Here is a 144,179-nt window from a genome sequence, read left to right as displayed (position 1 = left end):
GACAAATTACACATGAGGTTAAGTATGTACTTACAGCTAACATGCAAGTTATTTTTTAAAAAAAATGCAAATAGTATCACCTGGGATACAATTAATAGGTTCATGGCCGGCAGGGGAGAGGAATTTAACTTCTGTATCGTCTGTCTTGCCTCCAGAATGATGCTTCTGCTCTAGTATTTGCTTTAATATTCATTCATAAGGGAGTTTGCCATTGCTTTGCTTTCAGACTGAAAGAGTATGCTTTGGCCAAGATCACCCAGTGGATCTAATGGCTGAGTGGAGATTTGACCCCCACATTCCTAATTCAGCGCTCCAACAACCACATCATGCTGGCTCCTAAATAGATTTGTATGATGTCCAAAATTGGGCTGTCTTGTGTGATGGCTCAGATATTGGAAACATTCCAAGCAGGCATAACACCTTCATGTCTAGGTCCGTAAGCACATGAAAGACTCTTTCTCCATCCCAACTGTCACTGCCCTGACCAGAGAGGGAGAGAAGAAGATGCAGCTCCATTATGTCCATAAGCAGATACAAGATAAATATTAGATGGGATATTCAATGTGTGAGTTTATCTCTCTCTGCATAAATCTCTCTCTCTCTCTCTCTCTCACACACACACACACTCTCACACACAGTGGTGGGTAAAGTGTGGTCCTTGAGCCACACAAGACAACTGGGCCCCATTTTTGTGATTTCCCAATGAGTCTGCCAAAGCCTGTTGATCCAATTTTCTTTTTTAAAAAAGTACAATTTTGGTCCCTAAACCATGCAGAAAGTCCCAATGCACGTAGACATGTAAAAATATATTTAAACAACCTAAAACCCTCCACTTCCCCTAAATACTGTTTTGTTTTCTCTTTAGTTTTTCTACAATGGAAACAGGGTCACTTCCCATTGCCATTTTGAGATGGACTCCAGAGGGAAAACAGAGACAATGAGGTGAGTTCAGGTCTATGGTGATCTGTAGGGAACATTGCTCCCTGGCCTTCATGTAGTTGCAAAACAAAGAAAACAGAAATATTATGCCAAGACCTTTGGTTTCTACTATCTTCAAATGTTGTAAAATAAAGATGGAGTATTCCAAAGTGGGTCTAAGCATGAGCATGTGGTGTATATTCTCTCCAAATACATCTCTTTTAGCATATTATGGAACTTTAAGAGCAAAAGAAATGCATTACAACATTTTAAGATTGGTCAAATCCACTTGATAATGGGGATTCCTTTCTACATGTTAGTCTATAATTGGGTCCTGTCATGAAAATAAAATTCCTCATGCATCCGTACTGATCACGTTTTAATTCACTCCCTATCCCTACTCTACTAAAAAGCTTTTCCTTAGCCTTCACGGTGATTCTGCAGCCAAGTCATATGTAAATGCACTTGATGAGAAAGAAAGTATTGAGCCAATATATTTCTCTCTCTGTTGGTTTTCCCACTGAGCTCAGTGAACAAATAGTGTTATTAAATATTGATTTTTAAATCTCTGGCTGGTTCTGACCCTTAGTCCCATGGAAACCATTTGCTTTGCATGCACTGAATCATTATTGAGTAACCTAAAGAATGTGAGGTTGTAGATGGACTGGCTTTCCTTTTGCTGAGAACATTCTGCTTCAATATTTTCTATTCCTGTTGTTCCAATTAGCGATTTACCAAGGCATGCCTTTGTTGTCAAATATGTTAAAATGAATTACCTGGTACTAGAGCTCCTCAATAACCCCGTATTTAAACTTACGGGCAAACAACAAAAAGGCCAATAAAGTGTAGCATATGAGGACGAGAGGCTGAAAACACATAAACTGCATAGGTTTCTTGCAAAGTAAAATGGAGGCTATTGTAATTTCATGTGGAAGCAGGCCAATAATTTAGAGGAGAGCCTAAGCAGGTGAGAATGTTTCACAGAACAGTCAGAACAGGTAACTCGATATCTTAAAAAGGAAGTCACACAAAGTGCAATAGAGCACTGGGTGATGATGAATGAGGAAATACAGCAGTAGAAGTACAAGGTTGAACATAAAAATAGTTCAAGCAAACCAATTTTTTGCAATTGTGAAATGGATATATCAGTTCATGGTTGTGTAAATCAAGTTCCACAACTATAATTAATTATTTAACATGAGCCAACTGTTGTCAGTCCCAACTAGAATAGAACTATTGAATTAATTGAATTTATTTATTTGTACCCCATCTGCATGAGATCCTGTCTGATCTTAGAAGCTAAGCAGGGTCTGTCTTGTACTTGGATGCGAGACTGATGAATACCAGGAGTTATGGACTATGGGTTGTTGTGGGTTTTTCTGGGCTATATGGCCATGTTCTGGAGGCATTTTTTCTCCTGATGTTTCGCCTGCATCTATGGCAAGCATCCTCAGAGATAGTGAGGTCTGTTGGAAGTAGGAAAAATGGGTTTATATTTCTGTGGAATGACCAGGGTGAGACAAAGGACTTTTGTCTGCTGGGGCTAGCTGTGAATGTTTCAGCTGATCACCTTGATTAGCATTCAATGGCTTGGAAGTGCCTGGGGGGAATCTTTTGTTGAGAGTGATTTTATGTGCCTGTTTGTTTCCCCTCTGTTGTTTTGCTGTTGTAAATTTTGAGTTTTTTAATACTGATAGCCAGATTTTGTTCATTTTCATGGTTTCTTCCTTTCTGTTGAAATTGTCCACATGCTTGTGAATTTCAGTGGCTTCTCTGTGTAGTCTGACATGGTGGTTGTGAGAGTGGTCCAGCACTTTTGTGTTCTCAAATAATATGCTGTGTCCAGGTTGGTTCATCAGGTGCTCTGCTATGGCTGATTTCTCTGGTTGGAGTAGTTTGCAGTGACTTTCATGTTCCTTGATGCGTGTCTGGGCGCTGCGTTTGGTGGTCCCTATGTAGACTTGTCCACAGCTGCATGGTACATGGTTATGGACTATATTTCAGAAGAAAGAACTGGTAAAACATCTGTTCAGTATTCCTTGCCTAAGAAAACTCTATGAAATTCATGGGGTCACCATAAGTGGATAAGGCAACTTGATGGCACATGCACACTCAACTTGTGCGTGGAATTCATTTCTTCCGTTTCTTCCATTTCTTTTGGTACCTTCGGTACTTTGGGAGCTCGTAACAGTAAAGGCCCTCCTAGTACAAAAATCCGCTCGACACTAAAGCAAGTGGGAACCAGCCTCAGTTCCTCCTTAGCTTTTCGGCATCACAGTTTAATCTTTTTATTAATCCCTCACAAACAAAAGGAAAACCCTAATTTCCTGAAAACTACTACCAGTTACCTATCCTCTTCCAGGAGGCCATCACTCTTCCTTACCTGGAAGTGGGAAGCCTCCTTAAAATGCTTTGGAAAGACTGTGTGGCTGCTGGCATGGTGCAGCCCAGGAAAGAAAGTGCATACACGCCTGCCTGCAGCACCTCTCCTCTAGAGTAGACAGATTTAAAAACAAGACGCCTCCTTAAAGCACACGTATTTCCTGCAATTGAGAACCTCTCCTCTATAGTAAGAAACAGCTTTAAGAACTTGCCTCCTTGCCTTGGGAAGTGTGTGTGGTGTGCAGACCCAGGAGAGAAAGCGTGTGCGCTTGCCTGCAGCCAGTTGCCTCTCCTTTAGAGTTAAGGGTCAAGGTTTACCTAGATTGCACAAGCTTAATGCACACACACACATGTGTTAGCTCATCATTTTTTATTTGCCTGAATGGATCTGCTCTTGTTTGAAGAAACCAACAAGATTCCAACTATACGGTTGGAGGGTGGCTAGCTATATTTCATTGTCTTTAGTGTACCACTTCCTTTACTGGAATTACTGAAATAGCCACTGCTTGTTCCCAGTGTACAATGGGGGCAATTTGCGGGCACAATAGGATGTACAACAGTAGTTGCCTAATATTGGTGTTCAGCAGAAGATCAAAATAGCACAATATCATATCACTACACAAGCATGCTGTAGGATCTTGACCTTTGCTGTTTGCTCAGATTTATTTGACAGTAAGAAAGAACTGGCTTCCTTACACCTTAAGTTACTAGGCTTTTAAAGAAAGCTACATAGATTGCAGCTATTGAATAGTGCCAAAGTAAACATTGTTAGGCATGTTAAAATTTACTGATGCTAACAGAAGAGATCTTGATATGAAACCCTCTCCAATTTCATGTGTTTGGCAAGCCAAAGTTATCCTTGACATTGGTCTAAGCAACCTGAATAAATTTGGCTACCTCCCAAACTGTTAAAGAACCACAAGGAGCAATCCAAATGAGAGCGACCTGCTACTAAGCAAGCATATGTACAGCTACATTGATAGATAGGGTGGTTTTCACCTTCATAAAGCCATAGAGTGTGAGGTGAAAAAGTTAGTTTTCTCTGGACTGGTGATAAGTCAGAAATACAGGACATGCTGTCATCATTTCCCCCTACACATTGGCCTGTAATATTTTCTTAATACCAATCAGAGTAGACCCATTGAACCAATGGGATCAATTCAACATTTAACTTGCTGAACTTGCTGGCAGAAAGGTCAGCGGTTCGAATCCGGGGAGTGGGGTGAACTCCCGCTGTTACTAGCTTCTGCCAAGCTAGCTGTTCAAAAACATGCAAATGTGAGTAGATCAATAGGTACCACTTTTGCGGGAAGGCAACTGCTCTCTGTGCAGTCATTCTGGCCACATGACCTAGGAGGTATCTACTGACAATGCTGGCTCTTTGCTTAGAAATGGAGATGAGCACCACCACCCAGAGTCAGACATAACTAGACTTAATGTCAGGGGAAAACTTTGCTTTACTTATAATGAGTTTTCTCTAGTTGGGACTACTAAAATGGTTTTGAGTTCTCTGCATTCACTTATGTTAGAGGACAGGCCTGTTTGTCACTTCCTCAGAAGATAGGACTAGGTTTAATAGTTTTAAGTTAGAAGAGAGTCGATTTCTATTGAACATCATCAGGAACTACTTTTTAAAAATTCTTGGGTTCATCAATATGCAGTAGCATAACCCATGTGATTGGCATGCTCAATAACCTCAATTCTGCCACTTAATACAATTTTTGTAAAAATAAAATAAAACAACAACTTGCCTTTGGGGTAGTAATAATAATAATAATAATAATAATGGAAAAGAGTTGGGTTGGAGACTCCAAAATGTTTGTCTGGAATCCTGTTGGTTAATACCTATTTAAGCAATTGTTGACTGCAAGTTAACGTATTAGGTAACTAACTCATTCAATGACTTTAACAATAGGATTTAAATTCATGTCACTAGGGAAATGCTGAATGGATTTTAAAGCAGCAAGTACAGCCATAAAACCAACCACACCCAAGACATTTAATCACTCTGGAATAGAGATGCCCCAACATGGAGCATGGTGGAATCTCCTTTGGAGGTTTCTAAGCAGAAGCTGGAAGGCCATCTGTCAGAGATGCTTTGATTCTGTGTTCCTGGGGATTGGACTGCATGGACCTTTTGGTCTTTTCCAACTCTCTATGAGTTTATGTATCCCCAGATATTTTATATTTCAGTTCCCAGATGCCTCAGTCATTTTGGCCAATGGTCAGAGACTCTGGGAGCTGAAGCTCAAACACTGGAGGGCCACAGGTTTTGCAGGCCTGTTCTAGAAGAACCCGGGGTTCAGAAACAAACTTTGCGAAAAAACAGCTACGTGTTGTTGGCATCACTTGAAGTCTGTGATTACATTTAAGCAGAAAAAGGCTAGATTTTTTCCTCTGCTTGTTGTTTATGCGATTGAAATGTTCCGCCATGAATTGGTTAGACCATCTGTCAAGCTCTTTGTCTAGATGCCATTTTGCCTTGAGCGGTCCTCTACTCAGTTATGTCACCCTATTCCATACCTCCTGAATTAGATGTTTGAAGGCAGACATTCACTTTTTAGTTTTCTCAACCCCCCCTCTCCCCCCCTTTCATGGAGAACAGAAGAAACTAATCAGATCTACATCAACCTACATTTGTTGATCTCCTTACTTTCCACTGTGAAAACTCAATTCCCTGTTTCCATTTGCACTAGCAGTACCTTCAAGTATATAAATGATAGTTTGTGGATATTTAACATATAATTACTGGGTTGGAGCCAGACTTGTTCATACTGAAAACAGATCCAATGAAATCTCATGTCTCATCCATTTCAGTGGGTGTAATCTAATTATGAGTAAGTCTAGATCCAACCCACTATGTTTCAGAATTCACTAATTTTCCATGCCTTTGACATGGCAAAAAGACTGCTTTGAGTCACAGTTATTATTATTTATTTATTTATTACTTGCACTTATTTACCGCCACTCTCAGCCCAGGGGGCGACTCGTGGCGGTGAACAACAACATAGAAAAGACAATTTACAGTAATCAGAACAATACATAACATGCTACTACTACTTGACATATACTTATACTAAAAATCCGCTTCGTCATATCATGGGTCATAGTCAGTCTCATAGTCGTGGTCCATTCCGGTCATCATTGCCAAGATATAGCACTCAGTTAAAGGCCAACTCGAAGAGCCATGTTTTCAGGCTCTTACGAAAGGCCATAAGGGAGGGCGCCTGTCTAACTTCAGCAGGGAGGGCGTTCCACAGCCGGGGGGCCACCACCGAGAAGGCCCGCTCTCTCGTCCCCGCCAGGCGTGCCTGTGAGGCAGACGGGATCGAGAGAAGGGCCTCCCCAGATGATCTCAAGGTCCTCGTGGGCTCGTAGGCCAAGATGCGGTCTGCAAGGTATTTTGGGCCGGAACCGTTTAGGGCTTTGTAGGATAGTACCAGCACCTTAAATTGGGCCCGGTAGCAAATCGGCAGCCAGTGGAGCTGGGACAGCAGGGGCGTTGTGTGCTCCCTACGCCCTGCTCCTGTTAACAACATGGCTGCCGCGCGCTGGACTAGCTGGAGCTTCCGGGCCGTTTTCAAGGGCAGCCCCACGTAGAGAGCGTTGCAGTAGTCGAGGCGGGATGTGACCAAAGCGTGTACCACCGTGGCCAAGTCAGACTTCCCAAGATACGGGCGCAGCTGGCGCACGAGCCTGAGCTGTGCAAATGCTCCCCTGGTCACCGCTGAAACCTGGGGATCCAGGCTCAGCGACGAGTCCAGGGTCACACCCAAGCTGCGAACCTGAGCCTTCAAGGGGAGTGCGACCCCGTCCAGCACAGGCTGTAACCCTATACCCTGTTCGGCCTTGCGACTGACCAGGAGTACCTCTGTCTTGTCTGGATTTAATTTCAGTTTGTTCGCCCTCATCCAGACCATTACAGCGGCCAGGCACCGGTTCAGGACTTCGACGGCCTCCTTAGTAGCAGGTGGGAAGGAGTGACAGAGTTGGACATCATCTGCGTACAGATGACACCGCACCCCGAAACTCCGGATGATCTCACCCAGCGGCTTCATGTAGATGTTAAACAGCATGGGGGACAGGATGGAGCCCTGAGGAACCCCACAGGTCAAAGGCTGTGGTGTTGAACAGGAGTCCCCCAATAACACCTTCTGGGTACGGCCCTCCAGAAATGACCGGAGCCACTGCAAAGCAGTGCCCCCGAGACCCATCTCTGCAAGGCGCCCCAGAAGAATACCGTGGTCGACGGTATCGAAGGCCGCTGAGAGGTCCAGGAGCACCAACAGGGACACACTCCCCCTGTCTAGCTCCCGGCGCAGATCATCGACTAAGGCGACCAAGACCGTCTCGGTACCATGTCCCGGTCTAAAACCAGACTGTGCCGGATCCAGATAATCCGTGTCTCTCAAGAATACCTGGAGTTGTGAGGCCACCACGCTTTCCATGACTTTGCCCAAGTAGGGAAGATTGGAAACAGGCCGAAAGTTTTCGAATTTGGTGGGGTCCAGTGATGGCTTCTTCAACAGCGGCTTTATAATAGCCTGTTTTAGGCTCGCTGGAATCTTGCCTTCTCGAAGGGAGGCATTCACCACCACCGTTACCCACTCGGCCAATCCCCCTCTGGCCTCCTTCAGAAGCCAGGATGGGCAGGGGTCTAGGATGGACGTGGTGGGCCTCATTCCTCCAAGTATCTTGTCCACATCCTCGGGCTTCACAAACTGAAAAGAATCCAACAAAATAGGACAAGCAGGTGCTTGTGTCACATCCACAGAGACAGATATGGAGTTAGATATGTACATCCAAATTATACCTGTTACAACAACTTTTCAAGCAATAAATACAGTTTAGCATATAGCAGTGGTTCCCAACCTTTTTTTTAAAATCGGGGACCACTTGACTAGGGACCATTTTGACCAGGGACAACTTTCCAACATCAGTACCAAAAGGGTTACAAATCATTTGGTCAACTTAAGATTCGGTTTGGTTATTCAGGGTGCTGATTCAGAAAATTGCATTGGATAGACCACACCAGCTCTAGTTTCTGATACAGAACATATGCCATCCAGTAGTCACCATCTGCTTAGCCACAGCAAACTATACTCAAGAAGCCTCGGCACTATAAGAGGGTTTTGCAAGACCAGTTGCTCTCGTTGCAATGGTGTAGTAATAGTGAGGCTGCGGACCATATTTTAGTTCTTGAGGACCACTGGTTCATGGCCTACAGGTTATTTTATTATTATTTATTTTGCATATTTGTATCTCGACCTTCTCAACCCCCCCCCCCCCGGGGGGGGGGACTTAGGGTGGCTTCACAACAGGTAACCATTAAATATCATCACACAATGTCATCACACAATTTATAAATAATACTTACAAATTAAAACAATTAGCTAAAACATCAATTATTAACACATTCATTTAGAATCACATAAGTTCAAACTTACTACTCCTACTAGCCAATGGTGGAGGATGATAGGAAATGGAGTTCAACAGATTCTTTCTCTAAAGGAAAATGAGATAATAGATTTGTGGGTTCAAGGGATAATAGGAAGAGAAGGACAGATGAACAAAGACTTATCTACAGCTAGAATTTCAAGTTGAGTCAAAAGAGCATCCAGGGATTAATTGGAAGAGACCATTATAAGAATGAGCTACACCAGCTTCACTAATAAACAGTTATTACATTTGAGTGGTTTTACTTTGTATTTTGGGTTTATCTCCTCCTTTTATCACTTTTATTGCCTCATACTCCTTGAAACACCTGTGTCCTTATTTTATCTGATTTTTTTCAACCTGCAGTCATATTTTAATGGGCTTTTTATGTAACGACTCCCCTTGTACACTATTTTGGAAACTTTTACAAGCTTAAAAGCTTGAGATACATGTTTAAGTGAACAACTAGGCTCCTTGATATTAGTTAAATCTTGATCTTCCTACAGATTTTTTTTTTTTGTTAAAAGGGGCCCTTTCACTCTGTTTATGGCAGAAGGTCTCATTTGCTGCCAACTCACTCTGTTGTGTCTGCCTTCCTAATCTAAATGTTAGCCCCAGACTTCAACTTGGTCATTTTTCATGAAGCAGCTTATCTGTAACTTCTCTGTAGAAAGACTTTGACCTGGATCCTGTTGGTTATCCCAAATAGAGTATCGTACACTGAATTTTATTGTGGTATTTGCTTCTTTCTAGCTATGTCATTTTAAGGCTTTAATTTTTTTTATCTCTGTGGTGTATTAGTCTTTGTGTCTTTAAATAAGCAGACAGGGCCAATACCCATGATGGGTTCAGGATTATCCTGAGGTGTCCAAATGTCTCAAACTAATCCAGATTAAACCAGAGTAAGATAATCCTGTATTTCCAGGGTTACTCCAGATTCCTTATTTATTTATTTACTATATTTCTACCTCACCCTTCTCAACCCAGAGGGGGACTCAGAACAGCTTAACATGTTGACAACTTTTCAATGCCTTAAAAACATTTACATTAAAAGAAAGAAGTAAAACACTTAAAAACAGTTACATCGTTTTTTAAAAAAAACACCTGAAAAGATCAGGATCTCTCAATAAGATCTGGATCTTTGCAGCTGTTGGGTGTATGAGGATTGACTTCTGGGACCACTTTTGATGATCCTGAAGGTCAATCCCAACTGCCATCCTAGTTTTTTGGGCTTCAGAAGCCCAAAGTACCAGGATGACATTGCTACCATCCCCTGCCATTTCCCCCCTAAACTGACCGGACAGAACTCCCTCCCTCCACAGGCCTCTCAGACTAAGTTCCTGTCGTGTTAAAATGATGCATCAGGGGTTTAGTAAAGGAGAGGGGGGAAATCTAACCACCTCCTCCACTAAAAGTGTGTAATTTAGACCCACTGTGTGGCCTAAATCTCAAGAGAAACTGGGATTTAGCTCTGTCTGGAAGGGACCAAAGACACTGAATTTCAGAGACAACTTCTTGGATTCTTGAAGAAAAAGTCTTTGTGGGACTTTTGTATTCTTAGTCCAGTGCTTCTTAAGATATCTGATTGGAGGACATATCTTATTGTGCCCAAGATTTGCACTGTATGTTTTCCCATTTACTACAGTTGTTTCTTTCATTTGTGGAAACCAGTAGCACTTTTTCATAGACCACCATTTTGAGTACAGCTGTCCACATGGGTATATAGAACCCAAATGGGAGGTATATCTCTGTGTATTATTCAGTTTAGGATCAATTTTAATATGTATGTAGCTGATGACTTTTGTTATCTGATTTCAAATAATGAAAACATCTGGAAAATTCTAATTTTTTTTTTGCAGTAGTCATTTAGAATATTTCATAGAACCCAAGATTCTATTATTACAGATGTTTGCTACTGTTGTTGTGTACCTTCAAGTCATTTCCAACTTATGGAACAACCTATTGCGACCATTTGTCCATTTCACTGTGCAGCATTTGTTACAGTTTTAAATTGTATGCATATGCAAAGATGAACAAAGTTTACTCTTGACAAAGGTGTAAAATCTCTCTGATGCTTCAGATCCTATTAGTTGGTCCCAATAGAATAGACCCATTGAATCAATTGTTGGCTGGTGAGCTCATATGTAGGTAAATTATGTTGACTCAGCGTATCTACTCTAGTTACAACTAATATTTGGATTCAGGCCATTGTGATGTGGTGAAGAGAGAATCAAAATGCATTTTCTCCATTTAATGCATGAAGATGAACGAAATCAGAATTTATATCCCTACGCCTAGGATTGAAAACAATTTTCCAATGCCAACTCAGCCTTAACTTGCTGTTTGCATATATCAAAGCCTGTCACAACAAGCTGCCAAAGTAGCATGCAAATAGATCTGGGGGTGTATTGTCAATGCCAACAGTTGGTGTATTAGGCATAGCACTAAGGCTATGCAGCATCAGAACTTATTTTCTTTAGAGCAATGGTCAGGCTAACCTATTGGGATGAATTTCCAAAACCATCTGTACAGAGCTACGGATCAGCCAGCATATGCATGAAAGAAGCACAGCTGGCAGAAGAGAAACACAGATTAGCAATGCAGAGCATGTGGACTTTGCATTAAGATGGCAGAGGTGAAAGCCATCACCATGAGGGCAAAAATAAAGACTCCACAGTTAGTATCTTTTGAATGCATCTGTCAGCATACTAGCAGAAGAGACCAGGTCAGGGATTAAATGTTATGGTTGATGGTTATCTAATGCCAAAAGCAGCTTTGTTTATTGAAAAGGTACCATCATCATGTTTGGAGTTTTTCCAATCCCACCTCATGGATGCTGTTTTTGGCAGACTGGGAAACTCAGAAAGAACATTGTGATGTGACATTGCATCTATCTTTTTAGTACAGTAGAAAAGGGTGGAGAATCTGTGGCACTGATTCTAGTTGCATTTTAAAAATAATTCATGGGAAAGAGAGGAACTGAGAGGGATGTTGAAATGAAAACACCTGTGGTCCCTTGATATCCACTGGAGTTTGGTTCCAGGACCTGCCATGAATACCAAAATATGTGGACTGGATACATGTTATATACAGTGGGGCCCTTTCTATAAAATGGCAAAATCGGGGTGCTTCCAGACAGCAGCAAATTGCAGGTTTTAATCAGGGGCAAAATATTCCAGGACTTCAGAAGAAGTCCACATATAGACTTGTTGGTTCTGCCTCTATTGTTCATATTTGATCGTTCGTTGTGGGATTTAGAGGCTCCCAAGATGGCTGCCATGGGACGTCTGGGTTTTTTTTTAGATAAAGCTTTTCCTAAGCGATCCCTCATAGTCTGAGGATGATGGTCCTCCAAGTGTAGTGTCCTGGTGGTGGGTCCGTAGGTGACTGTGGAGCCCTATTCTTGATCTGCATCCTCTCCCGCAGTGAGGGCATCGGTTTCCAGGTGGAAGGCGGTCCCGGTCAGGGTTGGCTTGATGCACCTTCCTCTTGGCATGTTTTTCTCTTTCACCCTCCATTCGTGCCTCTTCAAATTCTACAGCACTGTGATCTCCAACTGGAGTGCTCAAGGGCCAAGGCTTCCCAGTTCTCAGAGTCTATGCCAGAGTTTTTAAAGTTGGCTTTGAGCCCATCTTTAAATCTCTTTTCCTGCCCTCCAACATTCCATTTTCCGTTCTTGAGTTCAGAATAGAGCAACTGCTTTGGGAGACGGTGGTCGGGCATCTGGACAACATGGTGGAGGACCATCACTTCAATGCTGGTGGTCTTTGCTTCTTCCAGCTGCTGACATTTGTCTGTTTGTCTTCCCAAGAGATTGGCTGGATTTATTTTAGAGGCAGCGCTGATGGAATTGTTCCAGGAGTTGCATGTGATGTCTGTAGACAGTCCATGTGAATCGTGGTTTAAGTTCTGCTCCTGGGTTATATAAGCTGCAGGGCTATCTGTCCCAGGATTTCTGCTTCCATTGTCCATACTTAATCCTTCATTGTGGGATTTAGAGGCTTCCAAGATGGCTGTCACAGGACATCTGGTTGTTTACAGGGAACCGCGTCTGGCCATCCTCCTGTTTGCTGTGGAAGCTCCTGGGATAAAGGTACTGTCTGGATGGGCCCTCCAACTTTTCTTTTTGAATTAGAAAATATCTTCAAGTTGCAGATGCTTGAATGCCTGGGTACAGGGTCCTTGGACACAGAGGACCAAATGTAGAGGACCCAGTGTAATGTTCTAATGCTGTTAGTGCCAACTACATTGTGCAACCACATTAAATATGCTGAGTAGCTGGAAAAGTCTATTGTCTTCAAAATCATTTTGTAAGAACCCTCGAAACATCTGAAGGCAGTATCTTATCTTTACATTCATCTTGTGAGATTTCCAAGGACTCCTGAATCTCCAATAGGCAGTTTTTTTTTAATTAAGTGGTTAATTGATTACTATCCCACCTTTCTAACAGTATAGGTCCCAATATATTTATTTGGTTTATATTTTGCTTTTCTCTTGAATGGGACTTGGAGTATTTGAAAACATGTCAAATGAAACCCATGTCACTGGAGAAGTCAATTTGTTCCACAGTTTATTCTGAATTTGAAAAAAGCCAAATGCTGTACCCTATCAACAAAGCAGGTTCGCAATTTGTGATACTTTTGGCCACAGCTTGGAGTGGATTCTCCATCCCATTGACATGGTATATCCCGGCCTTCCTTGCAACCAGGACTCTTCATAGGCAAAGCATTAAACCCAGAAGTAAATGAATTAAAGATGAACAAATGAAAAGGACAAAGATGATTCCAGAAGTATGGATTTCAAGACAACTCTGCCCCCCCCCCCCACCCCACATTAATAAATAAGGATAATTTATAAACTTGGCTGCCTGGATAAGCATGTAAGCACAATCTGATATTCTATGATTATACTATGAGAATTAGCTGTGCTTATGATAAAACAGAGGACTGTGGAAAGGGAATGTATGAGATTTCATCATGATCAACAGTGTGTAGCATCGTACCATCATGGGAAGATCAAATTCTGCTTATGCAGCAATCCCAGTAGGAACATTTAAGAAATAATCTCATATATTATATGGTGTGAGATGGTCTTTTTGTATGGGAGGGGGACAAAGGCTGGGGTGGGTGGATGGGGGAATGATCTTCAGCTATGTACTGTTTGAATAATCCCTTCTGTGTTTTATTTAAGGCCTTTCCAGGAAGGGATAAGCAAGCAAACTGTTTAAAACATTATTACTGCTGCATGGTTAATTACACCTGAGTATTAGAAGAACAAAAGCAAAGTGGAACACTGAGCAAAGCTGTTGAGTTTTTTTTTCTAGTGTGGCAAAAGTGACTCATGGACTACAAAAGGGGAAAAAAACACTCTTCTAACAAAGTAGTCACCTTATTAAATCAGAACTCATCATGCTGGCATGAATGGAGCCAATTCTTGGTCTTTCTTTCTTTTAGAAATATGCTTCTTCTTGCAATCTGTTACTTCACACTATAGTGTTCTGGAATCAGACTTCTGAGAGTAAACTGAGCTCCATCCATTACACATGATTTCCCAATTATTTCCAATTGTAACATTCTGGAACAGAGGTAGAGGGTATCTAAGTTTGTAGATGACAAAAGACTGGAAGGATTGGCCAACACATGTAAGATACGAACAGAATCCGAAAGAACGTGGATAAAATAGGTGATTGGGAAAAAAATTAAAATGAAATAAAATTCAATATAGACAAAATGAAAAAAATATATACATTAGGCCACAAAAATGCAATATGGTATAGGGTATGGGATTCATAACTTAGTGGTATTGCATGAAAAACTTGGGATCATAAGCTTAACATAGGCTATGAGTAGGATTTGTGCTGGATTTACCATTGTGCTTAGGTGTACTTAAACGCAGAATCCCGTTGGTCCGGGTGGCCCATCTTCCTGCCAACAAGAAAACTTTTATGATGGATTTGCCTATGTGGTGCAATTCTAAAATCTGTTTCAGTGCACTTCCTGGTATAATGATAGAGTTGATATGGGAGTGTGCCACAAACCAGGCAGTGTAGACCTACCAGGCCTACCTCCTTCAGGGCCCAAGTAAGAGACCTCATAACTTAACTAGCACCAAACCTTATTTGTCCTAAATCCGGCATTGAGTATGATGCTGCACAAGGAGGGCAAATGCTATTTTAGCTTGCACTAATACATAGTTTCAAAGTTTAAGGGTTGATGCTAAAGGATCCCGGGAGTTGCAGTTTCATGAGGAACTTGCTCTTTGGCTTAGAAGGCTCAATATCTTGTAAAACTATATCTCTCATGATTCTTTAGCATTAAACCATGACAGCTAAAGCAGTGTTAAATTCCATGAATTCTAAAGTATAGATGCACCATCTGATGCCATGTCAACTCAGAATCGCAATATTCTGTGGCAACTTTCCTTCCAGGTTTTATTTACTTTGCCAGCTGAGAGTTCTGGCAAAGAATTAGTTTGCTGTAGAGAATTTTGCCACTTAACTTGTACCTGAAAGAGCAATTCTAGTAAACACCAGAAGATAATTTCAGTACCACTTAGATATATCCCTCATGCCTCAGGTAGTAATGTATAAAAACCTACTTGAGAAATGTCATGAAACATATTGAAATTCTTGTAGACTTTCTTAATAATCCCAAGCACTACTTGGTTCCCCTCAGTATTGAAAGCATTTTTGTGTTTCTCATCAATATAATCAGCCCTTCACATTCACTGAGGTTAGGAGATGCAGGACCCCCACCAAAGTGAGAAAAAAGAATACAAAATGCTACTTTCCTTTAACCTGAAAGAAAATTTCTCTCAAAATCCCTAGGTCGTCCAGCACAATTTCATGGTCAACATCTATTTGTGTTTGTAAGGATTCCAAGAGAGATCTTCTCTCCGGGAATCTGTAAATCCCCCAATATACCTCTTGGGCCATTTTCTACCAGAAGTTTACTATAGAAATCACACTGGAGGACCTGTTGTTGTTTATTCATTCAGTTGCTTCCGACTCTTCATGACCTCATGGACCAGCCCTCATGGACCTAGACTGGAGGACCTAGAGATCCCTATAAGAAACTTACTAATCAAATCCAGGGATAATCAAATATGGGGAACTGACAGTAATCCCTGCAACTGCTTCATAAAGTAGGCCATTGTTATCATGATATTGCAGACTGGAAGCAGAAAAATATTGTCTTCCCTAAGGCTATCACTACCTACTGAACTGATGGCATAAACCTGAGCCAATATCCCAGCTCATAGCTCACTCTCTTCAACACTATGCTGCACCATCTGTTCCTCCTGAGAAAGAACCTCACAGTTTCCATCAGAACAATCACTTTGACTGAAAAATTGCTGGGAATTCTCTTCCCTGTAGTCCTTTGACTCTATTTAAAAACAGATGTTTCCAGTAGATTGTCAGAGCAAAAGGTAATTTCCTTAAAACACTAATGAACGAAGGTCAGAAGAGGCCTGCCAATCTCTTGATTTTCTTCTTGAAAGATGATTGAAGAGTAGTAAAAGTTACCTTTCCTTTTTGGGGAGCACAATTTCTAATAATTTACAGTCTTCTGAACCTAAAATGTATCAGAAAGCAAGCCACTGACCTTTTGAGAAACCTCCCATACATGACTAGCATCTTCCTTGCTATTGAACTCTCCAAGGGTACTAGAAGTGCTACTTGGTTGACTTCTCAGACATTCCCAGCAGACTCGTTAACTCTAAAGTCATCGTTAACTCTAAAGTCACTAAAGTCATCAAACTTGTTCTAAGTTTTTTAAAAGCCTACATAATTCTATTAATCAAGAATTCCATTTTTGACTATTTACCCAGTCTTAGAAATTTAGCTATGTGAAGTATATTGAAAACTCCTGGGAAATCTGGTGATGATAATGTCTTGATGCCAATTATTGTTTGCTTTCTTTTCAGGGGCAGAGCCATTTCAATTGTGCTCTCATAAAAGAGCAATACTTAATTTCAAATTGTCATTTTAATGCTTTCCTTATCCTTGATTATAGCATCATAATAAAATGTGTGGGTGTAATGAATAGCGTTCCCTGTGCTGCGAGAATGCCAGGTGAGGACCTGCAAGCATTAGGCACAAAACTGTAGGCTCTGATCTGATAAAACATGAAAGAGAGAGGGATGAAAATTACCTTTTTATTGTATTTCTGTTATTTCACTAGTACTATCATCCCAATACAGTTTTGATTTGGGCTGTGACAGTTCTTTCATCACATACATTAATAAGTAATTTGGTATACATTTTTGCTCATATGCACACTTGCCATGATTTTACACTGTGCAATTAATGCCATTTGATACCACTTTAACTGTCATGGCTCAATGCTGTACAATCCTGTCATTTGTAATTTGGTGAGGCACCAGAATCCTTTGGAAGAGAGGGCTAAAGAACTTGTAAAATTACAGATCCCATGTTTCTATAGGTTGGCATGGCAGTTAAAGTAGTGCCAAACTGCTGTAACTCTACAGTAGAGATGTTTACTTAATGGGACTCAAATCCTGTTGGTTACTCCACCAGTTACAATATTCAATCAGTTTTTGAACAGAATTAATACACTGAGCCTTCAAGTTGTTTTGAGTGTATGGTTACCCTAGGGTGAACCTACCACGGGTTTTTCTTGGCAAGCTTTGTTCAGAGAGCATTTGCAATTGTCTTCCTTCAAAGCTGAGATAATGTTACTTTCCCAAGGTAACCCAGTGGGTTTCTGTCCTTCTTCCTGCCTTTCTTCAGCTCTACTTCTGTGTCTGTTTTGGGGAAACCTTTTTCAAGACAGATAGTACTACCTTCTACGTTTTTTTTCTTCCTAGTGCAACTTTACTTTTTTGCTTGGTAGCTGGTCAGTCAGCATTCTAACAACTTGAACAATCATATGATTTATTGCATAAGGTGGGAAAAATGACATTGAAGATGGACCATTACTTTTGCTGATGGTCCATATTGGACAATGCCATGTGCATCCCACAGCTGATTTGCCTTTTCACTGTGATTATTCCGGCTCTCAGTTTTGATGGGCAAAATCCATCAGAAGCTTGCAATCCCAAAACATTCCCAGCACTTGCCTTCTGCAATGAATATGTTTGGCTCCTGTACTGGCATGCTAGCAGTAAAATGATGTCAGAGAGGAGGATTCTCTTCCTCTCCCACTTTCCTCCCACAGCCCTGCACTTATCCTATTCCCTTGTCCTATTGTTTACAGCCTGCCCACATTTACAATATCTAATTTTTTATTGGTTGATGAGAGCTGTTTTAATTTGAGTCTTAAGGGGTTCTTTTGCCTGTCTGTTTTACTAAATAGTATTTTATATTTTGTTTTATTTTATGTTATGTTTTTTGGCACCTTGTGTAAGCTGCCTTTCGGGGAGATGAAGGTGGGATACAAGAATGAAGTTGTTATTATTATTATTATTTGAAACATAACAAGATTAGTACACAGCAAACAAGATCACGATGCCATATGTCTAGGACTGTGTGGTGTACTGGCAAATAATGCATGCAGATCTGAGTAGGGTGGCCTTTTGCAGCTGACAGGTGGTAATTTTGTCAGCACTGATTGTGTTTAAGTGCAGACCAAGGTCTTTAGGCACTGCACCCAGTGTGCTGATCACCACTGGAACCACCTTTACTGGCTTGTTCCAGAGTCTTTGCAGTTTGATCTTTAAATCCTTGTATTGTGTCAGCTTTTCCAGTTGTTTCTCTACAATCCTGCTGTCACCTGGGATTGCAACATCAGTGATCCATATTTGGTTTTTTAACATGATTGTGAGTTCCGGAGAATTGTGCTCCAAAACTCTGTCACTCTGAATTCGGAAGTCCCAGAGCAGTTTGACGTGTTCATTTTCAGTAACTTTTTCAGGCTTGTGATCCCACCAGTTCTTTGTTGCAGGCAGATGGTATTGATGGCACAAGTTTTAATGAATCATCTGAGTAATGGTGTTATGTCTCTGCTTGTAGTCTGTCTGCATGATCCTCTTGCAGCAGCTGAGGATGTGATCTATTGTTTCATCTGCTTCCTTGAAGAGTCTACACTTGGGATCTGTCGTCAACTTTTCAGTTTTGGCTTTGATGAAATTTTTGTTCTAAAGTCTTGTTTTTATGCTGCCAGAATCAGGCCCCCCATCTCATTTTTCAAAGTTCCATTTGTGAGCCACATCCATGTTTTTTCTTTTTCTATTTTGTCTAGGACTGTGTGATGTATCGGTGAATAATGCGTGCAGATCCCAGTAAGGTGGCCTTTTGTAGCTGGCAGATGGTAATGTTGTCAGCGCCAATTGTGTTTAAGTGCAGGCCAAGGTCTTTAGGCACTGCACCCAGTGTGCCGATCACCACTGGGACCACCTTTACCAATATATATTGGTTTGGTTTTTGCTTTCATATGTATTGTGATTTGATTTTATTGTGAGCCACCCCAAGTCCTTGTGGAGAGGGAGTGGGATATAAATAAAGTTTATTATATATTTATTTACGAGACCTATGCATTTGTGTATTGTACTGAAATCCACATCTCTTCTTATGCAGGCTGAAATCCATATTGTGTAATTTAACTGGTTTATGACCTAGACTATGTGTCATTTTATTTAGGCACTTTTAAAAATTCATCACAAATGTAATAGAAAACATTCCCCCCGATAATGATTGCATCTAATAAGAAGGTGCATTAAAATTTACATGCCATTAGTGTAATATTTCAGTAATCACTGGTAATTATGAACCTAAGCTATTACATTTGAAATACAATTCCATATTCAGTACAGCAAATGTTCCCTTGTGAATGGCTTCTGATGTTAATTTTCTTTGTGTGGCTTATCCAGCCATACCATTCACTCCTCAAGTGTGGAACATGCTTTTTTTCTTTATTTTTTTAAATCAATCTTAATCTGTAACTCTGCTTGGTCTAAGATACTGAAATCCAACAGGCTACCATTTCCACCATATAGTTCTCCAGTTATAGTCTCGAGGGAATAAAAATATATCTCAACTCTCAAGTTTTCACTCCTTATGCATGGGTTCATGCCACATTGATCCCATACAACATTCTTCATAATTATGGATGAGATTGGAGAGGTATTTATTTATCTTGGCAAATTTTCATATTTTTTTTCATAAATGACTGAATGAGATTAAACCCAAAGGAATGTGAATGAAAAATGGAGGAGGAGAATCTAAAGGCATGTGTTCTTGAAGGCTTTCATGGCCAGAATCACTAGGTTGCTGTGAGTTTTCCAAGCTGTATGGCCATGTTTCAGAAGCATTCTCTCCTGATGTTTCACCCACATCTATGGTAGACATCCTCAGAGGTTGTGTGGTAACATCACAACCTCTTCTGGTGCCTGCCATAGATGTGGGCGAAACATCAGAAGAGAATGCTTCTGAAACATGGCCATACATCCTGGAAAACTCACAGCAACCCAACTAAAGATCCATTAGAACTCACAAAGAAGCTTTGACTGAATTGAATCTACCCCTTTGGCAATCTGCCCATGTGAAACTTCATTCATGTGGGACAACACATTTAATCGCTTTTTGTATATAATAAGACAAAACTGCCTTGGAGGAGGCACTTAGTCCCCTGAAAGCAATGATACCAATTGAGAGTCTATGTATGGCTTGGGTCCATGCTATTTGAAGGACCATATCTCTTATTATGACCCCTTAGAGAAGCCTTTCTCCACCTGGGAGGTTGTGAGGGGGTGTCAGAAGGTTGCGAAAGACCATCAGAAAACACAGTATTTTCTGTTGATCTTGGGGGTTCTGTGTGTGAAGTTTGACCCAATTCTATCATTGGTGGGGATCAGAATGCTCTTTGATTGTAGATGAACTATAAATCCCAGCAACTACAGCTCCCAAATGTCAAGGTCTATTTTCTCCAAACTCCACCAGTGTTCACATTTGGGCATATTGAGGATTTATGCTAAGTTTGGTCCACATCCATCATTGTTTGAGTCCATCGTGCTCTCTGGATGTAGGCGAACTACAACTCCAAATCTCAACCCAATGCCCACCCAATCCTTCCAGTATTTTCTGTTGATCATAGGAGTATTATGTGACAAATTTAGTTCAATTTCATTGTTGGTGAAGTTCGGAATGCTCTTTGATTGTAGATGAACTATAAATCCCAGCAACTACAACTCCCAAATGACAAAATCAATCCTCCCCCAACCCCACCAGTATTTCAATTTGTGTGTAGTGGGTATTTGTGCCAAATTTGTTTTAGTGACTGCAAATACATCCTGCATATCAGATATTTACAATACAATTCATAACAGTAGCAAAATTACAGTTATGAAGTAGCAATGAAAATAATTTTATGGTTGGGGGTCACCAGAACATAAGAAACTGTACTCTACTCTGGTTGAGCCAAACAACAGGATTTATTGTTTGGCTCAACCAGAGACTTCACTACCTCTGAGGATGCTTGCCATAGATGCAGGCAAAATGTCAGGGGAGAATGACTCTAGAACATGGCCATATAGCCCGAAAAAAACTACAACAACCCAATAGGATTTATGCTTATGTGAAATTGTTATCTTTGTGGAACTCCACAGACAGCCCTGCACAATGGTCCAAAAAGTATGTGCACACATGCAGGGGATCTCACGCAGGTGTATGACACAACCAGATCACTGGTGTTCGCTACCTGTTTGAATTATTTTTTATCATCAATACAGGAAAGCATTTAAAGGAACAGGAAGAATCTTTTTTTGTTTTAGTAGTCGAAATGGTTTCTGCTTTTGTAATGTAACCTCTTGAAATGACTGCTACTTTAAAAACAATTGAATTTTTTTCCAGCAGTCTCTTCAGGAAGAAAAAAAGTGAGATTTAAGAATCAGATATAATTGGGTGTGCTTTAGACAAGCAGCAAGTAATCTGTAATTGCATTTAAAAACTGGTTCAAGCTGCACAAACTGTAATAAAAGCATAACCTTAAAAGGCTTGGTACTTAATACCTCTGATTCACAAAGCAGTTGTTTCATTCCCCAGCCTACACATTTTTGTCTTTAGTTTATAGCCTTCGATAAGTAAGGCAAAGTAGTCCTGATGATAATGGTGGGTTTTTTTAATCTAATGTGCTTAACTTCAGGATCCTTTGGGGAAGGGCATAATAGCTTAGAAAGAATTTGCAGATCAGTGCAAAGCTAAAGAAATCAGCAACGATTCCTATGGATAACCCAACATACTTTGCCAGCTTAGAAGAGTAGGACACAGGGACAGAAGTAAATATTTGAGGAAAGTGGGAAAACTCAAGTTGCATAGTGTTTCTAGATGACACCAAGTTAGGAGGGGTAGCTAATACTCTAAGTACAGGATCAGCATTCAAACTGAACACAAGAGATTGGAGAGCCGAGTCAAAATTAAAACAAAATTTAACAGGCAGAGATGGAATGTATTACATTTAGGCATAAACAATAAAATGCACAGATATTATTATTATTTTACTGACAAAAACACAGTATGTCACAGCAAATGAGATCTATATGCTGGATTTCATATCACAAAATCACAAGTCGAGTACTTCCCAAGCATCTAGGACTATGTTATGTATTTTCAAATGATGCGCGCAGATCCAAGTAAGGTGGCCTTTTGCAGTTGACAGATCGTGATTTTGTCAATGTTTATTGTTTCTAAATGCTGGCTGAGATCTTTTGGCACGGCACCCAGTGTGCCGATGACCACCGGGACCACCTTACTGGTTTCTGCCAGAACCTTTGCAGTTTGAGTTTGAGGTCTTGATAATGTCTGAGTTTTTCCTGTTGTTTTTCCTCAATACGACTGTCACCTGGTATGGCGACATCAATAATCCAGACTTTTTTCTTTTCCACAGTCGCGATATCTGGTGTATTGTGTTCTAAAACTTTGTCAGTCTCGATTTAAAAGTCCCACAGTATTTTTGCGCGTTCATTTTCTACTACCTTTGAAGGTTTATGATCCCACCAGTTCTTTACTACTGGCAGGTGGTCCTTGTGACATAAGCTCCAATGAATAATTTGGGCCACAGAGTTGTGCCTCTGTTTGTAATCTGTCTGTGCGATTTGCTTGCAGAAACTGAGGATATGATCCATGGTTTCATCACCTTCCCTACACAGTCTGCATTTTGGGTCATCAGCTGATTTTTCGATCCTGGCCTTAATGGCATTTGTTCTGATGGCTTGCTCCTGGGCTGCAAGAATCAGGCCTTCTCTCTCCTTCTTCAGGGCTTCATTCATGAGCCACAACCAGGTTTCTCTTTGTCAGCTTTTCCTTCAAATTTGTCAAGGAACTGCCCATGCAATGCATTGTTGTGCCAGCTGTCAGCTCTAATTTGTTGTGCAGTTTTCTTGTACTGACTCTTTGTCTGCTGTGCTTTGAGAAGTTTCCGATTACTGACTTAAATTAAAGCAGGTTCTTGGCTTTCCTTGACATATTTTGCCAAGGTGTGTTTTTCTTCTTCAACTGCTTATTTTACTTGTAAAAGTCCTCTGCCACCAGACTTTCTAGGCAGATAGAGCCGATCAACCAAGCTGTGAGGATGTAATGAATTATGAATAGTCATGAGTTTTCTTGTTTTTCTGTCCAAATTGTTCAGTTCTGCCTGTGTCCAGTTTATAATGTCAGCAGTGTATCTTATGTTAGGTATGATCCAGTTGTTTATGGCCTTGATGGTATTGCCTCCATTGAGCATGCTTTTGAGAATTTTTCTAATCCTTTGAATTTATTCTTTGCTGGCCACAGTTTTCACATGTTCATATTTGATGTTCTCCAGCTGTAGTATGCCCAGATATTTATAGGCCTCTGGCTGGTGACACTTTATTGCTTGGCTGCTGGGCATATTTATGCCCTCACTTTCAATGATTTTTCCCTTTTTCAGTGCCACTGTTGAACATTTGTCTAAACCAAACTCCATGCTGATATCAGTGATAAAAAAATTCGGACAGTGTTAGTCAGAGACTGGATTTCAGTTTCAGTTTCCCCATACAGCTTTAGGTCATCCATGTACAGCAGATGTGAAATTTTGTGAGATTTCTTAGATGTTTGATAGCTGAGGTTTGTTTTTTGTAAGATTATTGACAGAGGGATCATGGCAATGATGAAAAGAAAAAAATTATGAAAAGGAAAAAAAGAAAAAAGAAGAAAAAATATTATCATTTTCTTTTAATCCTGCTTTTTCTCTACATAAGGAGATATAGTGATTGCCATGTTTAGATATTTGTAAATATGTCACATTGAGGAGAGGGTAACTTTTTTTTCCTGTTCTTGAGACTAGATGGAAAAATGGCTTCAAACTGCTGGAAAAAGATTATGGTATGTTAACAAACATGGCACCCCTCTCCTCTAATAAAAAGGGACCTAGTTCTCCAAGGGCAAGAGGCTGAAATGAATTACTGTAGTACCTTTCACTCTATATGAAATCTCTCCCACCCTGACAAGGAGCAGCAGCAGGTCACATTCCCAAGAAGTCAATTTTCCCCATTTTATATATATTTTTACCCAATCTTTTAATCTGTGCTGATATGAATTACCATATGTTCACAGAGAGCCAGGTCTCCTTCAACGTGCACCAGCTAAGACCGAGTGTGGATCTCATGCAGTTGGTTCCAATTGAGAGCCTCTCTTGTTGGACCTAGAAATCATTAATGGGTGTCCAGTCCTGACTTTCCTCTGATCATATGGAGCCAGCCCTGGCTCTTTAATCAGCACTAGTCAGCACCAGCACTTGTCTCATGGATCCTGGCCACGATGTAAGGTCTCTCTAAGGACAAGAAAGTATCCAGCTAAGCAAAATGACACATCCTTATGATGCTACCATCATCCATCATGGAATTCACAACACTTTCCTTGACTCTGCTCCACTCTATGTCTCCATTTTCCTCTTTTTCTATACTGATATCCTCATGTGTGCAGAGGCCAGATAAATAAAAGAAAAAGGGAATAACCCTTCCAACCTTCTCATGCATGACCACTGTGCAACCATTTCAACTCCCTCAGACTCTTGCTTCTCTCTCTTATTTCCTATGAATTATGCTTGATCTTATTTTTAAAATGTTTTTCTCATTTTATTCTTTAAAATAAATAAATATAATAAATAAAAGGCAAAAACTTCAATGAGCTATTTTAACCTCTTCACCACCCTTGGGCAGAGTTGACATTCTTGGAATTTCCTCCAACGTCTTCAGCTGAAGGCACAGCAAGGACAATTATCATCTGGACATTATTTTTCTGTCACTCACTGATGGCCACAAGATTTCCATCTGGGATCTCCTCCAGTGGGACCTGAGACAAAGCCATGGACAAAAGAATATGATTACCCTTTTGCTTCAATAGACATCTGGATATATATATATAGCAATGGAGAGCTTTGGAGGAGTGATAGAGGCTTCAAGGGTTGCAATAGACATCTTAGACATCTTGGCCAGCTGATTGCATTCTCTTTCTAGTTCCCATATAGCATCACGTGACATTTATTTATTATTTATTTATTTACTATATTTGTATAGTGTCCCTCTCAGCCCAGAGGCAACTCGAGGTGGTTTACATTTGGTGATTGATGCCCCACAGGATAAAATACAGTCCAAAACAATTACATATAACCATATAAAAACAATAAACAATCAACAATTAAAATTATAAAGTACAATTCTCAGCATCTCAATAACTTCCTCCTCCATTCATGTGATTATTTACTCATCTTGTCTTTAGACAACATTTTTTATCCCGTCTTTGTCCCCGAATGGCCATCATTGATACTAAACTTGTCATCTTTTATCACTATATCCACAAGCTTTCCATTTCTATGTCTATTTCCACTCAGGCTGCCCATAAAGGTCTGTTCCTAGGCACTTACCCCATACAACTGACATATAGTCTATTTCTGCTTATGCTTCCAACTTCATTCTCTTACAGAGTCTAATTTGGTATATGATCCCTTGGCATACTGATACTACAAATTCAATGGTTATGTCTTTGAATCATGGTATCTCTGTCTATCAGGATGAACTTTATTCATATGTTGACTTGGATGTTTCTCTAGCCAGCAGGAAAATGTTCCTGTGGATCTATTCAGAATAAAGTAACAGAGCACAAGATTTGTGTAACCATGGACACTATAATTTACAATCATCTATAGAAGAGTTGAAACTGTGGGCATCTGATAAGGTTATGTTATATCCAGATCTTCTCCTCATGTATGCTGGAAGAGACTAATAGGGTTACTTCTTTGAAAATAAAGGCTGACATCCAGCACCAATCGGATGGATAAGAGCACTTCTGAAATTGAATATTTTTTGGAATGTGGATATTGAATCCAAGCATAAGGGGATGTCAGTCAAAATATCCTTTAAAAATGTAAGTGGCACTCCAATATCCTCTGAAGCCTATAGTTACTACTATAGTTATGTTTTAAAAGATGTTTTGACTGATATCCCTTTATCCTTGGATTCAATACCCACAGCTTCATTTACCCACTTTCCAAAAACTTCAATACAGCTTCTGACCAGGTATAGGGCCACTTGTCACCAATCACTTTTGAAGGTAATTTCCCCCCAGTTCTGGTGGAGAGAAGCTGTGATCATGTTTGGAGAAATGAGATTGAGACTTTCAGGACAAAAGTTCCCTTGAGGCTAAAGTGGATGACCTGGGAAAATGAATGAAGCAGAGAAGTTGTCAGAAGGAAGGCAACAAATGGTTGCAAATGTTCCCATCCTCAGTGCAGTAAGGTGTCTCTGTCTCAACACATCAAGACATCATCCTGGAAAAACTGTCAATGGATGTAATATCTATAGCAACAATAGCGAAAAAAAAGTTATTTAGGGACAAAATATTACATAAAAACACAACATTTTTTACAGAAGAAGTTTTGAAACAGGAACTTTTTAAAATGTCCATCAAAATCTTATCATACCCACTGGGAACAAAAACATTTGAAATTGTTCATTCTTGCATTCATGAATGAAATAATTGAAGATGTACATCCCTATTTTGTTGACAAGGCCTTGATTTCTGGTGAGGACATGCATAGAGATAAACTCCTGTTATGTCTGTGTAAATGTTTTTAAGGTCATTGCATGAGGAGCATTCAGTACTCCTTGAGCAATATCCCTGTTGTGCACACCTCCTCTTTTTGACCCTGAAGCACACCTCTACATCCAGTTAATGGCTGGAGGGTGATGGAAGTATGCTCAGACATATGTGTTTGTGTGTGTGTTTGCACAATTTATTTATTTATTTATTTACAACATTTGTAGCCAGTAGGCCTGGGTAACAACGGAAAAATTTGTTTCGAAACTCGTTTCATTTTTAGGGGGTCCATTGCGTTTCGTTTTTTAAAAGAATTCCGAATTTTTCTTTAAAATTTTTTCGTTATTTATGAAATTTCATAAATTTCGAATTGATTCGTTAACGGCGGATGCGATTGCGCAATACGCTAAAAACCCCTCCAAATGGGACAGGGGGAACTTCTGAAGCTTCCCTCTCCCTCTGTTGTTGACTGTTGGTGTGATAATTTATTTTTTTATCACTGATAAAACAAACAACAACTATAAAACTTGCACCAGACATACGGAAATAAAAACGAAACAATTTCGAAACGATTTCGAAACGATTTTGAAACGATTTCAAACCAATTACGAAACAATTACGAAATAAATTGAAAAATTCGTTTCGATTTTTAGTTGCTCCTGCATGGCTCAATATCGGATTGTAAGCTAATTTAAATACGAATCAATAACGAATTATGAAATTAACGAACGAAACCGCCCAGCCCTAGTAGCCAGCCTTTCTCAGTCTTACGGTGACTCAAGGCAGCTTACAGAATTGGCAGAATTTGATGCCATACATTCATAAAATTACAGTTAAAAATATTCAACTTAATATTATAAAAAACATATCAAAACATTAAAAAAACATATAATTACAAATGTCATCCTGTTAAAATCATTATCCAGCAGCATCGTCAAGCCATTCCATGTTCATTCTTCCTATTTCATAATTATTTATTCCACTGCATTTCCAAATGCTTGTTCAAAAAGCCAAGTTTTTACTCTTTTCCTGAAGGTCAGGAGGGAGGGGGGCAATCTAATATCCCTAGGGAGAGAGTTCCACAGCCAAGGGGCCACCACTGAGAAGGCCCTGTCTCTTATTCCTGCCAGACGCGCTTGAGAGGAAGGCGGGATCGAGAGCAGAACTTCCTCAGATGATCTTAAATTCCTAGATGGTTCATAAGGAGAGATACATTCAGACAACTAAGCTGGGCCAGAACTGTTTAGGGCTTCATAGGTTAAAGCCAGCAATTTGAATTGTGTCCGGTAGCAAACTGGCAGCCAATGGAGTTGGCACAGCAGAGTTGTATGCTCTCTAGCATGGCTCCTGTTAGTAACCTGGTTGCCACCCATTTGAAACTTCCAAACAGTCTTCAAAAGCAACCCCACTAGAGTGCATTGCAGTAGTCCTGACTACAAGAACACAACTGGATATGTTCTTGTGAAATAGAATTTAATAAAGACACCGAGAAGCTGGATCATGACCAGAGGACACTGGGGAAGATGGTCAAAGATCTTGAAACCAAGACCAGAAAGGATAGTTGAGGGAGTCAAGGCATGTAGCCTGGAATAGTACTGAGAGGTGATACAATAGCTATCTGGAAAGCTGTCACCACACATAGATTATGTGAAGATGACTTTTTTCTGCTGGTCCTCAGGGCAGGGTGTGAAGCAGTTGGTTCAAGTGACAAAATATTCGAATTTAATGTTAGGAAGGACTTCCTGATGGTAAGGTGGAAGAGCCTATTTTGCAAGATGGTGGACTCTCTTGCCTTGGCAGGTTTTAAATGAGAGATTAGATGAGCACTTCTCAGGGATATTGTAGCAATGGATTCTGGTTCATTGGCACTGTCTGGACACCCCATTCTGTAATGGCTGTTAGATGAACTTGAAGGGCACATTCCTTCAGAGATCCAGTGTGTTATAGATGTGTGTGAAAGAGACAGGGAGGAGAGGGATGCTGGTGGTTGTTACACTTTGCCAAGTACATGTAGCATGACCAAGTTTGTGATGTTCCATTTAGCCACTCAGTATCTTGATGCTAGTGTAGTGCAAAGCCAATGACCACTGCTTTATTGAATCTCAGTAATGTCAGCTGCATACGTTACAATATTTCATAGATGAAATATTTGTGTATCAGCCAGCACGTCAATGACTTAAATCAAGAAATAGTTTTCTAAGATCTACAGAGACACTTGCTGGAACACCCCAGCAAGCAAGAGCCCAAAAGTGGCAGGCTCAAACCCAGAACCTCAACCAATGGCTGATACCAAATGAGAGACTTCCTCCTGGGCACGCAGAGGACTGGGCGACCTGGAAGGCACTGAACAGACTGCACTCTGGCACCACGAGATGCAGAGCCAACCTTCAGAAATGGGGCTACAAAGTGGAATCCTCGACATGTGAGTGTGAAGAGGAGCAAACCACTGACCACCTGCTGCAATGCAACCTGAGTCCTGTTACATGCACAATCACAATGGAGGACCTCCTTGTGGAAACACCAGAGGCACTCCAAGTGGCCAGATACTGGTCAAAGGACATTTAATCAACTACCAAGCTTGCAAACTTTGTGTTTTGTCTGTCTGTTTGTTTGTTTTGTTAAAAATGTAATACAAATGTCTGGTTGCTCCTGACATGATAGATAGATAGATAGATAGATAGATAGATAGATAGATAGATAAACGAGTCTTCTGGCATAGGCATAATTCTACCCACTTTTGTCTTCTGTCCCCTGCAGTCAATTAAATGTAAATGACTTCTGCACTTTAAACTCAATTTATAGTAATTGAAGTAAGCTGTGGACAAGGGGAGAAAATGGGAAGAGATGATAGAAACTGGTATATTTTATACGTTTCTGAAAAGGCAGGGTAACAGAGGGTTAATTGTCATTGGAACAGTTGGAGATGATGCTGCTGGGAAGGACATGGGCATTTTCTTCTTTACTGTTAGTGAAGAAAAGACAGATGTTATACTCTGCAAACATGCAGACGTTGGACTCCTGCTGGCTCCTTCCACTTACACCAGAACTATTGAATCAATTGGATTTACCTATGTGATGAATCACCATTGAACAATTATCTCAATGTGTCTAATCTGGATTACAGGCAGAGACATTCTCTTACATTTGTACCATATTTCTAAATCACAACTGAGTCAACATTTAAGCCTCTTAGGTATTTAAACATATATGACAGATCATTTGAATTCTGAAAATACGATTTTGTCCACTGGAGGGCTCTTATATTTATCTATGCATCTCACTGAAATGTATAAGTGAATGGAAAGGGGAACTTCTCATGTGCTAGCCATATAAACAAGTATATTAAGCAGGGGTTGGTTTATTGTTCCATTTGCTCCTCGTTCAAAATGTCAGAAAATCTAAGAAGGAGATGAACTTGGCTGTTCCATTGTGCCTTTGACTAGGCAGTTCACTTGAGAATTATCCCTACCTTATCTAAGCTCCGGCACTTTAGTTGGCCCCTTTCCTGTACTTATGATACTCTAATGGCCAAGGGCACTACCATGGCAACCTAGCCCTCTGACTATTGCACTTTTCCTCAGCTCTCCCAAAGAATCATTGCACTTACTCTGAGCCCGAACCCAGTTTTAAATTTGTCAGCCAGGGTATTGTTTTTATGATGTTAATTGATTTTAATGGTTTTATTATTTGTTGTTATTGATTGTTTTTACTGTGTCTGTTTTATTTGAAATCCTTGGGCTTGTCCCTCTGTAAGCCACCCTAAGTCCCTTCAGGGAGATGGAGGAGGGGTATAAAAATAAAGTTGTTCTTTTTGTTGTTGTTATTTGAAATACAACAAGATGAGTCCACAGCAGACAAGATCACTCTGCTGGCTGTTGTATTGGATCACATGTTGGACACTTCCCAAGTTTCTAGGACTGTGTGATGTATTGGCGAATAATGTGTTTAAATCCCAGTAAGCTGGCCTTCTGCAGGTGGCAGATGGTAATTTTGTCAGTGGCGATTGTATTTAAGTTCAGGCCAAGGTCTTAGGCACTGGACCCAGTGTTCTGATCACCACTGGAACCACTTTTACTGGCTTGTGCCAGAGTAATTGCAGTTCGATCTTTAAGTCCTCATATCATGTCAGCTTTTCCAATTGTTTCTCTTCAATCCTGCTGTTGCCGGGGATTGCAACATCAACGATCCATACTTTGTTTTTTAACACCATTGTGAGGTCAGGAGTATTGTGCTACAAAACTCTGTCAGTCTGAATTCAGAAGTCTCAAAGTAGTTTGATGTCTTCATTTTCTGTAACTTTTTCAGGCTTGTGATCCCACCAGTTATTTGTTGCAGGCAAATTATTATTATTAGTTTACTGACACAAAAACACAGTATGTCACAGGAAATGAGAGATATATGCTGGATTTCATATCACAACATTATTATTATTATTATTATTATTATTATTATCATCATCATCATCATCATCATCAATTACTATTATTATAAATTATTATTATTATTATTATTATTATTATTAAGGTAAATTTCTATATTTCTTCACAGTATATATAGTAAAATAATATACATGCTCGTCTATATGTGGCCTTAGTTTAGGTAGGAAGAAATGCAGCTGTGCTGTACTTATAGGGCTTCCCAGATGTTGGGTACTAGCAGTACTTGCATTTGCATTCTAAGATTTCTTAGACATGATGCCCTCCAGAGGATTTGGATTGCAACTCCTCTTTTCACCAACTATCCAGGCTAAAGGATTAAATATGAAGGGAGCTCTGGTTCATGGCATCTTCTGGACACCACTTTTGGAAGTATCTTCTTAAGGACATTTTGAGTACAGAAAATTAGAGCGCTTTCTCTATTCCATAGGGAAAAATGCATCGTGTTCACACCTTGAAATTCATAGGCCTGGGTTTCCTCTACATCATCATTTGTCAAGATATCATTCTCATGCCTCTAGCATTTCATAAATGAAAATTGCTACACCAGGAAAAAATCCTGAAGACTGTTTTTCACATTACAGTGAGTCTTTAGTATCCCCTTGTTTCTAGGAAACTGTGGATGCTAAAATTTGCGGGTGCGCAAGTCCCATTAAATGCAACGGCAGAGTAAAATGCTATCCCTCATATACAATGGTGAAATCAAGGTATGCTTTTTGGATTTTTGGAGGGAGAGGGAAGCATTTTCAAGTGGTGGATAATGGAATCCCTAGATACAGAAACTGTGGACACAGAGATCTGATTGTAGATGGTAATGGTTCTTCTGTAGTATGCTAATTTACTTTCTATGAGAGAGAAAAGAATTGTATCAGTCTGCAGATATCATAGGACTGAAACCTCTCTGATTTTTCACCATTGTCTGTGCCAGTTAGGATTGCTGAGTGTTATAGTGCAGCAATAAGTGAATAATAAGTAAGCCTCACCCCTACTGCATAATCTGTTTTATGTTGGTATATATTAGAAAATGTATTATTTTTAGGCTTATTTCAACTTCCATCAACCCCAGGGAGTATGGCCAATGGTTAAGGATGATGGGAGTTGTATTTCAATAATTGAAGGGCCAAAATGTCCTGTTCCTCTGTATAGGATGACTCCTGTATCTGTGGGAGGTGTATTACTGAACTTACTTGCCATGTAAATGAAACTGGATAATAGTGCATCCTATTGAAATGAATAACTTCCATACTGGAGTGTCTTGCTGGAGGACCTAGAAAATTCCCTCTCTAGGAACATAGCTCTGTAGGAACTTTTTAGATTCCCCAATGAAACTGATAACTTCCAGTGAAAGTATGGAATCACCAGAAGAATGTAGAACAACAACAACAACAACACTTTATTTATATCCTGCCCTATCTACCCGGGGGACTCATTTTTCATTTTGTTGGATGCAAGTAGGTATAAGACACAGTAGATTTTGTTGTTCTTATTATGGAATAGCTGTCCAATTTTCATTTTTCAGTAAACAAATACATGATTTGCTAGTTATTGACTAAAATATATTATCATTCAGTTTTCACAGTTTGCTGTAGTCTAAGCAAGCTGTGTTGAATTCTCTATAGCCAAAGCAAGCTGCTAGGGATACATTTATTCTGGTTTTTGAAATAATTTACTCTGTTTTATCCCCCAAGACCTAACAGAGGGCCTTGTTGTTGTTCATTCGTTCAGTCGTCTCCGACTCTTCGTGACCTCATGGACCAGCCCACGCCAGAGCTCCCTGTCGGCCGTTACCACCCTCAGCTCTCTCAAGGTCAGTCCAGTCACTTCAAACAGAGGGCCTAAACACAATTTATAGTAAAATATGGCTGCAATGTAATTAGAGGAAGAAAGAAAAAAAATGCATCCCCCAATATGAAAACAATTGAGAAAACAAAACAACAGGAAATTGTGGAAAATTCTGAAATGTGCCCGAAGCTACTCATTGGCCTTCTATGTTCTGCATGTCTCTGAAAGTTTGCAAAAAAAAAAGTACACCTTAGAAAAACGTGCAAAAATACACATAGGTTTCTATGCAGAAGACACAAGAACTTGTACAAAACTGGGGCAGAACAAGTCCAGCAACGGAAGAACAAGAACTTAGATAAGATAGCACTTGACAGATCCACTCATCCTTGCAGCCTACTCTGAAAAATTTCTGTGATTCACCGTGAACAATTTATTGAGTTAAAGAAAAGCTCTCTGGAAGAATTCAGGCCAACATGTCACTATCAAGTACAATATTTATCTTTGTTTGTTAGTCTAAAACTTGTCCTTGGGCATCCCTCAAACACCCATCCATTACATGATTGTACAGCTACTCATTCTTTCCTGAAGACAGAATGTTTGTGAATACATCACCCAGGAGCGCAGCAATGGTATTCAGATGTTGGGACTGGAATGAGACATTTTGCATCGTGACAACTTCATCGGTGGCACTTGGCCATGTGAGTTCCCTGCTAGGATTCTTTCCAGCACAGTAAATTATCGTGATTACTTGTCATCACTATCCTCCACCATATGTTTGTCCATCCCTATCCTAGCAGGAAATAGTTCACTCTCTCACTCACTCCTCTCTCTCTCATCTAGTTTAAATGCCACCCTTCCCTCAGCATGGGACACAATGGATTACTAAAACATTGCAATATTTGTATTAATCTTGCTTTCATTTCATCCACCCTCTCTCCCCTCCCTCAGTCATAGAGGTTTATAAACTACCCATGTCAATCATCTCTCTCTCTCTCTCTCTCTCTCTCTCTCTCTCTCTCTCTCTCTCGTATTTATCATCTATCTAATTAAATTCAAAATTTGTATGTATCTATTTTATTTGTATGCATTTTCCAAGATGCCCCCCACTTCCAAACAACACTGTAAGTCCCACCAACGATGGAGAATGGACATGGACCAAACTGGCACACAGACCCCATATGACCAATGGAAAATACTGGAGAGATTGGGGGGACATTGACCTTGAATTTAAGAGTTACCGTTCACCTACATTCAGAGAGCACTATGAACCCAACTGTCTATAGATCTAGGCCAAACTTGGCACACAAGCCCAACATGGCCAATTTTGAATATTGGTGGTGGTGGTGGTGGGGGGGGGGGGGGGCTGATCCATGCTTTAGGAAATTGTTCTTCACCCAGAATGTACTTCACCCAGAATGAAAGAAAACTGTGGACCCAACCAAGGATGGATCTGGATCAAACTTGGCACACATACTTGGCCAACTTTGAATACTGATGGGATTTGCAGGGAGAATCAACCTTCAGTGTTGGGAACTGTAGTTCACCCACATCCAGAGAGCACGATGCATTCAGCCAACAATGGATCTGGATCAAACTTGGCACACAAAATCAACATAGCCAACTTTGAATACTGGTGGGGTTTGCAGGGAATTGACTTACAATGTTGAGAGTTGTAGTTCATCCACATTCTTATGCATGTTCTAATGGGAGTACCCATAAAAAACAAAGCAAAACTGACTTTTATAATAAATAGCATTGCAAATTAACTAACCTGGGTATCTCCAGGCACCTAAGTTAGTTACAAAAAATTATCATTTACTCAATTTTCTATTTTTCTTAATAAGAGTCGTATTTTCCTCTTGTCATTTATCAACCAAAGTTTCTGAATAGTTTCCAGAAGCAGCCCCATATTGAACACATTACAGTAGTCCAAATAGGACATAATCAAGGCATGTGTCACCATAATCAGATATGGCACCTCAAGTCGTTTAGTGGTAACATTGGATGTACAGTCCTGCAGCATAACAGAAACAACACCCTAACACAGAATGCAGGGAGGCAGTGTTGAGTTATTCATAGCAGTTTACTCTATAGCAGAAGTGTTTTTTTTTTAAAGCCAATGGCCCTTGGATGCTCAAAATCAAGCCAACCCAAAGTAGATTGATTAACCAAGGGAATGTCCCACTTCCCTGAACCATATAGAGGTTGTGAGTCTCAGCAGTTTGTGCACATGATCAGCTAGATCTCATCAATGGAAATTCTGGTTCAGACAAAACCATCATGTCCCCATTTTCCTGCATGAAAAAACTCCCAACTGTCCTAGTCCGGCAGGGAGAGTCCAGATTACTCTTTGGTCAATCCACATCTCTCTCTCCTCCTATTTTCCCTTTTGTCCTCAGTTTACTTCAACTTGTATAAACAGGTTAGTCCTACACAAACAAAGCTTTTGACCAGCAGTGGTATCTCCTTGCAGCTGTGGGGAAAACACAGAAGGTCAGGAATTGCTCACAGTGTGGATGTGATGATCTTGCCCATTTTATGTCATTCTTGGAGGGAAGATGAGACATAAATCTGATAGTGAATCCTCTCTTTCTTCTGAGTAGACACATAGAAGATTGCACTGCAATTCATTTTGTATGAGGAAATCTCATGCAGAGGCTGGATGTCCTTAGGGAATGTCTTCCCAAAGTAGGTATTCAGCACACTGCATCCTTGATTACATGAATCCAGAGCCAATAATGATACATAACTAAACTTTGAATCCAACACCACATTGTTTGCTAAAAATATATAAAAACAAATGCAGAACAAAAAGCAAAAGCAAAAAGTTGGTCAAAGTCAGACATTTCCTCACTTCACATAGGGAGCTGGTGATGTTAAGACTGGAGGAGAGAAGGTCGAAAGGTGATGTAATAGCCAATTATTGTTAGAAAGTAGATCTTTGAAAGTAAAAATACTCTGAAACATGTACAACCCACCACACTATAAGTCTTTTAAAAAGAAAAGCTTCTGGGAATCCAAACACAATTATGCCTGTCCAGGTTTTATGGTTCACACGTCTGGTGGAGATGAGAGGCAGGGCTTTCTCAGTGGTGGTCTCTTGGCTGTGATACTCCCTCCCTAGGGATATTAGATGGGCCCCTCCCTCCTGACTTTCCAAAAGAAAATAAAAATCTGGCTCTTTGAACTAGCCTTTAGAAATGCAGCGTAATAAATAAACATGGAACTATGAAAGAGTGAAACATGGAACAGTTTAGATGATGCTACTGGAAAATAAGATTAACAGGAAGTCATTGATGATGATTATAAGGTTTTAATGGCTTTTTATAATGTTGTTTTGAATGTTTTAAATTGTATTTTATGACTACAACGGCATTGAATTGCTGCCAATTTGTAAGCTGTCTTGAGTCGCCTTCAGGCTGAAAAAGGTAGGACAGAAATATCGCATATAAATAAATAAATAAATAAATTCACTCATCTGTCATTTCACCCATCACCTGCCACTCTCTGTGTGATAGGGATGTTTCTTGTGAAGAAGAGCATGAACTGTAAAACTCTGGATTGCAATCTGGAGACCCAGTCACTGTTTTACAACTAGTGGCAGGTGGGTTCTGCATCAGTGAAATGGTGAATTATTGAAGGAAGTCTCCCAAGATGTTAAAACCTTTGAAGACTTTAGAACCTAAACATTTAGACTAAAATCCAGAGTAGATTCACTGCCTCACTACATGGAAGCTACCACTGAGTTTAAGTATTGCATACAAAAAATGTACGATACCAGTGAACTGAGCCAATAAAAGCATTTTATTGGCTTAATTCACTGGGCAGATGGTTATATAACTTACCTTATGCATTTGCCATCATCTCTAATGTCGTTGAAATGATGGCAGTGATCATACCCTGAAAGGTCCATATGATTTCCCCCTCTTGTACACACATCCTAACTAGCTAAAATTTAAAATGGTCATTCCCCCTCCTCCACAACTAGACCTTTTTCCTGATAGGTTAAGCAGAACTGAAACCCATCTTGCACTAGACACTGTTGCTAGGAGTTTTATAATGCCAGCTTATCAATGCCTCTTATTAATACTTGCTCTGTTCTAATTTAGCTCTAGGTGTTCATTTGCTCATGAAAGCAGCTATTAAGTATCTCCGTAGACATCACTGCCTATCAGTCAATGACAAAAGACTAGATGCATTAGCACTCGCAGAGTAGCTGAGGAATTCAATTAACTTATTAATAAGACATCAAGATGTTTTAAAGCTTGCTACGGGATATGATCCACTCAGATAAATCTTCTGAAGTATGTAAGTGGCAAGTGGAATGAATCTCCTTGTGAGTGACATTGAGGACACAAAGTGTTGGGATTGTTAATTCATTCATGGTGAGTGCCTGTTTGTAATCTGAAAGGACTGCTGGCGCAGAAGGTGGGAATTCTGTAGCTTATACAAGGTGATAGTTGGAATGAAAAACCATAAATGTTATGAAACATCATCAACCCCCAAAACACACATATACTGTTCCATTTGATACTCAATTTCTAATGATTTCCTATGTCTAGATTTTGACCAGATTCTAGTTTATACTGAGGAGCTATCCAAAGTGCTGAACTGATTTAGATTTAGTCTTAGGGCCTTGCTTTTAATGTTGGACTAAAATTCAGATTCTCACTCAGCCATGGAAACCAACTAAGCATTCTTGGGCGAGCTACACCCTTTCACCCTCAGAGGATGACTGATCTGAGGACCTTTTTGCATTAACTTGTCAACACAGTTGTGCTTTACAAGTCATAAAATCCAAGCAATAAAATTTAGACTATATTAGTGATGGAAAAACGACTGGGTTGTTGTAGGTTTTTTGGGCTATATGGCCATTGGCCATGTTCTAGACACATTCTCTCCTGACATTTCACCTGAATCTATGGCAAGCATCCTCAGAGGTTGTGAGGTCTGTTGGAAACTAGGGAAATTGGATGCATATCTATGGAATGTCCAGGGTGGGAGAAAGAACTCATGTCTGTTGTAGCTAGGTGTGAATGTTTCAATTGGCCACCTTGATTATCATTAGATGGCCTGACAGTTTTTAGGTGTGGCTTGTTATTGCCTGGGAAAATCCTTTGTGGAGGGGTGATTAGCTGGCCCTGATTGTTTCTTGTCTGGAGTTTCCCTGTGTTTGAGTATTGTTCTTTATTTCCTGTTATAATGTTAGAGGGTTTTTTTTACTACTGGTAGCCAGATTTTGTTCATTTCATGGTTTCTTCCTTTCTGTTGAAATTGTCCGCATGCTTGTGGATTTCAATGACTTTTCTGTGTAGCCTGACATGGTAGTTGTTCAAATGGTCCAGCATCTCATATGTTGTGCCAGATTGGTTCATCAGATGCTCCACCATGTCTGACTTCTCTGGTTGAAGTAGTCTGCAGTGCCTTCCATATTCCTTGATGCACTGTGTTTGGTAGTCCCTTTGTAGGCTTGTCCACAGCGGCATGGTATATACTAAACTCCTGAAGAGGTGAGAGGGTCCCTCTTCTCCTTTGGTGAACGTAGCATTTGTTGGATTTTCTTACTGGATCGGTAGATAATTTGTAGGTTGTGTTTCCTCATCAGCTTCCTTATGCGGTCAGTGGTTGCCTTGATATATGACATGAACAATTTTCCTCTGGGTGAATCTTTGTGTTTACTCTCATGGCTTGTTTCTGGTCTTGCAGCTCTTCTGATGTCTGTGGTGGAGTATTCATTGGCCTGGAAAGCCCAGTTTAGGTGGTTCCATTTGTCTTGGAAGAGGTGGGGTTCTCAGATTCTTTTTGCGCAGTTTATGGTGCTTCTCTCAAAATTCAGGCTGTTTCTCTCCAGAATGAGGTTACCCACCTCTTTCTTAGACAGAGAACATTGAATTCCTCCAAAGGTTTCTGTAGTGTTTATCTGGAAAAACCTTTCAGGTGTTGTATAGGCAAAATCAGCCGAATACAGTTCCAATGGAAAACTTCTAACAAATAGTTAAGTCTCGGTATCTTAGTTCCCCCTTCTTTAGGATTCTCCTGTTGCTGGAGGACCACCAAAGCTACCGCTGAATATAATTTCCAAAAAAGGCCTCTTCTGGGCCTCAACTGGATTCAAAACATTGTAAAATGCCTACTATGAAGCATTATGGAACAATTTTTATTGATTTATGTTTTATCCTTTCAGAGCCACATCCAGACCACATACTGAACTTTACCTGCGCCTAGGACATAGTAAACCCAGAAAAGAGTTTCCTTTTAAGCTCCATCTTCTTTCAATCCTGGTGCTATACATACTTATATATAAGTCTTAAAAATTAGCCAAAAATTGGAACAATGCAGGATTGTAATGTAACTTGTATCAAAAGATTTGACCCCAAAACCTGCACTCAACTTAAACATGAATCCAACGTATACATGACTATAAATAGTATGTGCTTTTTAACGTTTTATGAGTTATTTATTAGAAGAATACAATTCTGATACATGTAATAATTCCATCTTCCTATACAGATGTTACAATTTATTTACAGTATTTATACCCCGCCCTTCTCACCTCGAAGGGGGCTCAGAGCGGCCTTACAATAGGCAACAATTTGAGGCCATAAAACATTAAACAGACATATAGTAAAAATAATGTATACACTAAAACATAAGATGAAAAAGCATAAAAATTAAAACCAATTATTAGCAAGAACCACATAGTCATGACTACACATATTCCATCTTCTGTTATTGCACTGAATTGCTATCCAAAGGCTTGGTCCCACAGCCAAGTCTTCAGTTTCTTTCTGAAGGTTAGGAGGGAGGGAACTGATGTAATTTCTCCTACCCTCCCACCCTCTCCAAATCTTGGAGTCCTTGTCCCTGTCAATCACCATAAATATAAATTGTCTTCCAAATAATTGCATGCTGTTTGCATATTAATCATAACCTTCAATGATCATAATTTTCAATAATCAAAATCTCTCTTGATCCAAATGAGGTTATATGCTGGCTACTATGACCTTGACCTTCCTTTGCCACCACTGAATTAGATGTGTTGCAGAGCTTTCAAAGGACAATAAAGGTGGCTTTGAAAGGAATTTTATAGAATGACCAGAAACCATTAGTCACATAAATACACATATTTACATGTTGAAACATTTAGGGTGAAAGTTTTGAGATAGGTTTTGCAATAACAAAGTTTGCATGTTCTATATTTCAGTTCTAGTTTTATCAGATACACAAACTAGTGCTTGATATTTATGTAATAGGTAGAAACCCTAGAAAGATATGTTTTGTAAATTACAGTAGCCCAATCTGCTTGCCGCACACAGTGATTGGGTTTTCTAGCACAAACACTCCTGGTTCTATGGTCTTAAAGCTGTGCATTATGATTCTTCATGCTTCAACCAATGTCTGTGTACATGAAGTTCCTCATGAACTCAGAGATCTGAGTTCCTGGATAATTGTCACTCACCTAGTGGCTGCCTATTTTGCCGGTTTAGCTGTCTTCCATCACCTCCCCAACAGTAGAAGGCAGTTCTCAAGGTAACTTAAGAAAGAAAAGCCTTCCAGTTGGAATGAACAGCTTTGTGTCTCAGTGTTGTTTTTGTTCCTGAGGAGACCACTTAGGTATTCGACTCCCTAACAGGAATGAAGAGTTCCTTCCACTATACAAAAAAGTATTTTCAAGCTGATTTGAACCCCTGACATTCACACATCCCAGAAAGAGCAACCTGCAGGAATGCCCCCACATTCGACCCAACACATTTTCCTTGCCTGGTAGATAGACCGAATAAATAAATAAATAAATAAATAAATAAATATTGATGCATATTGATAAGAATTAGGCATGGGCAATCCATGGTTCCGAGTGGTTCTAAAGTACTTACAAAACTAGAGGGCACTGGTGCTTTGCTTCTATAGTGATGTTAAAGTTCTGGTGGTGAAAATGCCAGAACTCTAACAAAACATTCAAATTTTCATTATTGTTTTGTTACTGGAGATTTTTATGACAGAATCAATTAGGAACTGCCATTTATAATGAAATTTTGGAAGTTTTGTTAGAATTCTGAAATTTTCACCACCAGAACTTTAGCAACACTATAGAAGCAAAAGTATCAGCACCCCCTAGTTTTGTAAGTACTTTAGAACCATTTAGAGCCATGGATTGCCCATGCCTAATAAGAATATTGCATACATCAGAGATCCTGGTGCTGAAGGAAAACTTCTGAACCTCTGGAGCAATGGTTCTGCATGGACTCAAATGGCTACTTTTGCCAATCTTAAGTACACTCTTCCCAGGGGACAATAGACCATTGGGGCAGTTAAGTGTTTAAATGTTCGATTGTATGCTTTGTCAGTAGGGTATGATGTTTGGGCAGGGCAACCATGCTGGATTGCTTACTGGCAGTCTCTGGAAACCAACACCTCTCTGGGTCATTCTACTGCTCATGGGTAATTAGCAACACCAACAGGAGGAAAAGGCAGCACTGCATTGAGGCAATAAATCTTCAGTAGAACCAGGATGCAATGTAGGACTAAATTTTAGGTCTTGAAGACCCAATTATTGAGGTCATAGAAACTCAGGAACTCTTTGCTAAGAACTCCTATCTTTTCTCCTATGGATATTGTGTATTAATAGAATGCAACAATCGTGTGTGTGGATGCAGTTCCTTACTTCATCTCAGTATAAGTGCCTATTATCCAGACACGTGAATGTTCACTGTAGGAGAGGAAAACTCATATCTGGGTTTTGCTGCCCATGTAGTTGTGCCCTCAGATAAGATGGCCTTTGAATCTGCATGATATGAGCAGAGCTGTTTGTGGCAAAATGACTTGGAGGTCTCAAATCTACAGGAATTCTAAGTGCCCAACAAAGCTACAAATGCCAGGATTCCCTAGGTTGGAGTGGGGACAATGTGGTATCAACTTGCTATGGTTCTTATGGCCTTGCATGTGTTTTGCACACAGAATATTGAATATTGGTAGCTGTTGTTTATAAGAGTTGCCATCCAATCCATTTAGGGGGCACCAATAACTTACCATTGCTGTCAATCATAATTAAGTCCTATAGATCTCAGTTCCAAAGATGAATGCTTTGACCCCAGCAAATTCATTCTTTTATTTATGGGAAAATGCTAATTTCCCGGGTCAGTCTCCAGATCTCATATTATGCATAGCTATTGCTTTTGTTGTTGATAGCAAGAGTAAAAGTAAATTATTAATAACATTTTCAGTGCTGAAGGGGAATTTGAATGATCTCCAGTCCCCCACAGAGTTCTGAAGAAACTTTCGAGAGTGGATGACTGATTAATTATTATCATTATTGCAGATTCACACATGCAGTATTTTTTCCCACAGCATAAATTTTCAGCTGCATTAAAACTTTAAACATCCTAGTTTATTAATAAAGCACAAAATGATTGAAGAGTTGAAAATACCCAGAGAGGGGAAATGCCCTTAAAAAAACGGAAATGAAACCCTGTATTTCATCCTGAAACTGGAGGGTTCATGTAATTTTAATTATGTTTTAGAGGGTGCAATTTAAGAAAGGTATGCTCTGATTTTTAATATAGTTCTCTTACATGCAAGTAAAAACAGTAAAACATACTATTCCTTGCTAATTGCAAAAGTTTCGATTTCTTTGTTTTTGCTTTTAAGACACTTAATAATAACGATAGTTTGGATGATGGTGAAAAATGAACAATTGCCGCAAGGTCTTTACATTTTGAAAAATGTATTGTTCACAAAGAAATCTTTTTGGACAAAACTCTCTAAAATGTATCCACATAACCCTACACTTATTCCCAAAGAGTGATGCATTTTTTTATGCAATTGCACAGTAAAAAAGGTAAAGGTAGTCCCCTGACATTAAGTCCAGTCATGTCTGACTCTGGGGGTTGGTGCTCATCTCCATTTCTAAGCCGAAGAGCCAGCGTTGTCCGTAGACACCTCCAAGGTCATGTGGCCGGCATGACTGCATGGAGCGCGGTTACCTTCCCGCCGGAGCGGTATCTATTGATCTACTCACATTTGCATGTTTTCGAACTGCTAGGTTGGCAGAAGCTAGGGCTGACAGTGGAAGCTCACGCCGATCCCCGAAATCGAACCTGTGACCTTTCGATCAACAAGCTCAGCAGCTCAGTGCTTTAACCCACTGCGCCACCGGGGTCTCCGCAATTACACAGTAGTATGCACCAAAAATGGTAGCTTTTCAAGAAGTAGCTGTAGTTGCAGAATGAAAGAAGAAGTTGCAGAATAAAAAGGGGGAAGGGGGCAGGAAAGAAATATGGCAGCATTTTTAAGTCTGATTGATTTTTTAATTTTTGCATGAACTTTTTTGGATATAAACCTCCATTTTTGGATGCAGTACCAAGTGGTATTAAGGCTTCAGGCATAAAATATTTACATACACCTATGGGAGTGGGATCCAACTATAACAGCGGTTCCCAACTTTTGGTCCTCCAATTGTTTTGGACTTGAACTGCCAGAAAATAATTGCGGAGGAGGACCAAAGTCCAAAACACCTTGGGAACCACTGAGCTACAAGAATTTTTTTAAATAAAAAGGAACAAATTTCTGCTGAAACATTGCACAAGCATTTTATAGGTAGGTATTTAGTTATTTATTTATTTACTATACTTGTATACTGCCCTTCTCAGCCCTCTTACCAAAAAAGAAATCAGAGTTGTAGGTTTGGACAAGAGCCTGGGTTGACTTAACAAACATTCAAGGTGGGGGCTGGAAGCATAGATAGTCATTTTGTTGTCACCCCCTCTGATGGTGTTACTTACTTACTTAGGTGATCCCTCATTGTCTGAGTATGATGGCCTTCCAAGTGTAGGGTTTTGGCAGTGGACACGTAGGTGACTGTAGAGCCCTATTCTTGACCCACATGTTCGACATCAGTTTCCAGGTGGAAGGCAGTTCTTGTCAGGGTTGTCTTGACACGCCTTCCTCTTGGCACGTTTCTCCCTTTGGTCCTCCATTTGTGCGTCTTCAAATTTTGCAGCACTGCTGGTCACAGCTGACCTCAGGTTAGAGTGCTCAAGGGCCAGGGCTACCTAGTTCTTGATGTCTATGCTATAATTTTTAAGGTTAGCTTTAAGTCCATCTTTAAATCTCTTTTCCTGTCCATCAACATTCCATTTTCCATTCTTGAGTTAGGAGTAGAGTAATTACTTTGGGAGATTGTAATAAAGCATTTGGACAATGTGGCCAGTTCAGTGGAGTTGATGATGAAGGAGCATTGCTGCAATGCTGGTGGTTTTTAGTTCTTCCAGCTGATATTTGTCTGTCTTCCCAAGGGATTTGCAGGATTTTCTGGAGGCACTGCTGATGGAATTGTTCCAGGAGTTGAATGTGACATCTGTAGACAGTCCACGTCTTGCAGGCATATAGCAGGGTTGGGAGGGCAATAGCTTTATAAACAAGCACCTTGGTATCCCTATGGATGTCCCAATCCTCAAACACTTTCTGCTTCATTAAAAAAAATGCTGCACTCACAGAGCTCAGGTGGTATTGTATTTCAGTGTCAATGTTGACTTTTGTGGAGAGGTGGCTGCCAAGGTAGTGGAAATGATTGACATTTTCTAACATTACACCCTTCAGTTGTACGTCTGGCATTGCAGAGGGATTGGCTGGTGACTGCTAGAAGAGCACTTTGGTTTTCTTGATGTTCAATGAGAGGCTGAGTTTCTCGTATGCTTCTGCAAAGGTGTTTAGAGTGGCTTGTAGGTCTTCTTCTGAATGCACACAGACTATGTTATCATTGGCATATTGGAGTTCTATAACAGATGTTATTGTTAGATGATGCTATCTACTGTGGTTTGCACCCCTTACCAGGAGTTGTAAAAAGTGCTTGGAAAAGAGACTCCCAAAGAACTTTCCCATCTCCGGAATATTTGGAGAGAAGATTCCTTGGGACTGCAGGGCTTAGGAACAACTTTAACACATTCCAGTTGTAGGGTCGAAGGGATTCCACCTCCAAATATTTCCCCACATGGCGTGTGTGTGTGTGTGTGTGTGTGTGAATCTGTACCATCTTTGTTCTGTTTTGGCACTAAAAAAATGATCCAATGACTTCTTTCTTCTCTCCTTGCCAAAAATATAGATCCCAGGCTCTGTTTTCTTGCTCTATTTGCCTCTTCCAATTAATCTCCTTAGGACATTGGTTCCATACCAATGAACCTACAAAGAAAATCTTCCCAAACTGCCTGTGCGGTGAATATGTTCGTGTCCTTTCACTCTCAACAATATAATGATGCTGTAATTTTTTCCCCTTCCTCTAACTCTGCTGACTCATGCAGAATCTCTCTTGCATGCTGATCAGAAGAGGCAATCATTCAGGTCATTTGATTTTCATATGGGCTTCACAATTTTGTTAACCTTTCTGTGTTCATTGCCAGAGCTCTCTTCTTGTGATTCAAATCGATAGCACAAAGATAATAGGAGGGTCAAACATAAACATTTAGACACGAAAAAGAAAGAGTCTATTTTTTTCATAAAAGAGGTTGTTTACTTGCCTTTCTCTTAGGTTTTATTTTTGGTTGTTTCATTTACAGCCTTTGTACTTAGATGGACATCTTTGCTAAAGCATCAGAAAAAGAGAGACAATGACATCAAGAAAGTGGCCATGGTGCACATGACTTGCTTTCAAATTAGCCCAGTATGACATGGAGGGGAGTAATGTGTCGGAATGCAACTTTGGGATATTTTCAGGGCATCTGTCACAGTGCCCGGATAATGAGCAATACCCCTGGCAAGTGAAGAAAAGTATAATGAGATTTCAGTGCTACTATGCTAATTAGAGTAGTGCAAAAGACTGGGATTCCTAGAATGCACTGCCCATCTCTAGATTTTTGGGAGCTAGGTTTAATTTCCCCACTGGTTTCCTCTACTTAGATATGTTCCTGCAGCCAACAGACAATTTATTCAAAACTCAGAGAGAAAATTGTCAGATCCCTTTCTTTGGCAGAAACACTGTGCTTCCCTATTTTGGATTCTTCAGCTATTGAACTCTGTTGTACTTCCAGAATTTGAGTTCCTTTAGCAGAAGAGCCCCTGGTGGTGCATTGGGTTAAACCCTTGTGCCAGCAGGGCTGCTGATAAAAAGGTCAGTGGTTTGAATAAAAAGGTCAGTGGGGAGCAGGGTGAACTCCGATCTGTCAGCTCCAGCTTCCCATGTAGGGACATGAGAGAAGTCTCCCACAGGATGGTAAAACATTTGGGTGTCTCCTGGGCAATATCCTTGCAGATGGCCAATTTTCTCTCACAAGAAGTGACTTGCAGTTTCTCCAGTCGCTCCTAACATGAAAAAAGAAAGCAGAGAGTGGACAAAATGTGTCCTGTGAGGATGTGGCCCCTGGGGACATGCTTGCATCACCAGCATTTTAAAAAATGCTTCCTAAGGGTTGCCTGGCACGGGTACCTTTGGTATGAGAAGACAAAAATAGAAAATAACTCCAAAAATCATTTTATAAGATCGGCACTGATACGAATCTGGGAAAAATACAAAAAAACTTTTTATTAAAAAACACCAATATGGTTTTCTCCCCTAGAAGTTAATCAAGGGAGACTGTTAGGATGGTCTGAATGGCCTACCTACAGAGACCTGCTAACGAAGAAGGAAGGGAAATTTCAATTAAAGCCACAAGAAGAGATAACCCTACAATACAAGAATGTATCTTGGTTTCAACTGCTACAAATAAGGGAACACTTCAGTAAAGATTCACCAATAGAATTCATGGACAAGGAAGACTTCTGGGAATCCTTAATACAAAATGGAAAGAAAATTATAACCAAAATCTATGCGAAAGTGCTAGAATGGTCTACTGAAACTGAATCAATAAAATAATGTATGGTGAAATGGGCCAGAAATATAGGGAGACCTATAAATTTAAGATCTGGAAAGTGAAACTAAAATATACATACACAATTGAGTTGAAAGAGAATTGGTACAAGATGTTCTTCCGCTGGTACATGACCCCACAGAAATTGGGTTTAATGTACAAAGAGTCCCAAAACAAATGTTGGAAATGTCAATCACATGTGGGAACACTATATCACATGTGGTGGACATGCCCTATAGCAAGAAATTATTGGAAAATGATACAGGAAGCTACTCAGAAGATTCTACAAATGACAGTACAATTTAAACCAGAATACTTGCTTCTTGGAATTACAGATGGAAATATCAATCTTGACAGAAATAAGGATAAACTGTTCACCTATTTGACAACAGCCGCCAGGATTACATTCGCAAAGATATAGAAAATAAAAGAATGGGCAACTAAAGAAGAATGGGAAAATAAACTATGGGAAATTATTGATATGGATATACTGATGTTCCATTTAAAGGACCCAAAGGGCAAACCTTTGAAACCCACAGATTGGACACTGTACAAGGACTATTTGAAAGCTCAACAGAGCCCATAATATTATTGCACTCCTTAACGAAGATGAGAAATGCAAGGGAAAATAAATTTTAGAGTAATGAAGAACCAAAAAGAGAAGTAACCAATAGTAAACCAAAGTAGTGAACTAAGAGGGAAAAACACCATGACCCAGGGAAGACGAAGGTGGAAGTCAACACACAGATTTTCTCTCTTTTATTTTTGTTATTCTTTTTATCATATATATATTTGCTCCTCTCTCTTCTTGCTTCTTTATTGCTTCTTTTAGCTTTAACCCTCCCCCCGTACCCTCACTCTTCCACACGTTGAACATAGGTAATTCTTGCTGATGTTATCATGTATAGCTAAAACCTTCCACATTTTCTATCGTGTTCATCTAATATTCCAAGTAGATAGAGTTCAGATTTCATTTAAATGTTGATTTTAACAATTTTGTCTAAAATTGTATGTGTTTGTGACTAGTATTTCTGGGTCTTTTTACATGACTACTACATATGATAAAAAAGCTATCTTTTTCCTAAATTTCCAACAATCACTAGAACGATGTTTATACATCTTAGTGATAATTTCTGGTGCCAGGTACCATCTATACATCATTTTATTAAAACAATATTGCAGATTATTACTCAGTATAAATTTTCAACTTTGTCCTTTCCCATTGTTCCATTTGTATTTGTTTACCAAAATTTTGTGCCCACTTAACCATACAATCTTTCACCTGGCCCTCCTCCAGTTCGTATTTTAAAAACAATTTATACAACTTAGCAGTTAAATGTTCATTTCCAGAGTTCAAAACAGTTTCAAGTTCAAGTTTGTCAATCCAAATAAGTTTTTAATCATTTTTAACTTGTTCTACTAATTATCTGTAGGGAAACCATTGTATTGGGAAGTTTTCAGACCGTTGTTCCTTTCTCATCTTTATTCTATATACTGATCATTATCCATATCCATATTCTATACTGATCATAACAAGTTTACTACTTAATTACTACATTATCCAACACCAACAAGTCTTTTATAAGTCCACCATTTCTCTTTCAAGGCAATTTCCCTTCTAAAGGAGAGCTTCATATGAAGAGCAGAACAATGACTTCCTGCTGTAATATCTTTTCTTAGGTAAAGGTAAAAGTTTCCCCTGACATTAACTCTAGTCATGTCCGACTCTGGGGGTTGGTGCTCATCTCCATTTCTAAGCCAAAGAGCTGGCGTTGTCTGTAAATACCTCCAAGGTCATGTGGTCAGCATGACTGCATGGAGCACCGTTACCTTCCCACAGAAGCGGTACCAATTGATCTATTCAATTGGTTTTTATTGATTGCGATGTATAATTTGATTGTTTTAATTGTTTATAATTGCTGTTGAAACATGTTTTATCTTATTGTCTGTTGTTGGCATCAAATTGTGCCTTTTGTAAGCCGCCCTGAGACCCCCCTCGGGGGTTGGGAAGGGCGGGGTAGAAATGTGTGAAATAAATAAATAAATAAATATCCACATGTTTTCGAACTGCTAGGTTGGCAGAAGCTGGGCCTAACAGAGGGAGCTCACCCTGCTCCCTGGATTCAAATTGCCAACCTTTCGGTCAGTAAGTTCAGCAGCTCAGAGTTTAACCCCCTGCACCATCAGAGGGCCTGCATTGATCTTATGTAAAGGTTATTAGAATGAGAGTCTGCCCTTATTTTATCATACCAGAAATAGCATGAATCCCAAATTTAAGAACTTCTTCTGATGCAAACCCCAATGAAGATAGCTTTTGTACACAAAGCGAGTGGGAAACTCTATCTTTTCCTTAGTCTTATGTCACGAAATGTTTTGGAATACTTCTAGAATCCTGATGTCTACAGTGTGTACATTATCAAATAGATATATTCCACTTGGAATGAGAAAGAATATTGTTTGTGTGTGTATCTATCAATCATTTAGCATCTTCCCAAATGACATCTGGTTGGTGACTTATGTATGTGGGCTTTGTGTTTTGCATGTGGACAGGGTTATTTTGAAATTATTCAAAGGCTGCATTCAGGTGATAGCAGCAAAGCTGAGAGTTGAGTAATTGTACATGCACAATGGTAGGATGGTGCAACATGCTTCTCTTCCTATTAGAAACAGTTTATATTTATTGTACCTATTATACCTATTAGTGCAGATGATTAGGAGTTTCATTCAATTGAATGAAGAATGTTCATTGAAGAATGAAGAATGTGAGAGTTTTAAAAAATAAAATGTGGAAAAAGTTGTAACTGAAAGATTTGCCGATCGTTTCTTTTCACCATGGGCCACGTGTTAAAGAGCTGCCACCATAGGTCACTACAGTTCAGATGGCAATGATGTATGTACAGACATGCTGTCAGCATTCTGGAATAAGCAAAAACCACCAGCATTGAAGCAATGCTCCTACACCAACTCTGCTGGACTGACTATGATCTCCGAATGCCTGGTGACTGTCTCCCAAAGCAGTTACTATACTCCCAACTCAAGGACAGAAAATGAAATATTTGTGGACAGGAAAAGAGATTTAAAGATGGCCTTACAGCTAACCTTAAAAACTGTGGCATAGATACTAAGAACTGGGAAGCCCTGGCCCTTGAGTGCTCTAACTGGAGGTCAGCTGTGACCAGCAGTGCTGTGGAATTTGAAGAGGCACGAATGGAGGGCAAAAGAGAGAAATGTGCCAACCCTGACCAGGACCACTTTCCACCTGGAAGCCAATGCCCTCACTGCGGAAGAACATGTGGGTCAAGAATAGGGCTCCACAGTCACCTACATACCCATTGCCAAGACACTTCGACTACCATTACTCAGACAACGAGGGATCCCCTAAGTAAGTAAGTATGTACAGATAATCAAACAAATATTCTGAATTTATTTGATTAAGATAGCTGATAATCTTTAGATTTTTCTAGAAATGGATGGGAATCAGCATGCATCCTTGGTCCATGAAATGCCACTGTTCCCTACCAATCTTTGAGAAAAAGCTGGATTTTGATCAACAAATTATATGGGGTGTGATTTTACCCTCAGTGCTTCCCCACTCACATAACACAGAGAGACATGCAAAGAAAAGAAATTATATTAAAAAGTGACTTGAAACAGCCAGAGCTTTATTTTAAATTCTTTTCTTCAAACATGGCAACCGTAAAGCCTGTGCGAAAAATGGCTCTCCAGTCCTCTGTGCATGCCTAGCCATTCTAGAAAAAGGGCTTCTTTTGTTCAGAATTAGAAAGTATCCTGTAGCTATTCCATCTTTTTGCAGTAATGAATTTGTGCTGAGATAAACCAAAGACATGATAAGTCTAGGTCTCCCACAGACTGCAGTGAATGGGGCACAACAAAGCTCCACCTAGAAACAGATAGTATCTGAAATAACCCTGGATAATCTGCCCACAATCATTTTGTAATTTTATAGTTGAGGAAATATTTGAACCCAGATCTTTTGGTTGTCTGAGTTGTCTAATATATTACTTTCCTGGGCTATCCAAGCTTTTCATGCCATCGTTCAGTCTGCTCCTATCTCCTCAGAAACCTTAGATGTGAAATGAGACACTTGGTATGATTAGGATTAGCCCTTGGCTCTTTCTCCTCTCCAAGGTTTCAGAACAAGAGGCTGACAGCTGGGATCCAGCCCAGAAATCTATGTTGTGTTTCTGAACCTTCTGCCACACATTTAGATAAACCGACAGACACCAAAATGACAGCTGGAGGCAAAGAGGCTGTAGCAGGCAACCTCTGCAGCAAGAAAACAAATCTACTGGCTGTGTTTGCTGAGATGGACTCCATGACGTCTGCAAGCTGCGAGGAAAAGGGAAGAAACTGGTTCCAATTTAGAGCATCCAGAAAGCTACGGTTTCGTGAACAGTGAGATAAGGACACCCACAATATAAGCAGAAGAGGAAAACATTCTTTTTTAAAACATTGAAAGGTTGAGTAGTTTTGTTTATGATATTGCAAGACTGAAGGACCCCATGCGCATTGACAATATCAGGAGTGGAGAGTGGGTGACTCCCTAGATATTGTCAGACTACTGTTCCCATGGTTCTCATCCCCTTGGTATTGGTTTGGTCAAGTGGGTAGAAGGGGGTTGTACTTGCTGGGTGTGTTTTGAAGAAAAGGGAGATTTTAAGAAGAAGGAGGAGGAGTAAGAAGAGGAGTAGGAGGCGAAGAAGAAGAAAAAAGATGGCTGATGATTTATTTATAACATTTTCATCAAACAACAACAATAAAACATAACACTATAAATACTTAAATTTGATTGTGTTTTCACCATTCAATTATAGTTGGCTCCATAGAACACAGAGTGAGCTATAGCACTCTTGTCATATATCATGTTGTGGCTGTTTGCTCAGACATATTCTTCACAAAAGCCTAAAGTACCAAATACTAAAATGTGTGAATATATTCATCATCTATCTAACCTGGTCACTTCAGTTTCAGGCCAATGTTAGTTTATCCATGTGTGATATTTATAGCCAGGCATAGATCCATAGATTTAATGGGTATACTCTGTTCAGGGAGAGTTCCCCCTGTCAGCTCCAGCTTCCCATGCGGGGACATGAGAGAAGCCTCTCTCAAAGATGGCAAAACATCAAAACGTCCCCTGGGCAACGTCCTTGCAGATGGCCAAGTCTCTCACGCCAGAAGCGACTTGCAATTTCACAAGTCGCTCCTGACACAAAAAAGAAGAAAAAGAAAAAAGGAGTAGATCATGGTTAAACTTTTGTTAAAATTTGTTCCTCCCTCCTTGGTCTAAGAGGGAGAGAAGAAGAGGCAGGTTCAGCTCTATCATGACAAGGCCCAGAAATAGATCCCTGCATTCCAGTTGCCGCTATCCTGGTCACAGAGGGAGAGAAGAAGAAGCACTACCTGCTGAACATAATCGATTCCCACACTGCCTTCCTCTTTTCCTTTTGTGTCATGTCAGTAGCCCAAGGGCTGGGCACTATTTTGTTATTCCTTTACTTGTAAATTGTGCTCTACAAAGAAATAATAACAACACCCACCATCCCCTTGGTGTCTAAGTTTTTAGGTCTGTCCCTGGGACTGTTTGGGGCACTGATTCAGAAAATTGCATTGGATAGACCACATCAGCTCTAGTTTCTTAGATATGGTTATCCTGATTTTCTGTGGGAGAGCAGATGAATACTGACATGTGGCATATGATCTGTATCAAACATTAGACCTGATAGGAGAAAATGGGTGACCTTTTTTGAATCAGCAAGTCAAATATATCCAGAAACAGGTCTAACATTTGAGGCACCAAAATGTGAGTTGCCCAGTATAGTAGTAGTAGTAATATACTGAAGTGCAAGGAAATCTGTGCTCCCAGGACAGTTGAGGAAATGAGCCTACACAGAAGCATATTGTTCGCTACTACATTTTCATGGTTCATTGACTCCTTTTGATACACTCTGGCAAAAACAACATCCAACTCAGGATTGGGGTTTTATTTGGCCAGAAGTATGTTGGCTATCTGATCTGTATGCTTTGTTTTCAGTTCTTATCCTGCTTTTGGACTTATTCTCTGTCTCCTGACCTCATCATTCCATAGCTTTGGCTCTTATTCTTTGTTTATATCTGTTTTTGGATTGGTCTACCTAGCCACAATCTGAGTTCTTTCTCCTATACGCAACTTCTAGTCTCCCTCAGGCAGTTTATAAAGATTCTGAAAATGATTACCTATTACATCTTCCTCTTTTTGTCCTCTTTTGATACTGTGTCTGAATATTTAATGCCAACAAACAGCGGGGTCTTTCCTGAGGTGCTGGTAATGGCTTTAAGGAGTCTCAAGGTCCTTCCACACAGCCATATAACCCAAAATATCAAGACAGAACATCCCACAATATCGGCTTTGAACTGGGTTATCTGAGTCCACACTGCCATATATTCCAGTTCAAAGCAGAAAATGTGGGATTTTATTTAGCTGTGTGGAAGGGGCCTCACCAGTGTTAAGTAAGGATGTGAAAATGCTGTCAGTCTTGATTTTGTTACGTTTTTCAGAAACTTACTGGCATTCTTATTCTAGCTCAGCTCTGTGATGTTTTTTGTTTCTCGAAAATTGTGAGTATTTCTTTTTCTTGCCTCTTGCCTCCTCTCAGTGTAAATGTATTTTAAATGATGTCCTCATTTTTTTGGTCAGCATTTTTCTAATCAATGAAAGCATGTTGGCGTGTATTTTTCAAATGCAGGCATTTTTAGCTGTGCACATTTTCCAAACATATGCATGGTTGAGTATCTGTTTTTCTTCACAATGCATCATTAGCCTTGGAATGGTATGGATTTCTGGCATAAGCTGTACTTCATGCCATAAATAATCTCAAAAGGAGTATTATTTTTTAGAGGAACACAAAGACAATAAATGTATTTTCCATTTGTAATGGCATGGAACCAGTAGCAAATATCTACTTGTAGCTAAAGCTGAGTCAGATAAAAGAAGGGAACTTCAAACTTATGAGGTATGGGCTCTGAATAGTTAGATTTTTTTTTAACGAAATAAGATAGATCATCACCTCTCAGGGGCGCTTTTGCACTGGCAAAAGTTGGCCTAAATTTTGGTAGGCAGGGTAGATGTGGTCATTGGATCTGGCTTTTAAAGCCTCCAATGCAACATTTTTATATTAAAAAATCATGATTTTTTCAAGTGGACTTTGTCTGAAAACTTCACCAAAATATAAAAATGTGTAAAACATCTCCACTTGTCTTCCTGTTCTGGGAACCTGTACCACCTTTAAATATCTCTGTATATGATATCATATACTCGCCACAGAATAAAACGCCTTGCAGAGTATATTGATCAACAAAGACTAGCTGATCCACTCCTCCTGAAGACTGTTGGTGAATTTCTCACCTCAAAAGTTGAGCCTTTTTCGATAATATGAACCCAACCGCCTGACAAAGGCTCTTGCGAGTCGAAACTGGTTGCAGGTTGGAGTCAACTCATGTGACTACTGGAGTCTACTCATATGTAATAAAGAACAGGATATTTACTCACATAAAGACTTTGTTTTATACTTCAAGAGAAGAACCAGTTGTTTCTACTTAATGTGAATGTGGCAGTCCTGTTTTTTGATATATGTATTTGTAATATATACATTGAGTTAATTTAGTTATTTTCACATTACCACAATCAGTGGATTTTGGTCTCCACAGTTTTAGGGGAACCTATTTTTCTTTTTAGTATTGTTTGCAATTGTGCCTTCAGTATCTTACTTTTAAGAAATTTCCATCCATCATTAACTTCCTTCTCTTTTAGTATTCTTGTCCATGGAAGCACTCTCAGTGCTTCCTAACATTTCCTGAATTTGGCTCTCCTAAAGTCTAGAATGCATGTTTGATTTCTCTTAATGTCACCCTTCCTTTGTATCACAAACTCCAGGAGCACATGGTCAGTCTCACCAAAGGATCCCACCACTTCCACTCCATTACCAGATTTTCGATGTTGGTTAGGATCAGAATAGCACATCTCCTTGTTGCCTCTTCTACCTTCTGTCTTCAAGGTACATGAGAAATTTGTTGGATTTTGTATTCTTGGAAAAGTTTGTTCCAACAAATATCAGAGTCGTTGAAATCCTTCGTTACTACTATATCACTTCTTTCCACATCTGGTCAGTTCTTCCGTCTGGCTATAGTGACTCATGAATTGCATAGGTTTCTAATTTCCTTCTTCTGAAATATATCTTACAGCTATATTCAGTGGGAGTCTCCCATTCAAGTACTAAGCAGGAATGACCCTTCTTTAGATGGAATCCAAGGCCTTTAGACAGTGATGTTTAGTCCAGAGACTCACTTAAATGCTTGTCACAGATAATGAAGGTTTCTTTTTGAAACCAGTTCAAAAGTATGAAAATAGCTTCAAGTGTTTCAGCACTTCTGAACCCTACATCAAAAGACTTGGCTAAGTGCACTGTCTGATCCAACCTTTAAAGAAGCCATTGCCAGAAGTGACTTGTTTCATGAGAGAACTGTATTTCAATCACAGTTTTATCTTCAATGGATATATGCAACATTGGGAAATTGAAAGCAAGGTTGGTCACATCAGAAATAGGATGCAACCTTACTGAGACTAAGGAACTCATCACATAAAGGTCCAGAAGCCTGGGGATAGCATGGGACAGCATGGGGAACTGTGGGGCAGCCACCAGGCTTCTTTGCGTACTGTCCCCAGCTTCTTCAATGAGATGAATAGTCAACCAACTCTGCAGGGCTCCCTCTTGGCCACTGCCAGACCACTGCAGGCACACTGCTAGCATGGAGTCCTGCCAGAAGCTGCCCTGTTTCATTGGATGGACTCTGTCCTGGCGGCATGTCAGCAGTGTGCTAAGATGGGGAAAACCACCCATCTGATGAGGTGGAAAGAGTGTTGCTGGCAATGATTTTAGGTAGAATTCTTGTCTATGTTGACATGAAGAACTGAACCCGCAAAACACCTGCTCTACCAACAAACAGTTAAGTCGTTCAGTGGGTCTTTCATCCATACTGAACAGGATGCCCTTGGAAATGAAGCCCATGAAGAAATGCCCCCCTTTCCCACATCCGCCACACCTGGGTATCTGGACTGCTATTTGGAGCCAAGATAAAATGAATGTAGTTCAGTATTTCTTCTGGCTATAGACTGTCAACAGAATTAACAACAACACTAAAAAACATTTCAAGCATAGAGAGCAAGTAAATCAGCAAAAGAAACCATGCATGATTAAAAGTAAAATGTTTGCTCAAAGTGTTAACCCTTTTCTTGTTAGTGCTGTTCATCAATGCATGAACAGGTGGAGAGTCTGGGTAAGATGGTGCTGCTGTTATAACCATGCCACCTGGGCTTATTTTCCCCACTTCATTTTCTGAAAGCTCAATGTATATATTGAATTTAATTGTTAGTATGCATGTGTATAGTACGAACCCCTTCTGCATAGGGGATATGTTTCTTGGAGTTTGTGTGGATGGGTAAACTCATAGAGTATCATAGACTGATACAGGAGGACCTAGAAAATGCCTAGAGATGATATATTTCTGTTAGACATGGATAAATGAAACCATGGGTAATGGTCCCTCATATATGTGGGTCACACTGTGTTTATATGTGTGTGGTGTTTAAGTGTATGTGTGTATATATGTAGTGTCCACCACCTAGAGAATTTCGGTTGTTGGCAGGTTAATGAACAAATGAAGAAAGTAAGTAAAAAAATAAGGAAAATAATTAGAATAGTGAAAGATGGAAGTAACTAGGAAGAAAATAATTTTGATATTTATGGATGGAAATCATAGTGCTTTCCTCCATTAGTAAAATTAGCCTAGGTAGGGAAATGAGAGGTGAGATGCTTGATAATGACAGAGGAAGTTCAATGAGCTGTCAGAGTGAGCCCTTAATGCTATGGAAATACAGACATTTTACGTTTTGTGTGAGTCAAACACACGAAACGAGAGCTGGCATTAGAAGCTTTGAGGCAGAGAAAGGCGCTGATGAGATGCATTCTTTGATGTAATGTGTTGCGCTGGCAATAATCTTATATTCAAGCCCATTTAGGTGTGAAGAATCTTTGGCCTCAAAGCTCCTCCGTGTCAGGACTCTGTTAATAAATGGATGCCGTCTGATGCCTGCAATTGCCTGTACGTTCCACTTCCCCTTTTTATCCTGCTGTCTCCTATTCCTTGTCAAACACTCTCAGAAAAGTACAAAGACATTTTCCCAGCTATTAAATTAGACTGTTTTACTGACATATTTTCTGTGTCAGGCACCTTGTGTCTGTGTTGAAAGATGGTGTGAGCGAAGCTCGATTGCCTCTCATGGTTTAGTTATTCAAGGAGAATATTTACTGATGTGATTGTCACAAGGAGGATCTAAACAAGGGACATCTCTGGGTAAGTTCAACTCAAACCTGATGTTCACCAAGGCAAATGTAATGCATAATGTATGTGTGCAAGATTCATGTTTAATGATGGGAACAAAGGAGGAGTTATGTCCCACATTTCTGGTCATATCACCAATATTGCATGTGCTGACTAGCCACAGCTATCAACAATTGTGCACCAATGCTGCCCAGTAGAGTAGGTTAAAAGGACAATTGTGGCAATAATGTCTCAGTCTTGGTTAAGTAGAGATCATGAATATGGAACAGCTACCTTGATTTCTCAAACATAACTCTTCCATGTTTATGGTTGTTACTTAATCATGATTGCAACACTATTGGCATGATCCTAACTCTTTCCAACATATTTTGTTGGGAATCAGTTGCACAAGGAGAAGGAGGTCTATTTTTATGGGAACTAGACAATGGGTGTATCACATTTAGATCAGGTTGAGAATGTGTGTGAGGTGAGGAAAAAATATTCATAATAATGACCTTTATAATTAAAGAGTGAACATGTTGATATGTGTAAGATTCATTCATGGTAGATTTCTCCACTCGCAAAATTTTGAACTAAATGCTCCTTGAGGTGCCTTCCAACTATTTGGTCCTGTGATACTATGATAGATGGCCATACTCTTAATTTCAGAGGCATGTCCACCAACATTGACCCAGGGAAGGCTGAGGTAGTGGGACTTCACCTCTATTTCACAAGATAACAGAACATTTATCAAGTTTCTATTTCAGGACAATGTCATTATCCCTAACAGCACCTTTGCAAAGACCACCTAGGAAGCACTCCCATGATCAGTGGTTAAGAGAAAACTCTGGGAAGTGGACCTCATCTCTATTCCATCTCTGTTTCAAAATCTGGCAAAGCAAGGTTGCAGGTCGAGCAGAAGGGCCATTTCCATAACATTACCCCAATTCTCACTTAGAATCATAGAATCATAGAGTTGGAAGAGATCTCATAGGCCATCCAGTCCAACCCCCTGCCAAAAAGCAGGAAAACTGCATTAAAAGCACCCCTGATAGATGGCCATCCAGCCTCTGTTTACAAGCCTTCAAAGAAGCAACCTCCAGGGCAGAGAGTTCCACTGCTGAACAGCTCTCACCATCAGGAAGTTCTTCCTGATCTTCTTTCATGTAGTTTGAAGCCATTGTTCTGCATCCTAATCTCCAAGCTTGCTCCCTCCTCCCTATGACTTCCTCTCACATATTTATATATGGCTATCATGTTTCTTCTCAGCCTTCGCTTCTTCAGGCTAAACATGTCCAGCTCTTTAAGCCACTCCTCATAGGGCTTGTTCTTCAGACCTCTGATCATTTTAGTCACCCTCCTCTGGACACATTCCAGCTTGTCAACATCTCTCTTCAATTGTTGTGCCCAGAATTGGACACAATATTCCAGATGTGGTCTAACCAAGGCAGAATAGAGGGGTAGCATGGCTTCCCTGGATCCCTGGAACTATACTCCTATTGATGCAGGCCAAAATCCCATTGGCCTTTTTTGCCACTGCATCACATTATTGGCTCATGTTTAATTTGTTGTCCACGTGGACTCCAAGGTCTTTTCCCCATGTACTGATCTCGAGCCAGGCATCGTCCTCCAAATGAATCTTTGCATTTTATTTTTTTCTGCCTAAGAGGAGTATCTTGCATTTGTCCCTGTTGAACTTCATTTTGTTAGTTTTGGCCCATCTCTCTAATCTGTTAAGATCATTTTGAATTCTGCTCCTGTTTTCTGGCGTATTGGCTGTCCCTCCCAATTTGTTGTCATCTGCAAACTTGATAATCATGCCTTTTAACCCTTCATCTAAGCACTGGGGAAATGTACTCAAGAATAATGTTAGAACATCTTAATTTCTGCAATTTCCAGCAAAACATGACCCCTGGTGATGTCAACCAAAGGTGCTGAGAGCAAGCCATCCATATTAACACACACACACAAATATTAACAAAGGAAAACAGGGAAAAGATCTTTGGAGTGTTTAAAACAAGCTTATTAAAGTATACTACAACAGTGGGAGGCAAAAGCACACAGGTTTTTTTTAAAGAACAAAACAAAAAGCATTGATTTTCAGGATTTTCCAGACCTTACACTGGAAATCTTGTTCTTCAAAATGCTGTTCCAGCAAATATTGGCATCCGTTTGCTTTCTGTTGTCCTTCCTGCATGTGTAAATGGAAGCCTGCACCCACCAGAAGAATAGTATACCAAGAAAAAAATTAATAAATCAAATGCTTCCCTTTATGAAATCAATATTTTTCATTTTTTCCCCTTGAAATCAACGTGCTTGCACAGCTGCGCTCCTTCAAAGGTGTTTAGCACCATATTGAATACAGACCTAGAAGAGATACTACTTTATCTGTGTCTGGCTTGACCCTTGACATGTATGTGCAAGTCACAGTGAAATTGCATTAAACCATATTCTTTCCAACGCTGCCCTCTGTGTAATGCAATCAATATTCTTTAATTACAAGATGATACTATTGATTCTAATTAAGCAGAATTGCCTGCCTCATTCATTTACAGTTCATGTATGTTCCGAGGGTCAGGAAGATTTAGTACAATGACTTCGGCTTAGCACGCAGGAGAGAGAGATGCCAAATTTTAATTTTCTTTTTTTAAAAAAGTTCCCTCAGACACTTGGCTTCTGGTGTGTCATTTGTCTTGTGATAGACAGATAATTTATTGTGCATAAACATAATTTTAAAAATAATATAAATGATGTAAGTGTTCGGCCTGAATGTACAAATCAAATTTTTCACGGGAGGATATGAATTTTAAAATGCAGGGATTGTGAGATTACGGTGGGAACCTGGCCATATTAATGTCACATTTTAATATGTCTTAGAACTAATATTTTTCACTCTAAATAATATGTCAAAGAATCTTATATTTTGTTCCTGGAAGGTGTGCATCATCTGTTCAAAGGGCGTTAAATAGTGAAGCTTATGAGCATATCCATCAATTTATTTTCAGACAAGAATCTTGGTTATACTGAAACGCTAATCCATAATGTATAATACAATCCACACTTGGAAATCATTTTTCACTTCCTTTCTTGCTAATGTTAAACGGCAGGTAACTGGGGATTAATGGCCTTCATGATCTTCAAAAAGCTGTATATTAATTCTTTTTATCAAATGATGGTTTTTGTTTTCCAGAGCACTCACACAGGGAAGGACTTCTCCATTAACCCCTGAACTGATTGCACCCCAAGCATGGCGTGTTTAATTATTTCTCTTTTAAATGAAAAGTCATTGGCCTGTAATGAACAAACGGGGATGCCTGCACTTCAAACAAGCTTATTTCCAAAAGACAACAGGCGGGAATGTGCTGGAAATATATTTGTAGAAGTTAAGCTCTAGTGGGGGTTTTGGACTGTGGAAAAATTCATCATTCACAGAGAGGGAGGGCTGGTACTATCATTAGTTAGTATGAGGCAGTAGCCTCAGGCATTAGATTTTCGGTGTCACAAAAAGGCAGGAAGTAATGAATTCTCTATTTTGCTATTGATGCGTATTTACAGATAGGGATGGAGAGAATTACTTATGGGATTGAGTGCCTTGCTTTGGTGAAAGAAACTCCCATTGCAACCTGAGGAAGATGGTAAACCAGCTCAGAAGCAGAGCGGTTACCTATAGTGATAGTTCCGATGACATGATGCCATGAACAACCTGTTGCCGGTTTGCCACCTTCTTGATACAAACCTGTCCAATCCTATTGATGTGCAAAGCCAGTTAATAGCCTCTGATCATGCCATGATACCACAGCTTACTTGGTGTGATGAAGTGATGTCAGGGGGCAGGATTGTCTTGCTCTTCCACTCTTCCCTACTTCCTTCACTGTAATTAATTACATTATTTAATTTGTATTTTGAACACAAACTGAATTACAACATAAAATTGTTTTTGTATATATAAGCAAATGATTTTAATGTGGATATAAGTGTTTGTGTATATTTATGGTTTTATGTCCCTGCATTGAATGTTTGCCATATATATGAGGGTTGAATGAAAAGTAATGCCTCCACCTTTGTAACTCTTCAACAGATGGTAGTACTGGTATGCTGCAGGTACTGGCTTGTTCAATAGACTCTCCTGCACAGTTCCATTTTGGAAGGAAGCCTTAGCATGGAAAGGTTGTGTTGTTAAAGTGCAAAGTATGGACTTTGCAGACAGTCAGTCAATGCAACTTAAGTAACAAGCAGTCATTGAATTCTGAGAGCAGAAGGTGTCACCCCAAAGGAGATTCATCAGAGAATGCAAGCTGTTTATGGTGATTGTGTTGATGTGAGTACTGTGCATCACTGGGCAAGTAAGTTTAAAGATGTTGAAGTGAGATCATCTGACTTGTGTGACAAAAAAAGAGTTGGACATCCTATGACAGCAACCACTGAGTTTCACAAGCAAAAGGTAGATAGATTGATTCAGGATGATAGTTGTATCACTCAGAGAGAAATTTCAAGCATAACAGACATTTCACAAGAATGTGTCGGTCACATTATTGCTTTGCTTGGCTATCGGAAGATCTGTGTATGGAAACAGAGTGCCAACTTCTTCTGTGATAGCTTCAGAAAACTTGTTCATCGTTTGCAGAAATGTATCCAACTGTCTGGTGATTATGTTGAAAAGTGAATAGTGGTCGTTAAAGAGCACATTCTAAGGATTATTTCTGTGCTTGATTTATTAAAATATTCCCATCCAAACCTAAGTAACAAAGGTGGAGGCATTACTTTTCATTCAAATCTCATATGTTATGCTTCACCCTGAGTCCTTTGCGGGGTGAGAAGGATGGAATATAAATGTTTCACATATATGATTAGAGCAGTTGAATTGCAGGAGAGTGGCATTCTGCTGCTATCCAGAGGTATGGGTACTGAACCACTGAACTGCAAAACATTGTATTAGCACAATGCTCAGAGAGGTGCAATACTAAACGTCATCATATAGGTAAGTTGCTGCTGTCTCTGGTAATGAAAGTGCTGCAGTATAATCTGTTTCATGCGATAGAGTCTTGAGACAACAAAATATCTTAGACCAGTCAAGTAGAGATCCAGTTTTATAACATAGTGGACACTGATGTGGGGCACAAAAGTACAACTTGTATGTCCTCATGTTTGTTAATATTGAGGATTAAAAAATAGATAGATTTTAAAAGTTCTTGCATTGTGCACTGTCTCTGCCATGGCCACTACCTCTCTTATTTGAGTGTATATTGTGAAGCTTAGGTAACAAAATGATATTAATGCCATGCTACTATGTCCATGATTTGGGGGAGATAGGCAGTGAGGAATTGGGCAAGCAGAGAGAGAAAGGGCACTTGATTCTTCCCTTTTTTGCCCAGTTGAAAAATCTACACGTGGCATGCAGCAACAGGAAGAAGAGGCAGAACAGTCCCCGCACTCTGCCATCACCTCAGCTGCTCTGCCAATTCATGGCTCCTCTTCCTTTTCCTGTTGCTGCATGCTGTGTGTGGCTGTTTTTCCTGGTCATGGGAAGGGATGAACTGGGCACCTCTTTCTTCACTTGCCTGATTCCTCACTGTCTTCCTCCCCCCTCAGCATTAAAAAAGCAGCAAGGAAAAATAGCATGGGAAAACAGCACAGGCAATAAAAATATATGTGGGAAATCAAATTCATGAAAGTGGAGGTTTCTTAAAGCAGGGCAAATTCAGAGTATAGCAGAAAAACGCAGAATATTGGGTTGATGTAAATTTTTAGGATTGTATGGCTATGTTCTAGAAGCATTCTCTCCTGATGTTTCACCTGCATCTATGACAGGCATCCTCAAAGGTTGTGAGGTCTGTTGGAAACTAGGATAATGGGGTTTATTTATCTGTGGAATGTCCAGATGAATTCTTGTCTGTTGATGAGGAAACACAACCTAGAAACTATCTACAGACCTACTAAGAAAATCCAATAAATGCTATGTTCTGCAAAGGACAAGAGGGATCCTCTTGCCTCTGCAGGAGTCTACCATGCAGCTGTGAACAAGTCTACAAACGCAGCAGCATTGCCCAAACACGAATCAAGGAACATGAAAGGCACTGCAGACTACTTCAGCCAGAGAAGACAGCCATAGCAGAGCACCTGATGAACCAACCTGGACACAGCATATTATCTGAGAACATAGAAATGCTGGACCACTCTAACAACTACCATGTCAGGCTACACAGAGAAGCCATTGAAATCCACAAGTATGCAGACAATTTCAACAGAAAGGAAGAAACCATGAAAATCAACAAAATCTGGCTACCAGTATTTAAAAAACTCTAAAAACATAACAGTAAATAAAGAACAACACTCAAAAACAGGGGAACTCCAGACAAGAAACAAGCAGGGGCAGCTAATCACCTCTCAACAAAGGATTCCCTCAGGCAGTAAGAAGCTACACCTTGAAACTGCTAGGCCATTAAATACTAATCAAGGTGGCCAATTGAAATATTCACACCTAGCTCCAACAGACAAGAGTTCTTTCTCCCACCCTGGACATTCCACAGATATATTTATTTACTCAATTTTCCTAGTTTCCAACAAACCTCACAACCTTTGAAGATGCCTGCTATAGATGCAGGTGAAAATCAGGAGGGAATGTTTCTGGAACATGGCCATACGACCTGAAAAACTTACAACAACCCAGTGATTATGGCCATGAAAGCTTACGGCCATACATTAAACCCAGAAAAGCCACTATATGGCATGAAAACTGCTAGCAGTGCATTTGTAGTGGGTACTACGTTGCATCTGTGTATGTGGGGATGCAAAAGGTAGATTTGAATATCCCTAAATCCCCCAGCAGAGGAGGACCTATAAACAATACATCAACCTAGACTCTCAATCTAAATAAAGAGCAGCCCTATTTGTTCTGTGGTTGACACTGAGACTCTTATACTTCTTGCCTCTGGATATGGCCACTTCTTTGTTTTCACCTTTTGCATCTGCAGCAAGCTGCAACCATTTAACTGATTACCAGAATAAAAGGAGAAAGGCGGCCCTGAATTTCAGCCATTCATTGATCTTGCTGGGAATTAGTGAAAAGAAGAAAAAGAAAGAGGTGGGGGGTGAGGAGGGAAAATCAATAGTGAAACCTTGGTCACTGGCCAGAAACATAGATTTAAACAGTGCAAACGTTATAGCGTGGAGGGAGTCCATTTAAAGGGCACCGCTGATAACTGCCATGATAGAACATAATGGGCACACTGGAGAAGCAGTTATGATATTGACAGAAACACACACAGGGTGAGATAAGAAAAAACAAATCCGGATAAAGATGTTCCTTGAAAGCCAAGGGAGCCGAACTGAGCGGAGAGCTCTAAACGACTGAGAAAAATATTTCCCAGATAGTAATGCTGTATTTTTGTAACTCAATAGCATCATCATTAAATCCAATTAATTACTTCTTCAGTCAGTGGATAATGAGGCTCATATCCCCTCTTCCCCATCCCAAGGGAAGAAGAGGGTGCAAAGAGAGAAAGATGTAGTGTAATAATAATAATAATAATAATAATAATAATAATACCTCAAAATTGAACTGCAAAGGTTCTGGCATAAACCAGCACAGGTGGTCCCAGTGGTCATTGGCGCACTCAGTGCCTTGCCAAAAGATCTCAGCTGGCATTTGGAAACAATAAACATTGACAAAATCACGATCTGTCATTTGCAAAAGGCCACCTTACTTGGATCTGCTCATATCATTCGAAAATACATCACACAGTCCTAGACGCTTGGGAAGTGTTCGACTTGTGATTTTGTGATACAAAATCCAGCATATAGATCTCGTTTGCTGTGACATACTGTGCTTTTGTGTCAGTAAAATAATAATAATAATAATAATAATAATAATAATAATAATATAAACTTTATTTATACTCTGCCACCATCTCCCCAATGGGGACTTGGTCGACTAACATGAGGCCAAGCCCTTCTAAAAAATACAATCCAGCACAGTAAATTACAAATAGTAAAACAAATATATCAAAAAATAAAATAAAATAAATTACAAAAACAAAATGAAATAGTAAAACAAATTCACACACTATGAAATCAGATAGGATAGGCAGACCAAAAGGACAAAATAAAATGATAAAACCCTGGGTGAGGTAGGAGTAAGAGATATGCAAATGATGGGGGCCCAAGAAAATGAAACAGTGGGGACTGGCTTTCAGTTTAGTATAGAGGAAAGTGCATCATAAGAGAAACACTATAGAATATGTGGGATGGAATTCAGCTCTCCTGAGTCTTCCTCTATGGAGCAGAGATGGCATAATACAGTATTAAATCTAGAGAAGAAAAATGGGTTCCCCTAACAATGTGGAGACCAAAATCCACTGATTGTGATAATATGAAAATAACTAAATTAACTAAATGTATATATTACACATACACATATCAAAAAAACAGGACTGCCACATTCACATTAAGTAGAAACAACTGGTTTTCTCTTGATATATAAAACACAGTCTTCGTGTGAGTAAATGTCCTGTTCTTTATTCCATATGAGTAGACTCTAGTAGTCACATGAATTGACTCCAACTTACGACCGGTTTTGACTTGCAAGAGCCTTCATCAGGTGGTTGGGTCTACAAACAACGCATATCATGAATACACACATACAATTGAACAATTTGTTATATCAAGTTTGTAAGAATATATAGAGACACTCTACTTACTCAAATTATCACAAAAAGCTCAACTTTTGAGGTGAGCAATTCACCAAGTGTCTTCTGGAGGGGTGGATCCTAAGGGGACATAGATAGTGGCTAAATTACATTGCAACATGAATTATAAACTATAGAGAAATACAATATCTATGAAACAAAAATAATATAATACTCACAGCTAGTCTTTGCTGAGCAATATACCCTGCAAGGAGTTTTATTCTGTGGCGAGTATAGGATCACAATAACTCAACCCATTACTGATATAGCAAGTCCATTGGTCAGGTGATAGTGACATCGTTAACAGTTAAGAATACATTGGGGTAAAACCTACTCTGTTATAAAAAAAAACAGTCATATAAATTGGTGTTGTTTAGCCCTTTTGGATGTTCTGTTTGCAGGGTAAAGATCCAGATGGATTCACATTGTAAAAGTTTAGTTTGGAAGTCAGTATCTCTGGGTGGAGTAACTACCTCTAAAATCTGTACTTGAAATGATTCAGGGCTGTGGTTCAGGTCCACAAAATGTTTATACAGAATAGAATCAGTAGAATGTTTCCTGATTTTACTTTTGTGCTCAATGATCCTGAGCCTGACTTCTCTGCTTGTTTGACCAATGTAAATAAGTGAGCAGGGACAGGTGATGGCATATACTACACCTCCAATGGAGCAGGTAGCAAAGTGATTGATTCTATACTGAGTTTTGGTGCGCTGGTTCTGAAAGAACGTAGTTTGGACAAACTGTGAACATATAGAACAGTGATGACAAGCATAGTTTCCTATTGAATTCAGAAACACTATAGAATATGTGGGATGGAATCCAGCTCTCCTGAGTCTTCCTCTATGGAGCGGTTACATTTTGGGGAGGGGAGAGGTTTGCAGTGTCCGGCAACCATTTCTGTAATTAAACCTAAACACATGGCTGGAAGGCTCATTGGCAGCCAGGGAAAGGAGAGGGGAGGTTGGACCATTGTTGCTACTGCTGCTTGTTGCTCTTTGTGTGGGGTGGAAGAAAGGGTTTGGAGCCAGAGAATAGGAGATTTTTTATATTTATTTATTTATTCAAAACTTTTATATCCTGATCTTATCACCTCCGAAGAGGGACTCAGACTGGAGACGGAGGAAGGCAAGGCACAAGGGAAGATTTTGAGAGAGGAAGGTTTGGAGCCAAAGGACAGGAGTTTTGGAAAATGGAGCAAGCCACTTAGAGAATGGAAGAGTTTGGAGCCAGAGAAGAGAAAGGAAGAAGGAAAAGTTTGTTTGGGAGGCAAGGAGAGGGTGAAATTAATAAAGTCATTTCTGGAAACTTTGTTTTTGCTCACCACTAAGGCTTTGCTATTTTTATTGGGGTTTCTCCCTTTTTCTGGGGACTTGACACTACATTTTGTGTTTAGGGGATGCTACATTTCCCAACCTTGCTGGCCTCAGATGCAGAAATGGTGACTTCCAACAGTATGAATGTGTCTGAACATTGGGGGGATTGATCCTCTATAACCTTTTGTCATTTCCTTAAAAATTCAAGGAGATAGCTGATTATCTTAATAAATTATTTCTAAAATTGTTTTAAAAGATTCTTAAAAATCAGTGGATCATCTGAACATGTTGAAATTTGGTATGCTAACAGAGGAGGATGTGTTGTAGCAGTATATCAAGTTTCATCAATATTGGTGTAAAAATGAGGGATGGAGAAGTCTCTGGAGTTTCCCCAGTGCCAGTGCTATTTTCCGTGTATGCGCAATTGCGTCTGCCATTAACAAATTGATTCAGAAGTTTTAGAAGTTTCTGAAAGTTCTGACTTTTTCAGAAAAATTTGGAAGTGACTTTAGAATTGAACCACCAGTGCCGCCTAGATCAGAAATGAGTTTTGAACAATTTTTTTCAGTAACCAAGTCTAGTTACTGAACCAAAGTCCTAGGTATTTGAATTTTTTTACTAGCTCAATCTAATGCCCCCTTTATCTTCCAGACTTGCTTTTTATTGCTTTTCCCAAAAACCAAGGGCAGTACCATTTAAGAGGAGTGTTAGAATGACAGGATCATAGATTGTAGAGTTGAAAAATACACCAAAGGATTGCATAACCCATCCTCTACTAATGCAGGAAATCTTCAGCTGCAACATCCCTGGCAGATCGAAATCCAAGCTCTGTTTAGAAACCTGCAATGGAGGAGGATAGTAAAGAAACCTGTCAAAGGTAGTTCCAACTTGGAAACTCATGCAAAGTAATTACTTCCATCTCGTTGTGAATATATGAAAGGGAAAAAAGAAAGAAAAGAAAACCTCACTTCATCTCTGGTATCAGTTCCCTGGACTATTTTCCCACATTTGCTATCTCAGTTGTAACATGAACCAACATTTATATATGTAATTGGTATAATGGGCATAATATGATGAGCTATGGAACTGTTCATTAATTACAACCAACCAATAATGAGATCTGCTTTTGCAGAAGAGGCATAAATCTGTCTCCCTCTCTGTGTTCAGCCATCACAGGTAACCTCCACAGCAACAGGGTCATTTTTCATCTCATCGTAACCTTTCATTTTAATGGTTGGACATTCTGGGGGCCAAATTCATGCGTCGGGTAGGAGAGTGGATGTCAGTGCTGCTGCGCCCAAGGATGAACGCGCTCAATTTTTTTGTTCAGTGAAGCATCAGAAAGCTTGTGTGTTCTGCGCTCTGTAGTGTGCAATAAGATTTTTTTTGCAGCTTTACAGAGATAACATTATCTGCTTGGCATTTGAAGTGTGTTTTGGCCTGCAATGACCAAAATTATGTTTCAAGTCATGTTTTATATTGGATACTTCTAAAGCTGAGTTGGAAGCTGTAAGAATTTATTAACTGATTTTGGGTGCATCTACACTTTAGAATTTATGCAGCTTGACACCATTTTAACGGTCATGGCTCAATGCTATGGAATCGCGGGAGTTGCAGTTTTACAAAGTCTTTAGCTGTGTGTGTCAAAGAGTGCTGGTGCTTTCCCAACCTTCAGCTCCCTCAGTTTTCAGATGCAAATGTAAGTTTGAATCTATTTTGAGCAGTAGACCATTTTGAGTCTGCTTTGAACCAAATCTGACAACAGTTCCATGTTGTGACAAAACGAAAGTTGAAACGTTTGGGAGAAAAAAAGACAGTTCTTTTTTACATCTGGTTTTTACATCTGGTTATGTAGATTAGGCTAGAACAATCTTGCTCATATGGCAAGCTTACCATTTGAGCATTTAAATGCTGACAATTACATTTCACATTGCTGTGCAGACAAGTTTGGCCATGTACTTGTGCCTGGGAACTACGGGGTGGTGTTCCTGTATTATACCTGTCTGTTCCTCATTGCTTTTATCATAAAAACTTGGCGAAAGTGTATTACATGGCAGAACCTTTTTGTGTCACAAACTTCATTAAATGTGTGGAAGATGAAGTTTTTCTTGCCAGGATAAAGTTTTTACCCTTTAGTCAACTGTTGCCATGCTTTTATGATACAACCAAGTGCCTGAGCTTTTGCAAATGCTCAGTTATGTTGTCACTCCTTTTTAGCTTCAAATTATAAAGCTGCCGGGTCAAAATAATCTTTATGCCAGAAGTTTCAGTTTGGTAAACTTCCTTTAACTTCTGCCAACAGTCTGCTGCAGATATAGTGTCCCTTAAGTAAATTAATTGCCCATCCTCAACAGCGAGAAAAATGCTCGCCCTGGCAATTTGGTCTTGCTTTTTTACCTCTTCACTCGAAGCTTCTGTAGGTGGGGTCTCAACCACAGTCCATAAATCTTCTCTTATGAGAAAACTCTTCATTTTCACATTCCAAGCCATGTAATTGTCAGCATTTAAATTCTCAAATGGTAAGCTTGCCATATGACGAGCCATAGCTGCTTACTTTTCTATTTAAGCACAAAAACACACACAAAAAACTCTCCCAAAATCTCAGAGTTATGGGCTTTAGAGTCCTTATGCCACTATGCTGGGCTCATAACCTATGTCATGCGTTAGCATGAGTAGCATGCAGATTGACTCTAGCCCAGTTAACTGTGTGTGTGATGAAATGGCTCATAAAAGAAAAACACACGAGACTTCGGCTTAAAGTAGAAAAGAAAATATTGTAGTATTGGCAGCATACAAAAACAAAGTAGCAGGATTGCTGTTTCCACAAAAGTAACATGAAACAATATCTTCTGAGAGATATCACTACTCAGCTGAGATAAGCAGGGATCCTTGTCCTCTTCTCACGGCTGTGTCTTTGCAGGACATCTGCAGCATAGTCCCCGGCTTACACAAAGCAGAACGGCACAGAGGCATAGATGCACAATAGCATAAACGCACAATGGCAAAGAACTAAACACACAGTAGCTATCTTTATACACATGAAAATAACACTCTCAATTAACTCTTCAATTAACTGAAACAGCTGTAGCACAAACAGCCTTGAACCTTACAGCAACTTAAAGTTATAGCACAAACAACATTGATCCTTACAACAACTTAGATAAAGTACGTTGCAACCTCTTAGTAGCAACATCAGGAACTGACATGTATCATCCAGGAACAAACCCACATAAAAATCCCATATTTTCCGAGTGTAAGGACATACAGAGATTCGAATATTCACATTTTTCAGCCAGAACTGGGATATTTCCCCACCTGAAAATCTTGCATTTTTGGCCTTTGAAGCAATTGGTCCTGCATTTTCAGGGGATGTCATTTGGCCACCCTCCCTTTTGAAGCAGGATGTTCTGGGATAAAGGTACTGTCTGGATAGGCCCTTAGAAGTTTTGAATGACAACTCCAAATTGACTTAGGCATAGCTAAAAATGCTTGGAGCTACAGAGCAAATACCCAGAGAGAACCATGTTTAAGGTGGGTGATGCTCCTAAGTATACAGAAGGCTCGTCCGACCAACAGGCACAGTCAATCATAGTATGGATTGCTGGGAAGACATTGAAGAACAGAGCTGTGTATGCCATACAACCTCCCCCCCCCCATTTTTTCCACCCCCCCCCCCATTTTTCCAGTTTTTTCCAGGTATTCTTGTCTCTAATCCTGTCCCAAAGAGACCCAGAATAAACATTAGATTTTGTTTAAAATATGTAGCTGTGCTTGTATGTTGAAGTAATGCTTAAAGTATAAATGCATATTAATATTATAAAAGTTCCTTTTTTATGTAAACTATAAAGGAGAACAATTAGAGCAATATCTGTAATTGCAATCTGGCATGTTAGAAGTAACATATAATCCTTTTTCATTTAGTTTAATGTTGGTAGAGGTAGTATGTTAGCTATAATATATATAGATATATATAGATATAGATATGTTGATATAGAATGGCTTATTGGCCTATGCATTTTGACTAACCCTGTAATTTGTGTAGGTTACGACATTTGTTACTTTTTTTGTTTCTGAGCCATCCCTTCCTGGCTCGTTGAGACAATTTCCTAATTATATATATAATTATTTTTTGCTTTGGGAGTAGAAAAAAACATGGATTTTTAAAATCTCATCTTGCAGGTTTCATCTCATAAACAATGTGCAGATAATGTCTGTTTCAGTTTTGCACCTTGCCAGAATCTTTTTTTAAAAAACATTTTAGTGCTGCATAAATTGACGCCCATGCACATTGCTTGCAGTTTCAAACAGCACCAAATGTCAGCTTGCTGTGGCAATAGCGACTACAACACGGTCTGTGTAATTATATTTATATATTCTATATTGGTCTTTCTCAAATCCAATTCAGGGACAATATACCTTAGTATATTTAAAACTGAATACAATGCAATTCAAAATGCTAACAGAAAGAGCCATAAGAATGATTGAACCATTTCATATTTTTATATGTGATGAGGGAAAAGTTGCAGTAATTCTTGTGCAATATGAATGTCAATTAGCCTCCAAGCTGATCTCCCTTTTAGAAAGCAGGACTATGCCATCTTCAGGTGCCTTTTCTTTCCTGAGACTTTATGCTAAGGCTTTGCTAATCTGCTGAAAAGAGACATGATGGAACAATAATTATGGAAGGTGTACATGAGCTATTGCTTCATTTTGAGAGTCATTTAAAGTTGAGCTTCTTGATCAATGTGTAAATATTACTAACTGTTCCTTCTTCAGATTAATTTAGCATCAAGCATAAGATCAAACTTGCTGGCATCTAATTTGAAAAAGAGTGCAATGAACTAGAAAACCAGCATATCTCATAAGAAGCAGATGAAGCAGATCCAATCTTAAGAACATCATTAAAAAATAAAAATAAAATTAGCTACTGCTGTAATGAACTAAATCCAAAAGACCACAACTCAAATCCTGCATGTCTTGCAAACTGAATATGCAGTGACTTTCTGACCTATATTTTCCTGACTAGGCTTGTTTCATGTAGTTGTGCTGCTGTTAACTTTTTGCTTCTCATACCTTCTCATACCTGGCTTGCAGAAGACATGGGGGAGATGCAAGGAAACCACAATGCATCCAATTTACAGTGTAGCTAGCTACACTCTTTAATCAATGTTAGGCCAATAGGAGGCAAATGTGTTGCAGAGGTGTATCCTCCATGGGTGCAACTCTCTGTGATCATCACTGGAAGGCTATCCCGAGGCTCCTCCCTCCCAAACCTCATAGTTTTTCAAGAGAGAACTCTAATTCCAGTCCTAAGGGTAGCTCCTTATTCCAGGTCCCCTTCCCCCAAAACTTATAGGAATGTTATGGGTGTCAACTAGGGCTGGGCGGTTTCATTTCGTTAATTCGTAATTTGTTAAAAATTCGTTATTTTTTTTGTTAACGAAGCGATAACGAACCATTCTGGAGCAGCTTAAAAACGAAACGAATTTTTCAATTCGTTTCGTAAATGCTTCGTATTTCGTTATGTATTCGTTTCGTTATTGGTTTGAGGTCGTTTCGTTATTATTTCCGCATGTCTGGGGCAAGTTTTATAGTTGTTTTTTTGTTTAATTAGTGAAAAAAAATTATAATATCACACCAACAGTCAACAACAGAGGGAGAGGGAAGCTTCAGAAGTTCCCCCTGTCCCATTTGGAGGTTTTTTAGCGTATTGCGCGGTCGCGTCCGCCATTAACGAATCGATTCATTATTGTTTCGTTATTGTTTTGTAATTTTTTTACCATTTACGAAATTTCATAAATATCGAACTTTTTTTTTTAAAAAAATTCGGAATTCTTTTAAATATCGAAACGCAAAAAACCCCAAAAAACGAATCGATTTTAGAAACAATTTTTTCCGTTGTTACCCAGGCCTAGTGTCAACCCTCACTACACGGTTTGTACTGGGGCTATCTCACCTATTCAATGCCACCAAAAGGGGTAGGTGTCTGCCCAGTCTCTTTTTTACCCACCAGGCTGGATAAAAAGCACTTTATCCCCTCTTTTAAGTCATGAACAAATAACACATTCCTTCTTTTGAGAGGTGAGCTCCATCAGTCCTATACAACTCTAGCTGTTTAAACATAATCTCCATATGAGGAATCACCAATCCTTCAGTTCCCTGTTAACCTTCAATCAGGTCAAATCAAGGTTTTGGGGTTTACAATCCCCCCACCACTTCAAACATGGCAACAGCACTAACCAGGCAATCTTTATCCCAGGTCATCAATGCCTAATGTAACTGAAATCCCTCAGAGCTTGCAAAACCAGTGCTTTCACCTTTAATAGGCTGAAATAATTGCCACCAAGGTGAGAGTTTGCTGAAGAGCAAGACAGGGACAGGGCAGGAAGATGACTTATTTGATCCATGGATTCAAAGTGTAGGAAAACCTCACAACCTCTGAGGATGCTTGCCATAGATGCAAGTGGAATGTCAAGAGAGAATGCTTCTAGAACATGGCCATATAGCCCCAAAAACCTACAACAACCCACTGTAGGAAAACAGATTCCACTTAAACATTAGGAAGAACTTCCTGGTGTTGTTGTTGAGTCATGGCATCCCCTTCCCTAATTATTTGTGGACATTAATGAGACTGAAAGGAAGACATGTGGTTTTACTTTTATTTTTGAAACATTGTGCTTTTTTTTTTGAAGTTCTGAAATATTGAAGCCGTAGGAGGCTCCAGAAGAACCCATCAGCAACTGTTCCCTGAACTATATCAAAACCAAAACCTTTTAACTAATGTATAAAATGTAACTTGCATTGATTGTGTACTGTATCAATTCCCAAATGTATGAAATATATTATGAAGGCTGTTTTCACCAGTGCCTCTTATTTACATAAGCTTCTGCTAAACAATTAAGAAGATTTCTCCAGCAATCACTCAGATCAGATAATATCAGTTCCTTTGTGCATATAGGTCTGACAGATAATCCTTTTTTCACCAGGGCTGTGTCCATACTGTTTACTTGTTTAAATATGACTTGAGGATTATAGGTGTCATGAAAGGAAAAGCTAAAACCAATATTAATACATTCACTTTCTGAAAGGGCAGCCAAGCCTCTGATCACCCAAGATTACATCTTTTTGCTATCTAGGTCTTGCACCTTTGTCTTCACACAAAAGGAGACTTAAATCAATCAAGGAATCATCTATATGCCCACATCATTGTCCTCCTCAGTTTTGTGCCCTCCAAGGGAATATCTTTGCAACAGACTGGACTTTTAACCTTACCAATAAATCAGCTGTTCTTCTTCCTAGGGTGGGGTTACCCCCTCACCCTTTGTCTGTGTGACATCAGAGAAACCTCTGGCCAATCCCTGTGTTGATCCTAGCTGGCCAGTTCCTCAGCCAATCATGAGGAGGCAAGGGAATTCTGAATAGCTGTCAAAAGTGTATAAAATGTCTTGTATTTTTCTGAAAAGTTATGTTTGTACATTTTGAATGGTATTGTAGTACTTCTAAGTCAAACTATAAGAAACCTCTGTAACTTGCCTTCAACCTGAATTGTTTTGTTCTCTGTCCTGGCTGATATGGTTTAGCAAAAGACCACCGGGCATGCATCTTCTTATCCATGGTCCTAGCTGAAATCACTTCAATGACAAGAACCATTCAGCAGTGAAATATGCTGTGTTTGACTCTCCTTCTCTGGAGTTTTTAGAGCAGAAGCTGGATGGCCATTTGTCAGGGGTGCTTTGCTTGTGTTTTTCTTGCATAGCAGGGGGTTAGACTGGATGGCCCTTGTGGTCTTTTCTAACTCTATGATTCTATAAATCAAAGTTACAAAGAGAATGGAAACCCAGCAAGGTGCAAATGATTTCTAATACATATTTCTTTTCAGTGCTAGAAATTTGAGGATTGAATTCCACAGGAGAAAAGGGGTAGAATTCTTTTGGGAGGGGGGCACATACCTCATTCTCTTCCTTGTAGCTACACTCCTGCTTTATGGTACTGGAACTGTGAATGACAGCAAAAATTGTTGTCGATTTTCCTCTTCTTGCCTCAAAAGGCAGCTGGTTTGCAAGGGAGAAAAGGCAGCTGTTAGATCTCCACTTAAAATGAGAAGCTGAGCCAGTGTTTTTAATAAGCCCAGGTGGAATCCATCTGCATCAGTTGACAAATTTGATGAAGTAGAAATGCTGATGTGGTGTTGGTATAGTAGAAAGTGAAGTAAAAGTCCTCAGCAGAATTGGAAGGGAGCCCATAGACTATTGAGCGAACTGCCCATTCAATGCAGGAACTCCTACTGGAGCGGGTTGCTGTCACACCTTCTATTGAAGACATCTAGAATACAGGAAGCCACCACATTTCTAGGCAATTGGTTCTATTCCTAAACCAATGTTACTGTCAAGACATTCCTTTTAATGTTAAATCACAACCTTGCCTCCTATGGCTTAAACTCTGCTTAAACTGGTTATATCCTCTAGGGCAGCAAAGTCCACACTCTCCTTTCTGTGACAGACCTTTCGATATTTAGAGTGCAATCATATCACCTTCAGTCTTCCTTTCCTCAAACTGAACATTGTCATTTCTTTCAATTGTTCCTTCAATTGTTCTTTTCTATAGCTCGTTCCATCCTTGTTGTCCTCTGAATCCACTTCAACTTATACATATCCTTCCCAAAATGAGATGTAATATCCACATAAGGATTCCCTTTACATCATCTAAGGAGCTCATAAAATTGATGAGGTTCCCCAGGGTGATTTGCTAGCCTCTGTGGTGAATTGGGGCATCAGGGCAATCCCAGTGCTCCACACCCTGTTTTTCCTGCAGCAACACTTCCCTATCACACATGGGGAAGTGTTGCCATGCAGCTCCCCCCCGCCCCCCACTGGCCCTGTGGTTTCTAATAGAACGTGGGAAGCCTCCCATGTTCCCACAACGTTTATGCCCCAGTTGAGCCCTAGAGCCCTGCCAAAAGTGAGCCTGTTCTAATGGGCAGTATGGGGCTCAGTGGCTCAATTGGTGTGAAAGAGTCCTACAATGCTGAACATGACTCATCTGATGAGGTTCCAGATCACTGATTTTTTTTTTAAAGTTTAAAGCCTGCAACACTTCACTCAAGACCACCCTCCAGGTTGAAGTGCATCTTTTGATGACCATACCATCAAGATGATGTCCAAACTAATTATTGTTCTGAGATTTTTATTTATTTTTTTATTTATTGAGTCATCAGCAACCAGTCAATTATATTACATTTCTTACAGAACAAAGCAAACAAACAGACAAAATACAAAAATCCAAAATACAGAGTACAAAATTTGTGAGTTTGGTAGTAGATTAAATGTCCTTAATGGACTTCCTACTTTCCATGTAACTGATGTCCAATAAAATAGGTTGAGAAGGGTGTTGTGATCGTGGCAAACGTGTCAAAATCATGACCAAGTAGCGATTGTGAACATGGAACAGTTGCCTAGATCTGCACATCTGTAACTGTTTCAAATTCACAACTGCTACTTAGTCACTATTTTGACATGATTGCTACCATCTTAACTCCCCCCTTCCCAATGAAAAAAGGTGAATGGTATTTCTGTCAGATTTTGCAGATTTTGTCATTTTGTTAAATATACTTAGCTAATTAGCAGATTAGCAGATTAGTGAGAGCTGGACCTTATGGAAGGCTGAATGAAGGAAGATCGATGCTTTTGAGCTGTGGTGTTGGAGGAAAGTTCTGAGAGTGCCTTGGACCGCGAGAAGATCCAACCAGTCCATCCTCCAGGAAATAAAGCCTGGCTGCTCATTGGAGGGAAGGATACTAGAGACAACGTTGAACTACTTTGGCCACATCATGAGGAGACAGGAAAGCCTAGAAAGACAATTATGCTGGGGAAAGTGGAAGGCAAAAGGAAGAGGGGCCGACCAAGGGCAAGATGGATGGATGGCATCCTTGAAGTGACTGGACTGACCTTGAAGGAGCTGGGGGTGGTGACGGCCGACAGGGAGCTCTGGCGTGGGCTGGTCCATGAGGTCACGAAGAGTTGGAGACGACTGAATTAATGAACAACAACAACAAATTAGCAGATAGAGAATATAGTGTGGTACTTGCAATATAGGTTGTGTATGCTTTATCCAAAATGCTTGGGACCAGAGATGTTTTGCATTTTGGATTTCCCCACTCAGGTTTTAGAATAAAGTGCATAACAGTATTTCTTGGAGATGGGACCCATGTTTAAACACAAAATTCATTTGTGTGCCAATTTTACCCTGTACACATAGCCTGAAAGTAATAATTTTGTGTGTGAAACAGAGTTTGTGAACATTGAACCGTCAGAAAGCAAATGTGCCACTATCATAGCCACCATGTGCCCATTTTCAGATAATTTTTATAATTGGTAAATCATAAATCTGTTTTCAGATCCGTAATTTCACAGTAATTCTATGACAAGACTGAGTTATTTTCTCATTCTAATGAGCTGGAATGGCTATATTTGCTAGCATGTGACACTGCTGGTGGAATCAGAAACAGGAGCACCCTAGTTGTTGGTTCTGCAACTAGAGTAATGGTTCCCAAACTCTGGTCCTCCCTCTGTTTTAGACTTCATCTTCCAGAGACCCTAGCTAGATTGATCAACAATTCTGAAATTCTGAGAGCTAAAAAGATCTGCAGGCCCAAAAATTGACCACCACTGAACTCAACCAACTTCTAACTTCATTCTGCTTTGCCTGGCCAATCAGAATATTGTAGGAGAGAGTGACTTTAAGAGCAGACAGCTTTCTTAAAGAATTGCCGTTGAAATGGCAGTTAAATGTTCATGGGCCCTTGCTGCAGTCTCAGGCTGCAATGTCTCCTGAAATTTCCCCAGTGTTTCTGTTAGCAAGGGGATTAATTGAACACTAGGGTTGCGAGGCAGGCCCATAAAGTCTTTTGTTTAAATGGTATCAAAGGCTGCTGGCAGCAATAAGAGGCTAAGCGCAGATGCCTGACTTTCATTCACTTCTAGAAGGAAATTATCTGTCCCCAGGTGGGAAGACAGATGGTTTTTGTTCACAGAATTTGAGATGTTGTTATGAGCGTTGGGTCTTATTCTCCTGGAACCTTTAACATTTTGCTTGTGACTACAGCTCAATGTGGCAGCTGCACAGCATACCAAGCAATTTCTCCCATCCCCTTGTTACTCCGAGCAGGTGTATTCTGAACGTCTAGCATGATCCTTGCTTAGCTTGAATTGATTAAAGTAAAGGAAATTTGAAGTCTTTTTTTTTAAAGAACAAACTCATTGCTCTGCAGACCTGCAAGTTTGACAGGGGAGAAAAGTCCAAAAGAGACTTGAAATAACCTTGTACTGATCGTAGTAAGATTGCAAGGTGGCATGTGCGCATTCCAGCCAAATTGAAAGCTGGACTATTGCAACATTCTCTATGGGAGGTTGACTTCAAAAAGAAGAAGGAAAGGGAAAAAGAAAATGAAAACTACAATTGACCCAGACTTGAGGGCTCAAGGACACTAATAGGCGCAAGGCAATCAATTGATGTTATATGGACCTTGCATAAGCTATTTATTTCTAAGCTCATTGGAACTTGATACGTATAAAATGTTCATTGTAAAATTGTTCTAACCGAAGAGGTGGCTTGGGCATTAGACTACCACTCTGGATACCAGGCTTTGATTTTCTGCCTGGCCAGGGAAACCCAGTGAATGACTTTGAGTGAGTCACACACTCTGAGCTCCCCAAACTACAATGATTTCTGGTGACCTTAGAGTCATCATAAATTGGAAGCAATCCAAAGACATGCAGTGACAACAAAATTGGCCTGTTCAGAGTTTCAAGCTGAACTATTGCAATATTCTCTATGTGAGACTGCATTAAAAAAATGAAAAAGAAAATTACAGTACCCAGACTGAGGATTCAAGGATATTAATAGGAATCGATGTTACATGGACCTTGCATGGGTAACTTGTTCATTTTCAAGCTCTTTGAAAAATCATGGTGCTAACCTGGCAATTATAAAATGTTCATTGAAAAATGATAGTGGTAACCTGAAAGCCAGAATAGTGCTTAGGGTTTGAGTGTTGGGCTTCAACTCTCGAGAGTAAGGTTTGATTCATAACTCAGCCATGTAAAAGCCATTAGGTGACACAGAAATGCCTGCAATATGTTGCTGTAAGGGTCATCACAAGCTGGAAACAACTTGGAGGCACACGACAACAATGATCTGGTCCTAGCCTGTTCAAGTTCAACCTTTGCAACATTCAGTATGCAGATGTGCCAGAAGAAGAAGAGGAGGAGGAGGAGGAGGAGGAGAGGGGGGAGGAGGAGGAGGAGCTACAGTTGACCTAGATTAAGAGCTCCAGGATGCTAATAGGAACAAGGCAGTCAACAGATGTTACGTGAACCTTACACTAATTTCATTGATAACCTATTCATTTCTGGGATCATTGTAAAATGATGACACTGACTCAGTCCCAGTCTGTTAAGATTTTCATGGTTATTTGTGAGATCACCTGTGAACTTGCTCAAGGGCTGTGATTGGTATTCCAAAATCTGCTCATCAGCATGTTGGATAGGCATTTGTTTGGTTGGTATCACAAGCAATGCATTGTTGGTGGTGACATCAAAATTGTAGCATCTTAGTCAATGGAAGATTAACTAATCACTCCTTTCAATGACTGCTTGATATGAGCCTCATATTAATTTCTAGATGTTTATGTCAAATCCGATATTTCTGGAACCATGGCATGAACAAAAATTCTGTCACCCCATCTCCAAGTGATTTTTTCACTCCGTTTCCAAATTCCTAGCATTACAGACTCAGCTACTGAATACCATTTACATCACAAATTCTTATATTTGCTGTGTTTACAGCCCCCTACTAAATTTATCTGCTCCTTTTATTTGGATGCTTAGACCTTGGCAGGCTGTTTGTGAATTATGATGGTGTAAGACAGATGTACACTGTTTGTAAGGCTGTTTGTAAATTATGATGGTGTAAGGCAGCTGTACACACAACACACCCCTTTTTTGTTATTGCAGAAGCTGGAATTCTGTTCCTACTGCACAATGAGCAAAATCCTCTCCCAAACATATGTTTTTCTTTCTAGTTGTTAATGAACAACTTGCATTAAGAAAGGATCTTAGTTATATAATCATAATATTATTATAGCAATCTTTTAGCAGTCAAAAGGGTGTGAAAAATCCACTTGCATTGGTCATTTGTTAATGTCCAAGAAATAGGTTACTAGTTTAAAAGAACATGCAAGTCCCTGAATAGCATTGATGCCCATGTTCCTTTGAATCATTTTCCAATTATGTCTCTAAAACTGGATTTATTTGTGTGTGATCACTTCCTCCAAAAATGTTGTTACTACATCACAACTCTGAAATATGTGCATTAAAGCAGTGGTTCCCAACCTCTGAGCATCCAGATGTTTTGGACATCAGCTCCCTGAATTCCAGGCAATTGGCTAAGTTGGCTGGGGCTTCTGGGAGTTGAAGTCCCAAACTCTTCAACCATCATGTTAAGAAAGCAATAACAGTATTATATATCCAAAACTTCCAATTTAGAAAGCCAATAAAAGCAAGTGGCATCCTGAGTCCTCCTTTGGGGCAGAGGAGGACGGGGTAGAAATGCTGGAAAGAAAGTGTGGTATAGTGATAGTGGGTTGAGTGTTGGACTATGAATATAGACACCAAAATTCAAATCCCTGTTCAGCCATTGAATCACACTGGGTGTGTTTAGGCAATTCACACACTCTTAGCCTCAGAGGGAGGCAAAACCAAAATGAAAATCCCTCAGTGTCAACACAGATTGAAAACAACTTGAAGCAGTTTAGGATTACCATTTGTTGCAAATGAAAGAACACAAGAACAATATCCACTCTTACCGCTCGAGTCTCCTTTTTTGGAGTTTTTTAGACAGAGGCAGGATGGACAACTGTTGTTTTGTGTATTCCTGCTTAGCCAAGGGGATTGAACTGGAGAGCCATTGTGGCCTCTTCTGATTCTGTGTTTCAGTTTCAATTCTCCCTGCTTTTCAACAACCCAAAAACATGTTGGAAAGCTGTACTGCTTGCAAATTGGATTTTTGGATGATAGCATTGAATGATCTTCAAAATGCAGTATCTGAATGTCCCACAATGCAGGATAATAGTCTGTATTTTAAAACGCTTAGCAGTAGTTTTAAGTTACTGTAATGATAAAAACTTGAGAACTGAATGGAATTTTCATTGGGGTGTGATATTTTTGTTTGTGGGTTTCAATCCCCTAAAGGCACCAGATCCCATCTGATCTTGGAAGGTCAGTGAGGTTAGCCCAAGTTGGTGCTTAGACGGGAGACTGCCTATGAATACCAGATGCTGTAGACTACATTTTAAAGGAGGGAGTAGGAAAACCACATCCTTGCCTAAGACAGTCCTGTGGAATTTGTAGCAACCTGAAGGAACACACACACACACACATTTTTGTTTGAAGATGCAATATCATTACCCTTCCTGCCTGCTCCTCGTGTAGCCCAAGGATTTCTAAAGTAGATAGGCTGGTGATTGAACTTTCACAAGGTGAAATCTTAATTCATAACTGAGTTGAGTAAATCTCCACATATGAAGTTATACTTTGTGCTATGCAGTCCTTGTGTTGAATGGCAATGTTCTGCATTTGCATTCATACTCACATGTGCAACAAAATGCACAACTGAAAGTGCACGTCTTTATGCTCAAATGCATAGCATATGCAACTCTGATTCCTGAATCTGAACTTTAGGTATTCCACATTTGACAAAATGCATGAGAAACTATAAGATTTTGAAGTTAAAGTTCTGTATGCTGTAGTGCTTATATATTCTGTCGCTACTTCAATGACTTAACCTGCACTTACACTGTAGAATTAAAGCAGTTTGATGGCACTTTAACTGATATAGCTGCATGCAATGGAATCCTGGAGTTTGTAATTTGGTTCCACCAGCATCCTTTGGCAGAGAGAGCTGGCAACCTTCTAAAATTACAACTCCCAAGATTCCATAGCACTGAGCCATGGCAGTTAAAATGATGTAATGCTGCATTAATTTGACAGTGTAGATGCATCCTTGTTGCCCTGCTCCCCCTCTGCCCCCATCCAAATTATTGAAAAGAATAGGAAAATTGTAAAATGAGGAAGTGCATTTGCTGGCTGATATGGTGCAATTTATCCTTAAAGAGGAAATCATTAATGTTTATTATCAGCATGGCATCTCTGAGCTGAGATAACTTTTGTTCTCCTCATTGTGATCCCAGAAGTGCAATGAAGTGCACTCAGAGTATGATCAATTCATTTAAAACCACCTTTGTTCAAAAATTATAACCTCATTAAAACATAACAACGAAGCAGAGATGACATATTAATTTTAATACTGCAAAAAGGGGACGGAAATTGATCTTCACTTGAATTTTTAAAAAGGCAACAATTACACTGTGTATCAGAGGCTATAGGTCTTCATTGCAGTTCTGGTTCAGGAAGGACAACATGTGCTGAAGAGGAACTGTAAAGAAATTAAGACGGAGATGGCATTAGTGGCAATATATTTTTAGAGCACATTTTCATATGGTGAAATCCTTTATCCTGAAATCCAAAATATTCCAAAATCTGAAATTGTCTGCATGGATGGCTGAGACAGAAACACTTTTGTATTGTTGAAGGCTTTCATGGCCGGAATCACTGGGTTGTTGTAGGCTTTTTTGGGCTATATGTGTTCTAGAGGCATTCTCTCCTGACGTTTCGCCTGCATCTATGGCAAGCATCCTCAGAGGTAGTGAAGTCTGTTGGAACTAGGAAAAGGACTCAACCCACTTCACAGAAAAAATCAGCAATCTCAAGCTAAATACCAATGACAAACTGATCAGCTTCGATGTGGTGTCTCTATTTACCATGGTCCCAGTAGCAGACACCATTGCACTAATTAACCAGAAGTTCCCGGAAGACATCACAGCTCTGTTTGACCATTGCCTCACCACCAGCTACTTTCAGTGGGACAATGAATTCTATGAACAGAAAGATGGAGTAGCTATGGGGAGCCCTCTCAGCCCCATAGCTAATTTCTACATGGAACACTTTGAAAAACAAGCCCTGGAAACAGCAACAAAAAAGCCCACGATATGGTTCAGATATGTGAATGACACCTTCACCATTTGGAGCCATGGAGAAGAAGAACTAAACAGGTTCCTGGACCATCTTAACAGCATCCACCCAAACATCCAATTCACCATGGAAAAAGAAAATGAAGGAAGGCTGCCTTTTCTAGATGTCCTATTCATCCGCAAACCAGATCAACAATTGGGTCACACCGTTTACAGAAAACCCTCGCACACAGATAGATATCTACATAAAAACTCCAACCATCACCCAAGCCAAAAAAGAAGCACCATTAAAGCCTTGACAGACCGTGCAAAAAGAATCTGTGAACCCCACCTTCTCCAAGATGAACTGAACCACCTAAACTGGGCTCTACAGGCCAATGGGTATTCCACCTTAGACATCAGAAGAGCTGCAAGACCGAGAACAAGCCACGAGAGTCAAGACAAAGTCCACCCAGAGGAAAAGTGTTCTTGCCATACATCAAGGGAACCACTGACCGCATAGGGAAGCTGATGAAGAAACACAACATACAAACAATCTACAAACCCACCAAGAAAATCCAACAAATGCTACGTTCAGCAAAGGACAAGAGGGATCCTCTCACTTCTGCAGGAGTCTACCGTATACCATGCAGCTGTGGACAAGTCTACATAGGGACCACCAAACGCAGCATTGCCCAAACACGAATCAAGGAACATGAAAGGCACTGCAGACTACTTCAACCAGAGAAGTCAGCCATAGCAGAGCACCTGATGAAACAGTCTGGACACAGCATTTTATTTGAGAACACAGAAATGCTGGACCACTCTCACAACCACCATGTCAGACTACACAGAGAAGCCATTGAAATCCATAAGCATGTGGACAATTTCAACAGAAAGGAGGAAACATGAAAATGAACAAAATCTGGCTACTAGTATTAAAAAACAGCAAAACAACAGAGAGGAAACAAATGGGGACATCTAATCACCTCTCAACAAAAGATTGCCTCAGGAACTTCCAGGCCATCAAATGGTAATCAGGGTAGTCAGTTGAAACATTCACACCTAGCTCCAGCAGACAAGAGTCCTTTGCCCCACCCTGGTCATTCCACAGATATATAAACCCTTTTTCCAAGTTCCAACAGACCTGCTTGCTGTATAAAGTGCATATGAAACATACATGAATTCAGTATTTAAACTTGGGTTCCACTTCCAAGATAACTCATTATGAGTGTGTATGTATGTACAGGTATTCAATCCCCCCCCCCCCCCCCCAAATTCAAAACAATTATGGTTCCAATGATTTTGGGGAATGAATATCCAACTTATGCTTTAAGTAGTGTATTTTATACTACATCTTTTAATTTCAAACTTTATTAACTGAAAAGCTTTGTGACAATTCAGGGAATCTCCCACGTAGAAACCCCAAAGATAGTACTGCAGGGTTCAAGCTAATGGAATAAGTTTATATGCCTCAAATAGTCAGTATTGTAAGTTGCATCCACTCCAAGTTTACGAAAAATCCCATTCCCCTGTTTACATCTGATAGAAATACATTTGTTTTTATTTTATCTGTTGATTTTGTGTGTTTTCTAGTTATTTCTGACAAATGTAAGTCACATTTATATGTATCCATGTATCCATGTATTGTATGTATTCATGTCACCAACAGGATAGCAGTCACAACCTAGCAGTTTCAGCTATTTTTCAGGGACAGACAAAAATGGTTTCACCACAAAATTGTCAGCAGATTGAACTTATTTTCAGGATGGAAGTGGTAGAGATGATAATTTGAGTTCCCAGCAGGGTTTGGAAATAGAAGTGTACATTCAACCCTACCACTAACCCTAACTCTGCTATTTTCCCTACAATATAGTGGAATTCTCATTGGAATTAGAAAACATCCCAAAACTCAATACATTTTTTTAATTCTAATGTGGATAAGTGAAGGGAACTTTTGTGTTAGCAAATTTGTTCTAACTATAGTGACTGAAAACCTGCAAGATTGTGGGGAGGCAATTATTGGAGTCCAACCTCAAAACACTCTCTAAAGAGCAACCGGAATAATGACCTACTTCAATGCCATTTGCCTTTGACTGCTTCTTTCTTCCCTGCAGTTGGTCATGAGGTTTATCCTGCCCTTTGTTCTGAGGCACATTCCTTGGTCCCCGGAGGCTGCTTGGCTGCATGTGAGTGCCATCTATTTAGAAACACCTGCTGTTAGTTTGTTGTCACTCTGTGAGCAGTCAGAAATATTCCTTTGTGAAGCATCAAGATTAAACTCAAATGGCAAAAAACGAAAGAATTTTTTTGTTCTAGCTAGCATTATTTTCATCCATTGCACAGAGACAGAATTTACTGTTGGCTTCATAGCAGCCAGACTTCTCTGGGCTAATTTTGATCATCTTCCTAATGTTTTGGCTGACAGTCCACACCTTTTTGGCTACAATTGCATACTGTCAGTTTTATGTAGCCCTGTATGCATATTTTAGGGATAGTAACAAAGAATTTGTCTTGTCCCCCATTTTGTGAAAGCATGAGTATGGTTGTCCAACATTGTCAGTTCAGTGCTGCTGCCAGGACTTTGGATGCTGCCAAATCACTTTTCTACAAGTATTGGGAAAAAGGACAAAGTACAGGCACTGAAATATGCCTCACTATTGTTCTGCCTATTACTGAATCCATCGGTTGTTCATTTTGGTGTCATACTATTGCTGGATAATTATGCATATAAAACTATGCATACAAAATTGGTACTGATAACTACACTAAGCTGAAGAATGATGATGTTTTATGTAGGAAATCATTCTTGTTTAATTTGGCTGATAATTATTGGATTTTATGTATGAAGGCCCATCAGTACAATAGGATCCTTATATCCATTGGATTGATATTCTTGAGCTCACAATGGAAAAAGAAAAATGCAGATAATAGCAAGTCCTATGGATATGCTGGGGAAAGTGGAAGGTAAAAGGAAGAGGGACCAACCAAGGGCAAGATGGATGGATGGCATCCTTGAAGTGACTGGACTGATCTTGAAGGAGCTGGGGGTGGTGATGGCCGACAGGGAGCTCCGGCGTGGGCTGGTCCATGAGGTCACAAAGAGTCAGAGACGACTGAACGAATGAACAACAACAATGGAAATGAATAGCATTTGCCAGAGGTTACTATAGAATGCTGCTGGAGAACTTAGAAAAATGCCTAGAGAAGACACATTTTGTTGGATATAGGGAAGTGAAATTGTGGGCACTGGTCCAGTGGATGTGGTATTAAACTTGATGCCTTTCTATCTTTGACATGTTGCATAGGATGTCAAACAATTGTGTTGGTTAGATTTTTAGATGTGAGTGTCAGTGTCTGGAACTTCTTATCCAAACAATCAAAACAAATGGGAAAAATCTGGAGGTGAAATCATTGCAATGAAAAGTATGTGCAGGTATATTTGTTGTCATTTAGTGTCAGTGTGGCATTGACTTATGACATCCTTGTGAAAGGCCTCCAGAAGCTCTCCTTATCAGCAGCCCTGATCTGCTCTTCCAAAGTCGGGTCTATGGCTTCCTTGAATGAATAAATCCATCGAAAATGTAGTGATCATCTTTTTTTTTTTCATGCCTTCCAATTTACTAAATATTGCATCTTTTATATTGAGTTATGCCATCTCATAATATGTCAAAAGCACAATAGCCTCTATTTAATGATAATTTCTTCTAATGAGAGTTCATTAATTTGCTGTCAGATTTGTGTCTGTTTTGCTGGACCTGTTGCAAACTACTTTGGGATGGCTCCTACAAGCCCTTCAGGGGAGTCACTTAGTCTCCTCGTTCCCTTACTATTTTGCCTCTCAAACATCACTAAAAACCATCCTTGGCTTTGAAATCTCAGAAACTGGGATGCTCCCAAGCTTGTAACTCTCTGACACTTTTGTGGCTCCATGAAAAGGGGAGGGACATTTCAAATATTTGGCTTATGTCCCCACTTTTCAACACTCCTTCTTTGCTCCCTATTTGATGTCTGTTCTGGATAACATTGCAGAGATATCTGGAGCAAACACTTAATCTGCAAGAGAGACACATTCATATACAATGGAGAAGCATGCAAAAGGAATATACAAAAAAAATCATGGGTAGTGGGGTAGTGGTGTTCATTGCTATGCATTAATGTCTAGAGGCCTCTGGGTAGATCTAATATAGCTTGACATAAGAAGGGACCCAACCACATCTACATAATACCTGACATAGAATCTGGTCAGTCTCACTGAGGTGAGCTCTGATTGCTCTGAGTTGACAGCTGAAATCCAAATTCTAACAATCACCCTAATCTACAGACAAATGTCAAAATATGGAAATGAAAGAGAACTCTGGTAGTCTTTTTTTTTTTTTTTTTTGCATTTGCTCATGGAGATTTGCTCTGAGGCTGATTAACCTCTTCACCTGGGTGAGCAAAGACACCCAAGCTCCTGGTTTCTGTGTCTCCTAATCTTTAAAGCAGCAGTTGCTAAAGGGCATCTCGTAATCTTGCAAGTGTGTCCTGCCCTGAAGCTGACAGTAGTCCTCCAATGAATAATAATCTAAAGTGAAGCTCCCAGGTCTGGCATCCCCACATTAAATTGCGAATGATTCTGTGTAATAATTGAAGGTTGCAAGCCCTTGTCAGTTCACATCCATGTCAGACAATTTGCCATCTGCGAAACAATCCCCCTGGACTTCCAAAGGTACTTAGACATGGAGGTTGCGCGAGTGAGTTTATCTAATGCATTTGCTCTGCATCAACTGTTATTTGCTCTTTTCATGTCACCGACGGATGGATTTGTTTAAGTAAAAATGAAAGGGGGCATCCCTTGATAGAGCTGGCATTTGAAAAATTGTTACAACATATTCATTGCTTCAGGGGAGTATCATGCCTTTTGTTTCAAGCTATGCCCCAGTGATGGTGTGTATGTGAGAGCAGCAGAGAGAAGCATAGAGAGACACAGAGAGATGATAAAAAACAAGTGATTGAATCACTGAAAGATTAAGGCACATCCATTCTCACCTGGAATACTATGCCCGCTTCCGGGCAACCCAAGTCAAGGAGGAGATTGACAAGTTGGAATGGGCCCAGAGAAGGGAAGACTGAAATAGTAAAAAATCTGAAGGGTACCATTCTATCCCAAATGCTCTTTAATATTTACATAAAGCTACTGGGAAAGATCATCCATAGACATAAGGTGGGGTGTTATCAGTATGCTGATGACACCCAAATATATTTCTCCATGTGAAGTGGATTTTTTTCATCTTTCGAGAAAAGAACAAATTATTTCTGTTAAATGTAAATGTAACAATCCTATATTTTACTGACAACTGTATTTGTATGTATACATTGAACTTCTATGTGTTTAGATCCATTTGCATCACTGCTATTAGTGGATGCTGGTCTTTCTAAAGCAGATATGCTTGCCATCAAGGGTCCTAATCTGGAAATGGAGGTGGATCAACCAGTTCTGAATGGGGTTACCATCCCCTCAAAGTCTGTGTTAGCAGCTTAGGAGTACTCCTAGATCCTTCTCTCCAAATGTCAGCCCAGGGAGGTGGAATGGTCAGGAGTTCTTACTATCAGCTTCACCATCTGTGCCCTTCCTAGATTTGGAAGACCTAATGATGGTAGTGCACGCATTGTAACCTCAAGGTTGGACTTTTGCAATGTGCTTTGCATTTGGTTACCTTTGTACCAAGTTTGGAAACTCCAATTGGTTCAAAATATGACAGCCAGGTTGGTTCCGGGAACATCAAGGAGTGACCATATCACATCTATTGTAAAGTTACTCCACTGGTTGCCAATTTGTTTCTGGGCAAAGTACAAGTCTTGGTTTTGACCTTTAAAGCCCTACATGGTTTGGGTCCAGGTTACCTACAGGATCACCTTCCCCCCTAAAATCCGTCCTGAAGACTTAGGTCCTTTGCTCCAACCAGCCAGAACCTGACTGGCGACCATCACCCAGAGGACCTTTTCAGTGGCCACCTCACAGCTGTGGAATGACCTCCCAGAAGAGCACCGACAGCTAAATCTGATGTCAGAATTTAAGAAACAAGTGAAAACCTGTATCTTCTGGCAGGCCTACCCAGACAGTTTTAATGACCTTTTTTAAACTTCAATTCTATGTCTAATTTTTGTTTTATGTATTTTAATATGTATTGGATGGAAATACATTTTAATATGTGCATTTTATGGAGTGTTTTTAAAATATTATGTATTTTGATTGTGTGTTTTAGTAAGCTGTGAGGAGAGGTGAGTAAGAAATAAAATGTTGTTGTTGTTGTTGATGATGATGATGATGATTATTATTATTGGTTGAGGATACTTTGATTGTGTATTCCTTCATAACAGGATGTTGGACTAGATGGATCTTGTGTTCTCTTCCATTCAGGAGGAACATAGGAGATGGTCTTATTGAAAATTGTTCCCAGGCCTTAATGAGGCTAGAGTGCTGTCTTTCCATTAATTTTCTGACTAGTTTCATGTGCTTTTATCTGTGTGGTTAATTTTTGTAAGTTGCTGTGAATCTCAGTTTGGAGGGAAAGACTAATGAGAAAATCATTATCTTTATCACCATCATAACGATGGTGCGTCCAATAATTCCTAGTATCTGATCAGATCTCAGTCTCTTAAGTCTCTGCTGCTTGAATTACCTCTGTTAATTAAAACAAGGATATTATGCATGTTAAGTATTATTTTGACCAATGGTTCCTCATGAAGAGTATAAATCCAAAAGCCCCCCACCCCTCCAAAAAAGTAATATGTGACTCTGTAATGGAGCTGTAACTGTAACATGTGGAGACTGTTTCTGTTTCAGGAATAATTGCCCTATGAAGAATCTCCTTGTAGTTCAGAGGAACTTTTTTCACCTCTTTAATCATACATTGTAATAAATTGAGAAAGGAGACCCCTTGACAATATGTTCACCCTGCCACATCATATTTTAGCATCCCTACTTTATATGTTTGAATGTACCAGCCCACGAATGCATCAAAATTGGAGGTTATGTATTGCATTATAGAAGTGTTGGAGAAACAAAAAGGGGAAAATTGAGAAAAATAAATACAGCCAGCCCTCCATTTTCATTGGAGCCAGAGGCACAAAAGTCCAATTTAAATGAAAAACTAAAATAAATAAATTGCTTTTCTTTACTTGAAAGAACACATCTCTAAACATTCTAGGTTTCCCAGTTATGGTTGACTTCTGTTGGAAGCTGACAAGAGAATTGTATTTGAGGAACTAGAGCAGTGGTTCTCAACCTATAGGTCCCCAGGTGTTTTGGCCTACAACTCCCAGCAATCCCAGCCAGTTTATCAGCTGTTATGATTTCTGGGAGTTGGAAGCCAAAACAACTGGGGACCCACAGGTTGAAAACCACTGAACTACAGGTTTCTAGAGAGAAATTCTGTCTGGAAATCTCTAGGTCAGTGGTTCTCAACCTGGGGTCCCCAGATGTTTTTGGCCTACAACTCCCAGAAATCCCACCCAGTTTACCAGCTCTTAGGATTTCTGGGAGTTGAAGGCCAAAAACATCTGGGGACCCCAGGTTGAGAACCACTGGTCTAGGCCCTTTAACATGACTCCAACTGACCTTAGAGTCACACCGGAGAGCTAAAGATTTATAGATATAGCATTTTAATCAAATCCATGAATATTACATCTACAAAAGGCAAAACTGCAAATGTTGAGGGATGACAGGATATTCAGCTTTGTGCTAAGACCTATGATTACCTCAATAACTGAACTCAGGAATGTAGTGGGACAGAAGACACAATGAAAGAACTGGTTCTGGTCAAGAACTATATCAGTAATCTATGGAAAAAAGGGACAATATGTGACATTGATGTGAAGAATATGTGAAATGGCTATGGCTAGCAAATAACATTGTTATGGAGAATAAATGGAATTGATATAAGTGAAACATATAAGATGTTCGAATGCAGTAGTGGATGTAAATGTAGAATTATCAGTACTTCCAAGATCATCTTGGGGTGAATGGTCTTTAGGAAAGAAGGATATAAATGTCATTTCCTAATTAATTCTATCATAAAAACATGGAACATGTGTATTAAACTACAAAAACTTGGTTTCTGCGGGACATCCTGCAGAACATTTTGTTATCCTTTTTCAATGAATATCTCATTGCGTCTCAACCAATTCAACATCGTCAAAAGTTAATAGTTAAAAGAAAATCTATATATCATTTCCTCTTGGATATGAAGAAATGTTCAAATTTTGTATGAAATCCAAATATTATAATATTAACCCCTCTCCCTACAAAGCTGTTAGGATATCTGGGTGTTGAAGGCCAAAACATCTGGTGACCCACAGGTTGAGAATCACTACATATTGACTGGTATTCTGGTAGGGTTCTTTTGTGTGTGTGTCAGGAGTGACTTGAGAAACTGCGAGTTGCTTCTAGTGTGAGAGAATTGGTTGTCTGCAAGGATGTTCCTCAGGCAATGCATAGATGTTTTGATGTTTTACCATCCTTGTGGGAGTCTTCTCCTATGTCCCCACATGGGGAGCTGAAACTGACAAAGCGAGCTTCCTGCTCTCCCCAGATTTGAACCTCTGACCAGTTGGTCTTCAGTCCTGCTGCCACAAGGATTTAACCCATTGTGCCACTGGGGGCTCCTCTGGTAGTTATAAGTTGGTAAGTCAAATTTTTGGGATTCATGTTTATAATCATTATTGACTGCATCTGATTTCCAAATTTAAGGTTTTTGCAGCAGTGTCATTGAAGACATAGCACAATGGTGCTCTTTCTTGTAGTTATATCAATTGATCTCTGTTTGTAAAATTGCAACTCATGTTTTTTCTCCATATCATTTTCCATGCAAAACAAGAAACCACAACAAGGATCAAAAAGGAATTGGCTAAACAAAACCCCCATGATCTTTCCACTGTTCCTGAAGGATGAAACATCTTACTACCATTGAAAGTTTTTTGATGGGCCGCTGTGACTTCCTTCCTCATCAAGAACAAGAAAGCTCATTAATATTCTTTACATCCCTAACAAGCAGACAGATTGTTCTTTACTGTTATTTGCAAATCCAGGTTCATTCTCCAGGGGAAAAAAAAATCTTTTCTGTGAAAATAGAACTTGGAAAAGTTATATTTGGGGTTTGTAGCTCAAAAAATCTCTGTCAGCCAACTTGAGGGACCTTGAACATAAAATCCCCCAAAAGAGTAACTTTTTTTGGCTGTGAATAAAATAAAAAACCAGTTCATACTCAAGTTAAGACACAGCAAAGATTTTGTGTGTTTCTTGAAAATCACAGCATTCAAAAACTTAGGGCTCCGAACGTATTTCCTTGGCACTCTTTGAAACAGAAAGTAACAGTTTTTCCTCCAGAATACAAAATATCTTTTTTCTCCCAATGATGATATAATCACATCACAATGTGATAATTACAAGTAGAATAATACAAAAAATGTGTAGCTGATAGTATTCCAAACAGTTTGATTATAGCACTATGTTCTGGCAATCAATCAAAATCTCAATGCATCCAATTTTTTCTTGGAGCACCTACTTGTGCTGTGTTTAGAGGATGCCTCAAAAGAACCTGCTTCATTAAAATAAAATAGGATAAAATTGTACTGCTCACCAGGTGCTCTTGCAATCAGCCTTGTAAAAAAAAGTGAGACAAACCAGAAGCTGTTCACACAGATTTATACAAGGCAGCCCATGTTTGTTATTGCCAGGAAGGTATTTGAAGCCTACCCTTCCTTCCCACTTCAAATATTGAAAAAAGGGGGAAATATTACAAGGGCTCTTCAGTTCATAGGTGTGATTACAGCAAATCAGCATGCAGTGATTTTATGCAGGTGTTTAAACTGAATTCCAAGGGAGGGAGGAAAGACCTTGAGTGAGTTTTTATAAGATGACCAAGGTCACCATCACCTTCATCTACCTCTTGGTCGTCCATGCACTTTTACTGATGGTCAACCCCCACTTCCACTATACTAAGACTCTTATATCCATGGTGGATTTGTTCCCTGCTGGTCCCTGATTTACCTGAAACTGTGAACATGATTAAACACCATTGAATCACCTTGTCCCAGCACAACACATAATAGCCTTGGGTGAACTTTTATTTATTTATTTATTTATTTATTTATTTCAGTTACTTCTACCCCGCCCTTCTCACCCCCGAGGGGGGACTCAGGGCGACTTACAAAAGAAGGCACAATTCGATGCCTATGTCAAATATACATACATACATAAAAGCAATTAAACAGTTAACAGGTTAAAATCATCAGTACATAACACAATAGTAAACAATCTCATGCTCAATGTTCAGAGTTCCATAAATCCATTCCGTTCCGTCAATTCTTGCCCATCATCAAGGTCTTTTCTTTAGCTGCCAGAATGTCCAAAAGACTGGTCCCACATCCAGGTCTTCAATTTTTTTCTGAATGAAAAAAGGGAAGTCACTGATCTAATCTCCCTGGGGAGTGAGTTCCACAGGTGAGGGGCCACCACCGAGAAGGTCCTGCTCCTCGTCCCCACCAGCCTCACTTGTGATAGAGGCGGGGTCGAGAGCAGGGCCTCTCCAGAAGATCTTAAACTCCGAGGTGGGACGTAGAGGGAGATCCGTTCGGACAGATACACTGGGCCGGAACCGTATAGGGTTTTGTAGGTCAAAACCAGCACTTTGAATTGTGCTCGGAATTGGATCGGCAGCCAGTGGAGCTGTCACAACAGGGGGGTGGTATGCTCCCTGTATGCCGCTCCAGTGAGCAATCTGGCTGCTTCCCGCTGGACTAGTTGGAGTTTCCGAGCAGTCTTCAAAGGCAACCCCACATAGAGTGCATTGCAGTAATCCAATTGGGATGTAACAAGAGCGTGGACCACTGTGGCCAGATCTGACTTCCCAAGGTCCTTATGTCCTCCAATATTGACAGTAACTCACAGAGTAAGCAGATCATATAATCAATCAGAGGATTCGGAAAATCCCTGTAGATACAATTTTTCCTGGGTATAGGTTAGTGAAACTATGGATATGGTTTACATGATTATGGGGCTCTTACTGCATAGGCATCAAACTACAGATGAGAGCCTGTTTCATGCTACTATTGTGTAAATCTATGCTTATGTTGCTACATTGTTATTGTGCTATGCCATGCTTTTTCTGACTACAAACATAGCAAAGTTTTTGCATATCAGCCAATGTGTATTCTCAATATCCTATTATGCAATGGGAAATGGATAAGTGGCTGTTATTGCAAGCCCAGTGAATCCAACGGTGCAATGGAGGGACTGAATAAGTCATTATGCACTATCCAAGAATGAAGTCATTTTGATAGGTTCCAACTAGAATAGTGCATTCAATTAATTGTTGAAAGGTGACCTATCTCATAGGTAAAGCCAATTGATTCATGAGAGCTACTCTAGAAGGGATTCAAGCCTCTATAAAATGGTTAGGGATGGAAATAATATTTGAAACAATTGAAAAGTTTGTAGAGAAATTCCAATGAGAAGAATTCAGGATTGGTAAGAATCTTTGTGATTTGGGCTAATCCTACCAAAAAGACAATCACATATTTATTTGTGTAAAAAACAGTATTTATTGCACTGGAGTTAATATTTCCATGCAGAAATATTATCTTTTGCATGAAGAATGTTGCGTTTTATGCAGAAAATGTATTTGTAGAATTATTCTATGCAGAATTCACAAGTGAGTGATTTAAATATGAAACAATTTTCAGCATGGAAAACAGCTTTTTATGCACAAAAATAATGTTTCTGCACAAATATTTCTGCAAATTATGTGCAGAATTAGCATGAATTGCACATAGGCTTTGAAAATTGTGTAATTTTATAAGATTTTCTCACAACACTAAGGGAATTGCTAAATTTACTCATTGTTTTCTTTATGAAGCAATTTTGTAAGCAAGGTTTAATATTTAGACTCATGGAATGTCAACCATTGAACTGTAGCCATCTGTTTTATAATAGTGAAAAGGGAATTCACTGCAGTGCATGATATAATTGGATTCTGGTCAAATGTTGCTGGACATGATATTCTAAACTATTTATAATACATCATAGAATCATAGAATCATAGAATCAAAGAGTTGGAAGAGACCATCATGGGCCATCCAGTCCAACCCCCTGCCAAGAAGCAGGAATATTGCATTCAAATCACCCCTGACAGATGGCCATCCAGCCTCTGTTTAAAAGCTTCCAAAGAAGGAGCTTCCACCACACTCCGGGGCAGAGAGTTCCACTGTGTTCAGGTGGAATCTCCTCTCTTGTAGTTTGAAGCCATTGTTCCGCGTCCTAGTCTCCAGGGAAGCAGAAGACAAGCTTGCTCCCTCCTCCCTGTGGCTTCCTCTCACATATTTATACATGGCTATCATATCTCCTCTCAGCCTTCTCTTCTTCAGGCTAAACATGCCCAGCTCCTTAAGTCGCTCCTCATAGGGCTTGTCCTCAACAGGGTTGTGCAAAGAGAACCCCATGGCCCACATTAAGCTCTAAAGCTGTCTTTCACTCCATGCTATCTCCATTTTGGGAAGGTTTTCTCGAAATCACTTTAGGTGCCATGTTTTAGGATTTTAGCGTGTTATGCCCCCAAGATCTGTTTTAAGCCTTGGTGAAAGCATTTTCCAAAATTAGAACTCAAGTGACATTGCCTCTCATTTTGACAAAGGCCATTCCTGGATCTAAAACAGCCCTATTGGTTCCCAAGGGGCAATCGCATCTGTTAGAGGGTTTAGAGAGGCAAACCTGGGGGGCTGGGGGCAAAAATGGCAAATGGGTATGTTTACCAAAGATGGAAGGGATACTAGAGCCTCCTCAGTCTGAATCCTGGAAAATACCCATTCAAGGTGTACCAACTTCAAATCATTTCCAACTTAAGACAAACCTATGAAGGGGTTTTATAAACATATATGACTTGCCCAAGGTCACCTAGTGGGCTTTCATGGCCAAGTGTGAATTCAAACCCAGTTCTCCAGAGTTATAGCTCAAGGGTTAAACATTGGCTCTCTGTACTAACTAAAGACTGGTGTATGTGTGTGTGTGTATCTGATAAGACCATCAATCTGTCTAACAAGTCCTTCTGCTACTTGCTTTCACTTTTTTATTTCCTAAATTTCATTTCGTAGGAGGAGATACCAGGCAATGGAGATCATGCTAGCAATCAACCATGCCATCCTTGGGTGAAAGCTTGTCAGATCCCCTCCAGAAATTGCAGACATTTACAGGTAATTCTTATGGGTCATATCTGGGATCAAATTGCAAGAAATGTTACAATATGTAATTTGACTCTCTCTTCCTGTGTGTGTATATGTATGTACTTCAGAGGTTATGTAGCAGCTGTGGGGGTCCTACAGATAAATGTCAGGAATGCAGCGTGCAAAGATGAGCCCACACTGTTTTCCTGATGAAAATTGCCCCCCAGAAACTGCTATTTGGCATGGGAGGGAAGCTGCCATTATCTCTGATTGCACATTTTCCTCCACACCAAATAGCAACAGGGATTCAACATTTTAACAATTCTTATTATTGGTTTGTTTATGTCCTACATATTGCAGTGGAGGTGCATGGACACAGCCTACAGGGGAGAATTCAAGATGTGTACAAGAATATTCCAAACAGCTTTCATAATAGTCTTAATGCTTGTTTAATTGAAAATGATGCTTCTTTTGTTTAAAAAAGGTGCCTTCTGCTCTTCAGACATGATGGAATGTCTCCAATCTCAAAAACACAGAGAATTCATCTGCACACTAGACATTTTCAATTATTTTTCCTGCCACTTCATAGCTTCCTGCCTCCTTTAGCCACCTGCTTGCCCATGGTCTTATTCCATCCACCTGCCCTCTTACCATGCCTGTCTATGCACTCACTGCCAACTCTCAGCAAACAAAGATATATATTTAGAAAATTTGAAAAAAGATAAATCTGGTTGTTAAATTTGTTCAGACAGATGGCCTCTAATTTCCATGTATGAGTGTGTATGTGCCTAGAAGACTTCCTGTTGACTTATGGTGACCCCATGAAGGTCAGAGGGTTTTCTGAGGTGAGGAATACTCAGAGGTGATTTAGATAGTTCTTTCCTCTAAAACATAGCCTACAGCACCTGGTATTTTGGTGTTATCCCATTCAAGTACTAACCTGTTTATCTTCCAAGATCTAGTGACTTTAGGTCAGCTAGGTGCCACTGATTTTCATACAGAGTTGAAAATGAGAAATTCTGTCACCGCAAGGAAAGTTTCTCTGTTGGACAGGCCAAGGGGATTGTTCTCTTAATATTTATGTCAGGCACGAAATACAGCTTTGAAAACATTTTACTAGCACTGCAATAACCTGACTTCCTCAGGAGTTCCAATTTCTGTTTTGCCAGTTTTGAGGGTGTATAGCAGGGTTCTCAAACTGTGCTCTGTGGAGCCCTTGGGGCTCCATGGGTGATAGTGAGGGCTCTGCTTTCTACTCTTTCCTCCTCCTGAGAAATGTGGGGAAATTAAAGGTTGGAGCTGCCAGAAACAAAAGTAGCAACATCAGCAGCAGAAGCAGACCCTTTCTCCCCTGCCTCCCTCACCACCAGACCCCTTTTCCTGTCACCCAGACCCTTTCCCCTTCACCTCCCTTGCTGCCCAGACTCTTTTTCTCATCATCCAGACCTCCCCCCCAACACACTTTTTTTTGTTTCCAAAACCCCTTTCCCCCTCCCACACTCAGGGGGTTATTTGAATGTGTTTTTCCTGCATGGCAGAAGGGGGTTGGAGTGGATGGTCCCTGGGGTTTCAGCTATTATTATTATTATTATTATTATTATTATTATTATTATTAGAAATACAACAAGATGAGTCCACAGCAGACAAGGTCACTCTGCTGGCTGTTGTATTGGATCACACGTGGGACGCTTCCCAAGTGTCTAGGACTGTGTGATGTATTATTTTATTTATCATTATTTAAAACATTTATATTCTGCCATGTTCACCCCAAAGGGGACTCAGGGCAGAGCACAGCATATATACGGCAAACATTCAATGCCGGGCAAGAATTCATATAAGCATACAGAAACATTAAAAACATTTATCACAATTTTAACATATACCATTTGAAACCGTCTTGGTCATCTGCTTCAAATCTAAGTTGGCCTTGTAAAGTTTCCTATCACTGCTTTATTGTATTGTCCCAAAAGCTTGATCCCACAGCCAAGTTTTTACCAGCCTTCTATAGGACAGGAGAGAAGGGGCCAGTCTGATATCTGTTGTATGTTTTATTTTGTGTTGGCAAAATAAGCCATGAGCAGGTGTCCTCCAACAACATCTTCTGGTAATGGCTCTCTAGGAAGGATTGGAGCCACTGCAGAACAGTACCCACAAGGCCCATTCTTGGAAGGCAATCTAGAAGGATACCATGGTCAATGGTATCGGAGGCTGCTGAGAGGTCTAGCAGAAACAACAGGGACACACTCCCCTTGTCCAATTCCCTGTCAAATTCCTGGCGTAGATAATTCACGAAGGTGACTAAGGCTGCTTCACTTCCATGTCCTGGCCTAGAGCCAGACTGTGCCGGATCTAGATAATCTGTGTCTTCCAAAAACACCTGGAGTTGCGAGACCATCACACATTCCAGGACTTTGTCCAAAAAGGGGAGATTGGAAACTGGCTGAAAGTTGACATAGACAGCTCTTTGAGCCACTCCTCATAGGGCACAGTTTCCAGACCTTTGATCATTTTTGTCATCCTCCTGTGGACATGTTCTAGTTTGTCAATATCTTTGTCCATGGAATTACACTCAGTATTTCCTTAAATTTCTTGAAGTCCTAACACCTGGAATCTATGTCTGACTTTTCTTAGTTTCCATTTTCCTCTTTGTCACAAACTCAAGGAGAACACGATCACTCCCAGCTAAGGATCTCACAGTGGTAATAATTGTTAGCAGTCAGACTCTCCAGTCTGGCACAGCAAGCGTGTGGTTTCAAAATAAACAAACGCAGGCAGCATCATTCTAAGGTAGCTTTACTAAAGCGTCTATACACAAAGAAACTACATCTTGGAACTAAAAGATGGCAACGGACACACAGTACAAGACAAGCAGGCAAAAATAAACATCCTGATCTTCAAGCTGGGTAACTCCCTTTTTCTTCCCTGGGCAAAGGAATTTCTGTTATCTCTGTCTCAAGGTTCTTTCTCTCTCTGCCTCTAACAACAATTCTAATACACAGCTGAATCCATCTTTGAAATGCAATACTAATACATTGTAATACATTATAATACTAATACAAACACATTGAAAACATACATACATATGAAATACCTATAACCACTCTGACTCTGACAATTATAATATTACATTGTGTTGATTTCTGGTGTACAGTACAATCTAGTATTTGATCATATTTGATGTTTGACTTTTGAAATCTTACAAACTCATCTTGGACTGAACAGGAAATTATTCCATTTTGGTGCTATACCCCAAAGAGAAGGGAGGAATGAACAACTGCCTCTCAGTGAATGCTTTTAAACAGAAGTTGGATGAGCACGTGTGAGGGATGATTTGGCTATAGTTTATTGCACTACTATTGCCAGTTCAGGGCCAGGTTTATTTTATCTTAATATAAATTATATTTAATTTATATTCTGCCTTTCTTCCAACATGTTGTTCAGTCCAAACACAGTATTCTTTTTAGAAGGAGTAAAGTTGGTCTGTCTTTCCACCTAAAAACCTTTTGTGTGTGTATTGTGTAGTCATATGTTTTGATGTTGTGAAGTAAGTGTTGTGTAGTCAAAGTTGGTAATGTTGTGTAGTCAAAAGTTTTAATGGGCTTCATCCTCTTTCCTTGTGCTGATTAACACAGGGAAAGAGTATTGAGGTTGGCTTCTGTCTGGACAACAGATTGGTCTGAATCAGACCTGAACAAAGAGTCCAGACTGCTCCAAATCACCATGATACACCAACATTTTAACTGACCATAAAGTTGCAGTAGATGACCTAAGGCATACACTTACCATTTTTCCTGAAAGGATTGCAAAGTTTCTGATAAGTTTTGCCTGTCAATGGCCAGGGACAGGCCATCATGGGGGAAAGGCAGACTGCAAGTGGAATACAGTGTCATGCAATAGGGATTACTTCAGTGCTGGTTTGCATGTCTTGTGTGCTGACGTTCTAGAGAATTATAACTTTCAGCACATCTTGATTCTGCAAGCAGAAGTGGGTCATGTATATATAAAAAGACTAAATTAAAATGATGTGAAGTGTGGCATTCTTTTGTACTACGTTCAAACATGAAATCTATGTCACTTCTATGAAATTTCTTTTCAATTCCCTTCCTACCTGGTTTGCGAGTATTTATCCACTTGCAAGAGTCAAGTAGCACTTGATGGCCCTCGAACATGTTTAGTGCTCACTCAGCTCTTTCTATCTCCAATACTTGAATGCTTTTTCTTCGTCTTTTATTGTTTTTGGTTGATTTGTGGTTCTACAAACACTGAAGTAATCTTGAGTCATGTGCTTTTATCTTTTGTCTGGATGATGGCAGTTTTGGTTAAATAAGATCCAAACTGAGAGAGTCAAACATCATAAAATGGATAAAGTGAAATTCAGGGGTGAAACTAAAGGGAGAGAGGAACAAAATGAGAGCATTGCCACTCCAATAAGAACTCATATCCCCAAAATAAGTTTTCTTAGCACCCCAAATTTATTGTGTCCCAGGGAGTGAGGCATTGGGCACTTCCAAACAACTCCAAAATCCATGTTTTAAATCTGAGGCAAAAAATCCTGGGATCTGACAGCAGGTCTACACATAGACCCTTCAGTCCTGGGAAATGGTCCTCCACAATCCCCACTGCTTTTTTTTTTAAACAGATCAAGATAGAAAGTGGACGGGAGTTATGCGCTGGACCGTAAATGCGCACATGCAAATATTTTAATATAAATACAAGCAGATTCACACGTGCACATTTACGGTAATGGAGTGATCATTTTTTTTAAAAAAGCTTCCATCAGATCTTTCTTTCCCTCAGTTGTTAACCCTATTTCTGTTTAAGATTATAAAGTTTAAAATAAAGAGTTTCAGGGAGTTCTAATTGCTTTCCATTTGCCCTTCCGCTGAAATACCTGTGCATCTGTTTGTCAGTCCAATCAGGTGATCAGCTGTTTCAGTCTTTAGAAAGCTCATGTGCACTGGAGCAGTCTACAACAAACAAGATCACTTTGCTGGCTGTGGTATTGGATCACACGTCAGACACTTCCCAAGTGTCTAGGGCTGTGTGATGTAGTGGCAAATAATGCATGTAGATCACAGTAAAGTGGCCTTTTGCAGCTGGCAGATGATAATTTTGTCAGTGTCAATTGTGTTTAAGTGCAGGCCAAGGTCTTTAGGCACTGTACCCAGTGTGCCAATCACCACTGGGGCCACCTTGACTGACTTGTGGTAGAGTCTTTGCAGTTCGATCTTTAAATCCTTGTATCGTGTCAGCTTTTCCAGTTGTTTCTCTTCAATCCTGCTGTTGCCTGGGATTGCGACATCAACAATCCATACTTGGGTTTTTAACATGATTTTGAGGTCAGGAGTATTGTGCTCCAAAACTCTGTCAGTCTTATTATTATTATTATTATTATTATTATTATTATTATTATTACACATTAAAATCATGCATAAGAATACATGTATACTTAAAATTTGTAGTGAGAAATAAACATCTGGGGAAATGTGTATGGGCCTTTCAAGCAGCATTCTGTGAGAAGTGTGTGCGCAGAGCATTACATTCTGGCTATGCTATGTAAGATTGTGATCCAAGTGCAAAAAAATAATTCTTCCAGAAATGTAAATGTGGATGAGAGTATATATGGCCATCTGTCAGAGGTACTTTGATGGTGCTTGGCAGGAGGTTGGATTAGATGGTCCATGTGGTGTCTTCCAACTCTACGATTCTATGTGTCTGTGTGAGCATTGCTTAAAAATTGCAGATTAATGCAGAAAAAAATTAAACTGAACACCAATAATGGAGAACACACTTATGATCTAACACATGCAATACTGTTACTGACAATAAATATTCATTTCTGTTCACCATCCATAGATCATCACAGAATAATCAGTGGCAACCCAAAGGACTTATCTACCATGGAATGGAATTCTCCATCATTATGCCAGCAATTGTGGATTTTCATTATCACATGTGTCTCCACATTGTAGCCTCTTGGCTCAAGGTCTCATTTCCATCTTGACCTTGTTTGGGGCATGTTGTCCACCCCAGTCTAGCCTGCATTGCTTAAAGAGAGAATAATAAGAGACAGATGTTGCTTGAACATTAGGATGTGAGACCTCATTTCTCCAAACACGTCAGAAAAACCAGCTGTGCAGGATCATCAATTGGCAAGAAGAGACAAGAAAAGTCAGCAAGCTGGATATTGCTTCGGTTGCGACCTGGAAAGACTTTGAAGCCCCAGATATTGGAGTTTCATCTCCATGATTTAAAAGGAAAACACCAAAGTATCTGGCCCTCTTGTCAGCCTAAGAAGCAATTTCACTTTTCCTGCCATGATTCCGGAATTGTAAAAGCAGTTAATCAAGGCACCAAACAGTCTGAGAAAACAGTTATCATGGAGAATGCCTTTACCGTAGGAAAGTCTCTGGATTTTGAGATCTTAGTTCAATTCTTTATTCTGTTTTTCTCCCATGCCAAAATATAAAGTGGAATCTATTAAGGTTCTGAGTCATGGGAACATTTCTGTGCAATACTGTCTTTCAGAAGTTCAGCAGGAAATAGTTTCTTGTTGGTATTTAGAAACATGTGAAAATCTTTTAAGACTGTAGGTCAGATCTGAAGAAAAATGTATTTTTAATATTTCCTGCATTTCAGATAGTGTTGGTTATAATTGTTCTTGTTGTGTGTCTGTTACAGGGATTTCTTGACAAGATTTGCTCAGAAGAGATTTTCCATTGCCTTGCCTTGAGCCTGGAAGCATATGAGTTGCTCATGTTTCCTGACTGAGTAGAGATTTGAATCCTGGTCAAGAAGGTCTTATTTTAACTGATTCAAACTGTTATCACCCCTTTCTGTTGTTGTTGCTGTTGTCATTCTCCTCCTCCTCCTCCTTTATATCTCTCACCATTTCCCTTAATCTGGGATTCAAGGCAGCTGATAAAATTTACAATACTGTTGTAAGCATTTACAGAGCAAGGACTAAAAAGTAATTATTAAAATACAATTAATCAATACAAAAATGTAAAGCCTTTTAAAACAAATCCAACAAAATAAAAAAGGATAAAAATACTTTGCAGCCCAATCCATAGGGCTGCAAAATTGAGAGTCAGTAAATGTCTTTTAAAACATGGTAGTTTTATAGGAATTTGGGTTTCTGAATCCAAAAATAACCTTGAATTTGCTCTATCACATTTTATATTTTTAATGGTATGTTTTGGTCTTCTTGATTTTTTACTTTGTGACTAAGTAAAATTTCTTTGGGGAGTGAAGAATAAACAGTAAGTCTTGGAGCAAGTTCTTGGTGGTATGAGGATCCCAAACCACTTTGTCTCTCTCCTGAGGAATCTGTACAAGGACCAAGTAGCAACAGTAAGAACTGACCACGGAACAACAGACTGGTTCAAGATTGGGAAAGTCATATGGCAGGGTTTTATACTTTCACCCAACATATTCAACTTGTATGCAGAACACATCATGTGACATGTGAGGCTTGACAATTGCAAGACTGGGGTTAAAATTGCTGGAAGAAACATTAACAACCTTAGATATGCAGATGATAACACTTTGAAGGCTGAAAGCGAGGAGTAGCTGAGGAGCCTTCTAATCAAGGCAAAAGAAGAAAGTGCAAATGCTGGGTTGCAGTCAAACATAAAAAAAACCAAGATTCTGGCAACCGGACTGATTGATAACTGGCAAAGAAAGGGAGAAAACGTGGAGACAGTGACAGACTTTGTATTTCTAGGCACAAAGATTACTGCAACCATGAAATCAGAAGACGTTTACTTCTTGGGATGAGAGCAATGACCAATCTCAATAAAATAGTGAAGAGTAGAGACATTACACTGGCAACAAAGATCCCCATAGTTAAAGCAATGGTTTTCCCCATAGTAACCTATGGATCTGAGAACTGGACCATAAGGAAGTTTGAGCAAAGAAAGATGAATGCTTTTGAACTGTGATGCTGGAGTGCCTTGGACTGCACAAGATCAACCAGTCCATACTTCAGGAAATAAAGCCCAACTGCTTATTGAAGGGAAGGATATTAGAGATAAAGATGAAATACTTTGGCTACATCATGAGAAGACAGGGAAGCTTAGAGAAGATAATAATGCTGGGGAAAATGGAAGAGAACAAGGAAGAGGGGCCAACCAAGGGCAAGATGGATGGATGGTATCCTTGAAGTGACTGGCTTGACTCTGAAGGAGCTGGGGGTGGCGACGGCCAACAGGGAGCTCTGGTGTAGACTGGTCCATGAGGTCACGAAGAGTCGGAAGTGCCTGAATGAATAAACAACAAAACAACAAAGTTTTGGAGCAGGCTGGTCTTCTAATAGACTTTCAAAACATGTTAATCTGCTCATATGAAACAAACTAAATGCACAAAAAGAACTCACACTGGAACATCAGTGTCAAAACTAAGTAACAACTGAACTGATAAAAATATCAAATATGTGCAAGAATTTCATGTGGTGTGATATTTTATTGTGTTCAAACTTAGCTCTGAAGATATACATTAAAAACAACTGCAATACTGGGGAGAAAAACATTACAGGCTTTTGAAAAACCCAGTTCGTAAGAAAAGCTTTCCCTTATTAGTGGAGAAACAGAAAAGAGGAAACGATTGTGGCCTCTATAGGAAGTGAGTTTCAAAGACTGGAGGTACCGTCAATAAGGTCTTCTGTTCCCGGAAAACATAGCTTGGAAGATAGTAGAGCAAAGGGAAGGGTTTCTCCTGAAAATCTCAGAGTCCAGACAGGCTCATATATAAAGAGAGAAGTTCTTCCAAACATCCTGCATTCAAACTGTTCTTAATATTTTACTCTATACAAGAAACTTTGAAGGATCTTTGGCCTGAAAATGTGGGCATCAGGAATGAAAATATGACCTTACCAATGGAGCGGAAAAGATCCTAATAAACAAATAAGCAATCAGGCAGGCAATTACATGGTCACCAGTTCTGCATTTTTCACTTAATGAGTTCCAGCCAGTTCTAGAAATAAGAGTTTCTTTTTAAATGAATGAATGAATGAAATAATGACTGGCTATCTGCACTCTATATAAAGATCTAGAGCAGTGATTCTCAATCTGTAGATCCCCAGATGTTTTGGCCTTCAGATCCCAGGAATCCTAACAGCTGGTAAACTGTGGTTCTCAACTTGTGGAGACCCACAAGTTGAGAACCACTGATCTAGAGTCAGTGTGATGTAGTGATTTGAGGACGCACTTGCACTATAGAAAGAAAAGCAGTTTGACAATGAAAGGCTTTGTAAAAGTTCAGATCCCATGATTCCACATAATCAAGGCATAACAATTAATGGTGCATTAGGGTTCTGTGGGACCACCTAGTCTTCAGATGATCTTGCATATTAAATAATAGGGCTGTGCGATCAATGAAAAAATGTTTCAAAACTCATTACAAAATAAGGGGGTGCCAGTGTTTCCATTCTAAAGTGTTTCTAAAGTACAGTTAGTGAAAATTTTATTATTATAACAAGAATATCGAAAATATACAATTCGGTGCTCTAGGTAGCTAATCAAAATGAGAACATCCATAAAATCATTGATATATTGTTTTTTAAACTACCAGGCTCGTGACCTTAATTTAATTTCAACTTGATGGATGAAACTTAACCTTTAGGAATTTTGATTTTTCATTTATATCTATGCAAAGTTTCTCTCTAGCTATATCTACGAGGGTTATCTGGAAAGTAAGGTTACAAGGCATGTAGCTCTCGTGGGGAATTTTCTCAAGGGAAGTTGGTATCACTGCTGTGTAGCGGGAAGTGAACAAGCAGTGCCAGTCGTGAGTAGCTCATCGACTGGTGTTGTGGTGAACGTTAGAGATGAGCATCCTCATTCCATTTCCCTCCAAGTGTGAAGTTTGCACTGTAATACGCTACCTAAATGATAAGGGCATGAACACAGCTGCGACTCATTATGGAATCGTTTCAGTTTATGGAGAGGACATAATGTCAAGACAGCATGTGACAAAATGGGTGCAGAATATATTGTGAGATCATGAAGAAACTTCATCAGAGCCATCCAAAACAAACTTCATGGGATGCTGATGGTGGGAGTCTGTTTCCTTCATGACAATGCCCATCTACACACCGCTCATGCAACACAAGAGTTGTTGACTTTATTTGGTTGGGATGTTTTAAGCCACCCTTCTCAAAGCCCTGATCTCAAACCCAGTGATTATAATCTGTTCACTACATTGAAGGGACTCATCCCACGGATGACAAAATGTATTGAATTAAATGGTGATCATGTGGGAAAATAATGTAATATCTAGGCTACAAACCACATACGTTTTATTAAAATATATTCATTCTTTGTATAAAAATAATATTGTAACCTTACTTTCTGGATAATTCTTGTATATTCTGAGGTTAGGAACCTCCAACAAATTCTCCCATTGACTGGGGGATTCTTTAAAGTTTAGACCAAAAAGTAACTTTTCAGGCTCTAATGTCTAAGTACCTAGCTAAATTTTCTCTCATAGTTTTTTTTTCTAGGCAAGATTTATTCCTAATATTGCAGTTGATTGCTCCGGGAATGCTCTTCTCTAATGTAATCTTATTTAATCTAATTATAGTATTGTTGTTTATATTTCATGTGGTTTAATTATATCAGTTTTTAATATGCAAGATCTAAATGCCATTTATTATCTGTAGTACTTTTATATTCTACTTATTTATTTTGTATGCAAATGTCCTATCATTTAAGTAATAAAAAGCTACCATCCTGATTGGAAGGAAATTTTCTAGCAATTGAAGGGTAGTGCTTGGCTTGCTGGAGAACGGGATGAAAAATACATGGATCACAAGTCTTCCTCTTTACTAAAACAGTGTTTGGGTGGCAAAATTTGGTGCTGCAAATTTATATGTTTTCATGGAGAGCATCTATATTGCACACTGTGGCATAACATGAGTCCATAACACAAGGAACAACTTTTAACAAATGTAGGCTGAAATGGTATGATTTTTGGAAGAGAGTTCCCAAACCTCTGCAATTCAACCAACATTACGCTTCTTCAAACAGTGAGGGAAATATTGCCCCAGATTCCACACAATATGCTCACATTCTCCTGATCCTACCTCAAGTTGCTGGGGAAATGATGCTATACTACCACAAGCAAAAACCTGGAGGTATACCAGGTGGGGCATAAGACATGCTGGAGCAAGCTGTGCAAGAACTCCAACTTTCTCTTCTAGCCTTCAGACATTTCTCCAAACCAACAGATGGCCTATGCCAAGAAATTCAAAAGAAAAAGAAAAACAATTTAATAATGGAAGGATTCTACCTTCTGCTCCCTTCTCCTTTGTAGATGGAAGGGGCTTTCATTGTCTCAGATGCTGTGACACTTGAAATTTCTGAACTGGGAAGAAGGCTCAGCTTGTAAGCCTCAGCCATATCCAACCTTTACAGACTAGAAAATGTCTTACCATGCTATCTTGAAACAACATATTATCACTGCTAGGTAACCATTCTGCATAATGAAATTAAATCAGTTGGCTATTTGTGAATGTTCTCAACCTTTGATGCTCCAGATGCTCCAGCTGCCATGACCGCTCGTTTGTTAGTAAAGAGTGAGTATTTACACAGTGTGCTTGTGACATCTCTTTGGAATTTTAATTGCCAAACATAGACCTGATCAAGAATGATCTAGGAAGCACGTTCCAGGACTTTGGAATATGATAGTCATGGTAAAAGTGCATGCCAAAATAATTATATTAGAAAAAAAAACATTTTAGCTAGTTCCACTGCTTTTTAGGAATGTTATGGTTTTCAAATTTTTGTGATTTTATCGATGAGATTTTTATGCACCGTTGACTGTACATGTGTCATTGTGTTTGCATGCTTATGTATTGTTGTCCACGTGTGGCACTTGGAGTACTTCTGTCAGTTGCCCCGAGTCTCTTTGGGGAGATGGTAGTGGGATACAAATAAAGATTTATTGTTGTTGTTATTATTATTATTGTTAATAATAATAATAATAATAATAATAATAATAATAATAACTACATTAAGTTGGCTAACACATAGTTCTTGACTATGATATCCTAGCTTACTATTTGTATATTTGCTATTCACATTTGTTGTGGAGTAACCCGAAAGAGCCCTGATCCTCAAAAGCCCTGCTCAGGTCTTACAGATTTAGGCCTGTAGCATCTTTTATTAAATCACTCTACCTATAGTGTATTGTTTCTCTTTTCTTACAGTCTTCCATTTTATTCAACATTAGCATCCTTTTTTCCCTCTACTTTTTCTAACTTTTTAAATGTAGGATATGTTGAAGTAGAACAGTTTGATTCTATCATCTGTTCTTTGTGTTTTCCAGGCTTTGACTGTGTAAGCTCCTGAATGTTTAGTAGTCATACATTCAACAGTAGTTTTAACATTTTGTACCAAAAGATGAACAGTGAAAAGAGACAAGATATTTAGAGGATGCCATTTTTAAGTGATTGACTTGTTGGGAGAAACATTACAATGAGACTACCCGCACCATTTCTACCCTTTTATTATATATAAAATGTGGGTAAGACATTGACTGACATATTTATACAATGAAAGATCCAATCATTGTGCCCATTGGACAGATATTGTGAGGATAAAAAGGCTTCCTATACAGCACTTTTCTAAGCTTGATATGTATCATGTTGTTCTGCTGCATCAACTCTACCTGCAATTGCTATTTGTGTGTCAAATATCAACTGATATGAACTTGTTACAGTTGGCATAACCAAGCTCAAACTATAGAAGATGGAATTAAGAACACAGAAACCCTATTCCACTGAATGTGAGGATAATTTAGATAGATGAATAGATCTGGAAAATTGAATACTGATTTTCTATCCTCTGGATCCAACAGGGTCAATGCCATAACCTCCTACTAAAACTTGGCAGGATCTCAAATTTTCCTAAACTGGAAAGGGCTGGAAGTTGACTTCTGGTTTCCAAAAACTATATTAAATTTATGGTTTTTTTTTTGTTAAAGCAGTAATCAAACTATCTAGAGTACAAGAAACAACTGGAAAATACTTCAATAGCCATCCCATCCAGTATATCAAAGTACCACGCCTTTTTTCTAGGCAGAAGTTTAACTATCGGGTATTTGGGGTAGAAAGAATCTGCATTCTTTCCCTAATGAAATGTTCATCCAGTTCTTAGATTTCATTGCAGTAACTTGGAACTTCATGTAAGCATTTAGAAATATAATTTAGGTATTCAAATTAAAGGGACGAACAACATTATTAAGGAAATGCAGACACATCAAATATCAAAGGTCTGGATTTGGCCAATTTTCAGTACTAGAAATTTGGTGACTGAAGGAAAACGTCATGGAGGAGGGAAGTTTTTTATTTTGTTTTCTACACTGAACCCAACAATACATCCTATGTCCATTATAAGTGTCACCTTGGGGCCCCGAGAACCAGCCTTATAAAGCAGTTTTAAGAGAAATTGGGGAATGTGAATGACAGCAACCCAAGGGCTAGAATTGTAGAGCCAACCTGGTTAAGGAATTCAGTCCTATACATTTTGGGAGAAAATGAAACCTGAGTGTGTACATTTGGGGTATTTGATGGTCTAGTCCTTTGAATTTGATACTACTGGTGCTGAACTGTGTTTCTGGGTAAAATGTTTGTCATGATATAATTTTCCTGGTGTGCTTTTCAATGCATTTAGTATGACATTTGTCTTAACATGAGGGATCTGAAAAGGTTGTATCTGTGACATATGTCGGGTCATCTTTTGGGGATCCAGTGCTTCCCATAATTACTATTATATAAGCTTATCATTTGGATTCAGCTAGTTCAGCCTATGTTGTTAAGGACTGTTAAATTTTCTAATCCTCTTTTTAGAAAGGGGAAAAAAAGCAGTCCACAGTATTTGGCTTAATGATCTCCTGTAGCCGTACATTCCAGAGGTTGACTCCAGGCTTCATAAAACAGCATTTGTTCTAAATTGGCTGCCCTTTCGTTTAATTGAGTGTCCCGTCGTTTCCATGATGTGGGTGTAGTTACAAAGAGGGAGCTGAGATGGGTCTTTGCCGATGTCCCTTTATCATTCTGAATAGCTCAGTGAGGTTCCCTGCTGGTCTCTTTCCATCCAGGCTAAATCAATGAAAGTTATTCTGACTTTAGCAATCTCATCCAAGGCAGGATTCTTTTTATTATTAGTATTATTCACCTTCTCTTTCTTCTTTTTCTACAGTCTCTTTTCAATAGATGCTATTTGGCTTTTGGGTTGTTTGGAAGCCCTGTGGGAATTGACGTGGTTCTCCTTCACCACCTCATTTGCTCTGCTTCCCAAGTGCTCTTCAGGCATCTCAGATTAGCAGTCAGCAGCAATTTTGTCATCGCTGAGTTTTATTCTAAAACACAAAGAGCAAAAGCAGTGGTTTAGGGCTTCATGTTTCAGTCCTTCTTATGTATTTCTTCTTTTCCTTTTTGGGCTGCACATTTACTCAACCAAACATTAGGATGAAGAACATCCTGATTGTATGAGTTGTTCAGTAATGGAATGGACTCCCTTGAATGGTGGTGGACTTTGTCCATTAGAGTAATTAAAAAAAGGACAGCAAATAGCTATTCTGGATATCTCCCTCAGGGAATTTCCTGTATCTGCAGGAAGATGGTCAGCCTTTACAATCTTTCCTAGCCCTACAGTTCCATGATTAGTTTCACAGAGTTGTCTAGTCTTAACATTTCAATATTTGTTGGAGATTTTTAAAAAAGATATAGACAGTTACTTCTTTGGGGTGCTATAGAAGTAGATACTTGAATGGTAGGGAAATATATTAGATGGTTTTTGCCACCCCTTCCAACTTTGTTGGAGTGCCAGATGACCTCTAGAATCATAGCATCAAAAAGTTGGAAGACAACACAAGGATAATCCTGTCCAACCTCATTCTACCATGCAGGAATACACAAAACAATTAGATGACCATCCAGGATCTTCTGAAAAAGACACTCCACCACACTCTGAGCTGGCGTATTCCACATCTTTCTTGTAATAGTTCTTTGAATCTGGAGAGTTATGATGTATAGAACAACTAATGCAGGAGCCCTAGAACTGCAGAAAAAGTAATGGATCCACTTTGTTAATTGACCTTACTTATGGCTGACAGCCTATATATTTCAACAGAACTTAGATTCACCTAGAGTAGACAGATTACAATGCTTTGTAAAAATTGTGTATCCCTTATCCAGGATTCAGAAATATTCCAGATTCCAAAATTGCCCTCATTTATAGCTGAGATAATGAAAGCTTTGTTTTCTGATGGCTCAATATACACAATGTTTGTTTCATGCACAAAATTACTATGAAAAAGGGGTATAAGATTAACAGCAGGACTTTTTGCAATCTCTACCATTGGGGGCATGGCCTTCAAGAATGGCTATGCTTAGCCATGCCCACCTCATCCCTCTTTGCATCGCCACTCACCAGGGAAGGGAAACCGCGAGATTTTAAAATGGGTTGTTTAGGCTTTACCAAAGTTGCTTAATGGTTCTGAAAATCAAAATAACTGTGGGAGACATCTGGACATTACAGAATAATTACGAACAATGGGTAAGTGGTTGAAATTTGGATTTGCCCCTCCCAGCATGGTTCGAAATTGGTTCAAAAGTCCAAATTTGGCAGGTTTTTCTGACTTTAAGGTTTTTCTGAACCGAACCAAAACAAGCTATAAATATTCAAATATTCGAAAATTTAAAATAGGGAACACTACTGATCCCAAGCATTTCAAATCAGGGAAATGCAACATCTATCTCTCCATCTCTGGATAAAATGATAAAAGCATTCAGTAGTCTCCTCCCCTATGTATCCTTCCAAATGATGAAATAATGACTCTTTTTTTAAAAAAAAAATAGAATGTGTCTTTATTTGCCTAAATCACCATCTTGATTTTAGCTTTCTTTATTTTACTGTTGGTTATTGGACATCTTAACAGAAGCTTAGTTTACAAGTCTAATTCTTCAGCCTTGTATTGTTGAGGAAATCCAATTATGGATGAGGAAATGGTTCATCAAAAGGAACAGACATGGGTATTAATGTTTAGTTTGATCCTACCTCTTTCTCTCACTCTCTTCTTTAAATCTGGTTTACAGGTCCTAAACCTTGTGGTTTTTGAAAGGCCTAGTTCAATGGCATCAGGCTACAAAGTTTTCCATTCTGGCATTGCTAAAGAGTTACAGAAAACCTGGCATACAGTTCAGCCTTGTAGTGACATGACTGGCTTTAAAACACAGAAGTTGAGAGCCAAGGACACACTGAGAAACTTGTCATCACCTTTTTTCTTCAGGTAAATATTGGTTGTAGTTGGCAGGCAAGCATAAGCTCTAGGAACAAGAAGGCCATCATCACCAGAGCCAAATAGACTGGTATATAGCAAAGTTGTGACAAGCAGTCAATCTAGGTGGTAGTGAGAACTTTTGTAATTGAGCAGGTAGGAATTAAGCAGACAAGAGCCATTTGTCTTTTAATCTGGAGTTACACAAATCACATGGCATGCTTAATTACCCTCTATTAGCTGAATACATCAAACCCTCAAAATGCCTTTTTCTCAACAGTCTTGGGGAAAAGTAACCTGATGTACCCTTCAGGGTCTGCTGAAGATTTCACTACTGCTAAATGCATGCCTTGGAGATGCAGAATTGTGCACTGCGAAGAGAGTAAGATAACAGACAGCCTAATACTGGGGCCTTCTGGTGGCTTTTGGAATGCAAATTCCAACTGTCAGATTTTAATTAAAAAGTACCACTCAGCGCTATTTAACAAGTGGAAGGGAACTAAATGGTAGGTTGCTTGGATTGGCAGAGTGGGGTGGGCATGTGCAACTTCTGCAATCAGTAGGCAAGGTGACAGGTATGTAATTAGTATCCAACCAAGTGAAGGATGAGAAATTGAAGGCAGATCTTAAGCAGGTGGAGCTTTGGTAATTTCCAGATTCAAGTAAGGAGGTCTATGCAGTCAGAACTCATTTGTAATTCCTTTATTTTTCAAAAAGAAAGGAAGGCTCCTTTTATGTAGAACATCCCCAAATCTACTCAGAAAGGGGGAAAAGTGACATTTTACACGGATGAGCTTTCATAGGAAGAAGAGTGAATGAGCTCAAATGCACGTACCTCCACCCATTGCGTGGTTCTGTCAGGCAGCATTGTCCTCAAGTTCGTGAGGAGTTTTGAGCTTCTGACAATCCATCACCCAAATACTCTGTAATCTCTGTATTCTTTCACTTGGCATTGGTTACAAGATGTGCCTGCCTGAACTATACTTGGAAATTGTACAGTTTCTTCAAGGGAAAGGAGTGGGGTCTTTCTGGAGAGTAACCAAGGTAGCAGGTAGAGAGTGATTTGCTGTCCAGTTAGACATCATTTGTTTGGAGATAGGGAGAGGAAAGAGACATTTGGTTATGTATTTTAATCAAGGCCAGAGATGGGGGGAAAATTTAGTTTGGCACATTTCATAACAAGAGCTAAGTAAAATCTATACATTTTAATCTTACAAAAAGAACCTAGTATGCTTTCTGTAAGACTGATTGAAGAAAAAGAAAACAAAAAGTTTTGTTCACCTAGCCAGAGACTGTTCAACAGTTTGATATTCAAAGAGAGATGGACAGCTGTTAGGGCTTGGGAAGATGTCTTGTCACCCTGTCACACATGACATCTTAAAGGTCAAACCCAATGTCACACAAGGTCTGGATCAACATGCATTATTGTTTTAATATGATGAGTCCCATGTATGTATGTATGTATGTATGTATGTATGTATGTATGTATAGATGTATACATTCAATACCTTGCCTTCACCGATTGGAATTCTGAATGACTTACAAATAGGGGCCCTCAAACTTTTGAAACAGAGGGCCAGGTCACAGTCCCTCAAACTGTTGGAGGGCTGGATTATAATTTGAAAAAAAAAAAACACCCATGATTGAATTCCTATGCACACTACACATATCTTATTTGTAGAGCAAAATACTTAAAAACAATACAATAATTAAAATGAAGAATTTTAATAAATATAAACTTATTAGTATTTCAATGGGAAGTATAAAAGTGTAGAAAGTATTAAACCAGCAGTTGAAGTAAACCACTTCTTTTACAATGCTAACTTTAAAATGGTTAAAACATAGTTTGTCTAGATAACAGATTGATTTTTACCCAGAGAGAATCATAGAATCATAGAAGCAAAGAGTTGGAAGAGACCTCATGGGCCATCCAGTCCAACCCCCTGCCAAGAAGCAGGAACATTGCATTCAAATCACCCTTGACAGATGGCCATTCAGCCTCTGTTTAAAAGCTTCCAAAGAAGGAGCCTCCACCACACTCCGGGGCAGAGAGTTCCACTGCTGAACGGCTCTCACAGTCAGGAAGTTCTTCCTCATGTTCAGGTGGAATCTCCTCTTTTGTAGTTTGAAGCCATTGTTCCGCGTCCTTGCCTCCAGGGCAGCAAAAATCAAGCTTGCTCCCTCCTCCCTGTGGCTTCCTCTCACATATTTATACATGGCTATTTATACATGGCTCCTCTCAGCCTTCTCTTCTTCAGGCTAAACATGCCCAGCTCCTTAAGCCGCTCCTCATAGGGCTTGTTCTCCAGACCCTTGAACATTTTAGTCGCCCTCCTCTGGACACATTCCAGCTTGTCAATATCTCAAGAGAGAGAGAGAGAGAGAGAGAGAGAATAATTTTGAATATTTAATTATTTATTTTACTTAATTTTTATCCTGTGTTTATCACAATATAGGAACTCATGGTGGACAATAACAAAGTCCTCTTCCAGTTTCCCCATTAGCCTGAACTGGAATGGGAGTTGAGGAGAGACAAAAACTTTTGGATTCTCTCCCTACAGAATCGGGAGCTTTTTTGGCATTTATTTCTCTTTTAAAGCATATCTACATTGTGGAATTAATGCAGCTTGAAACTACTTTGATAGGGATGGCTCAATGCTTGAATTCCTAGGATTTGTTGTCTGGAGAGGCATCAACACTCTTTGGCAGAATGTTTTACACCTAAAGGGTGTAAAACTTCCTCCCCAGTGACATTAGGTCAGCCCTCTCCCTCCTAGCTTTCAGAAGAAAGGTAAAAACTTACCTGTGGAATCAGGGCTTTGGAGAACAGTGCAGTGCAATTAATGGATCCAGAATATATGGAATGGCTATGGAATGACTTGGACTACAACTATCAATAGTGTGATTTTAATATCGAATTGAATGTTTTTAAATATGTTCAATATGTTTTTATTTTAATGTAATGTAATGTAATTTTTTTTGGAGTTGTATGTGTTTTAAGGCATTGAATAATTCCCTCTATGTAAGCTGCCTTGAGTCCACTTTAGGGGTAGAGAAAGGTGGGGTAGAAATAGAGTAAATAAAGAAATAAAACTAAAACTCATAGAGCTTCATATTATTGAGCCATGGCAGTTAAATATGTGTAAAACTGAATTAATTCTGCAGTGTAGATGCAGCTTGACGGGCTGGCAAAGATGTAAATTGTGCTCCCAGGTTCTGTTCTTCCCAATAAGGCTACTTTTCGCTAATTGATAGATTATTTCATTCAGCATTCAGATTCTTTATTAGTCCTGGTAATGTTATACATACCATGATACTCAAATCCACAAACACATCTATATAAATAAAAATGTAATGTCCGTTTGTGGGATTAAGAGAGCTCAAAAACCACTGGATGAATTGACAACAAATTTGGACACAAGACACCTAACAACCCAATGTATGTCCTTCACTCAAAAAATTGATTTTGTCATTTGGGAGTTGTAGTTTGCTGGGATTTATAGTTCACCTACAATCAAAGAGCATTCTGAACCCCACCAATGATGGAATTGAACCAAACTTGGCACACAGTTCTCCCAACAGAAAATACTGGAAGGGTTTGGTGGGCAGTGACCTTTGGTTTGGGAGTTGTAGTTCACCTTCATCCAGAGATCACTGTGGGCTCAAACAATGATGGATCGGGACCAAACTCTACACGAATACTCAATATATCCAAATGTATACCAAATTTGGACACAAGACACCTAACAACCCAATGTATGTCCTTCACTCAAAAATTGATTTTGTCATTTGGGAGTTGTAGTTTAATGGGATTTATAGTTCACCTACAATGAAAGAGCATTCTGAACCCTACCAATGATGGAATTGAACCAAACTTGGCACACAGTTCTCCCATGACCAACAGAAAATACTGGCAGGGTTTGGTGGGCAGTGTCCTTTGGTTTGGGAGTTGTAGTTCACCTACATCCAGAGATCACTGTGGACTCAAACAATGATGGATCAGGACCAAAGTCTACATGTGAATACTCAATATATCCAAATGTGAACACTGGTAGAGTTTGGGGAAAATAGAATCTTGACATTTGGGAGTTGTAGTTGCTGGGATTTATAGTTTACCTACAATCACAGAGCATTCTGAACCCCACCAATGATAGAAATGGGCCAAACCTCCCACACAGAACCCCCATGTGGGCCAAAGCAATGTGTGGCAGGGGACGGCTAGTATTTAATAAATGAACAAAAAAGGAATGAGATAAATATAATATGGTAGGAAGGCAACCCTTGCCTCCCATATATCTTTTGGTCGAAGCAAAATCACTACCAATATTATCTGACTATGGGATCATGAGGCAAATCCCCCACCCATTCCATCATTTCCCAAGGCTGAGTGTGAATGACACTGGATGGATTGCTATACAGTGTTATTGTTTCATGCTGACTTCCTCTGCGTTCTGTCAAAGAGAGATGACTGGGCCACTGGGACGATTAGCTTGACCTGGCATGACATTTCTTTCTATTCTTGGGGACCGCTGTGAATTAGTAGCTTCTTTTCCTTTGATCTAGTGAAGCGGCAAAGAGAATGTTGCTCAAGTTGGGAGGAGAGGGGAGAGGCGATACCATACTGGGAAGATATTGAAAAATTGGATGGACTTTATAGTCAAATAACATACAATTAAATTCTGACTAATGAGGGATGAGTGGAAAGAGCTAAAACAAAGCACAAACGACCCTTAGGAGGGTGGGAGCTGAGTGGAGAACAAGTCATTAAAGAACATAATAACCAGGGAAGGAGATGAAGAATATTAATTGCTCTGGAAGGGTATAATTATGAGTAATGGGATGATAACATAAAAGAAAATAGTTAAGCCAATCAAGAGGAAGAACCATCCTTACTTGTGAAGTCTATGAAGAGAGAAGAATAGTATAGGCATACATTTCTGAACAGGTGATTTTTTTTTCCGGGAAAACTGGTTTTATTCTCTCTATGCAAGGTTGGAAATGTGAGAGCATGAAGAAATAGCAAAAGCCTACTATCAAATCAATATTTGAGGCCTTATAAGGGATGAATGGCAAAAGGTCTGACAGATCTCTAAATGGTTCCCAGCCATTAGCCATCTAGGTGTTTTGGACTACAACTCCCAGAATTCCTAAAAGTTGGCCAGCCTGGGAGTTGAAGTTCTGGATATCAGAAGGACCAGAGGTTGGGAATCACCACTTTAAGCAATGCAAATGTTTTTCTGTAATGTCTCCTTGCAGAAGTACAATGAACAGGTAAACCACAGATCAGTGGGAACCGGTCCAATATGGAGTATTTCCTGCTCAGTAATTGATTCATATGGTCTGGATTAAGAGCCGAAACCAATCAGTTCACAATTATTTAGAAGGGCTGATATTTTAGGAGTTCCTGGAAAGAAGGGACCCATTTAGAGATACTTTGCGGTCCAAAGCAGTGCCCACATCTTCTTGTTTGGCTTTACGACTGGAATTGTTTTGGTTAGTGTCATTGCTATTGTTGTATGCTTTCAAGTCATTTCCAACTATGGCTACCCTAAGATAGAAGGTTTTTAGAGAGATAGTTACTTGTCTGAGGTTTTTGTGGCCAAGCAGGAATTTGAACCCTCTTCTGCAGTGCTCAAACCACTATACCATGCAGACTCCATGAATCAATTTTTTTTTAATGTCAGGAGCAACTTGAGAAACTGCAAGTTGCTTCTGGTGTGAGAAAATTGTCCGTCTGCAAGGACATTGCCCAGGGGACACCCTGAAGTTTTGATGTTTTACCATCCTTGTGGGGGGCTTCTCTCATGTTCCTGCATGGGGAGCTGGAGCTGACAGAGGGAGCTCATCCACGCTCTCCCCAGATTTGAACCTGTAGCCTGTCGGTCTTCATTCCTGCCAGCACAAGGGTTTAACCCACTGCGTCACCAGGGTCTCCTTAATATGTTGGTTAATTCAATAGATTTATTGTTTCCAACTTAGTTAAGACTGACAATGGTAAATAGACCCTTGTTTACCTTTTACAAGAGATAGGAAACCGTAGCATTCCTTCTGAAGTCCAAATAGTTCAGAAGGAGAGCAATTAAATAATTTGAAGAAACTAAATAATATTGTTAAAGCAATACAATGTTGATGAGTGAAATCCCATTTTGTTCCTTTGAACCAAATAATGATCATAATACATTTTCACTGTTACTTCCCAAAACTCATTAATTTTTTGACCTTAAATAATACATTTCCAGCTGTGTTGCTTGCCTAGATTATGATTTCCTTCCATTGAGTATACCAGGATTCATTAAATTAAACCATGAGCAAATATTCAATTCTTAATTTTCATCAGTTTGTGAAGATTATGATTTTGATTCACAGCTTAGTTCCAGTTGGGGAAGGGACCTTTAACTGGGTGGGAATTCAGTCTATTGATTTAAGGGCAAAAGAATAATGACAATCTATATGTTTGACCATTAGAGCATTGGACCACAACTCTTGAAACAAGGATCAGCACTCTTTGATGTTCCCAGGACTACAATGAATCTTTTTCATCTAGCTATAGGGGTACAAGTAGAGGCCCCCGATGGCGCAGTGGGTTAAAGCGCTGAGCTGCTGAGCTTGTTGACCAAAAGGTCACAGATTCGATTCCAGGGAGCGGCGTGAGCTTCCTCTGTCAGCCCTAGCTTCTGCCACCTAGCAGTTCAAAAACATGCAAATGTGAGGAGCTCAATAGGTACCGCTCCGGTGGAAACGTAACGGTGCTCCATGCAGTCATGCCGGCCACATGACTGCATGTGGTGTCTATGGACAACTCTGGCTCTTCGGCTTAGAAATTGAGATGAGCACCACACCCCAGAGTCATACATGTCTGGACTTAATGTCTGGGGACAACCTTTACCTTTACCTTTTATAGGGGTACAAAAGGGGTACCCAGAAATATGTCCTTTGGGACTATAAGTGGGATATATAATTCCCACCTTTAATTTAGGACAAAAATAAAGAAGAAAAATGGGTCCTCAAAAAAGAAACACCAATTGAATAATATTTTTTGTTATTAATATAAAACCTGATATCCTTTGAGTATGCACAAATTTCAGTTAAGCTCACTTTGGAGTACATGCACAAACATGAGGTCACCAAGTGCAGCTCAACACCTCTTTTATCCTGGTGTCAGCTCACCCCTTCAAAGGCTGGCCTTGATTGTTGGATCTTCATTGTGGGATGCAAACAGCTGTCTGGAAGGACATGCAGAGCTTGGATGTACTGGTTCATAGAATCTTCTGATTCCACCTGCTTTGAGATCAGTCCTTACCTTCAGGCCTCTCCCTTTGCTGTCCCATTGATTTGCTGGATCTATTTCTATCCACTTCAAGTAGCTGGCTACCAGGGATTTAAAGTACAGGAACAATGCCCACTTGAGAGACTCCACAAGATGACAGAACATTCAATCTTTACTTCTTGAAAGCTATTCCCTTTGCTGAAGGCCACTGTCTGTCTCACAGGAGAAATATCTTTCTCTTTATGCTTTTAGTGTCTAAGCATTAAGAGGAGTCTGGCTGTGGGAGGTTTCCTGGCTCAAACCCTATATAAACACACATACACACAAACACTTGAAAGTAAATCTTCCTGAATTGCATTGGCCTTGTTTCAGGACTTACTTTGGGATTTCTTCCACCAAACTATCCTTTGCTCTCAAAAAGGAATATTGTTGCTAATTTGTTGTTAAATCATTTCTCTTTATCCAAATTTATCCCTTAAAATTTTGGAGAAATAGTTCATCTAGTTTCTGAAGAAAGAATAATATACTAAAAGTGTCTATCAGTTTTATATGTTCTTTTATTTAAAAAGAATCCTTGCAGATGGCCAATTCTCTCACACCAGAAACCACTTGCAGTTTCTCAAGTCGCTCCTGAGACAAAAAAAAATCAGGATACTTATAGGTAGTTATAGGTAGTTATAGGTACTTATACGGTTTCCCACTGATAAGAATGAGTGAGAATTTTCATTGATTCTGGTCCTTTTAATATAAAGTTTAAATTTTAAATTGACATTCTTCAGTTTATGAATTGATTATTTTAATGTGTAATGGGTTGTGTTTTAATCTTATGTTTATGTGTTTTTAATATATGTGTTTTAAATTATTTTATGTGTTTTTAGTTATCTGTTTTAATCTATGTTGTATGCTACCTTGAGCCTTGGGCTAAGAATTGTTGTTGTTGTTGTTGTTGTTGTTGTTATTATTATTATCACAACAAGATTAGTATACAGCAAACAAAATCACTATGCTGGCTTTTGTATTTGATCATACGTTGGGCACTTCCCAAGTGTCTAGGGCTGCGTGATGTATCAGCAAATAATCCAAGTAGTGAGGCCTTTTGCAGCTGACAAATGGTAATTTTGTTAGTGCCGATTGTTTTTAAGTGCAGGTCAAGGTCTTTAGACACTGCTCCCAGTGTGCCAATCACCACTGGGACCACCTTGACTGGTTTGTGCCAGCATCTTTAGAGTTCTATCTTTAAATCCTCATATTGTGTAAGCTTTTCCAGTTGCTACTCATCAATCCTGCTGTAACCTGGGATTGCAACATCAATGATCCATATTTAGTTTTTTTTTTCCCCCATGAGCATGAGGTCAGGAGGGTTGTGCTCCAAAACTCTGTCAGTCTGAATTCGGAAGTTCCATTTGTGAGCCACAGCCATGTTTTTTCCTTGTCAATTTTGTTCTCAATTTTTCCCAGGAACTGTCCATGGAGAGCCTTCTTTTGCCAGTTTTCTCTTCTGCTCTGCATTATATTTTTATAGTATTCACTCTTTGTCTTTTGCACTTTGAGTAGTTTTCTACTATTGACTTCCATCAATGTTGGTTCTTGACTGCCTTTCACATGATCTGCCAGTGCATGTTTCTTTTCTTCTACTGTTTGTTTCACTTGCAGAAGCCCTCTGCCTCCTGATTTTCTGGGCAGGTAAAGTCTGCCGACATCACAACGTGGGTGTAATGAGTAGTGGATTGTCATCAGTTTTCTTGCTTTTTTGCTGTCCAGATCATCCAGCTCTGCTTGCATCCAGTTCACAATTCCATCAGTGTATCTAAATAATAAATTATTATTATTATTATTATTATTATTATTATTATTTAATAAGGTTCCCAAACACACACATTTCTTCAAATGGAGAATGGAAAGTACTGAATATATGAAATGAGGGGAGGATTAAAGCTGAAAGAATTATCTGGACATCCAAAGAGAAGGATTAGAGCATTTTAGTCTTTAAAATTGGGCTTGCATGTTTATATTCAACTATGATTTCCATGACAAATTGTACTAGATGTCTATTTTTTCTTGATAGTATCCTCCTGGCTTGGTTTACATCTTTGTTTACTCGGGATGCTATTGTTGTAGTAGTTGTAGTAGCTGTTGTTGTTGTTTTTGTTGTCTTTAGCCTTCCCTGCCAAAGAGTGCTAGTGTTTGACCAAACTTCAACTCATGGAACTCTATAATATTGAGCCAGGTTAGTTAAAGTGGTGTCAAATACATTAATTCTGCAGTGTACATGCACCCTTCAAACTGCGTTTACACTGGTCACTAAATCTGAGGTCAGTCACTGTGATAGCAGCCACATGCCCGAAGCTGAACCCTCTGGGATCAGAACAGGGAAATATTGATGGCAGGAGTGTGTATATGGACAATGGATCAAGCCAAGATGGATTCAATCCATCTGATAAGATGGCTGCAAATCTTGAAGACACTCCAGAGTTTCCTGCAAACTCCAGAGTATTCCGCAACTTTGCTTACTACTAAAAGGGCTAAAAGGTATAGATTCTTTGCTGTTGTGCATCATGCAAACTGTCAGCACCAGCTTCAGAGTGAGTATACGTTTGTGTGTGTTTGACAATGAAACATCTTTTCCAACTGAACTCAAGAAAGTTCACAACAATTCTTTATATTCCTAATGAACACCTTGATGAATAAAACACTGCAGGAAAAAAAACATAATTTAGGATTAATCTTCAGTTGTGATTCATTGATTTGCATAAATTATCATGTGCATTAGACAAATGCCATGTGAAAAGAACCTTTATGATACATATATTGAAATTATATAAAATCATTTTCTTATCGTGTTTTAGATGTGAAAGTATATATCTGTGGCAATAACAAGGGAATGAAAAAAATTCTATCTTAATTATTTTAAAATAGGAATGTATCCAATTTGTTATCAGTGTGACTCTTGATGAAAAATTATGCACAACTTTCACCCCCCTCCATAAACAAAAGATAGTAGTTTCTGTTTTTTTCAATTTCCAATTATTCAAATAATTTGCAGGTGGGATTGGAGAAGCACAATTAAGTCAGACCAACGTTTTCATTTCCTTACTAACAGAGAATGAGCAAAGATGCAAATCAAATGAAACAAGTGACTATGATAAGCTGCACAGTCAAAAATAAGAGCAAATGCTATGGAGCATAGCTATTGAACACAATATTCAAGAGTTAACATACCTTGGCTCAATCATCAATTAGAGTGGTGATTATTTTAAAATATCAGAGGAAGACTAGAACTTAGAAGGGCAACTATGATGGAACTAGATCATATCTTGAAATGTAAGGATATATTGTAAAACTAGACAAGATCCTTAAATGTAAAGATATATCATTGGACACTAAAGTTAGAATTGTGCATGCCATCGTAACTCTTATTTTTATGCTTGGTTGTAAAGTCCGAACAGTGAGATGGGGTGTTGAAGAAGAGTTCTCTAGATACCATGGACTGCCAAAAAGACAAAAAAAAATGGTGCCTAGAGTAAATCAAATCTAAAATCTCCCGAGAAACTATGATGACTAAACTGAGATTGATGTATTTTGACCATATTATTTTGCAGTGATATGAGATAAAATATGCTTTTCCTTGCTCACTCTTATTCATTAACCTATAAAACCAGAAAGAACTTATATTGCTCATCTTTTGGGATACATTTTGGATAGAAAAATATGTGTTAGCCATTGTCATTCATGAAGAGATATGTTTAAACAGTCTGTCAGAAATACAACCTGCACCTGACAATACAGACTAGGCCCATTATTTCAACATAAAAAGATATTATATAACTTAATTAGATGTTCTGTATAATAAAGATCAACGTATGCTTGGGCAGGGGGGACAAGCAATCACACCACTGCCCACCAGTTTAAAGGGTTAACGTTCAGCTGGACACTACTTTAACGACATTAAATGACTATGACAAGGGGGAAAGACTCTCTTATCCCACCTCAGTAATATTGTTGGGTGACCAACTGTACTAACGATGTTAATGACTGATGTAATAGGTAGATTCACCGCCACCACCTCAATTATATGTCTAAGGAAAACATAAGTGTGAATGTGAAATTGGTAAAATTATGTTCAAGCTCTTTGTTCTTCTTTATGGCTGTTTCTCTCACTGACTGGACTGAAATTGTCTTTAGACTAGCTGAGATCTAATGAATGTGACAGACCGAGGCAGACACCAGTTTAAGATGAAACTAGAAACAGGTTTATTTAAACTTGGTGAACAAATCAACTCTTAATAAGAGTGGTACAAAAGCGTAATGCGGTTACTGAGGCTTAGCTGGTTAGACAGGCAGTCTTCTCTTAAGACTTTAACTTTTGTTTCTTGTGAGTTCCTTGCTTCACACTGTACACTACACTGACACAGTGTGTCCCTGAGATCAGTCCACCGACTGCCTCACAGAGCAAACAGGCATTCCTTCACTGACCCTAATATGTACAGTGATTCAGGAACCTTTGCCTTCCCTATGCTCTAATCCCCAAGGCTCATTTCAAAAGTTCTCTCTTCCTGTCTAAATTTCCACTCAGCTCCCTCTTCCTAACTATCCTTCTACACTCTTCGATGTTTAAAGCTCTTCTCCCTGTTCTTGTCAAAAAGACACAGCCTCTTTTCCCTCTAAAAGCCAATTCCTCCCCTGACTGCTCTAGCCAATCAGGAGTTGGCTGACTCCTCCCTCTTGCCTCTTAGCTCTCCTGCCTATCTCTCAACATGTCAGCTACTGACTTTCCAGGCTTCGGCCTTCCTGGCAAAAGGTTAGATTCATCACACTCTGCAATTAGTCAAACTACAGATACACCAGAGAATGTAACCATGCCCCATGTCAAATTGAACTGTGTGCCATTCTGGGCACTGTGGCCTGTTATGGCATGGTTGGTAGGTGTGAAAGGGCCTTCTCAGTGATGCCCCCCCCCCCCCCCACTGGCTCTGGAACTCTCTCCCCAGGGAGATAAGATTAGTGCCTACCCTGTCCACTTTCCGTAAAGATCTAAAAACATGGTTATTCCAATGTGCCTTTGATTAATCGGTTCACTAGATGAAATGGCCCTTTTAACCATAACTTAATTTTTGGCTCTGGCACTTTACTATTGTCCCTGGCCCTGTGGTTGTACTGTGCTAATCTGACTTGGCTCTTCCAGCCTTAACTTATCATCTGCCTCTTGCACTTTGCCATCAGCCTTGTCCTTGCAGTTGTATTTCAAAATCTTTGCTTCGTCCCTTTTTTTGGAAATGTCCACTATGCTTGGCTACTGGTTCTTGTATGATGAATTATATTTTAATTATGTTTTTATGATGTTTGTATATGTATCTTATTAAGTTATATTTTAACTGTGTTTGACTGGGCTTGGTCCCCATGTAAGCTGCCCTGTGTCCCTTCGGGGTGATGGTGGCGGGATACAAAAATAAAGTTGTTGTTATTTCCACAGCAATTCAAGAAGGATATGGACAGGCTAGACCATGTCCAGAGAAAGACACCAAAATGATCAAAAGTCTGGAAGTCTAGCTTAAGGAGCTGGGTGGGTATGATTAGCCTGGAGAAGCCAAGAGATGACATGACCGCTATATTTAAATATTTGAAAAGATGTCACAGTGAGAAGCTTATTTTCTGCTGTTCTAAAGACTAGGACATGAGACAATTATACTGAAGGAGAAGAGACTCCATCTAAACATTAGGGAGAACTTCCTAATGGTAAGAACTGTTTGGAAGTGGAATACACTGCCTCAAAATATGATGGAGTCTCCTTTTCTGGAGGTTTTTAAACTGAGGCTGGGTGACCACCTGTAAGGAATACTTTGATTAAAGGGTTGTGTGGAACTGCCCACAGTCTTAGATGCTAATTCTAGAATATTGAATGGCACGGAATTACAATAAAGCTCAGTTTGAGCTGTAGGCTGTGATGTTCTCTGCAGCATTTCTCTCTTTTGTTCTCTTTGTTCCTGCAGATCCATACAAAATATAAATTAAATAATAAAAAATAAACTTGCCTTCTGTTCGGGCTCGGCCTCATGTAAGCCACACTGAGTCCCTTGGGGAGATGGTAGCAGGGTACAAATAAAGTGTTATTATTATTATTATTATTATTATTATTATTATTATTATTAAACAGATGAAGTGGAAAAATCATGACTGCTGAAAAGGAGACTGAGCAAACAGGCAACACGTCTTTAATTCAGTTTGTTCACTGGCCTAGTTTCTGTTGGTTTATTCTTGCAAAAAACAAAAACAAAACATCAACAACCTTGTTTTCTAATGAATAGAGAGTAGTGATTTGGAGGCTGTTGTTATTTTAAGTGGAGATTCATGACTGACTAAAATCATGTACATCACCAGATTATAGCCTATGTCAAACTGAAAGGCAATCCTATGCATCCCACTCCTCTAAAACTGTTAACACAGTGTTTACATGTTTTGAAACTTTATGGTCTTTGACCTATCGTGTCAAAAAGAATGAATTATTTAGAATGGTATTTACTAATGTCTGAAATTATGTTTGATATTCTTAAATACATCTTTGTTTCCCCCTAGCTATACAAAATCCTGGAATTCTCTTAAGGAGTTATATAAACGCATAAAATCATTTTACAAGCAATTGTGCATTCTCAGAGGTTGTGTAAGTACAGCCCCCAGTGCAACCAATCTCTTTACAACTGCAGAAACAGATTGCTTCCTGACTTTTGAGCTGGTAGGTCAAGAGCTAAATAATGCTTGTGAGCTCAAGTTCTCTTCATCCATTGCACAATCAGGTGCACAACTGGGAGATCCAACGTAACCATGTACATGTATATTTATATTATGCTAAAAGTAGAAAAGATCTCAGCTGCAGACAATTCATTATGTCCACATAGCTGAGAATACTTAATTAAATGTGAATCATTTCTGAATTGACATGTTCTGGAAATCTTAAAAGCTTGATTCCTCTTTCAGATTAGAGACAGGTTAGAAGTAGTTGGAGAAAAACCTCAGAGTAAAATTTACTTGGGGAAGTATCTCTTATGAATGTTTAAAAGTTACTCCAGAGCAGTTCAGAGAGTGAAAGACAAAGCAGGATGCTGAGAAAAAGTCTTGTGGACGTTGCCATCGGGAGGTCACATGGCACTCGGAAAGATATCATGTCATGCAAGATGAAGTGCATCAAGGCAAAATTCTCTGGGGAGCTGACTTCAAATATGACAATGTGCCAAAGAGTGTGAAGTGTGAATCTTGTTGATGAGCAAGTCTGAACTACATTCCCGAAAGATGACAAGGAAAGAGATATCACTGTCATTTGCTTTCAGTCCCTTGATTGCAGCCAAATATGAGGCAACATGATAATTTCCTTTCTCCTGTTCTGCTGAATACTCTAGAGAGAACTTAACAAATTAATAAAATGTCACGAACAAAGCATTCAATAGGTTTTTTAAAAAATCTATAAAGATATAACAAAGAAAAACATACCAATTTGTAGGCTTTACTTTGTTCAGACAAAAAGATATCAATCATAGATGGATACAATTTATATCAATTTACAGAAGGAGAAAATAAATTAGATTGGGCACAATCAACATTTTTTTAAATGTGTTCTGCTTCCTGGTCAAAGAACTAAACACAGAAAGCACAATCCAGATGGCACTGGGTATATCTTTAAAGGTGCAAGAATTGGTAGAACTGGGGTGTATTGCACTGCTTTTAAAAACACTGAAAAGAAGAATCAGGGATTAACACAAATTCTTGCAATGTGAGATTTCATTCTATATAAAATTAACACGTGTTATTTTTTCAGGAATCAGTATTTTTAGCACAATGAAATTTCTGCACAGAAAATGTTGTTTTTCAGCAAAAGAAGTACCATGTGAATTTTGCACCACATAAGTCCAAAATAGTATTTAAAAAGAGCAATTTTAAAGTCATAGTGAGTATTGTTAGAATTTTTGTTGTTCCCTTCAAGATGGTGATGAAGTATATCTTTAAATATGAAACACAAAACCTTTCAATGTGGAGACTTTCAACTCAACATATTGAATCCAGTGAGGATGAACATAGATATGGGGCTGTTTTGAGATTTATCCACCTATGGAGGGAAAAAAAAAGAACTCAGAGGATTCTTTTTCTTGATTGGTTTTGGATTATTACAATGACTTCCCACAACTATGAGAATGCTTCTCCTGCTTCCATTAATGGATCATTTGTGAATGCTGGCTCAGGTCAATTGTATTGCTGACTGGCTAAATAGCAGGCTGCACCTGTGCAAAGTACCTGGTGTTATGACTATTCTTATCTGGAGCTGTACTCACCAAAATAATCCAGATTACTGTGTTTTGGAGCTGCCCTGGATATAGCATGGAAGTGATCTGGAGCCCCTTTTGAATCCATATGGCTGTCCAGGCTAACAGCACATTGGAGCCACTGCTGGCAATATCTTTTTTTTTAACCTGGCCAAAAGCAGCTCCCTGTCCAAGACTTGTTGGCTATATACTTTCTGATGAGCTCACAAAAGGGCACCCACCCATATATTCAGCAGAAGTGTTGTCACCAGCAAGACTTCTATCTGGTGACACAACAGAGGGTGAGAGTTTGACATGTGGACACTTGAGTGGAGAAGATGCATCCAAATCCAGCCATCAATACTACAAAAATATTAGGAGTAGTCTGGAATTTCCTAGAAACTCAGCGTAAGTTGTGGTTCCCCTCATGCCAAATTAACATTGGAAGTGGCACTTCTCCTACAAAACTAGCCCCATGTTATGTGGCTACAAAATGAGTCAATTTTAAGTGACCAATGTCAACATGGTTCTGTCACTCTCATCTCCATAACTTCTCAGCCTTTTGGCTAAGATCAAGTGTAGTATCTGTTCTTATGGAGCCCCCGGTGGTGCAGTGGGTTAAATCCCTGTGCTGGCAGGACTGAAGACCGACAGGTCGCAGGTTCGAATCCGGGGAGAGGCGGATGAGCTCCCTCTATCAACTCCAGCTCCTCATGCAGGGACATGAGAGAAGCCTCCCAGAAGGATGATAAACACATCAAATCATCCAGGTGTCCTCTGGGCAACGTCCTTGCAGACGGCCAATTCTCTTAAACCAGAAGCGACTTGCAGTTTCTCAAGTCGCTCCTGACACAACAAAAAAAAATCTCCATAACTGAATGTATTGATTAGAAATATTCTGGACTAGTTCTTCTGAAACTATACAATAGCACATATCAACCCCACCCTGCACCCCCAAGTGGGACCATTAATGATACTCTATTTGTGTCATGTTATTATATTTATAGAGTTTTGAAAAACTTATGGTGGACTTGTAGGTGATGACCTTTGAATTATTACTACCCTGTGGACCTGCACTTTGAGTGACACTGCCTTAATTTATTTTTAAAAGTTGAGTAAGTTAAATGAGAACACTTTCTGAAATTTTTGATAAATCTGGCTGAGGAATCAAGAGAAATTTTCACAGAGAGAATTTTCACAGCGGGAAGTATGCGTAGGCAGTTGGAAAGGCTCCCCTGACCATTCATTACAACTCTCCCCCTATGAAATTGAATGGAAGCAGTGCAAACACATATTACTGCAGGGGACCTTCCTTACAAATTGGAGCCAAGGAATGAGTGAGTGAGACAAATACCAATGACTTGACAGAGACTATTCTTTACTAAACTGGTTCTGCAAAAAACAAACAAAACAAAAACCTGAACAGAATGAATAGGAGGTGGAAAAGTAGAACGAGAATTCATAATACAAATTAAAAATTCACAAAGCACCTGGAACAGATGGGCTAGCTTCTGAATGAATTAAATAGAGAGAGTTAATGCTCCATTAGGAAATTTACAAGTTAATCATGGGGATATCCAAAAAGACAATCACTGCTTGATGAATGGAAAGAAGCTGTCAACTATCCAGTCAATTAAGGGATTTCAATTAGTTGTCAGAAACTGTGTTTGAACTGGGCATTTGGTGTTTGGTTAGAAACAGATTTGGAACAATATTTTTGGAATCTTTGTTTCCTGAATCAATTACCCCACTTTGTTGTAATGTAGCACTGCTAAGTTTTCAATACAATCAAATTAGGTCATTCACATATGGGCCTTAATTGCATATCAAAATATACAAAATAATCAATGTAAGGAAAAACGAATACTCAAGGAGCATAAGGCATGTAATATTCAGAATATAGTTCAGTGTATTCACATAAAGTGAAGTAAAAAGGAGCAAACGCTCTCAAACATAACAGTTGCAATACAGTCATCTAAAGTAAAATGAAAAAGAGCAACCGCCCTCAAACATTACAGTTGTAAGATCCTAATATATACAGGTTTCAGGAAAACATATACAGTAAAGACTATTTTCAAACAAGGTAAGAAGACAATGAATCATGAAGTCCAAAGTCCAAAAGAGAGTTCAATTAGCAGTAATATCCAAATGATGATGGAGCCCAGCTCTCAAGAGAAATCTTCGTAGGGAAAAATCCTACAGGGGTGCCCAGGTAATTTTATGTACCCTGTTTCAGGGACAAAATCCCCTTCTTCAGTAGTTGATAAACACAATGATTATTAGGCTCATGTCTAAAACACAACATAGAATAACAAGCAATTACCAGAAAATTTAAAGAAGTGAAGATAACCTATATAACAAATGGTTACTTACATAGTAATCTAATGTTTGAGAGTGGTTGCTCCTTTTCATTTTAGTTTATATGGCTGTATTGCAACTGTTATGTTTGAGAACATTTGCTCCTTTTTACTTCACTTTATGTGAATATACTGAACTATGAATTGAATCTTATATACCTTATGCTCCTTGAGTATTAGTTTTTCCTTACATAGATTATTTTGTGTATTTTCACATCCAACAAGTATTCTGGGATAGTGTATAGTAGCTTCCAATTCCATATCCCATAAGCATAGTGTAAATATTGTCATGTGGACCAATACTACATGACACTATATATCCTACTCCTTTACTGAAAGCCCTTGAAGCTTCACTCAACTATTCTATGCTTCATAGTTTAGAGCAGGATAGCTTAGAAAAGAATTTGCCTATGGTCCCATAACCAGTTTCAAAAAATCTTCCCAGACACCTGAAAGATCCTGGTAATCATCACTCCACATCTGGTTATCAACCCTTTCACACAGCCAACCCAGAATATCAAGGCAGATAATCCACAATATCTGCTTTGAACTGGATTAGTTCAGTGAGGATTTTATACAGCTGTGTGGAAGAAGCATAAAATGACTCCCTGAAACCTCCTGCTCACTGAAAAGCTCCATAGTCTCTTCAATAAATGAATGGATTTGGGTTCTGTAGAATGAGAGAGGAAACAGCAACTCCCTCAACAACCCCCCCCCCCAATTATAAACCCCAGAAGAATTTAATGGAGTGCACCAGAACGTTTTTGGCAGAGAAGGCTAAAGACTTTGTGAAAGTACAACTCCCATAATTCCGTAGCACTAAGGCATGACAGTCAAAGTGGTGTCAAACTGCATGCATCCTAGCATAGTACAGATGTACCCCAAGTGTACCCATTTTCTTTTTCCCCATCATGGAGTAGGCAAAGCTAATATTTCTATTGTTGGCTGATGTATTGCCTTGCCTGGAATGTAGGGGAAAATGACTCAGGATATTAAATGAGATTTCTAATCTGCAAGGAGGCATGACTATATGCTATGTGACAGAAATATCTCATAACCCTGCTGCTGAAATCATTTCCTTAACGAGCGTCCTGTTGTACTGCAGCCCTTTATGCCAACAGGCTAACAGAATGTAATCTTCCCTTAATAGTTGTTTTTGTAATGAGTCTACTCTTCTGTTTTGATATTTGTTGTTGTTAGTCAACTGTGACTTATGGTGACCCTATGTACAAAAGACCTCCAAGTTACTATCTAGAGAGACAGAGACAGAGGGAGCTTCTAGACAACGTCAGCCCTGCTCAGGTTTTGCAAACTAAGGGACATAGTTTCCCTGCGTGAGTCTTTATCCTCTACTGCATTATGATTTACCAAACATTGTCATCTTTCCCAGTGAATAATCTCCTCCCATTATATGGCCAAAGTACAATAGTCTCAATTTAGTCATCTTGGCTTCTAGGGAGATTTCAGATATCATTTTGTCCTTTTAGCATAGACTTACCTAAAACATGGATGGTGAACTGCCAATGAACAGTACCCCAGAATATGGTCCAAAGACTCTGCTCCTCCATTCTGACCAGAACTTTCTCGATCAATAAGGTAGAGTGAATCAGCTTCTTCAAGTGTCACAGCAGATCTGTGTATCAAGGGAGGGCAACTAAACCACTCCTCCTGAGTTCCTGGTGTGCTGAATGATGCCCTTACCACACAGATACTCAAAATATTTTTTCCCTAGGTTAATTAATCATTGCTCCAGTGGAACCTTTCGAAAAAAAAAATAATCTCTCCATGTGGTTAAGCCTGCTGCAGGAATTTCAGTCTGTAGCTCTTCTCCTGAAAATTGTCCTCCGCTAAAGAGCAAACAGTCTAAGAAAAAAAGCTTTGCCCAAAAGAAGCATATTCCCCTCTGTTCTAATTCCTTAGCTGTAATATGATTTTTATTAGGGAGTACTGGAGAAGGAAAGGAGAAAGAGAAAAAGTGAAGAGAAGGAGAAAAGGAGAGACACTAAGGAAAAATGTAAACCAAAGGAAGAAAAATGGGAGAGAGATATAGAGATAAAGATACAACGTAAAGGTAGTAAGAGGAAGAGAGAGAAACTAGAGGAAGGGAGGATGAAATGGAAGAAGAGAGAACCTGAGCAGCTCCACCAATGCCTGCTTCTGCCCTCACATATCCCCATTTCCCACGTCAAGGCAGTCCTCAAGTTGCAAGCATTCAACTAACAAATGACTCATAATTAAGGACAGCGGTGAGACAATAGGAAGTGAAAGAGGTATCATGGGGAAAAGGAATCTCCACTGAAACTTTGTCACTGATCCTTGTTTCCACAATCAGTCATTTTCTTTTCAAAATGCAATTATCAGAGGGACAGATTTATCTATCTGGAATTATACCTAAAAATGAACCTATTTCAACTTGCATACAAATTCAACTTAAGAACAACCCTACAGAAGCTATCTTGTTCATAACTTTAGGACTGCCTGTATGTGTCTGTCTGTCTATCTATCTATCTATCTATCTATCTATCTATCGAGACAGGGACAGAGACAGAGACAGAGGGTGCTTCTAGACAGTGTCAAAATGCAGGTTTTAAAAGCAGGGCAAAAATTCCCAGGACCCTACAGCAAGTCCATACAAAGACCTGTCAGTCCTGGGAAATGGTCCCCTGCCATACTCACACTTTCCTTTGAAACGGATCAAGATGGGGGGGGGGGGGGGACATCCAGCGGACTTCAAAAAAATTCTCTCAGAGATGTACTAGATCTCATATGCATTCATGCAGAGATCCCAATGTACACACAAGCAGATGTCTTATCTCTCTCTTCACCCAACTGCTAATTGAAGCTCTGTTTAATATTATAAGAAATAAATGAATGGTTGCAGAGAGTTCTAATTGCTTTCCAATTGTGCTTCCCTTTAGCCGTGGCTCCATTTTTGACGGCTCAACCAGCTGTTTCAGACTTTCAAAACACTTGTGCTGGAGCAGTCCACACAGGGAGATGGGAAGGAAGTCACATGTTTTGCATGACTGCAGGGATATACATTCACACAAAGGTGCACATTTTGGGGGACAGAATCAGATTTTAAGGGCACATTTTTATCATGTGCATTTCAGCTGTTTACCCAATCTCATTCCCCCCTTTCCCCTTTAGCCCCCCACACCTCCTTTTTATCCCGGTTACTTCTGAGTTTTACTACATGTGTCAAAGGACCCAGACACAAAAGAAAACTGTGTTTTTATTAAATGTATTAGAACACAAGTACTTCTTAACTTCTGACTCTATGTCCATAGACAAAAATCACAGGATTTTTTCATCATCGTTGTTGTTGTGGTGGTAGTGTGCCTTCAAGTTGTTTCTGACTTAAGGTAACTCTTCAGACAAACCCATCACAGGATTTTCTGTGACTTGCGTGTGTAACTCGCTGCAATGGGCTCCAGAGTCTTATCCCAACATTCAAACTGCTCTCTCTTTCCCCTATAAAGGTATATTATAATACATTACTTTAAAAAAAAACACACATTTTTCTCAGGTTGGACATCTTGTTCTAAAATTGTAAAGCAACCCAAGTTTGCTTAAAGTTTCCAGTGATGAGTAAACTCCCTCAGCTTGATCTGGAAATAGGACTAACATGTCAAGCTATAAAAGTAATATTAGATCATCTGGAATTGTAGCATGAAAGCAAGAAGTCCTGAACTATCTTGCTTGGTATTCATATGAAACATATAGGGGCTAAGACACGTTTTGATTATAAAGATGATGGAAATGCCTAAAATCAACAAATTATCAAAGTTGATAAATGAAAAAAAAATGAAAAAACTTATACAATTGGAAAACTTTTATAGCCTTTAGAAAGAAAAAGTGACAATACTTGCAGTTATTGAAGATTACATAGAACAGAAACAGAACTATATCAGAAATAGCTTGCATTTTGTAATATCGAGAAGATAACTACTGTATTGAAGTTTATGTCTTTAGGGAGGTATGTGGGAAGTCGTTTTTAAGTGCTTTTTTCTTATTGTTATTATTTGAAAGTATTTTTGAAGAGAAGAGAATGAAGGGGGGATGGATATTTTTTCTTTTTGGAGAGAAAGATAAGTTTTAAACAAAAAAGATTTATGATATAAGCAAGTAACAAGATATCAAGAGCGATTGATAATGTAAAACAATATGTTTAATGAAGGTTGTATTCAATAAAAATATTTCTAAAAAAGAAATGCACAGGTGTCATAGAAATTTTCATTTCATAGGATCCCTGAAGCCTACAAAACTGTTGCAATAACTTTCAAAATGCCCATGAAGTTCATGTTAGGTTGGATTATGATTCAAGCTGGATAAAGATGGGGGTGAGGATATACACATATGCTCAATATGGTTACATTCCCCCTTAGGACACAGGTGCACACACTGGGGGTCCTCCTGGACTCAGCACTGGCACTTGCATGGTGCCCAGGTGTTGGCGATGGCCAGGAGGGCTTTTCCTCAAGAAGCCTGATGTAGCCATGGTGGTCCATGCCTTAGTTACATCTAGACTGAATTACTGCAACACACTCTACGTGGGGCTGCCTTTGAAGACAGCCCGGAAACTGCAACTGGTGCAAAGGTTGGCAGCCAAGTTGCTAACTGGAGCTAATTATAGGGAACAGATGATGCCCCTATTAAAGCAGCTCCACTGGCAGCCTAAAAAATTCTGGTCCCAATTCAAAGTGCAGGTTATCACCTACAAAGCCCTAAATGGTTTAGCTCTTGCCTATCTTCATAACCACATTTTCACCTATGAACCAGAGCAGGCCTTAAGATCTGCTGAGGAGATCTTCCTCTTGCTTCACCACCGTCACAAGCGTGGTTGGTAGGGATGAGAGAGAGAGAGCCCTCTTGGTGGTGGCCCCTCGGCTCTGGAACTCCCTCCCCAGAGAGATTAGACTAGTCCCTTCTCTGTCCGCCTTCCACAGGGACTTGAAAACCTGGATGTTCCAGTGTGCATTTGATGATGCTTAGGTCCCTGTTCATAAACACCCAGCCCTAATTTATCAACAGATTGCACTCAGCACTTTACCCCCATCCCTGGTCCTATAGTCCACTTTTTGCACAAGTCCATGCCCAGTCTCTCAAATTCTGATCATGCCCATCATATTCCTGGTAACTGATTGTTGAGGTTTGTTTTTGATATATTTTAATGATGTTTTTATATCCTGATGTTTCTAATTGTTTAATTAGATTGTGATATGTTTATTATGTTTTAACTATGTTTTAGTTGATAAACTGTGTTGTTTGCTTTGGTCTTTGTCGTGCATGTAAGCAGCCCTGAGTCCCTTTGGGGAGATGGTGGTGGAGAATAAAAATAAAGTTGTGGTTGTTGTTATATGATTTTTTTTTTTAAAAAAATTGAAAACCTCCTTCTCTTGAAATTCTCCTTTATCACTGTGAACATGTTTAGAAAATTTTAATGTTCTGATGTAAGTTGAAAAGCTCTTAACAAGCCATACATGTTAGAATCAAACAAAACTGTAATTCCCAGGAGGCAATTCAATAATGTGCAGGCATGCATGCTGGAGAATTTTATTCCATCTGTGACTTAATTTGGATTTCCCTGCCTAATATGTGTACTAGATTTGACATTTCCTTGAATGTTGCAATGTAGTTGTTGGCTTTAAAAGTACAGTATGTACAAAAAGAACTATTTTAGAGAAAATTGGAAGCAAATCTCTTTCTTAGGAAATGAATCATATATTATGTGTATATTAGAGAAATATGCACAGAAAAGAGAGCATTAAGGGAAGTTGCATTCAAAAATGAATGAGAATTTACAGATATATTTTTTTAAAATGCAAATACTTGCACATAAAATGCATGGTGATTGGGCAGAATTGACTGGATATATGTGAAAATTTATTTATTTATTTATTTACTTTATTTGTATACTGCTGTTCTCAGCCCTTAGGCGACTCACAGCGGTTAACAACAAGAACAGCAAAAATTCAATGTTACCATAACACGGTATAAAAAGTTAACATCATAACATATTATAGAAAAGTATACAATTAACAATAATATACAATTAACACCAGTAGCCATTCGCTAGCGTCTCATCACTAAAAACATGATCCAGATTCGTCATCCATTGTTCCATTCCTATGTTCATTACATTCATTGCACTGACTATTCGAACACCTGCTCAAACAAACAGGTTTTCACTTTTTTTGTGGAATACCATTAATGATGGAGCTAGTCTAATGTCTGTGGGAAGGGCGTTCCACAGCCACGGGGCCACCACTGAGAAGGCCCTATCTCTCGTCCCTGCCAGCCATGCCTGGGAGGCAGGCGGGATTGAGAGCAGGGCCTCCCCAGAAGATCTCAAAGTCCTAGTGGGTTCATAGGCAGAGATGCGGTTGGATAGGTAGCTTGAGCCGGAACCGTTTAGGGCTTTAAAGGCTAATGCCAGCACTTTGAATTGAGCCCGGTAGCAAATCGGTAGCCAGTGGAGTTGGCGCAGCAGGGGGGGTTGTATGCTCCCTGCGCTCCACTCCTGTTAGAATCATGGGTGCAGAGCATTGGACTAGTTGAAGCTTCCGAGCCGTCTTCAAAGGCAACCCCACGTAGAGAGCGTTGCAGTAGTCTAAACGGGATGTAACCAGAGCGTGGACTACCATGGCCAAGTCAGACTTCCCAAGGTACGGGCGCAGCTGGCGCACAAGCTTTAGCTGTGCAAATGCTCCCCTAGTCACCGCTGAAACCTGGGGTTCCAGGCTCAGCGATGAGTCCAGGATCACACCCAAGCTGCGAACCTGCGTCTTCAGGTGACTCAGACCAGCTACTGACTGCTTTACACATACCCAGACCTGTGGCATTATCAACATTCCTGGCTGGTATTACAAGCCAAGAAAGAACACATGTAAATGCCATGCTCATTTTGAATTGGGCACCTAGAGGAGTTGTGTATCACCAGACACAATATTCCTGCATGTTTTTATTGTTAGGTAGAATACACACACTATACACACACACACACATATATATACTGAATGAGGCAACTGTGATGTCTCTATGTTTCCCTGATTCCAAAAATGGATGTTTCCCCACTGTCCCTCTTTGTAAACTGATGTTGTTTAATGCTATAAAGCACCATGTTTCACTCTTAAAACAAAACTGGTAGAAGGAAATAATATTTATTGCTCAATTTATTCACCTCAGTCTGCAATAATGTCTCAATGCATTATTCATAGGATTCACAACCCCCACCCTTCTCTTTTCATTATTCACAAATGTTTATAGAGCTAATAATTGGTGAATATTCATTGCACAACTTATTCAACCCATTTCTGCAAAAACAAGTCTAGGATAATATGAGCAGAGAAATCATTTTTCATTATCTGTCCAGCTCTAATGAAGAAAGTAAGAGGAAAGAAAATAACAGATCTGGCGGCGGTTGTTGTCTTAAGTGCAATATTAATTTGCAGCTGTATTTTCACATTGATACTGATAAATGGTAGCCCGAGGCATAAGGAAACCTTTCCTTGCAGGAAGAACCTGATGTGAAGAACCAAATCTCTGTACAGGTGACTCAGCGTCTAAAGAGGCTTGTGTCTCGGTTACACAAACACAGTGTTGTCCTCTACAAATAATGGTCCCTAAAAGCAACAACAAATTTGGGGAGTGTATGAGCAAATCATGTCTGGACTCTCCCTAGAAACCAACGCCACTTCCACACTGCCCTAAATACCAGGATCTTCTCCCAGATTATAAATCTATCCCAGATTATCTGGCCGTGTAGACTCATATAATCCAGTTCAAAACAGATAATCTGGGATCAGATCTTGGGATATAAGAGCAGTGTGGAAAGGGCCCAAGATGACTAAAATAAGGCTTTTTTTTACTTTGACCATATCATGAGAAGACATGACTCTCCAGAAAGGACAACAACATAAGGCAGAAGGCTGTAGACCAAGGGCACATCCAGACAGGCCCCAAAATGCGGACCTGTTGGGCTTTTACCTGAGGCCTCAAGTAAAAGCAAATCAATTCAGGAGAAAGCAGGTAAATAATAATATAATACATTTTATTTTTTGCCCCTCTTGAGGCGGGTTACAACATTGTAGAAGAAACTTTCACCTAAAAACATTCTTTAAAATAATCATACTAAAACATATTTCCTCAAGATGCATATTAAAATACACAAAACAGAGATAAAACATTAGGTGCACGTTTAAAATTTGTCATTACAAGTGTCTGAGTAATTACAAATCCAACAGTAGAAAAACATTGATTTGGAGCAAAGCAACATATTTGATTTTAAAAAATAATAAAAATAAGCACTCTGAGTATCCAAAAGATAATTTATCTGCCGGATGTTGCGGAATGGGGTAAACGTTATTAAGCAAGAAGCTGTGAACTCAGAGCAAGATCATTTTGTGCATAAAGGTTGTCCTTATAATGAAGCGAGGGAATTAAATTAGAGCCACATCAATGGACAGGGAGGTTATTAAATGAGCAGCAAAATTAAAACAGCTTCTCTGGAAAGCTCTAAACATCACAGGGAAAGGGAAGGGAACACAACTTGCATCAATAAGGGAGACTTAAAATAACAGGGTAGAAATGCCCACTAGCACAAAGTGTCACCAAAGGGTACTCTTTATCCCCTTTGCTGCCAAGACATGCCCAATTTAATCAGTAGCCAAGAGCACCGGACTGTTCTTTTGCTTGTAGGGTGCCCCCACTCCAAGTGGTGGCAAAGAGGCAGCAGTTGGCAAAGAGTTGTGCAAGATCTTTTGCCACCAAGACACAGTATCAAGTGATAGCAAGCAGTAGATGGCAACCTTTGTTTCTTCCAAGGAAAACAGGAGCAATTCAACCTCAGTGTGACTTATTGCAGATATCTGTGGGACTAAAAGGGTGATTTCAAGACAGTTTAAAGTTGATTAATTTGAATTACAGCTGGGCTATTTTGGTGGTGTAGATAAGTCTTCAGACACACATCACCACTCTTGAAACAACAATGGCATTGTAAGATGCTCAGAAAAGTGCTTCAAAGTTCCTTGGGACATAACACCCCTTCTGTTGCTGAAGTAGTCAGGATATTGGGTATCTCTCCCTGTGGTTTTGTTTGTCCTCAGTAATGTCATTGTGATAAATTTGATGACAACTTGACACTGATGTCAGTAATATAAGGGATAATTCAGCAATATGTGGGACAACTCCACAAAGAAGGAAACCAGAGGCTGCAAGACCTGAGCAGGGCTTTTGAGGATAATGTGACTTGGAGGTTTCTCATCCATAGCACCACCATAAGTCTAAGTTGATTTGAAGGTGGTTTGCAAGAAAGAATAAAGAGGGCTGGCCAAAAACAGGGTCAGACGATATGTTACAATTTAGATATTTTTGTGTTGTTGTGATGGGCGTTCTGCCAAGAAGGGTTTTTTTAAATAATTTTGACATCCCACTCAATCTCTTTTTTTAGCTTGAAGATTTTGAAAAGTAAAATTCAGTTTTGGCTTGATTCCCAGCTGAAGATAGAGGTACCAGTAGTCTTAAGCTAATCATTATGGGAAACATGGGTCCATCTTTTCTTGCAAATATTGTCTCTACATTGTAATTCATATATTAAGAGGATTTTATCACACAAGGCTGCTAAAGCACAAATATGGCAAAATAAAAGTGCCTTTTGATGGGGCTTATTTCACAACATTGTGGCTGTCCTGTGTTTTAATCATGATTTAATTATCTCTTTAGCAAAAGCCATCAATGAATCCAATATTACTCTTGTTTAGCAACTCTTCACTGTGCAATACTTTCCTTCCTCTGCAGTTCCAGTTCTGTGAAGGGAAAGAAAGTCTCATGAGAATGTCAAAATTGTGCAATTGTGGCAAAATAGAGGGGAAATAGAAGAAATACAGAGAACATACACTAGGACAATCGTGGGCAGGAAGAGAAGCTGCGTAGAAGATTGAATGTGAGGATTTGCATCAAAAAGTGTCAGCATTTCACAATTGCACTAAGGTATGAAAAAAGATTCCAATAACATTATGTTTCAATTTGCTTAAACATCACAATTGTGCCAGAACAACAGACTGCTGTGATAAAATCCAAAGGTTGCTTTCACTTAAATCATTTTATGGGGGTGGAACAGTCTTTTAATCAACGATATATTGTCTGCATAGACCTGACCACACTGTGCATGTAACATGTTTTATCTCATTGGTCAGCAACACATCTCAAAGAAGATTCAATTTTTTACTAAGAGACTGATGATGAGGGAAGATGGTAAAAGCTTTTGGAGTTATGTTTGAAATTTTTTGGAAGCCCGTAAAGATTTAAAATAGTCATGGACAAATTTCCATCTGTCTAAAAACAAATCAGATGAGAGTATATGTTTAGTTTGCTTTTTGTGTGTATGCCACATTCATTTTCAAACTCATGTTTCTTTCTCTGCGCGCAGTACTTCAACACATATCCTACTGAGAGTGGGCCTTTTTCAGTATAGAGATACTGAACATATGAGAAAATATTGTTTTAACAAATGCATGAACCTTGACCATTATGCCAAAAACAGACATCCACCTGGCAGGGTTGTGCACAGAAATTTATTTTAAACAGGACCACAGAATAGATGACAATTCCCCTCTTGCTCACAAAGAAAACACAATAATTTGCCCACTTGCCAGCCTTTTTTCCATGCTACTTTTCATGGGAACCTTGTGGATAAAGATAGACTCCTCCATCTGGTAATAACATTACTATGAAATAAAGAAATCCAATTTTGGGAAGGAAAGAAGTAACTGGCAAAGGTTGCCATTAACTCACCGATGTATCCCTGTTGTATATATTTTGCAAAGGTCTTTAATATGAGTAGCCATGGAGGGTAAATGAATTAACAGTTTGGAAACTTCTTGTCAGGAAATGTTGAGTTTTTAATTTCCTGGCCTTGGATGTATTTAGCTATTGTGATAATAATCAAAGCTTTTTAGAAAAAGAATTTCCTTTTCAACTCTAGATTTTTTTTTATAAAAAATAAAATCCCAATGCTTCTTATCAGTTCTCTAAACATTGGAAAAGCTTGCATAATCAGATAAGTGGCTTCTAATTTTATAATGCTATAGGCATCTGCATAAATTTGAACTGCCAATATTTATTTCTGTTCATTTCTTTGAAATATATGGCCTTCTCTTTTGTTGCCCCCAAGGAACTCAGTGCTGCATAGATTATTTTATACTGAGTTGTTAGCTTGGTACCAGATGGTTTTATGACTTGGGGTGCCTCAGTGGTAGAGTTTACAGGAAGTACTCCAGAAAATTTAAAACTTGAAAATGTGAGTAGATCAATAGGTACCACTCTGGCAGGAAGGTAATGGCACTTAATGCAGTCATGCCAACCACATGAGCTTGGAGGTGTCTATGGACAATGCTGGCTCTTTGGCTTAGAAATGGAGATGAGCACCAACCCCCAGAGTCGGAAATGACTGGACTTAATGTCAGGGGAAAACCTTTACCATAAAATTGTCATGGTTTCATTGTATACAATTAGAGCAATGGTTAATAAACTGGAAAAAAAATAATAGAAATGGAAGCCAACCCAATCAATTCGAACATATAATACAGAAGGGAAGGGCTGTAGAAGAACATGAAAACTTGAGAGGTATAATTAGCAAAATTTATAAGATACTAATTGAAATGAAGGATGAAAAAATAAAAAGTGTACCCTTAAGGAGATTTAAGAAGAGGATTTAGGGATGAAAATAAGTGAAACAGATTGGCAACAGTTATGGGGATAAAGACATTTTAAAAATTTATCGATATGAGTTAAAGAAAATTATTACAAGTTAATATGGAAGTGGTACTTGACACCGGTAAGAATAGCATATATGAATAAAAATAACTCAATAAATTGTTGGAGAGGGTGTCAAGAACCAAGAACATATATACACATGTGGTGGCAATGTAAATACGTAAATAATTTTTGGGAGAAAGTATTTAGAGAAATAGAAACTATAATGAATATGAAAATAGATAAAAGTCCTAGTATAGCCTTACTATCATTATATAACAATAAGCAATTGAAAAAGGAGGATAAAGAAGCGATAACAAACTTACTAACTATAGGAAGACTGCTCACAGCAAGGAACTGGAAAAAAGAAATGGATATACAAATAGAAGAGTGGTATAAAGAAGCATGGAAAATAGCAATAAATGATAAATTGACATGTATATTAAAGATTAAAAAAGGTATATGGAAACAAAGCGATTTTGATGCTGTATGGGGAAGATTTGTGGTAAATGGATTAAAAAATAAGGAAGGAAAATTACTGTCACAAGAAGAAATGAAATTTTGGACAGATGAAATGTAAGAATTGTGGCTTGAGATGGGTGGAGGGGAGCACTGTGGTGGAAAAAAGGAAAAAAAGAGGAAAGGGGGGGGGGGAAATGTCAAAGCAAAACAATAAAACAACATGTTAAAGAGGCTGATGTACAAAATGCAATAGTATGTAATAAATGTGATAAATCAATAAAAAATTATTAAAAAGAAAGAAAGAAAACCTTTACCATTACCTAACCTTACTCCAGAATGAAAAGTGCAAAAACAGGAGGTTCAGGCATAAAAATGAAAACAGTTTTGCATTCACCAAAATAGGTATCAATACATTCCCTAGAAAAGGAATAGCATTAGTCTTCAAGTTTCAGTCTCCACAACCCATAACTCCATAACTTGTGACTAAAAAAACTGAAAGAAGTCAATGAGCCATTGTATTGACCAACCTCTTCTGTTTCTGCTGTTTGCCCAGGACTGTGAAGCATTTGACAGGTCATTATATATGACTGTTGATGGACTGCATTTAGTGGAACGGTGAAACATACAGCCTATCAAACTGCTTCTAGTCTATGCCTCTTTCACATGTCCTTGTTCCCTGCTGCTTGTGTCGATGTACATTGGGTTTGCTTTTTGACTTATATTATTTTGTATTGTTATACAGCATTGAATGTTTGTCTTTCTATTTGTTGTAAGTCATCCTGAATCCTCTCTGGGGAGATAGGGTGGAATAGAAATAAAGTTTTCATTCATTCATTCATCTCTTCTCCCATAACTCCATTAAATTTTCCATTAAACTCTACAGAGAAATTACTAAGATAGTTCACAATGTATTATCTCAGAAAATATGGATGTCTGGATGCTCTGCTAAAATCACAGGTTCAGGGACTAATCCAGAAGGTCAAATCAGGACACAGATGAGTTTGAAGTCAAAACCAAGGGTTATTATTATTCCTGGCCAGAAAGAAAAGCGGAAAAGCACTCTGATGTACTGCCATATTTTAACTAATAATAATAATAATAATAATAATAATAATAATAATAATAATCTTTATTTATACCCTGTCATCATCTCCCTAAAGGGGACTTGGGGCAGCTAACATGAGGCCAAGCCCCAAAATAAAATAAAGCAAAATAAAATAAAAAACAACAAAAATTACGTCACAACAAAATACATAAAGTAACAAGATAAAATAAACAGTGCAAAATAATATAATAAAAGTAGATCACAGTGGGCGGGCCAAATGCACAAGATAAAATGA

The 144,179-nt window shown here is 39.3% G+C and overlaps 1 pseudogene; it reads left to right on the top strand.

Annotated features, from left to right (window-relative positions):
• The first annotated feature begins 128,812 nt into the window (after nt 1-128,812).
• On the top strand, nt 128,813-128,894 carry LOC137096752 (U2 spliceosomal RNA; annotated as a pseudogene).
• The last annotated feature ends 15,285 nt before the right edge of the window (nt 128,895-144,179 follow it).

The sequence above is a fragment of the Anolis sagrei genome, chromosome 3 (assembly GCF_037176765.1).
Source record: "Anolis sagrei isolate rAnoSag1 chromosome 3, rAnoSag1.mat, whole genome shotgun sequence".
Lineage (NCBI taxonomy): Eukaryota > Metazoa > Chordata > Lepidosauria > Squamata > Dactyloidae > Anolis > Anolis sagrei.
This window is presented reverse-complemented; position numbering and strand designations above follow the sequence as displayed.